A 144,179-nucleotide genomic window follows, 5' to 3' on the forward strand; every position below is an offset into this window, starting at 1 on the left:
AATCTACTGGAAATGCAATGCACCTGTTAATAGTTGCTATTTAAAGAGTGAATTTTATTAATCATGTTCAAAGCTTGCTATACATTAGGTTTGCAATATCCTTGAGTATTCAATAAATCTTATTTGTTTAAAAATAAATTGAAATTCATACCATTATTTTTGTTGTCATTTCTCACTTTCATTTCTTTTATGATCATTTACTTGCTACTATCCATTCCTTCATTTTAATTTGTGACCTTTGAATCCCTGAATGATTAAAAATTAGGTCTTGCCTATATATATATACACACAAGTGACTCTTCCACTTTTTCACCAAAAATCTACCACCTATATATAAGCTCATACCATGGCTTCCCAGAGAAGAACACTTTATTTTAATGAGTGCCGACTGCTCATTTGTTGTGAAAATGCACAAACTCTAGGAAACTGGGAGCTAAGCTGTGGTATGAAGAGTCCCGAATAAACAGAGGAACAGGACGTGGCCAGAGAATGCATGTGGATGCCCTTGAGCTATAAACCAATCGACATACCACTCATTTAGAAGACCACACCCCTAATTTCAAACCCCAATGACTTAAATTTCAACAGCCATAAAATCTTGCACTGATAAAGTACTTACAATGCAGAAAAATTCCCAAGGCAGAAGAAAGAAACAAATCGAGATAAAAGGAATGGATAGTATGCAGTGGCGAGAGTGCACTAAGGTCGAAATAATGGTTTTTGAGAAGGAATTTAAAAGATGGAGAGAGAAGTGGAGGTGGAAAGGTTTAGGAGTCAGTTCCAGTGAGTAAGGCTGAAATTGTTGAAGGCTCTGCTCCCAATGGTAGGCAAAGGGATGGGGGGGTGGTGGCGGGGGTGTGATGTTGCATGGTAGGTCAAGCTCAGAAGACTGAAGAGTACAGGAGGGAATGTAGAGGAGTTTGCAGAAATTAGGTGGAGGGAGGCTGTATGGAGATTTGGAAATGAAAGATGTTCAACTTAATACGCTGCATGGCAGGGTGATGCAACAGAAGGCCAGCAAGGACGTTGGAGAAATCAAGTGTAGAGGTTACAAAGTATGGACGGAGGTTTCGGCAACATAGGGGTCAAGGCGAGCAACATTACAGAGGTGGACGCAAGTGGTCTTGGTGACAGAAAGGAAGTGAGTTTGAAGTTCAGCTTTGGATTGAGCAGGATGGCAAAGTTTTGCATGGTTTGAGTCAGCCAGAATGAGAAGCGATAAAGTTAGTAGCAGGGAAGAGAGTTTGGGGCACAAGTTTAAATTCTAGCCTTATATGTGGGTATACACAGCAATCATATTAACGGAAAGGAAAGGACAAATTTTATTCACAATCAAAACACTTTCAATACAAGCACATTTGTGGAAATAAAAATCAATTTGTTTCGAGATTAGCAATCAACACTTCTCTTTAAACAAGCTTTATTTGAACACCTGTTGCTTCAAGATTTTTGACAATCTGTACAGTGCCAATATACTAATTCAATATAAACTGATCATGTCCTTTTCATTGATCATGCTGCAACCTGCAAATTTAGCAGTTTTTTTACAGATTCTTTGTATTGTAAAATGCTATCTTCCGTTTCCCCCACATTTTTAATATTCACCACAGACTTCTTGTAATCATGGACTACTGGGGAATTAATTACTTCTTCCTTTGGAACTGATGGTAAGTTTTCAGCTTCTTTCATTCTGAAGATTGTGTCCAAGGCATTTTTCTCAGACTGACTGTTCTCCCAAATATATTCATCCATGTCCGCTTCCGTTTTGTTCAATTCCCATACTTCAGTTTTCTGAGAAGAAAAAAAACAGAATAGAATAGCATTTGATGATGGTTTGATTGCATTTTATACAAGGCAGATTAGCTGTTAGGAATTCCAGGCCATGAACAGATTCTGAGAAGCAAAGTATTTCTATTGCAACTAAACAGTTTGAAATACTCATTCCCAGGCATAAACAGCCATTGTGGAATTGCTGCCTGTATTAGCAACCAACTGATTTTCATTTCCATGGCTTATTTTATGCCCAGGCAATGTTGAAATGTACACTGGCCACAAAAACACTGGTCTAGGAGGTGTCTTTTTAGTTCCAACTTGGTAACAGCATCTCAAGTTACTGAATAAAACAATATAGAGGTACTGTAAGACAAGGTCAAATTATAGGTTGAACTAGAAGATTGATTATTCAAAATAAATTAAATTAAAATCAGATCTGTGGTGTGGATGAGATCAATGAACATGCAAATGAACTAAAACCAGAACTACAAGATGTTTTCTTACAATTGATAACAAACATTGTATGAGTGAAGATGAACCTATGGTTGAATTTAAGACCCATGTCAAGTTCTATAAAAGGCCTTTTTTCCTTAGCATTTTATCTATATAAGCTTTTATGTTACAGGCACAAGTTACTACGATGCAGACAGTTTCTGTTACGTTTGCCCAATTCAGTCAGAAACTAATGAGCGGATTTTTTTTTTTTAATTCATTCACGGGATGTAGGCGTCACTGGCCAGGCCAGCATTTATCGCCCATTCCTCATTGCCCTTGAGAAGGTAGTGGTGAGCTGCCTTCTTGAACCGCTGCAGTCCATTTGGGATAGGTATACCCACAGTGCTGTTAGGAAGGGAGTTCCAGGATTTTGACCCAGCGACAGTGAAGGAACAGCAATATAGTTCCAAGTCAGGATGGTGTGTGACTTGGAGGGGAACTTGCAGGCGGTGGTGTTCCCATGTATTTGCTGCCCTTGTCCTTCTAGTTGGTAGAGGTCGTGGGTTTGGAAGGTGCTGTCTAAGGAGCCTTGGTGCATTGCTGCAGTGCATCTTGTAGATGGTATACACTGCTGCCACTGTGCATCAGTGATGGAGGGAGTGAATGTTTGTAGATAGGGTGCCAATCAAGCGGGCTGCTTTGTCCTGGATGGTGTCGAGCTTCTTGAGTGTTGTTGGAGTTGCACCCATCCAGGCAAGTGGAGAGTATTCCATCACACTCTTGACTTGTGCCTTGTAGATGGTGGACAGGCTTTGGGGAGTCAGGAGGTGAGTTACACGCCTCAGGATTCCTATTCTCTACAATTTTGACAATTATGGATTTATTTGCTATGATTGTCTCAGACAATTAAACCAATGTTAAAATTGTTGCTTAAAAGTATTTAAGGTTGAACATTGTCCCTTCAAATTTGGAGGAGATTTTTACACAGATTTTAAACGTTTTTGGAGAGGAAAAGTCAATCAAAGACATTACTGGAATCAAAACATTCAACACTTTTGTTATAATAAAAGCAAAATACTGCAGATGTTGGAAATCTGAAATAAAAACAAGAAATGCAGGAAATACTCAGCAGGTCTGGCAGCATCTGTGGAGAGAGAAGCAGAGTTAACGTTTCAGATCAGTGACCCTTCATCAGAACTGACAAATGTCTTTTGCTAGTTTGCTACTACATGAAATGAGGTTGCAGAGGTAGTGAAGGGAAAGAATACAAAGGAATACTGTACTGCCATTAACTTAAAATGAACATGAGCAACAATATATTTTGTAATAATTAAATAACTTAACACCTTAAGATAAATAATGCTAGAGTGATTGAGGGCATAACAATTACAGAAAGATGGACCCAGAAATTGCTGGAGCAGCAAATCTCACAGCAAGTGCCTTCAGTTGGATTTTTTTTAATCATGCCCTTCAGATTGTGGTATTTTTGCACCACAAACTGCTGGAATTGCAAGCCGATTGTGCAGAGACCCCGTGAGTGTCACATCCAATGGTCTATTTCCTTACCCAATGAACTTTAAGGATTGATAAAGAAACAGAATGAATGACAGAGAAGGAACTGGGGTGACTTCGAGACAAATTAGATACGGGAAAAGAAATAATGAAAGCGGAAGAGAATGGATGAAGAAACATGAAAAGGCAGGCAGGATGGAAAAAAATAAGTTAAAAAAGCTCTAGGAACAATTCACTACAACAACAATTTGTATTTATAGCACCTTTGACATAATAAAATATCCCAAGGCACTTCACAGGAGTGTTATTAAAACAAAATTTGATACCGAACCACATACGGCAATGTTAGGGCAGAAGGTCAAAAGTTTGGTTAAAGAGGTAGGTTTTGAGGACTGTCTTCAAGGAGGAAAGACAGAAAGAGTGTTGGAGGGGTTCAGCGATGGGAATTCAGGAGCTTGGGTCCTATGCAGCTGAAGGCACAACCTCTAATGGTGGAGCAATTAAAATTGGGGATGCTCAAGAGACTAGAATTAGATGAGCGCAGATAGCTCGGAAGGTTGTGGAACTGGAGGAGATGACAGAGATAGGGAGGGGCGAGGCCATGGACGGATTGGAAAACAAGGATGAGAATTTTAAAACTGAAGTGTTGCTCAACGGGGAGACAAAGTGAATCAGCGAGCACAGGGGTGAACAGGACATGGTGTGAATAAGAACACAGCAGCAGAGTTTTAGATCGCCTCAAGTTTATGGAGGGTAGAATGTGAGAGGCCAACCAGGAGATTTTTATTTCTTCGTTCGGGGGATGTGGACGTTGCTGGCTAGGCCAGCATTTATTGCCCATCCCTAATTGCCCTTGAGAATGTGGTGGTGAGCTGCCTTCTTGAACCGATGAAGTCCTTGGGGTGCTGGTAAACCAACAGTACTGTTAGGAAGGGATTCCAGGATTTTGACCCAGCGACCGTGAATGAATGGTGTTCTAGTTCCAAGTCAGGATGGTGTGTGGCTTGGAGGGGACCTTGCAGCTGGTGGTGTTCCCATGCATCTGCTACCCTTGTCCTTCTAGGTGGTAGAGGTCAGGGCTTTGGAAGGTGTTGTCGAAGGAGCCTTGGTGAGTTGCTGCAGCGCATCTTGTAGATGCTGCCACTGTGCGTTGGTGGTGGAGGGAGTGGATGTTGAAGGTGGTGGATGGGGTACCAATCAAGCGGGCTGCATTGTCCTGGATGGTGTTGAGCTTCTCGAGTTATGTTGGAGCTGCACCCATCCAAGCAAGTGGAGAGTATTCCACCACACTCCTGACTTGTGCCTTGTAGATGGTGGACAAGCATTGGGGAGTCAGGAGGTGAGTTAATCGCTGCAGAGTTCCCAGCCCCTGACCTGCTCTTGTAGTTACAGCATTTATGTAGCTGGTCCAGTTCAGTTTCTGGTCAATGGTAACACCCCCCCACGCCCCCAGGATGTTGATAGTGGGGTATTCAGCAATGGTAATGTCATTTAATATCAATAGATTCTCTCTTGTTTGAGATGGTCATTGCCTGGCACTTGTGTGGCTGTAATGAGGGCAGGAGCTGAGTGGCCCTGGCGGAACCCAAACTGAGCGTCACTGAGCAGGTTATTGACGAGCAAGTGCCACTTGATAGCACTGTTGATGACTGCATCCATCACTTTGCTGATGCTCGGGAGTAGACTGATAGGGTGGTAATTGGCCGGGTTGGATTTGTCCTGCTTTTTGTGCACGGGTCATAACATGGCAATTTTCCACATTGCTGGGTAGATGCCAGTGTTGTAGATGTACTGGAACAGCCTGGCTAGGGGCGCGGCAAGTTCTGGAGCAGACGTCTTCAGTACTAATACCGGAATGTTGTCAGGGCCCATAGCCTTTGCAGTATCCAGTGCCTTCAGCCGTTTCTTGATATCACGTGGAATGAATCGAATTGGCTGAAGACTAGCATCTGTGATGCTGGGGACATCAGGAGGATGCCAAGATGGATCATCCACTCGGCACTTCTGGCTGAAGATGGATGCAAATGCTTCAGCCTTGTCTTTTGTACTGATGTGCTGGGCTCCCCCATCATTCACGACTAGATGTGGCAGGACTGCAGAGCTTAGATATGATCCGTTGATTGTGGGATCGCTTAGCCCTGTCTATTGCATATTGCTTCTGCTGTTTGGCACACAAATATTCCTACGATGTATCTTTATCAGGCTGACACCTCATTTTTAGGTAGGCCAGGTGCTGCTCCTGGCATGCCCTCCTGCACTTTTCATTGAATCAGGGTTGGTCCCCTGGCTTGATGGTAATGGTAGAGTGGAGGATATGCCAGGCCACAGATTGTGGTTGAATACAATTCTGCTGCTGCTGATGGCCCACAGTGCCTCATGGATGCCCAGTTTTGAGTTGCTAGATCTGTTCGAAATCTATCCCATTCAGCACAGTGGTAGTGCCACACAGCACGATGGTGGGTACCTTCAGTGTGAATACGGGACTTCGTTTCCACAAGGACATTGCGGTAGTCACTCCTACCAATACTGTCATGGGCATATGCATCTATGACAGGTAGATTGGTGAGGATGAGGTCAAGTAGGTTTTTCCCTCACCAGCTGCCGCAGATCCAGTCGATGTCCTTAAGGACTCGGCCAGATAGGTCAGTAGTGGTGCTACTGAGCCACTCTTGGTGATGGACATTGAAGTCCCCCACCCAGAGTACATTTTGTGCCCTTGCTACCCTCTACTTTTTCCAATTGGTGTTCAACATGGAGAAGTACTGATTCATCAGCCAAGGGGGTACAATAGGTGGTAATCAGTGGGAGTTTTCCTTGCCCATGTTTGACCTGACGCCATGAGACTTCATGGGTCCACAGTCAATGTTGAGGACTCCCAGGGCAACTGCCTCCCGACTATATACCACTGTGCCACCTCCTCTGGTGGGTCTGTCCTGCTGTTGGGACAGGACATTCCCAGGGATGGTGATGGTGGCGTCTGAGACATTGTTTGCCGGGTATGATTCCATGAGTATGACTAAGTCAGGCTATCGCTTGACTCGTCTGTGGGACAGATCTCCCAATTTTGGCACCAGCCCCCAGATGTTAGTAAGGAAGACTTTGCAAGGTCGACAGGTCTGTGTTTGCCTTTGTCATTTCCAGTGACTAGGTCAATGCCGGGTGGTCCATCCGGTTTCATTCCTTTTCTTAGTCTTTGTAGAGGTTTGATACAACTGAGTGGCTTTCGAGGCCATTTCAGAGGGCACTTAAGAGTCAACCACATTGCTGTGGGTCTGTAGTCACATGTAGGCCAGACAAGGTAAAGACGGCAGATTTCTTTCCCTAAAGGACATTAGTGAACAAGGTGGGTTTTTACAACAATCAACAATAGTTTCACGATCACCACTAGACTAGCTTTTTAATTCCAGATTTATTAATTGAATTCAAATTCCACCATCTGCCTTGGTGGGATTTGAACCTGTGTCTTCAGAGCATTAGCCTGGGCTCTGGTTTACTAGTCTAGTGACATTACCACTACGCCACCACCTCCCGTGCACTGGAATAGTCAAGTCTTAAGGTAATAAAGGCAAGGATGAGGGTTCCAGCAGCAAATGAGTTGAGGCAGGGGCAGAGTTGGGCGATATCATGGAGGTGGAAATAGGCAATCTTAGTGATGGCATGGAAATGTGGTCGGGAGCTCTTCTCCAGGTCAAATATAACACCAATGTTCAGCATTAGACAGCTGCCAAGGAGAGGGATGGAGTGGGTGGCTAGGAAACAAAGTTTGTAATGGTTCTGGTCTTCCCAATATTTAATTGGAGGAAATTTATGCTCATTCAGTACCGGATGCTGGACAAGCAGTCTGATAATTTAGTGACAGTGGAGGAGTTGAGAGAGGTAGTGGTGAGGTGGAGCTTGGTGTCGTCAGTGTACATGTTTTGAAGATTTCAATTTTTTTGTATTAAAACTTGGGATTCTATATTTTTAAAAACTGAAAAGAATTTCAGTGGACATTGAGACATCTGGAGACTGCTGAACTTTATGAATGTTTTGAAAGGAAGTTCAACAAAAGTTGAACTGGTAAACAAGGACTGGAAAGCAGGTAATTTCAAGGAAACCAGCAGGGTGTTTGACCCAAGAGCTACCCTTTGTTGTGACAAGAGAGAATTTATGACTTGGCATGTGACTTGTTTCTGGAAGGTATGGGTTAAGCCAGTGGGTTTGGACAAAAGCAGGCAATTGGAATTTGATTTTAGACCAGCCAGGAGATCAGAAGAAGAACCAGACAAGTATTATCCCCTTGCTCTTGAAAAGCAAAAGCTTCTATGAAGTGGTACTGTTGCCTCCTGCATTTTTGAAGAAACCTTGCATCTTTAAAAAGGACTTTTGCATTGAATGTGGAGAACTGACATTTGTTGCTACATCCCTAATGGAAGACCGATGTGGAGCCATCTACAGCTGAAGTTCTTTGGACATCTACCCATCACAGACTGTTCATCAACCTCGCCTGGAAAGACTTTGAGTGGCATCCAACCTGTTCAACTTTGGGACACCTCACTGAACCAAAGAACCTCCTTCCAGACCTTGGCAGTCTAAGTTTTTATTATTCCTTTCATTCCTTTTTAACAGCTGTAAAGTGTAGCTGGATGTATGTGCGTGAGCATGAAGGCTAGGGAAAAAATAAGGAGCTTTAATATCTCAATTCATATATAGATTTACTTCATTATTGGTTAAGACTTGGTTTTATAATAAATGGTTAATTTTGTTGTTGATTAAAGAAACCTGGTTGGTGTGCTTTATTCAGGGACAAATAGAGTATCTAATTAACTTTCGGTGAGTGGGAAAATTTATTGATATGCTGTGATCTGCGGAGAAGTGGGACTGAATTGAGAGTGTACTCCTCCTGCCTTGGTCGTAACAAAGTGAAAACTAATGTCGTGTTTTTGGATAATGTTACCAAGAGGCAGCCTGTGGATGACAAGGATAAATTCTCGGGGGAATATCAGAAGTAACGGTGCGGAAGCTGGATGAGAAGCCATTGCAGATGATACTTTGGCTACGATTAGATAGATACAAATGGAACAAGCAGAGTGCAGACCCACCCAGCTGGACGACAGTGCAGAGGAATTGGAGGAGGATGTTATGGTCAATCGTATCAAAGGCCACTCAGTTCTAAAAGGACAAGCAGGGATAGCTTACCTGTATCACAGTAATATAGGATGTCATTTGTGACTTTGATAAGAGCCGTTTCTGGACTGTAGCAAGGGTGGAAATCTGATTGGAGGGATTCAAACATGGCTTTCTTGGAAAGATGGGTACAAATTTGGGAGGCTACATTCTAGGACTTGGGAGAGGAAAGGGAGATTGGAGATGGGGGCAGTTGGAGATAGTATGCAAGAACGGTGAGGTCAAGGGTTGATTTTTTTGAGGAGGAATGTGATTCCAACAGCTTTGAAGGAGAGAGGGACAGTACCTGAGGGGAGAGAACTGTTAATAATATCAGCTAACATGGGGACCAGGAAGAAATGTTGCGTGGTCAGCAGTTTAGTTGAAATAGGGTTGAGGGAGCAGGAGATCTCATGGACAAGAGGAGCTTGAAGAGGGCATATGGGGAAATAGGAGAGCAACTAGAGTAAGATGCTAGCTCAGGGATAGGGCACGGGGGTACTTTAGAGTTCAATGAAGTCCATGAGCTCCTCGCACGTTGTTGGTGGTGAAGGTGGATGAGACAGGGGAGAGAGGGTTTAAGAAGTCAGTGTGCAGTAGAGAAAAGAAGACGGGGTTATCTTTACATTCCAGGATGATCCTGTAGTAATCAGCAGTTTTAGCAGACAAGAGGAGGACCCAATAATGCTTCATGTGGTCTAGCCAGATCTGGTGGTGAATAGCTAAACCAGTTGTTCACCATATCCCAAGTCTTCGTCCCTTGGACTTAAGGGAGCAGAGTTGAGGGCTGTACTGGGGACCAGAGTGAGAGAGAGAAATAGTTTTAGTGGGGATTCTGGCATCAAAGGTGAGGGTTTGTGTGTGCACATCAGTAGCTGCATGAATGTCCTGGTGAATGGAAGGCCAAAGGCTGGACAGTTGAGACCATCTGCAAGAGTAAGTTTCCACAGTTTCATTCACCCCTTTCTGGGCATCCAAGGTTGAGTGGCATGTCAGGACCATATATCACATCATTAACAGGATCCTTATGATACGAATTACCAGTCTCAAATGGCTGTCGGTGTGATTAATCCATATTAATAGTGCAATTTCATGAACACAGGGGGAAGGTTCACGGTGAGGTGCATTGTTTTGGCGTGGCACATATCGTCCAGCAATTTGTGGCGAATCAAAACCGACAGCATAATCGCTTCTTTGCCACAAGTAGCCACATTGAAGGTTCAATATTTAAAAAAAAAAGCAACCATTGTATTTTCTGTTAAATTGCCAACTAAGTAAGGCTTACTGAGTAGCAATCAGGTGCTAGTTCTGAAGAAGGGTCACTGACCTGAAACGTTAACTCTGCTTCTCTCTCCACAGATGCTGCCAGACCTGCTGAGTATTTCCAGCATTTCTTGTTTTTATTTCAGATTTCCAGCATCCTCAGTATTTTGCTTTTAATTAAATCAGTGTCTCCTTGTCCTTGTACCATCAGTTAATGGGACCAGCTTTTCTTTGTCCACCTTATCTAAACCTGTCATAATCTTGTACACCTCTATTAAATTTCCCCTTAATATCCTCTGCTCCAAGGAGAACAACCCCAACTTCTCCAATTCCCTCATCTCTGGAACCATTTTGGTAAATCTCTTCAGCACCCTCTCAAGGACCTTCACATCCTTCCTAAAGTGTGGTGACCAGAACTGGGCACAATACTCTAGCTGTGGCTGTACCAGAGCTTTATAAAGGTTCAGCATAACTTCCCTGCTTTTGTAGCATTCATAACAAGATGGATGAAAAAATAGCACAAATAGAAATAAATGGGTATGAAATAATAGCCATTACAGAGACGTAATTGGAGGGTGAACAAGGCTGGAAACGAAATATTCAAGGGTATTTAACATTTTGGAATGATAGGAAGAAAGGAAAAGGAGGCGGGATAGCTCTGTTAATAAAGGATGAGATCAGTACAGAAGCGAGAAATGACCTTGGCTCGGAAGTTCAAAATGTAGAATCAGTTTGGGTGGAGATAAATAACAAAGGAAAGAAGTCACTGGTGGGAGTAATTTATAGGCCCTCCAACAATAGCTATACTGTAGGACAGAATACAAATCAAAAAATAATGGGGGCTTGAAAGAAAGGTAGTGCAATAATCATGAGTGATTTTAATTTTCATATAGATTGGATAAATCAAGTTGGCAAAGGTAGCCTGGAGGACAAGTTCATAGAATGTATTAGACAGTTTCTTAGAAGAATATGTTCTGGAACCAACCCGGGAGCAGGTTATTTTAGACCTGGTAATGTGCAATGAGATAGGATTAATAAATGACCTCATAGTAAAGGATTCTCTAGGCAAGAGTGATCCTAACATTTTAGAATTTCACATTCAGTTTGAAGGTGAGAAGTTTGGGTCTGAAACTAGTGTCTTAAACTTAAATAAACGCAATTACAAGGGTATGAAGACAGAGCTGACTAAATTGGACTGGAAAAATAAGTTAAAAGGTAAGATGGAAGATAAGCAGTGGCACATATTTTTCATAACTCTCAACAAAGATATATTACATTGAGAAAGAAAGACTCTACAAGGACGCACCATCTATGACTTACTAAGGAAGTTAAGGATGGTATCAAATTGAAAGAAAAGGCTTACAATACTGCAAAGATTAGTGGTAGGATAGAAGATTGGGAACATTTTAGAAACCAGCAAAGGATGGTTAAGAAAATAACAAAGAAGGAGAAATTAGAGCATGAAGTAAACTAGCAAGAAATATAAAAACAGACAGTAAAAGCTTCTATAACAATATAAAAAGAGAGGAGCTAAAGTAAGTGTTGGTCCCTTACAGGATGAGACTGGGGAATTAATAGTGAGAAACAAGGAAAGGTTGAACAAGTATTTTGTATCTGTCTTCATTGTAGAAGACATCAAAAGCATCCCAAGAAAAACAGAAAATCTAGAGGCAAAAAGGAGGGAGGAACTTAAAACAATTACTGTCACTTGAAAAAAAGTACTACGAAAACTAATGGGACTAAAGGCTGACAAGTCCCCTGGACCTGATGGCCTACATCCTAAGGTCTTAAGAGAAGTGGCTACAGAGATAGCAGATGCATTGGTTGCAATCTTCCAAAATTCCCCAGATTCTGGAAAGGTCCCGATGGATTAGAGAACCACAAATGTAACGCATCTATTCAAGAAAGGGGGTGGGGCGGAGACAGAAAGCAGGAAACTATAGGCCTGTTAGCCTAACATCTGGATTTGGGAAAATGCTAGAATCCATTATTAAGGAGTCAGTAGCAGGACATTTAGAAAATCATAATCAGGCAGAGTCAACATGGTTTTATGAAAGGGAAATAGTGTTTGACAAATTTATTAGAGTTCTTCAGAATGTAACAAGCAGGATGCATAAACAGGAACCAGTAGATGTAGTGTATTTACATTTCCAAAAGGCATCTGATAAGGTGCCACATAAAAGGTTACTACAGAAAATAAGAGCTCATGGTGTTGGGGGTAATATATTAGCATGGATAGAGGATTGGCTAACTAACAGGAAACAGAGTCAGGATAAGTGAGACATTTTCAGGTTGGCAAACTGTAACTAGTGCAATGCCACAAGGATCAGTGCTGGGGCTTCAATTATTTACGATCTATATTAATGACTTGGATGAAAGGACCAAGTGTATTGTAGCCAAATTTGCAAACGATATAAAGATAGGTATGAAAGCAATTGTGAGGAGGACACAAAGTGTCTGCAAAGAGACATAGACAGGTTAAGTGTGTGGGCAAAAATTTGGCAGATGGAGTATAATGTGGGAAAATGTGAGGTTGTCCACTTTGACAGGAAGAATAGAAAAACATTATTTACATGCAGAGACAGCAGAATGCTGCAGTACAGAGAAATCTGGGTGTCCTTGTACATGAATCACAAAAAGTTAGCACGTTGTTTGATTTCAATGCCAGTGTGATGCTAGGTATATAGGATGTACGTCCCAAAGACTGGCGGATCGTAACAAACAACACGTCCCTTCCACTGTTTGCAATGGGCAAGGTACAGGCCGTACCCGACCAGCCCGTGCTTGCAAAACACAAAACACATTGTCCAACATTAGATGCGATTCTGCGACTGGACAACATTTGTTAAATAATCCTCAGTGTGCTAAGAATTACCAATCAGAGTTCACTTGCCAACCAATCATGACTCTCCTCTCATACAGTATAAAGTCGTCATTTTCCCTTACATTGGTATTCTTGCGGATTGTCCTGATGAGTGCAAGACGAAAGGCTTTGACCGCATGTCTCTGTTCTTGAGCAATACTCAAGTTCTGTACTACCAAACGACTAATCATTTAAATATATCAAACAAAGCAGTGCTCCTAGCACTAACCACCATCCTCCAGTCTGAAAAACAACCATTTACTACAATTTACTGTTTTCTGCCCTTAAACCAATTTTTTAATCACTGATATTGACCCTAAATTTTGTTAACCAGCCTTTTATGTGGCACTTTGTCAAATGCTTTCTTAAAACCACATAGACAACATCCATTGCATTCCCTTCTCTGTTACTTCACCAAAAAATTCAATTAGATTAATCGTAATCTGCCTTTTACAAATCCATGCTGGCTCCCCTCAAAAAGCACGGCAAGAGATTCGAGGCTGGATAGAAAGGAGTGGGAGCAGAGCAGAGATTCAAAAAGCGCGCCAGGTGATCGGAGGCTGGATATAAAGGAGCGGGAGCAGAATGAAGAATGAAAATGGTGTGCCAGGAGATCGGAGGCTGAATATAAAGGAGCGGGAACCAAATCAAACAGAGGAGAAATCAAAAAGAGATGTCAGAGTTGCACCACAATCAACAGAGAAAGCAGGGAAACAGAATGCAGACCAGTGAGCACACAGGTAAGCTTTTAATTTAATCTAAATTAGTCAACTATAAAATAAGACAATTGATTCATTAGTATAAAAACTAAAAACAAAAGCCGATTTATTATATAATTAAAATCAGTGCTCAATTAATCAGATATAGGGGATAAAGTTAATAATCAAATAACAGGAGATAGGAGCACTAAAGATTTCAAAATTTTTCAGTAAATTAAAATCTAGGGGGTTTTACATAAGCGTTAACTACAAATATTTTAGTTAACCTCCCTATAAAATAAAGTGACATTAGCACAGGAAAAGGGGCTTATTGGTGAGTTTAAGTACGAAGTTTAATCGTCTAATAAACAGAGGCAAGGCAGGGCAGCTCAGACCCATGGAGTGCGCATCCTGCGCCATGTAGGAACTCCAAGATGCTTCTCATCTCCTGCACAACCACATATGCAGGATGTGTCGTCAGCTGCAGCAGCTCAAGCTCTGGGACATAGACAAGCTGGTCAAATGGGCAGACAAGTGGCAGGTGAAATTTAATGCAGAGAAGTGTGAAGTGATTTATTCTGGTAGGAAGACCTAGGCGAGGCAATAGAAATTAAAGGGCACTATTCTAAAGCGGGTGTAGGAGCAGAGGGACCTGGGGGTATATGTGCACATATCACTGAAGATTGCAGGGCAGGTTGAGAAAGCAGTTAATAAAGCACATGGGATCCTGATCTATATAAATAGGGGCATAAGAGTACAAGAACAGGGAAGTTATGATAAACCTGTATAAAACACTGGTTTGACCTCACCTGGAGTATTGTGTCCAGTTCTGGGGACCGTACTTTAGGAAGCATGTTAAGGCATGAGAAAGGGTGCAGAAAGATTCACAAGAATGGTTCCAGGAATAACAGACTTCGGTTACGTGGATAGTTGGAAAAGCTGGGGCTGTTCGCCTTAGAGGAGAAGATTAAGAGATTTGATAGAGGTGTTCAAAATTTTGAGGGGTCTGGACAGAGTAGATAGGGAGAAAACGTTCCCATTGGCAGAAGGATCCAGAACCAGAGGACAATGATTTAAGGTAATTGACAAAAGAAGCAATGGTGACATGAGGAAAAACTTTTTTTTACACAGCGAGTGGTTAGGATTTGGAATGCACTGTCTGAGAATGTAGTGTAGGCAGATTCAATTGAGGCCTTCAAAAGAGAATTGGATAATTATCTGAAGAGAAAAAAAATTGCACGGTTATGGGGAAAAAGGCAAGGGAGTGGAACTAGTTGAGTTGCTCTTGCAGAGAGCCGGCACAGACAAGATGGGTGAAATGGCCTCCTTCTGTGCTGTAATTATTCTATGATTTTAATGAACTCAAACTTCACCAAATACATGTGATCTTTTCCCCCTGATTATTGTTTCTAAAACCATACCCACCACAGATATTAAACTGACCTGCCTAGGAATGTCCTTACACCCTTTCTTGAATAAGCATGTCATATTTGCCACTCTCCAACTCTCTGGCATCTCTCCCATATCTAGAGAAAACTGGAAGATTATTGCAAGCCCTTCCATTATTCCACTCCCACTTCCTTATGCAACCTGGGATGCAAGCTCTCTGGAACAGGCAACTTACCACTCTAAGCATAGCCAGCCTGCCCAGTACATCCTGCCTATCAATCCCTCCGTGGATCGCCACCTTGACATGGGAGAGGCTTGTGCGCTCCAACAATCCCTTAAGCGATACTATCAGGAGCTCCTTGCTCCTGGTAGGGTCACTCATGGTTTCAAGGTCAGAGGGAAGTGCCAAAGTGTGCTCCAAAAAGTCCTCAATAGCAGAAAAGGCGAAGGAAGCCCATGCATCTCACTGGCTACGGAGGTGGAAGAAGGCTGCATAGGCAAGGTGGTCCCAATCATTGTGGTTCAACATGTCAATGAAATCTGACCACCAATCCGCCAAGATCGTGAGGGCAATGACGGCGCCCCAAGGTCCCCATGTTAAACAAAGTCACGCACAACTTCTACCAGGGTTCATTTGCCAAGTCCTGTGGCGTTGGAGAATTGGCAATGGGGACAGGGCTGTGAACCTGGGAGCCCCTAGTCAAGAATCTGCACACAGGCAACAGATGCACGAAGGTCGTTAGACACCTGTGTTTGGACAGAGGTGTCTTTGGGCAGCAGTATCTGTGACTGAACAGTCCTCGTCAGAATACCCTTTGATCACCCCAAATGGGGAGGGGACTAGAAAAGGTGCCCCAAAAATAGGCTCTCTCACTTTCTCCTGGCTGAGGAACTATACCCTGCAGGATCACCATAATCGTGGTCAAAGAAAGAAAACTTAAAATTTTACAAGTTGGAGTGTCAGAACACTCATAGATAATCTCAAGAGTGACCGTCCAGAAAGTCAATCACATCACGTGAGCTATCAAGACTCCAACTTGACATCACTGCCCTCAGTGAGACCCGCCTCCCTGGGAAGGGGCAGCTGAAGGAACAAACAGGAGGATACTCCTTCTACTGGAAAGCAAAGGCTGACAGTGACCCTTGAGTTCATGGAGTTGGTTTCGCCATCTGAAATAGGATCTTGGATGCACTGCCAGAACTCCCCAACTGCCTAAATGAAAGACTCATGACACCTCACCTGCAGCTCAGCCATATCAATATGCCTATCCATTTTCACCCCATCCAATCCCTCTCCAACCTCCACTTCTACCGATATTTGTCAGCATCCTCTTCCTTAGTAACGCAGATCGGTAGTGGTCGACAAATGTTTTTGCGAATGGAAAGCGGTTTCATATGGCATTCCACAGAGTTCAGCATTGGGTCCCTTGCTGTTTGTGGTATATATTAATGATTTGGAGTTAAATGTGGGAGGCATAATTGGGAAATTTGCAAATGACACAAAAATTGGCTGTGTAGTTGAAAAGTGAAGAGGATAGCTGTAGACTCCAGAATGATATCAATGGTTTGGTTGAGTGGACGGAAAAGTGGCAAATGGAATTCAATCCAGAGAAGGGTGAGGTAATACATTTGGGGAGGGCAAATAAAGCGAGGGAATACACAATAAATGGAAGGATATTGAGAGGGTAGAAGAAGTGAGAGACCTTGGAGTGCATGTCCACACATCCATGAAGGTGGTAGGACAGGTAGATAAAGCCATATGGAATGCTTTCCTTTATAGGCTGAGGTGTAGAATACAAAAGCAGGGATGTAATGCTGGAACATGTCATGGAAGTGTTTTTTTTTTCTGTTTAAAAATTAAGGGGGGGGTCTGTGCGCCGTTAAGACTGAGAAGTTTTTATTTTCTCTGGGAACAGTGTGTGCAAGCTGAAAGCCTGTTTCTAAGCAACAGCGAGAGGTCACATGCTGTATTGTATCTGTTTGCGTGTAAGGCTGCCTAGAACTGGTTTGATCTGGCAGACTAACAAAGCGTGCTCTCCTTGAAGGAAGGATTAGTCTCTCTCTCAGCAGAAAATCAACATTGGCCTACAGGCTGTGTTTCGTCTAAAGAGTAAACGACCACAGAAAGGAATCTTTGCATTGTTGGAGGTAGAAAATTCCTTTTTACTTCCAGTCTCTGAGAAGTCTCCATCTCAGGATGACTTGCTGTTGTCTTTTGTGTTTCTGGGAGTTCTGGACACTCAGTAAAGTTTCTACTGGTTGACTGCTAATTCAAAATCCAAACAGATCTGTTGTTATACTTCCTGTTGGAAGATCTGTGTGACGCCTACTGCAGTCAAAGTGCCGTGAACGCCTATCCATTACAGACCTTTCATCAACTTTGCCTGGAGACTTCGAGTGGCATCTGACTATTCGACTCTGGTACACCTCACTGATCCAGGAAAGTAACCAAACAGGACTTACAACCCAGCTATTTATTTATTTCTAAGAAAGAGCTCTAATTTAAAACATCATTTTTAAAACCAGTTAACTGTCGGTTTTGAATGTATGTTTGTGTGCATGAAGGTTCGGAGGAATAAGAAGTTACAAAGTCTTTTCAGACATAGATTTATCTCAATATTGTTTAAGATTTAATATATTTATAAATAGTTAATTTGTTGTTGTTTAAAGATACCTGGTTTGGTGCGTTTATTCTGGGGGGTTAATAAAATATTTAATTTGACTAATTTCCGGTAGATGGGAAACTTTAATAATATGCCGTGACCTGTGGAGTAATGGGATTGAATTGACAGCGTATTACTCCCGCCTTGGTCGTAACAAACTGTATAAAATGCTGTTCAGGTCACAGCTGGAGTATGGCGTACAGTTCTGGTCACCACATTACAGGAAGGACACAATTGCTCTGGAGAGAGTACAGAGGAGATTTACAAGAATGTTGCCAGGGCTTGAAAGTTGCAGCTATGAGGATAGATTGGATCAGCTAGGGTCGTTTCCCTTAGAACACAGGAGGCTAAGGGGTGACTTAATTGAGGTGCACAAAATTATGAGGGGCCTAGATAGAGTAGACAGGAAGGACCTGTTTCCCATAGCGGAGAGGTCAATTACCAAGGGGTACAGATTTAAGGTGATTGGTAGAAGGATTAGAGGGGACATGAGGTAAAACTTTTTCACCGAGAGGGTGAAGGGTGTCTGGAACTCACTGCCCGGATTGGCGGTAGAGGCAGAAACCCTCAGCTCTTTTAAAAGGTACCTGGACATGCACCTGAAGTGCTGTATCCCGCAAGGCTACGGACCAGGTGCTGGAAGGTGGAATTAGATTGGGCAGCTAGTTTTTCCAACCGGCGCAGACACGATGGGTGGAATGGCCTCCTTCAGTGCCGTAACTTTTCTATGGTTTTATGGTTCCAGATACGAAGTACTCATTTTATACATTTAAGCATTTTAGCCTTGCCTTGTACCTCTAAGGATATTATTGTCCCTAATAGGCCACACCCCACTTCTTACTATCCCCTTACTATTTACATGCCGGTGGAAGACTCTTGTGTTCCCTTTTATGTTAAATGCTATTCTATTCTCACATTCTCTCTTTGCCAGTCTTATTTTCCTCTTCACTTCCCCTCTCAACTTATAGTATCTGGCCTGGTTCTCACTTGAAGAATTCACCTGACATGCATCATACACCCTCTTTTTTAGTTTCATCATATTCTCTATCTCCCTCGTCATCCAAGGAGCCCTGGCTTTGGTTCCCTTACCTTTCGGCCTTGTTGGAATGTACTTAGCTTGTACCCGAAACATCTCTTCCTTAAAAATCACCCATTGTCCCATTATCGCTTTTCCTGTCAAACTTTGGTTACATTTTACCCTGGCTAGATCCCCTTTCATCCTATTGAAGTTAGCCCTCTTCCAATTTAGAAGTTCTAGAACACAAGAAATATGAGCGGAGTAGACCAAATGGCCCATCGAGCCTGCTCCACCATTCAAAATGATCATGGCTGATCTTGGGCTTCAATTCCAATTTCCTACCCACTCCCCATATCCCTCGATTCCCTGCGAGACCAAAAATCTGTCTATCCCAGCCTTAAATGTATTCAATGATGGAGCATCCACAGCCCTCTGGGGTAGAGAATTCCAAAGATTCACAACCCTTTGAATGAATTAATTTCTCATCACAGTTTTGAATGATTGACCCCTTATTCTGAGACTGTGTCCCTGTGTTCTAGATTCCCTGACCAATGGGAACAATCTCTCAGCTTTGACCCTATCAAGCCCTTTCTACTTTAGAATGCTCCTCGATCTTCTTGATTACTAATTTAAACTTTATGATACAATGATTACTCTTACCCACTCTCCCACAGAAACCTGGCCCACTTGGCCCACCTCATTCTCCAGCACCAGATCTAGCAATCTCTCCTTCCTAGTTGGACTGAAAACATACTAGTCAAAGAAGATTTTCTGAACACATTTCAAAAATTCCTCTCCCTCCTTTCCCTTTATTCTAGAGTTACCCCAATCGATATTTGGGTAATTAAAGTTCTCCAATATAGTTCTTGAACATCTCTGTGATCTCCCTGCAGATTTGCTTCTTTGCCTCACTATTTGGAGGCCGATAGAATTCCCCCAGTAGCGCGATAATATCTTTCTTCTCAACTCGAACCAAATGGATTCTGTCCTTGCCCTGTAAAGGACATCCTCTCTTTCCAACATGACAATGTCTTCTCTAATTAGTACTGCCACCTCCATTTTTTCCTTCTCTATCTTTTCTGAAAACTTTGAATCCTGTTTTCCTGTAACAACACACTTTGATTTTTATCTCGGCGCTGGCTCTCAGCTCCCACTCCTTTCCAATCTCCACCCTGGCTCTCAGCTGCTGCTCCTTTTCAATCGCTGCCCTGGCTCTCAGCTCCTGTGCAATCTCCACCCTGGCTCTCAGCTGCTGCTCCTTTTCAATCGCTGCCCTGGCTCTCAGCTCCTGTGCAATTTCCACCTTGGCTCTCAGCTCCCACTCCTTTCCAATCTCCACCCTGGCTCTCAGCTGCTGCTCCTTTTCAATCGCTGCCCTGGCTCTCAGCTCCTGTGCAATCTCCACCCTGGCTCTCAGCTGCTGCTCCTTTTCAATCGCTGCCCTGGCTCTCAGCTGCTGCTCCTTTTCAATCGCTGCCCTGGCTCTCAGCTCCTGTGCAATTTCCACCTTGGCTCTCAGCTCCCACTCCTTTCCAATCTCCACCCTGGCTCTCAGCTGCTGCTCCTTTTCAATCGCTGCCCTGGCTCTCAGCTCCTGTGCAATCTCCACCTTGGCTCTCAGCTCCTGTGCAATCTCCACCTTGGCTCTCAGCTCCCACTCCTTTCCAATCTCCACCTTGGCTCTCAGCTCTCACTCCTTTCCAATCTCCACCCTGGCTCTCAGCTGCTGCTCCTTTTCAATCGCTGCCCTGGCTCTCAGCTCCAGTGCAATCTCCACCCTGGCTCTCAGCTGCTGCTCCTTTTCAATCGCTGCCTTGGCTCTCAGCTCCTGTGCAATCTCCACCCTGGCTCTCAGCTGCCACTCCTCTTCAATCCCTGCCCTGGTTCACAGCGCCCGGTCCTTTCCAATCTTCGCTCTGGCTCTCAGCATCCGCTCCTTTTCAATCTTCGCTCTGGCTCTCAGCTTCCGCTCCTTTTCAACCTTCGCTCTGGCTCTCAGCTCCCGCTCCTTTTCTATCTCCACTCTGGCTTTCAGCTTCTGCTGTTTTTAAAAAATGTCCCTACTATTACTTACTATAGTGCTATCTGCTTCTCCCAATCCTTTGTGCACCTTGTTTATCCTTCCTAATGCTACATCATCGACCCTATCCCTAGTTTACACCTTCCCAAACAGCAAAGAACAAAGAACAGTCCAGCACAGGAACAGGCCATTCGGCCCTCCAAGCCTGCGCCGATCTTGATGCCTGCCGAAACGAACACCTTCTGCACTTCCGGGGCCCACTCCCTCTATTCCCTTCCTATTCATGTATTTGTCAAGATGTCTCTTAAACGTCGCTATCGTACCTGCTTCCACCACCTCCCCTGGCAGCAAGTTCCAGGCACTCACCACCCTCTGTGTAAAAAACTTGCCTCGCACATCCCCTCTAAACTTTGCCCCTCGCAGCTTAAACCTATGTCCTCTAGTAACTGACTCTTCCACCCTGGGAAAAAGCTTCTGACTATCCACTCTGTCCATGCCACTCATAACTTTGTAAACCTCTATCATGTCACCCCTCCACCTCCGTCGTTCCAGTGAAAACAATCCGAGTTTTTCCAACCTCCCCTCATAGCTAATGCCCTCCAGACCAGGCAACATCCTGATAAACCTCCTCTGTACCCTCTCCAAAGCCTCCACGTCCTTCTGGTAGTGTGGCGACCAGAATTGCACGCAATATTCTAAGTGTGGCCTAACTAAAGTTCTGTACAGCTGCAACATGACTTGCCAATTTTTATACTCTATGCCCCGACCGATGAAGGCAAGCATGCCGTATGCCTTCTTGACTACCTTATCCACCTGCGTTGCCACTTTCAGTGACCTGTGGACCTGTACGCCCAGATCTCTCTGCCTGTCAATTCTCCGAAGGGTTCTGCCATTTACTGTATACCTCCCACCTGCATTATACCTTCCAAAATGCATTACCTCACATTTGTCCAGATTAAAATCCATCTGCCACTTCTCCGCCCAAGTCTCCAACCAATCTATATCCTGCTGTATCCTCTGACAATCCTCATCATTATCCGCAACTCCACCAACCTTTGTGTCGTCCGCAAACTTACTAATCAGACCAGCTACATTTTCCTCCAAATCATTTATATATACTACAAACAGCAAAGGTCCCAGCACTGACCCCCTGCGCAACACCACTAGTCACATCCCTCCATTCAGAAAAACACCCATCCACTGTTACCCTCTGTCTTCTGTGACTGAGCCAGTTCTGTATCCATCTTGCCAGCTCACCTCTGATCCCGTGTGACTTCGCCTTTTGCACCAGTCTGCCATGCGGGACCTTGTCAAAGGCTTTACTAAAGTCCATATAGACAACATCCACCGCCCTTCCCTCATCAATCATCTTCGTCACTTCCTCAAAAAACTCAATCAAATTAGTACGACACGACCTCCCCTTCACAAAACCATGCTGTCTCTCGCTAATAAGTTCGTTTGTTTCCAAATGGGAGTAAATCCTGACCCGAAGAATCCTCTCTAATAGTTTCCCTACCACTGACGTAAGGCTCACCGGCCTATAATTTCCTGGATTATCCTTGCCACCCTTCTTAAACAAAGGAACAACATTGGCTATTCTCCAGTCCTCTGGGACCTCACCTGTAGCCAATGAGGATGCAAAGATTTCTGTCAAGGCCCCAGCAATTTCTTCCCTTGCCTCCCTCAGTATTCTAGGGTAGATCCCATCAGGCCCTGGGGACTTATCTACCTTAATACTTTGCAAGACACCCAACACCTCCTCCTTTTTGATAATGAGATGACCGAGACTATCTGCACTCCCTTCCCTAGGCTCATCATCCACCAAGTCCTTCTCCTTGGTGAATACTGATGCAAAGTACTCATTTAGTACCTCGCCCATTTCCTCTGGCTCCACACATAGATTCCCTTCTCTGTCCTTGAGTGGGCTCACCCTTTCCCTGATTACCCTCTTGCTCTTTACATACGTATAAAAAGCCTTGGGATTTTCCTTAATCCTGTTTGCCAATGACTTCTAATAACCCCTTTTTAGCCCTCCTGACTCCTTACTTAAGTTCCTTCCTACTGTCTTTATATTCCTCAAGGGATTCGTCTGTTCCTAGCCTTCCAGCCGTTACGAATGCTTCCTTTTTCTTTTTGACTAGGCTCACAATATTCCGTGTTATCCAAGCTTACCGAAACTTGTCAAACTTGTCTTTTTTCCTCACAGGAACATGCTGGTCCTGGATTCTAATCAGCTGACGTTTGAAAGACTCCCACATGTCAGATGTTGATTTACCCTCAAACAGCCGCCCCCAATCTAAATTCTTCAGTTCCTGCCTAATATTGTCATAATTAGCCTTCCCCCAATTTAGCACCTTCACCCGAGGACTACTCTTATCCTTATCCACAAGTACCTTAAAATTTATTGAATTATGGTCACTGCTCCCGAACTGCTCCCCCACTGAAACTTCGACCACCTGGCCGGGCTCATTCCCCAATACCAAGTCCAGAATGGCCCCATCCCTAGTTGAACTATCTACATATTGTTTCAAGAAGCCCTCCTGGATGCTCCTCACAAATTCTGCCCCATCCAAGCCCCTAGCACTAAGTGAGTCCCAGTCAATATTGGGGAAGTTAAAATCACCCACCACGCCAACCCTGTTACCTTTACATCTTTCCAAAATCCGTCTACATATCTACTCCTCTATCTCCCGCTGGCTGTTGGGAGGCCTGTAGTAAACCCTCAACATCGTGACTGCACCCTTCCTATTCCTGAGCTCCAACCATATTGCCTCGCTGCATGACCCCTCTGAGGTGTCCTCCCGCAGTACAGCTGTGATATTCTCCTTAACCAGTAATGCAACTCCCCCACCCCTTTTACATCCCCCTCTATCCCGCCTGAAGCTTCTAAAGCCTGGAACATTTAGCTGCCAATCCTGCCCTTCCCTCAACCAAGTCTCTGTAATAGCAACATCATATTTCCAAGTACTAATCCAAGCTCTAAGTTCATCTGCCTTACCTGTTATACTTCCCGCATTGAAACAAATGCACTTCAGACCACCAGTCCCGCTGTGCTCAACAATATCTCCCTGCCTGCTCTTCCTCTTAGTCCTACTGGCCTTATTTACTATGCCCTCCTCATTTACTTCACTAGCTGTCCTACTGCTCTGCTTCCCACCCCCCTGCCACACTAGTTTAAACCCTCCCGAGTGACGCTAGCAAACCTTGCAGCCAGGATATTAGTGCCCTTCCAGTTTAGATGCAACCCGTCCTTCTTGTACAGGTCCCATCTGTCCCTGAAGAGAGCCCAATGGTCCAGATATCTGAAACCCTCCCTTTTACACCAGCTGCTCAGCCACGTGTTTAGCTGCACTATCTTCCTATTTCTAGCCTCACTGGCACGTGGCACAGGGAGTAATCCAGAGATTACAACCCTGGAGGTCCTGTTTTTTAAACTTACTACCTAACTCCCCGTGCAGGACCTTATCACTCTTCCTGCCTATGTCATTGGTACCGATGTGTACCACAACCTATGGCTGTTAACCCTCCCCCTTCAGAATGCCCTCTGTCCGTTCAGAGACATCCTTGACCCTGGCACCAGGGAGGCAACATACCTTCCTGGAGTCTCTTTCACGTCCACAGAAGCGCCTATCTGTGCCCCTGACTATAGAGTCCCCTATACTATTGCTCTTCTGCGCTTTGTCCCTCCCTGCTGAACAACAGTGGTGCCACTGCTCTGGCTGCTGCTGTTTTCCCCTAATCGGCCATCCCCCCCCCCAACAGTATCCGAAACGGTATACTTGTTAGAGAGGGGGATAGCCACAGGGGATTCCTGCACTGACTGCCTGCCCCTTCTAGCAGTCACCCATCTATCTGCCTGCACTTTGGGTGTGACCACTTCTCTAAAACTCCTGTCTATGACGCTTTCCGCCACCTGCATGCTCCTAAGTGCATCCAGTTGCCGCTCCAACCGATCCATGCGGTCTGTGAGGAGCTGCAACTGGGTACACTTCCTGCAGATGTAGTCGCCCGGAATGCTGGAAGCATCACGGACTTCCCACATCTCACAGGTGAAGCACTTCACCCCTCTAACTGACATTTCTATCACTAATTAGTTAATTGATATAAAATAAATACTTATTAAATCCTTACTAAATTATGATACACTTCACTATGTGGTCCCTATTGCTAGATTTCTACAATAAATATTAAATGCTGTCTAAATACAGTAATCTCTTCCCTCTGGTTTAGTTACTCTACTTATTAATTAGTTAATTAGTGTTTTAATCAATTTTTATCAGTTTTATTTTCAAATTTGGTACAGATTTCCTACCAGCCAATCAGGTCACAGCTTTCCTGTGACGTCACTTTTTCAGTTTTTTTTCCCCCACCCTGCCGAAGCTGCCGAATCGCTAGGTAAGTACTTTATACTGAAACTTACCTTCCCAGCTGCCCCCTGGCTCGCACTCTCACTGCTACCGCTGTTCAAAAAGAAGCTGCCGAATCGCTAGGTAAGTACTTTATACTGAAACTTACCTTCCCAGCTGCCCCCTGGCTCGCACTCTCACTGCTACCGCTGTTCAAAAAGAAGCTGCCGAGTCGCTAGGTAAGTACTTTATACTGAAATTTACCTTCCCAGTTGCCCCCTGGCTCGCACTCTCACTGCTACCGCTGTTCAAAAAAAAAGCAGTGCAGAAGGAGGCCATTCGGCCCATCGTGTCTGCACCAGCTCTCAGAGAGCAACTCCCTCAGTTCCATTCTCCTGCCTTCTCCCCATAACCCTGCACATTCTTCCTTTTCATATCACTGTCTAATTCCCTTTTGAATGCTTCAATTGAACCTGCCTCCACCACGTTCTCAGGCAGCACATTCCAGACCTTAACCACTCGCTGTGTGAAAAAGATTTTCCTCATGTCACTTTGGCTTTTCTTACCAAATTCTTTAAATCCATGCCCTCTCCTTCTCGATCCTTTCACAAGTGGGAACAGTTTCGTTCGATCTACTCTGTCCAGACCCCTCATGATTTTGAATACCTCGATAAAATCAGCTCTCAGCCTTCTCTTCTCCAAGAAAAACTGTCCTAACTTCTCCAATCTATCTTCATAACTGAAATTCCTCACCCCTGGAACCATTCTCGTGAATCTTTTCTATACTCTCTCCAATGCCCTCATGTCTTTCCTCAAGTGCGGCGCCCAGAATTGGACACAATACTCCGGCTGAGGCCGAACTAGTGTCTTATACAAGTGCAACATAACTTCCTTGCTCTTGTACTCTGTGCTCCTATTAATAAAGCCCAGGATACTGTATGCTTTATTAACTTCTCTCTCAACCTGTCCTGCCACCTTCAATGACTTATGTACATATACACCTAGGTCCCTCTGCTTCTGTGCCCCCATTAGAATTGTACCCTTTGCTCTATAATGTCTCTTCAAGTTCTTCTACACTATCCTCCTCACAGTCCACAATGCTTCCAAGTTTTGTATCATCTGCAAACGTCATAACTGTGCCCTGTACATCAAGGTCTAGGTCATTAATATAGATCAGGAAAAACAAGGGTCCCAACATTGATCCCTGGGGAACTCCACTACAAACCTTCCTCCAGCCCGATAAACATCCATTAACCACTACTCTTTGTTTCCTGTCACTCAGCCAATTTCGTATCCATGTTGCTACCGTCCCTTTTATTCCATGAGAAACTGAACACTGAATACTAGATGGAGAGCGAGATAAACTCAGGGGACTCTTGCACTACCGGCCAGGTCCTCCTTGGCTGCCTGACGGTCACCCATTTCCTCTCTGCCCGCACTCCCTTAAGCCATAGCTTAGAGCTCGAGCTGCTCCAGCTAAAAACACCTCCTGCACATTTGGTTGTCCAGGACACTTTTTCTTTATTGATAACCAATGCATGCTTGAATTAAATTTTAATTTCATCAAACAAAAAAATCCAAAATAACAAAATCTAACTTGAAGATAATGGAAATTCAAGTATATTCTTTGTAAGAAAGGGTAAAACCTGCTGAAATCACATGTAAAGAATGGTTACTTGGATGTTGTACTGAAGGGTTGACACAGGGTCATCATCTTTCAAAGAGAAGGTCTAAGTGGAGCATTGGGAAACGTACCTTACAAAACCACTTGGGGGCAACATAACTTCTGTCAGCAAATCTCAATAGACAGTCACTTCACAAATACTTAGCAGTCATAGAGTCGTCCAGCATAGAAACAGGCTCTTCGGCCCACCACGTTCATGCCGACCATAATGCCTATCTATACTAATCCCACCTGCCTGCATTAATTCCATATCCCTCTATGCCTTGCTCATTCAAGTACCTGTCCAGATGCCTCTTAAATGTTGCTACTGTTCCTGCCTCCACCACCTCCTCTGGCAGCTCATTCCAGATTCCCACTATTCTTTGTGTGAAAAATGTACCCCTTTGATCCCCTTTAAACCTCCTCCCTCTCACCTCAAATCTACGCCCTCTAGTTTCAGTCACCCCTACCATGGGAAACAGACTCTGGCTATCTACCCTATCTATGCCTCTCATAATTTTATATACCTCTATCATGTCCCCTCATCCTCCTTCGCTCCAGGGAAAACAGACCCAGCCTATCCAATCTCTCTTTATAACTCAAGCCCTCAAAACCAGGCAACATCCTTGTGAATCTTTTCTGCACCCTCTCTAGCTTAATCACATCTTTCCTGTAGTGCGGCGACCAGAACTGCACAGTACTCCAAGTGCAGCCTAACCAACGTTATGTACAACTGTAACATGACATCCCAACTCTTGTACTCAATGCCTCAGCCGATGAAGGCAAGCATGCCATACGCCTTCTTCACCACCCTGTCTACCTGTGTTGCCACTTTCAAGGAACTATGTACTTGCACCCCAAGGTCTCTCTGCTCAAGAACACTCCCCAGGGCCCTGCTATTCATTGTATATGTCCTGCCCTGGTTTAACTTCCCAAAATGCATCACTTCACACTTGTCTGTGTTAAATTCCATTTGCCAATCCCTTGCCCACTTTCCCAGTTGATCTATAATCCTGTTGTAACCTTAGACAACCTTCTTCACTGTCCACTATACCACCAATTTTAGTGTCACCTGCAAACTTACTAATCATGCCCCCTACATTCTCATCCAAGTCATTAATATATATGACAAACAACAGAGGGCCCAGCACCGATCCCTGCGGCACACCACTGGTCACCGGCCTCCAATCTGAAAAACAACCCTCCGTTACCACCCTCTGCCTCCTATCACCAAGCCAATTTTGTATCCAATTGGCTAGCTCACCCTGGATCACATGTGTTCGAACCTTCTGGACCAGCCTACCATGCAAGACCTTGTCAAAGGCCTTGCTAAAGTCCATATAGACAACGTCCACTGCCCTGCCCTCGTCAATCGCCTTGGTCACCTCCTCAAAAAACTCAGTCAAATTCGTGAGACATGATGTCCCACGCACAAAGCCATGCTGACTATTCCTAATCAGATCCCTAATCAGGGATCGTTCCCTCCCTGACACCCTGGTCTACTCCTCCATTACCCCCACCACCTCGTCTCCTTCCCATGGCACCTTCCCCTGCAATCGCAGGAGGTGTAATACCTGCCCATTTACCTCCTCTCTCCTCACTATCCCAGGCCCCAAACACTCCATTCAAGTGAAGCAACAATTTACTTGTACTTCTTTCAATGTAGTATACTGTATTCGCTGCTCACAATGTGGTCTCCTCTACATTGGGGAGACCAAACACAGACTGGGTGACCGCTTTGCGGAACACTTCTGTTCAGTCCGCAAGCAGGACCCCGAGCTTCCGGTTGCTATTTCAGCACTCCCCCCTGCTCCATGCTCACATCTCTGTCCTGGGATTGCTGCAGTGTTCCAGTGAACATCAACGCAAGCTCGAGGAACAGCATCTCATCTACCGATTAGGCACACTACAGCCTGCCGGACTGAACATTGAGTTCAATAATTTCAGAGCATGACAGCCCCCCACTTTACTTTAATTTTTAGTCATTTTTAGTTATTTTTTCTCCTGACTGGGGAGTCTAGTATTAGGTGACAGTCTATAAAGTAAAGCCCGACCTTTCAGGAGTGAAATTAGGAAACACTTCTACAGAGAAATGGTGGTTGAAATCTGGAACTCTCTTCTGCAATGATGTTGCAATGATCTTCTGATGCTGGATCAACTCTACATTTTAAAGATGAGATTGATAGATTGTTGTTATCCAAAGGTTTTAAGAAATATGAGGCAAAGGCAGGTATATGGAGTTAGGTCACAGATCAGCCAATATTTCACTGAATGGCGGTATAGGCTCAAGGAGCTAAATGTTCCTATGTTTTTATGAAATGGCTTCACTGAACCTTAGTTCATTATTTACCCCACTGCAAGCTATTTGCAAAAAGGTTGTCATTACGTGGTGAAAATTCTTTTTGCAATTAGTAATCTTAAATTAAATATATAGGGGCATTTCCTATGATTATTTAAAGCTAACGGCATTATAGGGCAAAATTTGTATCTTGTACAAGTCCTTTTGATTTATCCAACTTTGCCAAAATGTCTTTTTATATATTATTTCCCTCAATAACAATTTTAATAAAAGTCCCATAAATGTAGAGTAAGGTCTTTAAAATAATCCAAAATAATTCAACAGAAATGTCACTTTTTTTTAAAAAGGGGGTCTAATACAAAGTTACCTACATTTGGCCAAGATGAAATGCAACCTTTAACTTAGAATCTCAAGTTACCATTTAAAGCACCGACGCCTATACCAATACAGACAGTGTTTTCAGCACATTAATGCGGTGACATTCCTCAGTTGTGTATTTCGCAGAAAAGGCTGGCAAAAATAAAAAGCAGCAACCTGTGCTTCAGACTCACATGACCTTTATGCTGAAATTAGAGATCTGAGCAATTTCACACTGTCTCATTTCATCCTTCCCAGAGAGCATGAAAAGGATACAAGAATCTGTATTTATTGGTACTGGTACAATTCCTTCCATCTGCCAAAACTTGTTACTCATGCTCACAAGACAACTTCCATTAGGGACTCAGCACTTATGAATCAAAACTTTGAAGATGCATAGTGAATGCTCATCTTAGGGCTGACAATCTACCATTTTACTCACAGTTTTGTACCAAGTATAGTATGGTTTGCCACAATATACTCCTAATCTCTCCAATAAGCAGAAATACATCATGCCAGCAAGCATATACTTCAGGCAAAACTACAAATTGTTTATTACAGGGTTATATAAACACAAGTAAAATTGCAATCTTTCACCATTAAACTGTTCCAAAGCAAGGAAAGTTCCAAAGTCTTAGCAAATTTCCCAGACAGATACTGAACTGCACAGTGACGCAGAGGTTAGCACCGCAGCCTCACAGCTTCAGGGACCCGGGTTCGATTCCGGGTACTGCCTGTGTGGAGTTTGCAAGTTCTCCCTGTGTCTGCGTGGGTTTTCTCCGTGTGCTCCGGTTTCCTCCCACAAGCCAAAAGACTTGCAGGTTGATAGGTAAATTGGCCATTATAAATTGTCACTAGTATAGGTAGGTGGTAGGGAAATATAGGGACAGGTGGGGATGTTTGGTAGGAATATGGGATTAGTGTAGGATTAGTATAAATGGGTGGTTGATGTTCGGCACAGACTCGGTGGGCCGAAGGGCCTGTTTCAGTGCTGTATCTCTAATCTAATCTAATCATAAGCCCATGATAAAAGCTTTAAGAGAGAAATTATTCCTTATGGACTTCTATTGGGCTTGGCACATATAGTAACACAGCAAAATAGGAAACGGAAGACCAGCTGAGTTATACATCTCTCCTTTCTTGAATGTACAAGCTGATATAATTGAAGTCATAAAGGTCTTCTTCACAATCAATAAAAACTGTCTCACTTTAAATTACTTCCTGTAAATAACCTGATTTTTAAAAAGTAAATAATGTAGCAATGTTATTGAGTACATCTATTTTTAACTTTAGATATTGCCTGCACCAATTCAAATTTATACCATTTGGTATTAAAATGAAGCCTATATTTTGCAAGAGAAAACCAACCAATTTAGTTTTCTGTAATTTAAGTATTTGCTTAAAGTAGTTACTAATGTATCTCAAACTAGCCTTTACATTTGAGAATACGAATATTGATTATTGCCAGTGTATGGAGTATAACAAAGCAATCTATTCTCCTATGGAACACCATGTGGGCTATGTTCTCATATTGCACTTTTTCATCACACAGTAAAGATACATTCACTACAGCATGTTGGTATTTTGTTAACTAGGCAATCAACTCATGGATTATGACTGTACTGATTCTTACTGCACAGCTTACTACAATAACTAATGTCTAAATTGTGCAATTATTTAACAGTACTCATGCTCACAAAAGCGTAACATCAGACAGGTGCAGCTCCTGTAACAATATGTTTCAACTCATCTTTAAGCTACTGGAAAGAGATTGTATTCACCATGGAAAATCAAATATGTCACAGTGCTCATTAATGTTTCACAAAATCAAGCACAATTAGAACTGATTGGCACCTCCATTAACTATTGATATTAGATCTGAAAGGTGACAGGTAGCCATTTCACCAAAGGCTTTTCTGTGTATTCAGAATACAACACACACAACATGAAAATATCAGATGACCTGATCTCCCCATCTAAGTAACATTATAGTCAGAAGAATGAAGGGTTTGTCTACGGTTAATAAACAAGTCATCTCCTAATCTTTCACCATTTGTAGTCGGTTAGCATTGAAAGTTTCCACCTGCCACCAGCGTAATGGCTTTTCTTATCAGTAATAAAAGATTACAGTTTTCATGCAATGCAGTTTGAAAGTGTAGTGACAATGAACTTAGAAGCACATCTTGAGAGGGGGGGGAAAAAGATCTGCCTGCAATTCCAAGTGTTTGCTAACCCTGGAACATTTGGTACTTAGCATCAAGCTGTTCTAGCACTAGTATATTACAAGCCAGATATAGAGTAACATTCTTTTAAATAGTTAAGCTAATATTGCAAGATAAAAATTATACACAAGTATTTCCTACAATTTTCCAAAAGGAAACTGAAAGAAATTATTAGTTCACCACTACCTGCAGGTTCCCCTCCAAGCCACACACCATCCTGACTTGGAACTATATCGCTGTTCATTCACTGTCGTTGGGTCAAAATCCTGGAATCCCTTCCTAACAGCATTGTGAGTGTACCTACCCCACATGGACTGCAGCAGTTCAAAAAGACAGCTCACCACCACCTTCTCATGGGCAATTAGGGATGGGCAATAAATGTTGGCCTGGCCAGCGATGCCCACATCCCATGAAATTAATTTTAAAAAATCATGAATGTTGATCACTTCTCCAAAATAAGTTCAACTTACCCATGATTCATGGTACAAAACAGTGAGCAAATACATGGCATAATCATAATTCTGTCGCCGCAGTGGACATCTGAAAGAAAAAATTCAATATTTGTAACCCACATACAGTATTAAAGAAGCTTTAAAACAATTTAAGTTACTCTTTTCAACCACAAGATTCTTTTATCCAAAAATAAAGATATTGAAGCCTACTGAAATATGTTGCATATAGTTCCTCAGTAAGCAGCCCAACCAAGCAAAGCTTGTCAAGTAAAGATGGGTTCTCTTTTTGGTTAAAATTCAATATTCTGAATATTTTCTCCACTTCTTCCTTATTTCTGTGGGTTTACTTTTCATTTTTGTCTTCCCTTGGTTTGAGTTCTTACATTAAAATTATTCCTCTCCTAATTTGATTTCTTTATTTATTTTGTATTTGCTTCTAACCTTCAACAATAACTTGCATTTTCATAGCAGTTGTAATTGTCTCAAGGTGCCTAAATGAGAAATAAACAATAAGCAGTAACAGGAGAGTTACGAAATGAGAAAAAGCATGGTTGAAGCAATAGATTTTGATGGTAAATGTTGTTTAGGGAGTGCCAGAGAGTGCGGTCAAAACATTTGAAAGAGGACATGGTTTGACAGATTTCCAATGCTGGGGGTGGGGGCAGTGGGTTAAGAAGTGAAGACATGGAGGAATTTGTAACTGAAGATGAAGATTTAAAATTCAGTGTGTTGGGAGATGGGAACAGTTGGAGAGAACAGAAAAGATGGGTTAGCTGGACTTAATGTGGGACAGCAGGCAAGATTTGGCAAGTTATACCTTATGAGGTGTGCAGCTCAAGAAGTAAGTAAGAAAGGCTTCGGTGAAGTTGAGCCTTGAGGTAACAAAAGCATAGGATAAATGTTTCAGTGATAGTGGAGGCTGGATTAAGTTTGTGGCAGGGGATATTAGAAGTGGAAGTAAGCAGTTTTGATGATGGATAGGAAATGGAGTTTCCAGATTGAATAAGACACTAAAAATACACATTCTTGGATTTAACCTGAATAAGTAGTCAGAAAGTGGTTGGAGTCAGGGCCAAGAGTGAACCAAATGGGATGGTTTGCTAAGATTAAGGTGAAGAGAGCTATGATTCATCCATGGCTTGATGACATTCAAAAAATTGGACAGCACAACAATGGTCACAGAATTGAGGATGGTAGGAGAGCAGAGTTGGATATCACCAGGCGGATGCTTGGATAATGTCATCACAGATGATATTTAAATAAAGTAGTAAATAAATAAATAAAGTGAAGAAGCCAAGTACGGAATCTTGTGGCATTGCAAAGATGACCAAGAGAAGAAAACAGTATATGAGATGTTCTGGTTAAATTGGGACAGACAGCAATGGAACCAAGCAAGGGTGGACCAAGGATGAACCACACAGGAAAGGCAAGTGAGGAGGACAGAGATGGCAACAGTGTTGAATGCCATGCAGAGGTCAAAGAAGATAAATTGGAATAATAATTTTTCTTCTCTTTCATGACTCATAATACAGAGTTAAACTTGCTTGATAATCCAGAGGCTGACACAGGATACAGAAAAGGTACAAAGATAATAAGTGTTTCTATAAAGCAATGAATAACTGCAATGTATTTAACTCTATAATATCACACATTTATATTACTATGGAGGAAAAAACTGCAGGACTTTGTGGTTTCACCTTTAGATACTTGGGTTTATTGCTTTGTAATGAAGACAGTGATTATGTGCTTGGTGACATTAATTGCTCTTATAACGGACATCTGTTTCATGTTACTGTACCTGTCTGTCGTAATGGTAAGTATATCTGTATCTTTGCTGTATCGATTTCCTACAAGTTTAATGAGTTTCTTCTTGGCATGGTCATCCAAATTCAGATTCAAAAGTCTAATCTTCAAAATACAAAAAGAAAATGTATACAATTTTCACCAAAATATTGTACTAACAGAATTATACAAATATGCAATTCGTATCCTAGATGATGAGCAATCTTTCTTACAAGTGATCGAATGATATAATTCCCTGATTTAACCGTCTGGTAAGAACCTTCCCACTATCCAACAATGTATTAAACAGTATTTTTAAACCCCATGCTAAAGCAATACAACCATTATAAAAGTTACTGAAGGTTACATTGCAAAGGTGGTTGTTATAAATACAAGTTGTTGTTACGGAGCCTCAACTCAATTTTATCAATACATTTTAGGATAGTCATTGTAGCATGTATATCACTGTAACACAAAATATATTTAACTTCCCATGACTGGCATGAGAAAGAAGTGTCTTTAAATGTGAATTTGGACATAAAACGAGGAACAGGACATAAAAATCTCCCCCTCGCTGCTGATGGAAAGTGTAGTAACATTCTGGATTTCAGTTGCCCCATCTTCATAAGTTACAATCCATGAATTCACCAAGTTCAGACATTGATGTAAAACAAACTCCAGATGCTCAGTAGTCTACTTCCAATATCAAATATTACAATGTCCAAAAGCTACTGCATGGTTAGGATTCTGCTTCTTTCTTCATGTAAAGAATGATATGTATAGGGGTTTGTCTCCAAAGAATGAACTCCTGCCAATACTTAAGTAGGAAATGGGGAGAGAAGAAAGAAAGAAGAAAATGAGGGGGGGCGGGAAATCTTGTGGCAGGGAGGGAACAGACTCTACAGGACAATGGTGAGGGAGTAAACAATGCTTCTGCTGGGCGCAGAAGGTGGTTGCTATCCTTGAATTTCCTATGAGCAATGCAATCGTACACATATTAAGAATTTAATGTTTCAATGAGATGACCTTTCATTCTTCCAAACTCCAGAGAATATAGGCCTAGTCTACACAATTTCTCCTGATTGGACAATCCCCTCAATCCAGGAATCAGTTTAGTGAATGCACGTTGCACTCCCAAGGCAAGTATATACTTCCTTAGGTAAGGAGACCAAAACTGTACGCAGAACCCCAGGTGTGGTCTCACCAGTTGTCCTAAAAATTGAATTCGACAGTCTGGCAGAACTCTGGGAAAAAAGAATGTGTTACTTCCAAGAACTATGGGTGCTATAAGACTGCACTAGGAGGACAAAAAGATTTTTCAGATGGCATCTAGTTACCGCTAATGGCTAGAGCTAGGTACACCAAGTCTTGCCAAGTTTGAATCGAGAGCTATAATATCTGGCCAAGAGAAGTATCACCAAGGATGACCTAAAGAAAAACTAAGAAAAAGTATTACAGAGTACCCAGGTTTGGCTGACAGGGGCTTGTACAGACTTATCAGCTGCTGTTAACTCCTTTATTCAAAAAGGGAGGGAGACAGAAAGCAGGAAACTACAGACCAGTTAGCTTAACATCTGTCTTAGGGAAAATGTTAGAAGCTATTATTAAAGATGTTATAGCAGGGTATTTAGAAAAATTCAAGGTAATCAGGCAGAGTCAACATGGTTTTCCTAAAGGGAAATCATGTTTAACCAACTTATTGGAGTTCTTTGAGGGAGATCCAGATCTTCTTTACAAATGATTGCCTCTAGTTCATCTATTTTGTTTTGAATACTACATACATTGCAGTAGCAACAGTTTAAACTGTTTTATTATTCCTCTCTTTGTTTTTCATCATTATTTTACCTTTATGAACATATAGCATCGATATCTGGCCATTCATGTTATCCTTATTCCTTCCTTTAGTTTGTCCTGCGCTCTTTTCCCAACTCTTTTATTGCCAGATGATTTTTTGTAATTTCTAGCAGTTCCCTCCCGCCGCCCCCCACCCCATGTTATTAAAGTCTTATTTACAGCCCTAGTTATTCTTTCTGCTAGCGCCTGGCTCCCATCCCAGTTCAGTTGCAGCCCATCCCAACAGTACAGCTCCTTCCTGTCTCAGTACTGCCACTAGTAACCCGTGAAATGGAATCCCTCTTTCGCACACCACTCCTTTAGCCACATGTTGACTTCCCTCATTTTTTTTTGTCACTATGCCAATTTGCACATGGTTTGAGCAAGAGATTAATACCTGTAAAGTCCTGCTTTTCAAATTAGCTCCAAACCTTGGAGAATGCCTTAGCAGGGTCTCTTCCCTAATCTTCCCTGGGTTGATTCTGACATTGAGCATAACAACTAGATCCTCCATCTCCAGCTGTTTCGAGATGTCCTGTACCCTGGCACCAGGCAGGCAACACACCCTTTGATGCTGATAGTATTTTTCACAATCTACCTACCTAATTCTAGAATCCCCTATAACTACAACCATTCTATTCTGCACCTCTTGTGCCACAGTGCCTCGGTCAGCATTCTGTATGTCCTTCCCAGTCTTTCTACTTATCCTCATTAGTACAGTACTTTGAACCTATTGGAAAGGGGCCATGTCTGCTGGACCTTCTTCATTAGCTGTCCTACTGTCCTTACCTGGCTGTCCGACAGTAACACTTGCCCCCTTCTTGGGCCTGTGTTCTCCTCTGATATGTAACTGTACTCTGGAGTAAACCATCCAGTAATTCCTCCTCCATTATGTGTCAGAATGTCTCTAGCTTGGACTGCAGGTCAACAACTGAGCCGGAGTGTCTCGAGGCAGAGACATTTATTGCAGATGTGGCAGCCTGGGACAAAACCCCACATATTAAAACCCCAAAATTTTGCCATGTCTTCATTATTTGTTATCTGCAATTCAATTCTTGAACTAACTGATCACTTGAGGTCTGGATTCATTAAATAAATGGATTTAGCTTGATGTTAAATAAATTAGTAATTTACCACTCCTCTCAGTTTTGATTACGATGCCACTTTTTCCATTTCCTCCAGTATAATTTACTTTGAATCATAGAATGGTTACAGCAAAAGAGGCGGCCATTCAGCCTGCGCTGTCCATGCTGGCTCTCTGCATGAGCAACTCAGCTAGTCCCATTCTCCTGCCCTTACTTCATAGACCTGTAAATTTTCTCTCTTCAGGTGCTTATCCGATACATACATACGAACAAGGAGCAGAAGTAGGCCTTTCCCTTTTAAAAGCCACCACACACTCAGGCAGTGCATTCCAGATCCTAATCACTCGCTGTATAGATGCTGCTGTTGGTTCTTCTGCCAATCACCTTAAATTGGTGTCCTCTGGTTCTCGAGCCTCTGGCAATGGGAACAATCTCTCTATCGACTCCGTCTTAGACCCCCTTATGATTTTGAACACCTCTATCAAAACTGCTCTCAACCTAGTCCCTCATCTCTGGAATCATTCTCATTAAGTTTCTCTGCACCCTCTCTAAAGCCATCACATTCTTCCTAAAGTGTGGTGCTCAGAATTGGACACAATACTCCAGTTGAGGCCAAACTATAGTTTTATAAAGGTTCATTATAACTTCCTTGCTTTTGCACTCTATGCCTCTATTTATGAAGTCCAGGATCCCACGTACCTTTTCAAACACTTCATCAATGATTTGAGCACATATCACACCAGGTCTTTCTGTTCCTGCAGCCCCTTTAGAATTGTGCCCTTTATTTTATATTGCCTCTTTCTCTTCATGAAATTTTATCCGCCATGTATCTGCCCATTCCACCAGTCCATCGTTACCCTCCTCACAGTTCAAAATATTTCCAAGTTTTGTGTCATATGCAAATTTTGAAATCGTGCCCTGAACACCCATGTCTAAGTCATTAATATAGATCAAGAAAAGCACCGATCCAATTACCAACTCCTGGAGAACCCCACTATGTATTTTTCAGACTGGAGGAAGATAATTGTTCACCACTGCTGTTTCTGTCACTCAGCCAACTTTGTATCCATGCCACTCACTGTCCCTTTTATTCCATGGCTTCAACTTTGCTGACATGCCGATTATGTAGCACTTCATCAAACGCCTTTTGGAAGTCCAGGTATACATCAGCTTCATTACTTTCATCAACTCTGTTACCTCATCAAAAAACTAAACCAAGTTAGTTAAATATGATTTGCCTTTAACAAATCCATGCTGGCTTTCCTCAATTAATCCACATGTGTCCAAGTGACTGTTAATTGTGTGTCTTATTATTGATTCTAAAAGCTTTCCCACCACCGAGGTTAAACTGAATGGCCTATTGCTGCTGGCTTTATCCTTACACCCTTTTTGAACAGGGGTTTAACATTTTCAATTCCCCAGTCCTCTGGCATCATGCCTGTGTCTAAGGAGGACAGGAAGATTATGAAGCATCTCTGCACTTTCCACCCTTACTTCTCATCCAGTCCTGGTGACTTATCAACTTTAAGTATAGCCAACCTTTCTAATATTGCCTCTTCATTTTTTAGCCCTTCCAGTATCTCAATTACCTCCTCTTTCACTGTAGCTTTGGCAGCATCTTCTTCCTTGGTAAAGACAGATGCAAGGTACTCATTTAGTACCTCAGCCATGCCGTCTACCTTTATGCGTAGATTCCCTTTTTGGTCACTAAATGGCACCACAACTCTTCTTACTACCTTTTTACTATTAATATACTGACAGAAGATTTTTGGATTATCTTTTATATTAGCTACCAGTCTCTTCTCATACTCTCTTTGCTGCCCATATTTCCTTTCCCATTTCCCCTCTGAACTTTCTATGTTCAGCCTGGTTCTCACTTGTATTGTCAACCTGACATCTGTCATCCACACCCTTTTTCTGCTTCATCTTACTCTCTATCGCTTTCATCATCAAGGGAACTCTGGCTTTTGTTGCCTTATCTGCCCCCCTCATGGGAAAGTACCTCAATTGTATCTGAACCATTTCTTCTTTAAAGGCATTGTTCCACTACAGTGTTTTTTTTTATTCGTTCAAGGGATGTGGGCGCTGCAGGCTAGGCCAGCATTTATTGCCCATCCCTAATTGCCCTCGAGAAGGTGGTAGTAAGCTGCCTTCTTGAACTGCTGCAGTCTATGTGGCGCGAATGTTGCTTGCCACTTATCAGCCCACGCCTGGATATTGTCCAGGTCTTACTGCATTTCTACATGGACTGTGTCAGTATCTGAGGAGTCACGAATGGTACTGAACATTGTGCAATCATCAGCTAACATCCCCACTTCTGACCTTTTGATGGAGGGAAGGTCATTGATGAAGCAGCTGAAGATGGTTGGGCCCAGGACACTACCCTAAGGAACTCCTGCAGTGATGTCCTGAAGCTCAGATGATTGACCTCCAACAACCACAACGATCTTCCTTTGCGCTCGGTATGACTCCAACCAGCAGAGAGTTTTCCCCCTGATTCCCATTGACTCCAGTTTTGCTAGGGCTCCTTGATGCCATACTCGGTCAAATGCTGCCTTGACGTCAAGGGTAGTTACTCTCATCTCACCTCTTGAGTTCAGCTCTTTTGTCCATGTTTGAACCAAGGCTGAAATGAGGTGAGGAGCTGAGTGGCCCTGGCAGAACCCAAACTGAGCATCACTGAACAGGTTATTGCTGAGTAAGTGCCGCATGAGAGCACTGTCGACAACTCCTTCCATCTCTTTACTGCTGATCGAGAGTAGACTGATGGCGTGGGAATTGGCCAGGTTGGATTTGTCCTGCTTTTTGTGTACACACATACCTGGGCAATTTTCCACATTGCCAGGTAGATTCCAGTGTTGTAGCTGTACTGGATCAGCTTGGCTGGGGGAGTTGGCTAGTTCTGAGCACAGGTCTTCAGTACTATTGCCAGAATGTTGTCAAGGCCCATAGCCTTTATAGTATTCAGTGCCTTCAGTCGTTTCTTGATATCACATGAAGTGAATTGAATTTGCTGAAGACTAGCATCTATGATGCTGGAGACTTCAGGAGGAGGCTGAGATGGATCATTTACTCAGCACTTCTGGCTAAAGATTGTTGCAAATGCTTCAGCCTTATCTTTTGCACTGATGTGGACTCCTCCATCATTGAGGATGGGAATTTTTGTGGCGCCATCTCCTCCAGTGCATTGTTTAATTGTCCACCACCATCCACGACTGGATGTGGCACGACAGCAGAGCTTAGATCTGATCCGTTTGTTGTGGGATCACTTAGCTCTGTCTATCGCATGCTGCTTTCGCTGTTTAGCACACAAGTAGTCCTGATTGTAGATTCACCAGGTGGACACCTCATTTTGAGTTATGCCTGATGCTGCTCCTGGCATACCCTCCTGCACTCATCACCAAACCAGGGTTGATTTCCCGGCCTGACGGCAATGGTAGAGTGGGATATATGCCGGGCCATGAGGTTACAGATTGTGGTCGAGTACAATTCTGCTGCTGCTGATGGCCCACAGTCTCATGGATGCCCAGTTTTGTGTTGCTAGATCTGTTCGAAAAATATCCCATTTGGCACGGTGGTAGTGCCACACAACATGATGGAGGGTATCCTCAATGTGAAGACGGGACTTTGTCTCCACAAGGACTGTGCGGTGGTTACTCCTACCAATACTGTCATGGACAGATGCATCTGCAGCAGGCAGATTGGTGAGGACGACGTCAAGTATGTTTTCCCTCTTGTTGGTTCCCTCTCCACCTGCCGCAGACCCAGTCTAGCAGCTGTGTCCTTTAGGACTAGGCCAGCTCGGTTAGTAGCGGTGGTGCCCTTGCCACGCTCAGTGCTTCCTCCAAGTGGTGTTCAACATGGAGGAGTACTGATTCATCAGCTCGGGGGGGGGGGGGGGGGGGGGTCGGTAGGTGGTAATCAGCAGGAGGTTTCCTTGTCCATGTTTGACCTGACGTCATGAGACTTCATGGGGTCTGGAGTCAATGTTGTGCACTCCCAGGGCAACTCCCTCCCAACTGTATACCACTGTGCCGCCACCTCAGCTGGATCTGTCCTGCCGGTGGGACAGAACATAACCGGGTTGGCGACTGCAGTGTCTGTGACATTGTAATGTATGATTCCGTGAGTATGACTATATCAGGCTGTTGTTTGACTCGTCTGTGAGACAGTTCTCCCAACTTTGGCAGAAGCCCCAAGATGTTCGGAAGGAGGACTTTGCAGGGTCGACAGGGCTAGGTTTATCATTTTCGGTGCCTAGGTCGATGCTGGATGATTGTTGGACACTTAAAGCCCAATATTGCAGCATTCCTGGCATGGTTTAAATTTATGTTGCGATAAACCTGCCTGCTCCAACTGTAATAATGATTTTCAGCTGTTTAATTCAGCCAAAGATACAAACCCTCACCAAGTAGTTAAATGTGTTACTTATGAACTGACCAGAACACTGAGAGGTATGCACATTGACTTGAAGTTTAAATCTCTTTTGGTTTTTTAACAAAGAGCCTCCCGTGTGTAAAATTGTTCATGGGGGGGGGGGGGGGGGCAGGGGGGAGGATGTTGCAGTAGGAATGGTGCCCATGAGAGTTAATTATCCAGAACCTCAGCACTGTCAGGAAGCGTAGAATTCAAGGGACCAGGATGTTCAGGGACTGTGAACAACTGTGACAGAAGTGCACGTAAATGAGAAACAAGAAAAATAGTAATATCGGCCAGAGTGTCAAGATAAAGGACTTGGTAGCCGTTTGATACAACTGAATGGCTTGCTAGGCCATTTCAGAGGGCATGTAAGAGTCAACCACATTGCTGTGTGTCTGGTGTCATGTGTCGGCCAGACCAGGGAAGGACAGCAGATTTCCTTCCCTAAAGGACATTAGAGAACCAGATGGGTTTTTACCACAATCGACAATGGTTTCACGGCCATCATTAGACTAGCTTTTAATTCCAGATTTATTAATTGAATTCAAATTCCACCTTCTGCCGTGGTGGAATTCGAACCCATGTCCCCAGAGCAATACCCTGGGTCTCTGCGTTACTAATCCAGTGACAATACCACTATGCCACCGCCTCCCAAATTACCTGGGGCAGATCTGTTCTCACCCGACCTATATTGGCTCTCCTTCAATTAACCATGTTTACTCTAGATTGCTCATTTTCCTTTGCCATAGCTAGGCTAAATCTTATGATACATGATCACTCTCCCTTAAATCTTCTCCGACTAACACTTGATCCACTTGACCCATCTCTCTTCAGAACCAGATCCAGCAATGCCTTTTACATACATGCACCATAAACCTAATTTACAGATTATTCCACTCCCTCTTAGTCTGACCCCACCTGATAACTTAACATTTCTTTCTTTAGTGCTATCTGTCACTCTTAATCCTCTGTGCACTTTGCATCTCCTTTCTAATGCTACATCCTGGTTCCAATCCCCCTGCCAAGTTAGTTTAAACCTTCCCACCCCATGAGCACATTGGTTCTACCTTTGTTGCAACTTGCCTGGCCTGAATAGGTCCCACCTCCCAATGCCCCAAGAATATAAAGCCCTCCCTCCTGCACCATCTCTCCAGCTACACATTAATCAGCTCTATCCTCTTATTTCTATACTCACTAGCGTGTGGCACTGGGCATAATCCAGAGATTTTTAACTTTGAAGTCCGGTTGACTAGACTTTTTCCTAGCTCCCTAAAATCTGGCTGCAGGGCCTCATCGCTCTTTCTACCCATGTCATTGGCACTTATTTACTGTTCCGCCTTAGCTTAAAGGACTTAGCACCTTCTTCCCTTCTGTACCTAATTCTCACTCTCAACAAATTCTCACTGTCACTCTGTTTAGGAAGCTGCTCTTTTTAGTGGATTCTCCCAGTGTTGTGCCACACAATGACCCAAGAATGATTCCTGTGGCACCCCACAAGGTGACCTAGTATGCTGAAGCAGTTCGATTCACAAACAACCTTGCTTTCTTTGGTTTAATCAGTATTATGTCTATTTTCAAAGTTTTACTCTTTTTCTGTTCCTTCTGGACTAATTGCTATCAGCAAGTTACTAAAACCCTCTATGAAATCACAAACACAATTTCAGGTCAGTTAATTCCTCAAAGGACTGCAGGTGACTCCTTCTTACCACACCATGGGCTGCATTGTACTAGCGCACCAGTGAGATGGCAGTTCACCCCTGCGGACCGCCTGTCGCAGAACCACCGCGATATTTTGCGCGGCGGCTCATTAACATGGAGGGGGCGGAACCACCGCTCCCAATGACGTAGTGGGGACGGGCGCTCTGTCCCCAGCAACGGCGTGTGGTGCCACCGCGCAGGCACAATTTTTAAAGGGCTGCAGGCCCTTCGGATTCATTAAAATTTTTCAAGTGACAGAATGCAGAAAAATAAAGATAAACATTTATTCTCATTCTCAATTCCCTCGCCCACATCCCCAATGAGCAATAAACATGCAAATTTCCCCCACCCCCAAAAAAACATTTTATTGGGTCTTGAACTTCCCCCCCCAAACTTCATTACCTTTGACTCTCAACCCCTTCCCATCATCCCCGCAACCAATAGGAGCTTTCCCTGCTTCCACCAACCCTGAAAACTTCACTCCTCCCCCGTCCCGGCAGTGTTGTTCAGAGATCAGAAGGCGTGGGACATCTGGCAACCGGCTGGAATGCTGGCGTGGACGGCCGTTGTAGACATGTAGGTAATCATCATAGATTTTAATATTGAAATTAAGGTACCGTCGCTGAGCGGCAGGGGGCCGCCCCGAGGCCTCAATGCCTCTGGTAAAATGGGGCGGTGCATTCCCGGAGTCAAGGCTTGTGGCTGGACGCTCCCGGAGGTATTTTCCGGGTCCTCCCACCACGACCCCCAACGTCGGGGGGCTGGTAAAATTTAGCCCCATATCTATCTAGGTGTTTCATTATCCCCTCTTTCAGGGTGCCTCGTCATCAGTGTCATAACTGACCCCATGACTGTGCATGATTTTACCATGGGGAAAACTGACCCCATAACTGTGCAAAATCTGGCCAATCACCCAGTCACACTGACATACATTGGCTTCCTGCCCTCCAATGCCTCAAATTTAAAATTCCCATACTTGCGTTTAAATCGCTCCATGGCTTCACCGCTTTCTGTATCTGCAACTTTCGCCAGTGCTATCACGTCCCCAACATAATTCTCCATTCCTGACTCCAACTTTTTGTGCAATACTTCCTTCCCTTGGTCCCACCATTGGTGGCCGTGTCTTCATTCGCCTTGGCTCCATACACTGGAATTCCTTCCTTAAATCTCTCTACCTCTCTATCTCTGTGCTCCTTTAAAATGCTCCTTAAAATAAATAACGTCCCCCTCTTTGGATGAGCCGCCGATTTTTGATCACACCTCTGATGGGCTTCAGGACATTTTTCTGCATTTAAAAGTGCCATATGTGATGGAGTTTGTGTGTGCAGTCTGCTATCTGAACAGTTGACCTATTGAATGTGCTTCTAGGTGCACTGACTTTGGATTCAAAGCCTGTATATTTTCTGAGACAGTCATTTACTGGAAAAGGAAACTGAAAGCTTCAGAGTTCTGGAGAAGACAGAACTGATTAAGACCAGTTAAAACTGGGTGAGGTTTGGGTGGTTTCCACTGTTCAACTCCTACCTGACTGCAGCAAGTGTGTTTTGTTATATGGGTTTAACCCCTTGGTGTTTTATTTGTCTAATAAACAGACAGCAACAGGTTTTCTTGTAGGTTTAAAACAGAAAATCAATTAGTTATTGATCAATAAGCCTTACCCCGAAATTGTCGCAACTGCATCCACTCATGCATTCACTCGCACACAAATACACACAAGAGACAGATCGACAGGAAAAAAGCGGTAAGCGACTATAAGTGAGGGGTAGGTTTCAGGTGGGGTGGCGGGGGGCGTCACGGTAACCTTTTGAATTCTCTTGGAAGTCATGTTCTCGTTGGTGACAGGCCTCAGCTGATTGTAGATTTTTCTCTTGGTTGAAAGGTCAGTTGAAGTCATGGATCACTTTTAATGCACTGCTGTATAGGTGTAGATATAGAATTCTACAGCAGGGCCTCTTGCCTTCTGGTTTGCTAGAACCAAGCTTCTTGGATGCTGCTTTCTGGGGTGTCTCGCTCTCTCTAGGCTGCTTTTTAAGGTAAAGTTGTGTTACAAATCGCCCCTGGGTAGGAGGTGCTTTGGTCTCTCCCTCATGATGATCGCACAATGGCCCAGGATGTAGCTACTTCACACCTTCTTTGTTTCAGAAGAACCCATACAATTCTGGAATACTTTAGGATGGGTGTAGATTGGTGCAATTGACACCTCTTAGCTTTGAAGATTTTCCTTTGCCCCTAATAGACAGCTAGAATATACAAAGGACAAGTCCATTCCCCTTCGGTGGCCATTTTGGAGCACTGTTCACTTTTTAATAGGCCCATTTTTTTTTTAAAAGACTGACAATTTTTATAACTCTGCAGATTTTGTCCATAATTTTTGTATCATCACACTTCTTGTGCGCCTAACCCTCCTCCAAAAGGGAAAAGAAAATGAAATTCCTTGGATTTCATTTTTATGTTGTTTGTTTGTAGGGGGTTTGGAAAGAAAGATATAGAGTCACACTACCGCACTTGCATTTCATTCATTCCTCAATCTTACAACTGCTACAGCTAGCATTACTTATAACAGCCATTTCATGTTCAAGTTTAATTTTTTTTTTTTACATCATCATTCCTTTGCATGAGCTATCATTAAAACACTGCATTTCTTCTGGTTATGTGATGTCAAATGGGGTTGTAGTTTCTCCAGTATTAGGCTGTACTACTTTGGGAATGTTAATCTCCATAAGCATATGGTTGTTGGTGAAGCTTATAGTATGTAAATTTCTGTTACTGCTGGTTGTAAGTTTCCCTGTCTGTTTAAGCTTTCATCCCTTAACTATTGCTTCCATAATACATGGCTTTAACCATTCCGGTTCTGGCACATTGATAGTTCTTATTTCTAGGGTAATAGTGGGTGATCAATTGTTTTTTTAGCCTGTGCGAGGCATCTGGGATTTCCTCTTGCCCCTTGTTGTTGCTGAACTGATTGCCTTCTGATTTGCCGGAACCAAGCTTCTTGGATGCTGCTTTCTGGGATGCCTCGCCCTCTCCCTCTCGGCTGCTTTTTAAGGTAAAGCTGTGTTACAAATCGCCTCCGGGTAGGAGATGCTTTGGTCTATCCCCCACGGTGATCGCACAATAGCCCAGGATGTGGCTACTTCACAACTTCTTTGTTTCAGCAGAACCCATTCAATTCTTGACTATTTTAGGATGGGTGCAATTGACACCTCTTAGCTTTGAAGATTTTCCTTTGTCCTATCAGACATTTGGAATATACAAAGGCCAATTTCCTTTTCCTTCAGTGGTCATTTTGGATAATAGCTCACTTTTTAAAAGATAGACCTATCAGTTCTTATAACTTCAGATTTTGTCCATAATTTTGTATTGTTGCACTTCTTGTGCGCGTGACAAAACAGTCCTATGATCAAAAGTGTGATTAGAGACGTGATTGAAGCTCAGGTTTCAACTTACAAAATTATAGACTGCAGTGTGTTGAAGCAAGCAGCAAGGTATGCTTGTTTTGAAGAGACTAGTTGCTGTAATTTGTACCCATTTTTCTGAGAGCTGGCTGTTGGCAAATACAAGCTGCTGCAGCTGCTTTTGGTGACTTGGAAAGTTACTTAAGGTGACATCAGTGGAGCTACACCATCAAGACTGTTGTGAGCAAAACTATGGAAGTTCCAGAAGGGCTCACAGTTTTGGTGCAGACAGTATTGGTGGAATTCAGGTTTGCAGGGGAACTGCTATTCAATTGAAATTGGCATTTCCATCTTGGAGCAGGATCTGGAGATCTACTTGAAACGTTCAACGATCTGAAGGACTTTGTGGCCATAACTGATGCTATTTTTACGAGAGGACTGCCCAAAAGACTTGTGAGAACTATCTTTGTTGCATCTGATAATTAACATGTAATCTCTATACATATATATATATATATATATAAACCCATAATTTAACTGTTAGCTCATGTTTAATTTTGATAGGTTTTGGTTTGAGTGTTGAAGTAAAATTTATAAAAGTGAAATCTTGTTCATTTTGTTCCAGCTAAACTGGGGTCAGTCGGTGGATTGGATTCTTTTGGTTTGTGATCTCCACAGGGATCAGAACACATATAAAGGCAAATTCGTCCCAAGGGCCTCCAAGTTCCTCATTTTATTCTCCATACACTTACCTAGCTTATTGGTGTTGATACTTAAACTGTTGCTTTATCAGCCCCTGCTCTGCACTTCAATAGTAAGTTTCTGTTTCCTTCTTACCTTCAAAACTCGATTTTCTTCCTTTCTTGGACAGCTCCCTGTTTCCTTATTAGTTTAAATCCTTCCAAATTATCTTATTTAGTCTGTCTGCAAAGGGATCAGTATTGTTTGATACAGCTTTCCACCGCCATCGCCCCCCGCCCTAGTGTCATAGTTGTCAATGTCCTAGGAACCTGAAAATCTCCTTTCTACACCACCTTTTTTAGCCACTCATTGATATATTTAATGCGGTTCTTCCTAACTTGTCTAGTATATGGTGGAATCTTGCAGAACTTTTTTGCGAGATCAGTTCTATCAAGTTTCTCATCTATTTTTATATCGATGGAACATAGACCACCTTACTTATATTTTGCAGGTTTCAATTATTTGTTTGATCTTCAGCACTTTATTTCCACAAAAAAATATTGTAAAAGTGTTGCTGCATTTTTCTAGACTGGATAAGATTTCTTCTCCTCTTCCACACATTGCATTTACAACTCCAGCTCTAGAATGTGGGAAGTCAGCACATTAAGTGCAGATGTCTGCCCACAGGGCTACAGGGAAGGGAGGGGAATAAAAATGAAGCAGACTCATTTCAGCCACCTTTTCCAGTAACAACCAGTTTCACAGCACTGATGTGTTCCTTAGGCTGAAACATCTCCAGTCTGGTCTCCTGGGTAGGAAAATTACATGAGCAAGTTAATTTCATGAACTGATAGTAGTGGGGCAGGAACTAATAACCCAGAAAGCATCCATTTTACTGATGAAGCAGCCAAATTGATATCACCGAAGGAGCTCGCTAAAGTTCTAAAATTCTCTTAAGAAAATTTAGTTGGCCCACTTTCAGATTGACCAGTCATGAAAAACGTTTTTAAAATCAAGCTGGATAGATGAATTAAAATAGTCTTGTATACTGTGGCTTTTTTCCATTTAGCAATTCATCACTTACTGTCAAGGTGACCACTCTAGCCTTGGGATTACGAAGAGAGGGTCCTGCTGCAACATAATCAGTTGTCTTAATTTCGATTGGGAAGTGATGCTCACACTTTTCATCATTATCGAGTGCTGCTGGCCACTCAGTGCAGAACTCTGAAATTGGGGAAACACAAGTAAAAAGTAAAGCATTTATTCCACTTAGTATTAATTAAGGAATCAATATTTTAATGGTATTTCATTAAGTATAGTTATGCCCAAGGTTTGGACTATTTTACTACAACTAAGAATCTTGACATTATACAATTATACATCTGCTTTAATATAGATAGAAGATCACCAACAGGTCTGTATTAATTTTCGGCATTCGTACCGAAGGTACAAAACTGATTCATAAGTCTTCACAATATCTTTTTTAGTACTAATATGATCAATTATTAGAATTAACTTTACAGCAAGCAAGATAGAATCCAGGTTTAATACTAGCCCAAACTGGTGAGATGGCTACAAGGGTTTTATACAAAATAAATTTAGAGAACTCCCATCAAGCAAGATTGGCAATCTCACACATAGACTATGGAAATTTTAAAACATCACACTCTTGCAATAGGGATGCCCTTCTAAAGTTTACATTAAGGCACATTGTTGAAAGTTTTACTCAGCATTTGAAGAGAGCTATAAATACAGGAATGCTCAATGATGATGATGGGTGCTAAAGTAGAAGAGCTTCATTCTCTCAGGCAGAAATTTCTCATATTGATGAGCTCAAACAAAGTTTACAAAAATGTATTTAATTCATCATAGTTAAAGAAGATTCCACTGTCTCCAAACATGAAGGCATGACTATTTAACTACCACAGTGGATGACCCAAATAAAACACTCAAATTTTGACTGCTGGTTGTCAGTTGAAAAATAAATGCACAACATCAGCTGGAGTAAATACAAGAAATACTGCAACCACTCAGCAGGTCTGGCAGCATCTGTGGAAAGAGAAGCAGAGTTAACGTTTCGGATCAGTGACCCTTCTTCGGAACTGACAAATATTAGAAATGTCACAGGTTATAAGCAAGTGAGGCGGGGGTGGGGCAAGAGATAACAAAGGAGAAGTTGTAGATTGGACAAGGCCACATAGCTGACCAGAAGGTCATGGAGCAAAGGCAAACAATATGTTAATGGTGTGTTGAAAGACAAAGCATTAGTACAAATAGGGTGTTAACGGATTGAAGATTGAACAGCAGCAAGTACAAACATGAAAAAAAGACCCGAAAAAAACCTGGAAAAAAAATCAGCTGGAGTACACTACTTGCACCATATAGAAAAATAAAGAAATGTCAAATAGCATACATTGTAAAAAAAAAAGTTTTAAAATTTATTTCTAATTGATCTTTCATACCATCACACAAGGAGTCAAGATCAATATAGCTTTGAAAAGTTATCTTTACATTCTCAAAGAATGAGATACCAGTCCCAGTAATACAGTATACAACAGAATGTGCTAATAGAACATGGAGATTAAAAATTAATGGAATAAACTGGAAAATTTAAATTGCAACATAATGTTTAAAAAAAAACAAAATACTATACATTGTTATGACCAAGGCAGGAGTAATGCACTGTTAATTCAGTCCCACTACTTCACAGGTCACAGCATATCAAGAAAGTTTCTCACCTACCAAAGAATAGCCAAATTAAACACTATTTGTCCCCAGAATAAAGCACACCAAACCAGGTTTCTTTGAACAACATTAACTATTTATTAGAAAAGAAATAATAAGTCTTAAACAATAATGAGATAAATCTATATATGAAAAGATGTTTTAAAACTCCGTATTTACCTAGCCCTCATGCACACACACATACATTCAAAAACCAGTTAACCGGGGAATAGGATTTTTTGGTTTGCAGCTGTTGCTTAGGAATAAAAAGGAAAAAATAAAATGATTGAGTTTATCACATTCTGGCAGGATGTTTTCAATACGGTGAAGTGCCCCAGAGTCAAATAGTCAGATGCCACTCAAAGTCTCTCCAAGAGAGGTTGATGAACAGTCTGTGATGGATAACCGTTCAAGTCAATTTGTCTGCAGCAGGCTTCACATAGGTATTTCAGCAAGTGTGTAGCAGCAGATCTGCTTGGGTTTTAAAGCAGCAGTCTAGCAGAAGCTTTATTCAGATTTCAGCATCTCCCAAAACACAGAAGGCAATAAGAATCTGCTACCTCTGACACACAGTGGTTTCTTCTCTGAGAAGCAGTCTTCCTCTACAGAGAGGAGTAACTTCTTTTCTGGGTCTTTTCTCTCTCTCCAGGCAAGTCACAGCCAAATTTCAAGTGCCTGCTCTTTGTCCAACTCACTGGTTTTTAAAAGTCCAAAGTGAAAAAAACCTTCCTGTACATGGTCACATGTCCAGACACAGTCCCTCCTCTGTCACTCAAGGCTGCGTTTGCTGACAATGCTACCACTAGGTGGTGCTGTAGTGGCACATGCGCAAATGCAGCATGTGCCACTAAAAAGTCACAGTCTGCGACTTCAGGCAGCTGCCAGCACTAAAGATGGCGCTACTCAAATAATCACACGAAGGCAACCTGACCTAAACACATGGCAGCACACAATGGCGGGAGGGGGAAAGCGAGCGAGCGGGACAGCGGGGTGGGGGGCAGCGGAGCAGGCCGGGGACGGGGGGGGGGGGGAGCAGAGCGGGATGGCGGGGGGGGGGGGGGGCAGCGCAGCGGAGCGGGGGAGCGGAGCAGGCCGGGCCCGGGAGGGAGCGGAGCGGGCCAGTGAAAGGGGGGAGGGGGGGAGCAGAGCGGGCCGGGGAGGGGGGCGAGCGAGCGGGCCGGGGGAGTGGAGCGGCCGGTGAGAGCAGCGAGGGGGGGGGGAGGGGAGCGGAGTGGCCAGCGAGAGCAGCGAGGGGGGGAGCGGAGCGGCCAGGGAGAGCAGCGAGGGGGGGGTGCGGAGCGGCCGGTGAGAGCAGCGAGGGGGGTAGGGGAGCGGAGCGACCGGCGAGAGCAGCGAGGGGGGGGAGCGGAGCGGCCAGAGAGAGCAGCGAGGGGGGGTGCGGAGCGGCCGGTGAGAGCAGCGAGGGGGGGTGCGGAGCTCGACGCATGGGTGACTATGTTAGCGTTGCAATGCTGTACGCGTAAAGCACACGTGCAGAGGCTGGCCAGGCGCGTTGCCCGAAGATGCACACGTCACATGATGACGTCATTGGCGCATGCGCTAACCAGTCCTGGCAAGTCGGAACGCAGCGCATGTGCAGAGAGCAGGAGCCCATCTGCGCAAGTGCACACCTTGGCGCAGCCTGATGATGTCAGTGGCTGGCTGCGTTGTCAGGAATCACTTTGGTCACGACTCAAAGGAGGTCAAAACCCCTTGCTGTTTCCTTAAAACTGCTTGCTTCTCCTATATTGCGTACAAAGTCAACATCCAAAACTTCCAGCTATTTGCAGGTGTCCAAGTCAATTGAAAATCCTTTTTCATTTTTTAAAAAACACACAGAAGTTAAAGATTTTAGTGCAAAAATAAAACCTTTTGTAACAACATTGCAACAGGAAAACTAAATCTACAGAAAGCATAAACCATAAGCATCACCAGCCACCAACAAAATAAGCAAAAGGTCATTGAACACCAGAGCAGAGCGAGGCAAGCACCAATGGATTTATAATTTATTAAGAATACAGTCACAACCAAATCAATAAATTCATATAGCAGTGGGCACTACCAAATTAACACTGCTGCAAGTACAGCAACGTTCTTAAAAACAAAAAAAACAGCACTAGGCACAAGAAGGCAAGTGGTTAAGCAGATATTAATGAATAAGAAAGACTGGCATTTTATATAGCACTTTTCATGACTAACCATGGCCTAAACTGCTTTACAGCCAATGAAGTACTTTTGAAGTGTAGTCACCATTGTAATGTAGAAAACATGGCAACTAATTTGCATACAGCAATTCCCACAAACTGCAATGTGATAATGAGCAGATAATATTTTGTAATGTTGATTGTGGGATAAATAATGGCCAGCATGCCAGGATAACTCCCCTGCTTTTCTTCAAAATAGTATCATGGGATCTCTTACACCCACCTGAAAGAGAAGTGGTCTCGTTTTAACGTTTCATCCGAAAGACGGCACCTCTGACAATGCAGCACTCCTTCAATACTGTACTGGAGTGTCAGCCAAGGTTGCTGTGGTCAAGTCCTGGGACTTGAACCCATAACCTTCTGACTTAGAGGCGAGAGCTACCAACTGTGCCACGGCTACTAAAATTTAGCTATGACTTTTTTGTGACGTGCAAATGTAAAAGTGACATGCAACCATGAGTCATATCATGATCACTGCAGAGGGGGATAAAGCAGTTCCAAATCAAATTAACCAATTGTAAAGCATACTTCAGAACCATCTACCATAAATTACAGATTCGGCATAAATCGTGACCTACCTTTTAAAGCTGTGCAGTGTCTTTTTATCGCAGGTGGAGTGAGATGCAAGAAATTTGAAATCTGAAACAAATTTATTGGTAAATATAAGAATTACTTTGTCTATTTTCTTAGCTGTAAATTGATATAATTTAGTGGTAGGAAGGGTCGTCCTCAGCAAGCTGTGACATTATGCAGCCTGTGAACCTACAGATATTGTCAACAACACTACCTAAACACGGCAACTGACAGTCTTGGAGCACCATGAGTTAAAATGAATCAAGACTATGATAGAAACGTCAAGTTGCATTATCAGGATTCATAGACTCTAGCAATGTAGTTACCAGACATATTATTTGCAGAATGAAGTATTTCTTTTTAAATGTGGCTCAAAGCAAATTCAAACATTGTGGCAGTTACTATCAACAACTTCAGCTGGTGCTTTTCACAATGGTCTTCACTGTCCCAACTTTGTGCCTATGAACAGAATTATGCAAAAATTTAGGTCAAACTTATGACCATTTTTAAGAAACAGTCTTCTGTTTCACACTATACCTAGAACTGATTTATCAAACAATCAACTTTATGAAGTTACAAATAGCAATAACAGATTTTCAAACAATTAAACTGTAAAATCTCTAGCATTTATCAATGCAAGTATTACACATTAACTCCACTGCAAGACATAGCTACTACACTAATATATTTCAGGGTTTGATTATTGGAGAGTGCTGCTTACTTTATAGTAATGAATATATGAAAAGATGGTTCTTAAGGTTGTTCCTTATACAGCTCTGATACTGATTACAAAGAAGGAAGCAAAACATATCCTTTGAATAAGTTTAAAATCATGAAAGGAGATTGTTACTTGGAGCAGGATGGAGAAAGATCGAGAATTTTTAACATACAAACTGATCTCATGTGGTTTTACAAGTAATTGACAGAAGCCAAGGAATTAAACTCCATTAATATTAGCTACCAAAAGCACCTTTCACAAACCAGAATATACCACATAACTAATTGACCAAATGGCTCAGCTGATTAATTTTGTTATTTTTAAGTAACATGTTCTTCACTGAGAACAGCTACAGTGACATCTGTAACAATCATGCCCCAAGATTACATCGTGTGATTTCAATGTTTCTCTGTATTTTAGTAGAATTGTTAATCCAATTATTTTAAACTGGTTAACACCAGCGGAGAATGATTTTGAAATGAATGTAAAATGTACACTAGTTCCTGATGGTATAATTTCAGAACCATAAAAATTACATAATTAAAACAAAAAGTCAATAAATTTATCTATAAAACATTAGTTGTTGAATGCTAGAAATGCGTCCCCCTGTAGGTCTCGTCTCCTGTCTAGAGACTGGAGCTTGAGATAGAAGTTTCACCTGTACTTGGTGATTTCAAGCCGTTGTAGATGAATTTCTAATGAAAGATCCATCATGGGTGTTGTAGTTTTCATTCTGCTCCTATAGAACTATAGTACTCAGACAGTATCATGACAACCTATATTGCATGACAACTAGGCAGAAAAAGTGTGGGGAATTCCATTTCCTGCAGACAAGTTGTGTGTTTAAACTGGAGCTGGATCAAAGGAGTTGCATTTTTACTCTGTTCCTGTGAAACTACAATAGTGAAAGTGCACCAAAGATAATCCACGCAACAGAACAACCAGGTAGAAAATTTATAAATGTGAGTTTTGAGTAGCTGAAACTAAAGGCAAATACATTTTCCCAGAATTTTATACAGGTCAAGCTACTGAATAAAAATAGCTAACCAATTGTTGTTGCTTGGGTTTTATTTGTGTGTGTTCCTGAAAGGCACTGATGTCTGGCCCCAGTCAGTTAGAGATATTTATGAGATGCTTTGATGCTGATCTTGGACATCATAGTCAGGTGATTCAACCATGCTATTCTTAGTTACCTTCATAAGCTCCAGGTTTCCTATCTTGCCTGGTGGGGCTCCTCTCTTTACTGGATAGCCCATGCGAACAGGAAGAGGCACGACAGAAGGTTTAAATGCTGCAGCAGTTGGATACACATTACACCAATTCTGGTCCACTTCCATCTTTTCAGTCCTTGGAGGTACAGGCTAAAATGTAAAAAAAAATTGTTAGAAAAGGGTATGGTTTCCTAGATTTGCATTTTTACTGATTTTTTATTCTTTCCGAACTCACTTAAAATATAGTATTCTGTTACTATCACCAACTGACTGGGATTCACTTAGTGTTAGAGGTCGAGATGGAGCAGAATTTGTCAGGAGCATCCAGGAGGGTTTTCTAGAGCAGTATGTAAATAGTCCAACTCGGGAAGGGGCCATACTGGACTTGGTGTTGGGGAATGAGCCCGGCCAGGTGGTTGAAGTTTCAGTAGGGGACTACTTTGGGAATAGTGATCACAATTCCGTAAGCTTTAAAATACTCATGGATAAAGACGAGAGTGGTCCAAAAGGAAGAGTGCTAAATTGGGGAAAGGCCAACTATACCAAAATTTGGCAGGAGCTGGGGAATGTAGATTGGGAGCAGCTGTTCGAAGGTAAATCCACATTTGATATGTGGGAGGCTTTTAAAGAGAGGTTGATAAGCGTGCAGGAGAGACATGTTCCTGTGAAAATGAGGGATAGAAATGGCAAGATTAGAGAACCATGGATGACAGGTGAAATTGTGAGACTAGCTAAGAGGAAAAAGGAAGCATACATAAGGTCTAGGTGGCTGAAGAAAGACGAAGCTTTGAAAGAATATCGGGAATGTAGGACCAATCTGAAACGAGGAATTAAGAGGACTAAAAGGGGTCATGAAATATCTTTAGCAAATAGGGTTAAGGAAAATCCCAAAGCCTTTTATTCATATATAAGGAGTAAGAGGGTAACTAGAGAAAGGATTGGCCCACTCAAGGACAAAGGAGGAAAGTTATGCGGGGAGTCAGAGAAAATGGGTGAGATTCTAAATGAGTACTTTGCATCGGTATTCACCGAGGAGAGGGACATGAAGGATGTTGAGGTTAGGAACAGATGTTTGATTACTCTAGGTCAAGTCGGCATAAGGATGGAGGAAGTGTTGGGTATTCTAAAAGGCATTAAGGTGGACAAGTCCCCAGGTCCGGATGGGATCTATCCCAGGTTGCTGTGGGAAGCGAGAGAGGAAATAGCTGGGGCCTTAACAGATATCTTTGCAGCATCCTTAAACACGGGTGAGGTCCCGGAGGACTGGAGAATTGCTAATGTTGTCCCCTTGTTTAAGAAGGGTAGCAGGGATAATCCAGGTAATTATAGACCGGTGAGCCTGACATCAGTGGTAGGGAAGCTGCTGGAGAAGTTGCTGAGGGATAGGGTCTATTCCCATTTGGAAGAAAATGGGCTTATCAGTGATAGGCAACATGGTTTTGTGCAGGCAAGGTCATGTCTTACCAACTTAATAGAATTCTTTGAGGAAGTGACAAAGTTGATTGATGAGGGAGGGGCTGTAGATGTCATATACATGGACTTCAGTAAGGCATTTGATAAGGTTCCCCATGGTAGGCTGATGGAGAAAGTGAAGACGCATGGGGTCCAAGGTGTACTAGCTAGATGGATAAAGAACTGGCTGGGCAACAGGAGACAGAGAGTAGCAGTGGAAGGGAGTTTCTCAAAATGGAGACGTGTGACCAGTGGTGTTCCACAGGGATCCGTGCTGGGACCACTGTTGTTTGTGATATACATAAATGATTTGGAGGAAAGTATAGGTGGTCTGATTAGCAACTTTGCAGACGACACTAAGATTGGTGGAGTAGCAGATAGTGAAGGGGACTGTCAGAGAATACAGCAGAATATAGATAGACTGGAGAGTTGGGCAGAGAAATGGCAGATGGAGTTCAATCAGGGTAAATGCGAGGTGATGCATTTTGGAAGATCCAATTCAAGAGTGAACTATACAGTAAATGGAAAAGTCCTGGGGAAAATTGATGTACAGAGAGATTTGGGTGTTCAGGTCCATTGTTTCCTGAAGGTGGCAACGCAGGTCAATAGAGTGGTCAAGAAGGCATACGGCATGCTTTCCTTCATCGGACGGGGTATTGAGTACAAGAGTTGGCAGGTCATGTTACAGTTGTATAGGACTTTGGTTCGGCCACATTTGGAATACTGCGTGCAGTTCTGGTCGCCACATTACCAAAAGGATGTGGATGCTTTGGAGAGGGTGCAGAGGAGGTTCACCAGGATGTTGCCTGGTATGGAGGGCGCTAGCTATGAAGAGAGGTTGAGTAGATTAGGATTATTTTCATTAGAAAGACGGAGGTTGAGGGGGGACCTGATTGAGGTGTACAAAATCATGAGAGGTATAGACAGGGTGGATAGCAAGAAGCTTTTTCCCAGAGTGGGGGATTCAATTACTAGGGGTCACGAGTTCAAAGTGAGAGGGGAAAAGTTTAGGGGAGATATGCGTGGAAAGTTCTTTACGCAGAGGGTGGTGGGTGCCTGGAACGCGTTGCCAGCGGAGGTGGTAGATGCGGGCACGATAGCGTCTTTTAAGATGTATCTGGACAGATACATGAATGGGCAGGAAGTAAAGAGATACAGACCCTTAGAAAATAGGCGTCATGTTTAGATAGAGGATCTGGATTAGCGCAGGCTTGGAGGGCCGAAGGCCCTGTTCCTGTGCTGTAAATTTCTTTGTTCTCTTTGTTCTAACTGTAGTATATTGTAATTAAAGAAATCCTTTCTTTTCATTTTCAGGATGTGATGTCCTTGGCAAGGCCAGCATTTTTGTCCACCCCTAATTGTTGAGGAGGTGGTGCTGAACCATCTTCTTGAACCACTGCAGTCTGGTGAAAGTGCTCCCACAATACTGTTAGGTAAGGAGTTCCAAGAATTTGACTGAGAGACAACAAAGGAACAGTGATACATGTCCAAGTCAGGATGGTGTGTGACTTGGAAGTGTGATGTTCCGAGCCACCTGCCCTAAGGTAATGGAGGTCACAAGATTGGGAGGTGCTGCTAAAGAAGCCTTGATGAATTGCTGCAATGCATCCTGTAGACAGTACACATTGCAGTACGGGGGGTGGCAGTAGAGAGGATGGGTATTTAGACTAGTGGGTGAGTTGCCGAATAAAAGAACTGCTTTGTCCTGGAAGGTGTTGAGCCTCGAGTGTTGTTGCAGCTGCACCCATCCAAAAATATCAAAATTATTCCATTACACTCGTATAGATGGTGGAGAGGCTTTAGGAAGTCAGGAGTTGATCCACTCGACACAGAATATCCAGCCTTTGATCTACTCTAGTAATCATGGTGTACATGACTGGTCCAGTCAATACTATTGGTGGAGGGGGTAGGAAAGAATACTTTCAACATCAATAACAATTAAATTAAAAATCAGTTACCCTCCACCCTGTATCGCCTTCACGCAGAATGGTTAAGATTCTAAAATTACTGTGCAATTGTCATGCCTGTTATTCTGTGGGACATTCTATGATTCTTAGTCACGGTATAAAAATACAGAAGAACTGTGCAATAATTACCTCTCTCCTTTGTTTTCCTTTTGGAGATGCTCTATTGCCTCTTATCACAGCTGAAGAGATAAACATCCAGTTAAAAGTGAAATTAGAATGATATAGGAACTGACTAGAGACTTTTTTTAGAAACATTTAAAACATAATTTTTTCCTTTTAAACTTCAAGTAAAATAATGATAATGGGGAGAGGGAAGACACGAAAACAAAACAAAGCAACACAATTTCTTCCATTTTTTTGACGACGTGGGTATTTTGAACTTTTAGCTTAAAAAAATTATATTTTTCAATGTCATTTTTGTATACAGATTCCTTATTCCCCAGTTAAAAGCCACAAAATAGATTACCAGATTGTAACGTTTAGTCTATTCCAATAATAGATAATAGTCATATTGCTTTTGGTACCACCTCAGTTGAAATGACAAAGACCGAGCACTAGTAGGCTAACTAACTGAAGATCATAGGCAAGCTTAACTCTATAGTCACTTGACTTGCAGTTACACAGGCAAAAAAAAACAAATTCTGCCCCTTCCCATCCATCCAAACATTTATAATTAAAGCATTCAGAATTCACCAGGATTAAGAATTGCTTTAAAAATATAATATAGCTGCAAAATAACTTCAATGTTTCTGTAATTCCCCCCAACCATGTAGGTTTAAATCTTAGTTGTTGCATTCAGCATGGTGACTATTTGATAGCCATAATTTTAGTTTGAATAATAAAAAAAAGGCTTCTACTTACTGTATTACATGTTTGTGTTATGTTAAAGAGCAATCAATTCACATTTACACTTCCTTTGCATGTTTAGTCACTATCAACACGTTTCACAGGATTTCAAATGCAGTGTGAAATCCTGTGCATGAACAGTTCAAGAAATATTTCTGTTCAAATGAGAAAATAATTCAGATAAGAAATTGTGTTAATTATAACGTTTGCACTAGAGTCATAAAAATATACAGCACAGAGAGAGGCCATTTTGCTTATCGGCCCTGTGCTGGCTCTTTGAAAGTGCTTCGAATGCTTCGTCCCATAGCCCCACATGTTCCCTGTAACCCTGTAAGTTCTTCAAATACTGTCCAACTCCCTTTTAAAGTTATGGAATAGCTCCCACTGCTTTATCAGCTACAGCATTCCAGATTCCAACAATTCTATGATTCTATGACTCTATGATAACATGAGCAAAAAAAATTTCTCATCTCTCTTTACAGTTTTCCCATGATTTTAAATCTATGACGAGTTATTGAACTGACAGTATCTTCCAAACCTGCGACCTCTACCACCTAGAAGGACAAGGGAAGCAGATGCATGGGAACACCAACAAGTTCCCCTCCAAGCCACACACCATTCCTGTCTTGGAACTATATCGCCATTCCTTCACTGCCGCTGGGTCAAGATCCTGGAACTCCCTTCCCAACAGCACTGTTGGTGTACCTACAACCCAAGGACTGCAGCGGTTCAAGAAGGCAACTTAGCACCACCTTCTCAAGGGCAATTAGGGATGGGCAATAAATGCTGGCCGAGCCAGCGACGACCACATCCTCCGAACGAATAAAAAAAACACTCGCCAGAGAGAACACCCTTTCTCTAGCTATTCTATCAAAACCCCTCATCATCTTAAAAATCTCTATTAGGTCACCTCTCAACCTTCTCTGCTCCTAGGAGAACACTCCTAACATTTCCAGCCTCTTCTCATAACTGAAGTCTGTCATTGTTGGTAACATCCTGGTAAACCTCCTCGGTGTCCTTTCGAAGGCATTTACATCTTGTCTGAAGTGTGGTGCCTAGAAATGTCCTCAATACTCCAGCTGAGGCCTAACCAATGATTTATATAGTTCTAGCACTATATCTTTGCCTTTATATTCAAGACCTATATTTATAAACTAAGTAACCCATTTTTTTAAACCAACTTATCAAATCATCCTGCCACCTTTAAGGATATGTAGATGTGGACACCAAGGCCTCTCTGCTCATCCATACTTATCAAAATCCTGCTATTTATAATACACTGCCTTTCTAGATCAGTCCTCTCAAAGTACATTGCTTCACATATCTGCACATCGACTCCATCCGACATGATTCTGCCCATTTCACCAATTAGTCTAAATCATCCTGAAGTTTACAACAATCCTCATCACTACCTACATTGTCAAGTTTCAGGCAGTAGGTGGGGCTGAGGTCAAAAATCAATATTAGTCTTATTGAATGGTACAACAGGCTGCAAGGACTGCTTTGCGGAACACTTCTGCTCAGTCCACAAGCATGACCCTGAGCTTCTGGTCGCTTGCCATTTTAATTCACCACCCTGCTCCCATGCCAACATTTCTAGTGTTCTAGTGAACCTCAACGCAAGTTCGAGGAACAGCACCTCATCTTCCTATTGGGCACTCTATAGTAGAGGTGTGCAAAGGAAACCCAACGCGAGCGCAAATTCCAGACGCGGAAGTCCGACCTGACCCGAACCCGACACATGTTGTCGGGACCTGTTGGAGTTGGGTCGGGTGGCAGGCCTTTACATCAGTACATGGGTAAAGGCCTGCTATCCGACGGGATCCGACAGCATATGTCGGGTTCGGGTCGGGCTTCCGGGTCCAGCATTCGGACTTGGATTGGGTTTCCTTTGCACACCTCTACTCTACAGCCTTCTGAACTCACCGTTGAATTCAACAATTTCAGAGCATAACTGCCTTTTTTACTTTATTTAATTTAATATTTTAACCATGGGCCTGTCTTAAACTTGTTTTTCAGGTATGTGCTTTTGGACAGACTTATTCTGTCATTAACACTCTCTCTGGACTAAAGCTTTGCCTTTTGTATTGCTGAAATAGAGACATTTTGTCGAAGCTTTTTGTCTTCCACTCATCAGGATAATTCGCAAAAATACCAATGTAAGGGAAACAACAAATTTATACAGTATGAGAAGATGGTGCTGATTGGTTGGCAAGTGGACTCTGATTGGTAGAGGCGTTGCCATAGAGAATGCACCAGTTTATAGTGACTAACAATTAACAGCCAAGCTTTGTTTGAAATTTAATGCAGAAAGCTTGGCTCTGATTGCTCAAGGCATTACCCTGAGGAACGAACCAGCTTCCAATATGCAAATGCATCACACTGCGAGCCCGACTGACAATCTTAAATTGGCTGTCAGTGTAATTCTTAACACACTGAGGATTATTTAGCAAATGTTGTCCGATCGCAGAATCACATCTAATGTTGGATACTGTGTTTTGAGTTTTGCAAGCACGGGCTGGTTGGGTATGGCCTGTACCATGCCCGTTGCGAACAATGGAAGGGACATGTTTGATACGATCTGCCAGTTTTTGGGACGTATGGCCTATATACCTAGCAATACACTGGCATTGAAATTCATACATCACTTGTCTTTTAATACAACTATTAACACTCCCTTTGCCTTTGTTCCGAGACATCTTTGTCATTTAATCTCTCGTGCCCTCTGCCCTATCACAAACCATGGGCTAAATTTTAATCTCCTGCAGCCGAGAGAGAAAATGGCTGCCCGCGCGCTGCCACGATCTAGCACGCGGCGGCTCATCTCCAATCACTGAGCAGCCCACCCCCAATCATGTGGCAGTGGCTGGCTTTGCGTGCCGGCAATGGCTTCAGCAGCCTCTACACAGGTGCTGGTGCCATTTTTAAAGGCTGCCAGACCTGCATTGTTGAAGCCTGTACCCCGCCCCCTCCCCCACCAAAAACACTGTGAATTGATTTTTGGCCCATACCCCCAACCCCAATGCAAAGAAAATAAATGGCTGTCCCGATTCCCCCTCCCAAAACACTTGGTATTTAATATGTGACCTTCCCCGCCAACCCCCTCCCCCGCAACTGCACAAAGTGCAGAGGTCACCCCTCCCCCCCTCCTCTACAGATGCAGATTTGACGCCTTTTCCCCCCTTCCCCCATTACACTAAAAATCCTAAGCTCCCCCCTTTCCCATCTCAGTGGCACCAGTTTTCCCTCGACGGCAAAATCACACACAGCCGGCAAGATCGCAGTAAAAGGTATGTTACTGTATTCATGTCCTTTATTTAAATATGGGTCCTGTTGCCAAGTTGGGGGGGGGGGGGGGGGAGAGAACAAGGGGGGTGAAGGATGCTGCCACAGAGCCTTACCACTGCTGGAAAGATTCACCCCAGCAAAACCCAGCACCAGGCTCTATGCTGGGCTGCTGCCTCAGCGATCTTCAGGGCCACCCAGAATTCAACGTCAGAGTTCAGCCCCTTCCCTTTTGTCTTTCTCCCCCACCCCCCACTTTTCACTTGCTCAAAGCCTCTATTTCGTTTCTAACCTTTGCCAGTTCTGATGAAAGGTCACAGACCTGACACATTAACTCTGCTTCTCCCTCCACAGATGCTGCCAGACCTGAGTATCTCCAGCACTTTCTGTTTTTATTTCAGGGGCCATATGGCCAATCCTGCTCCTACTCCTACTTATGTTCTTGCATATCATCTGCAATTTTTATAAAGCTATTCTCTATATCAGGGTCGAAGTCGTTCAAAAAATTGAAAAAGACTACACTGAAAATTAATTCACCTCAGGAACTAAAGCTGTAGTTAGTGAAACCACATTCATCCAACTGAGCCTTATCTATCAGCTATACCACACAACTGGAAGATGTTGATTACATCACACACCTTCCTCAAGCTCACCAGCGCGGGGCTTTAGCGTAAATTTAACCCAATCCTGATCTTACAGTTTCTTAATAATTTTATTGCATTAAAAAATCCAATAATCTGAATGAAGCAATTTCGAATTAAGAATGGACTGTATATACTACTTTTACAAATACCTAATGCTCCACTTCCCACGGGGCAGCTAATTTTTTACCGCTTGAGGAAATTAGACCAGGTATCCGAACATAAAGTAGATCCTAACTAAAGTTTCATAAGTTCCCGTGGCTGGGGTCACTTAATGCTTAAACAAAAACAGAAAATGCTGGAAATACTCAGCATCAGTGGAGAGAAAAGTAAAATTAATGTTTCAGGTCGATGACCTTTCATCAGAATGCTGAAGCTGGACAACAATCCAAAACCCATCCTATAGGTAACTAGATGCTAATTTGTGCACACACTAGATTGAATACACAATCGAGATCTAAATTATTCACATCCCCATGGACCCTTGGCCTATTAGTGAAAGACCCAGCTTGTAGACCGAGCCCCAGCCCCAGCCCCCTGATGAGTGAGTGACCGAGGCCTGGTTACCCCCGGACACTGACGCCGTCTCCGCCATTACCTTCGGCCGGTGGGGCAGAAGTTAGCGAAAATGCCGTAGAATAAAAAGCAGCGCCTCTGAGATGCGAATCCATCCACCTTTGCAATGCTAATAATCCCAAACATGGTCGCGCCGCTACCGCAGCAGCCATTACTATCTCCTCCAATAGCCCACAATACACCGGGCGCCGCCGCCATCACGATCTCCTCCAATAGCCCACAATACACCGGCACCGCTGCTATCACTGTCCCTTACAGCGGCACATGATGTACTGTTTGCTGATGAGGTACAAGCTCAGATTCTTTTCAACAAACAAGCTCAACCAAAGTTGTGTTTATCTGATAATGTCAATGTCAACATTTGTGGAAGATATAATAAGTAATGTTTTTGAGTCGTAGATCTATTTTACTCTTTTTGAATAAAAACAAAATACTGCGGATGCTGGAAATCTGAACTAAAAACAAGAAATGCTGGAACCACTCAGCAGGTCTGGCAGCATCTGTGGAAAGAGAAGCAGAGTTAACGTTTCAGATCAGTGACCCCCGAAACGTTAACTCTGCTTCTCTTTCCACAGATGCTGCCAGACCTGCTGAGTGGTTCCAGCATTTCTTGTTTTTATTTACTCTTTTTGAAGCCTGACTCTTAGAAGCCCAGAAATCATGAGACGAAATGAAGGGTTCGCATTCTGGTAGCAGAAGAATAGAAAGAGGTGCTGGAGGCAGACATTGTCGAAAAGATGAATGAGAGAAGGAAGTTCAGCTGAGATAGAGCAGCACATTTCCTCAGAGCCACATCTAAAGATACGGCCAGTCATTTTGATGGTTTTAATGCAGGTGCAATCCAGGATATGGCCTTAGTTTAAGTTGGAAGAACTTTTGGTTCATGCAGATCTTGATGTCAGACAGGTAATATAAGTATAAAAGCAAAATACTGCAGATGGTGGAAATCTGAAATAAGAACAGGAAGTGCTGGAAACACTCAGCATGTCAGGCAGCATCTGTGGAGCGAGAAGCAGAGTTAACGTTTCCGGTCTGACCTTTCATCAGAACTGGCAAAAGATACAAAAGAATTAGGTTTTAAGCAAGTGAGGGGGTTGGGGGGGTGGGGGTGGGTGGGGAAGGCTGGTGTGGAAGAGAACAAAGGGGAAGGTGTGAGAGAGGGCAGGAGAGATTAAGTTTAGGCAGTAATGCCACCCCTACCCCTTCTCAAATTAGGAGACAAAAGCTTAAAATAATTGGTATAAAAATCATAAGTTACTATTTTTACAAAACATAAAACAATACAAAAACAGCTTTTTACAAATCTCATTTACAGCTTATTTGTGCACACATTAGATTTAATACACAGTCGAGATCTGAATTATTCACATTCCCATGGACCCTTGCCTTAGTTAGTAAAAGACCCAGCCCTCTGGTGAGTGAGTGAACTGAGGCCTGGTTACCCCGGACACAGCCACCTTCTCTCAGCTTGACTTCACCCGACTCCGCCATTACCTTCGGCCGGTAGGGTAGAAGTTAGCGAAAATGCCATAGAATAAAAAGCAGCAACTCTGAGTGTGACTCCATCCACCTTTGCGATGCCAGAGTTCTTTACAAAAATTATATTACTGCATCTGGCAATGCATTTTAACAACAACTTGTATTTATGTAGAACCTTCAACATAGTAAAACATTCCAAGTCACTTCACAGGAGTGTTGACTCTTAACTGCTCTCTGAAATGACCTAGCAAGCATCTCAAACCATTACAGAAAAGTTGAAAAAGAATAAAACCAGACAGACCAGCCTTGCATCGACCTAGGCACCGGAAATGACAAAGGTGCACCCTGCTCAGTTGACCCAGTGAAGCCCTCTTTACTAATATCTGGAGACTTGTGCCAAAATTGGGAGAACTATCCCACAGAGTAGTCAAGCAACAGCTTGAAATAGTCATACTCACTGAATCTTACCTTACAACCAACGTCCCGGGCTCCTTCAATCACCATCCCTGGGTACGTCCTGTCCCACCAGCAATATAGACCCACCAGAGGTGGTGGCACAGTGGTATACAATCAGGAGGGAGTGGCTGTGGGAGTCCTCAACATTGACTCCAGGCACCATGAAGTCTCATGGCATCAGGTCAAATATAGGAAAGGAAACCTCCTGCTGATAACCAGCTACTGCCTTCACCCAGCCGCTTGGAGGAAGTACTGTGGGTAGCAAAGGCAGAGAATGTACTCTGGGAGAGGGACTTCAATATCCATCACCAAGAGAGGCTCGCTAGCATCACTGCTGACTGAGCTGGCCGAGTCCTGAAGGCCATATCTGCCAGACTGGGCCTGCAGCAGGTGGTGAGAGCTACAGCAGGGAAAAACATACTTGACCTCGTCCTCACCAATCTATCTTTCATCGATGCAACTTTCCATGACAGTATTGGTTGGAGTGACCACCACAAAGCCCTTGTGGAGGCAAAGTTCGTCTTCACACTCTGGATACTGTAACGACCAGATGAGAAAGAGGTCTAGGGATTCCATTTCAACCTGGTCTTACTGTAATAGGGTTTTGTTTTTAAACACACTGTGTTTTGAGCTCCCCCTTGGTGAATCCTTGTTCACAACTTTCCAATTATAAGGCAAAGAAATGAGCAGAAACAGGCTTTCTTAGGTTTCAAGAAGAAAAGTGTAATTTATTAAAACTTAAACTCTAATCCGGTTAATGCCTATGGATACACGTTGCGCCCCATGATAGCATGCATATGCGACACACACATGCAAATTGAGACAGAAAAGAGCAGAAGAAAAATGAAGTGGAGAAGTTTGAGGCAACATCTGAAGAGTTTCTTGTTACTGTGCTTCGAGCTCACTGTAGTCCTTTTATAGGTAGTTCTTGCTTGTAGGTAATTCTTGCTTTTCGTTGGGGCCCAGTATTCTTCTTAAACCTTGTTCACTTAGGAAACCTTTCTCTCTTTGGGTTCCTGAGTCTTCAATGGATTCCAAAGCTGGTGAGAAAGTGATGAGCAGACAGGAGAGGCAGCTCCAAGCCAACCACGAGAGGTCTTTTCAATCCAGGAGCAAACAGCTTTCTGAGTTCAAATTCTCTGTGGCAAATTCAAAAAAGCCTCCAACAGCCAGTTAGTCATGTGGCTAAACTGGTCTGACCACGTCTGTTTGTGTATTCGGCCATCTTAGCAGTCAACCTGGAATGTGAGCTCATCCCCCCTCAACATCCGGGAATCAAAAGTCCATTGTGGATTGAATGTGTCAGGGCATGGTCTTTTGGCCCTTTGTCTGTGAATATGCAAATATCTTTCCAGTCAAGGGTCTGATGTTTATTTTTAAAAGCAAGTTCTTTCTTTACTCCAGTAACAGTTTAAAAATCAATGTTCATGTGGCGAAATCAATGTGCCTCATTCTTGGCAGGTCGGGGCCTGCATGACAATACCCACCATTGTGTTGTGTGGCACTACCACTGTGCTAAATGGGATAGACTCAACAAATTTAGCAACTCAAAACTGAGCATCCATGAGGCGCTGTGGGCCATCATCAGCAGCAGAATTGCATTTAACCACAATCTGTAATCCCATGACCCGAATATCCCCCCCACTCTACCATAACCATCAAGCTAGGGGATCAACACTGATTTGATGAGTGCAGGAGAGCATGCCAGGAGCAGCACCAGGCATACCTAAAAATGACATGCATGCTAAACAGTGGAGGCAGCATGTGAATACAGCAAAATGATCCCACAACCAACGTATCAGATCAAAGCTCTGCAGTCCTGCCACATTCAGTTGTGAATGGTGGCGGACAATTAAACAACTACCCGGAGGAGGAGGCTTCACAAACATCCATATCCTCAATGATGGGTGAACTCAGCATGTCAGTGCAAAAGACAAGGCTGAAGCATTTGCAACCATTTTCAACCAGGTGTCATATGGATGATCCATCTCAGCCTCCTCCTGAAGTCCACAGCATCACAGATGCCAGTCTTCAGCCAATTTGATTCACTCCATGTGATATCAAGAAATGGCTGAAGGCACTGGATACAGCAAAAGCTATGGGCCCTCACAACATCCCGGCTGTCGTACTGAAGATTTGTGCTCCAGAAGTAGCCACGCTCCAAGCCGAGCTATGCCAGTACAGTTATAACACATCTATCCACCAATTGTGGAAAATTGCCCAGGCATGTCCCGTCTACAGAAGGCAGGCTAACACCAATCTGGCTAATTACCGCCATATCGGTCTACTCTGAATCATTAATAAAGTGATGGAAGGTGACATTGTCAGTGCTATCAAGTAGCACCTGCTCAACAATAACCTGCTCACCAATGCTCACTTTGGGTTCCGCGAGAGCCACTCGGCTCCTGACCTCATTACAACCTTGAACCAAACATGGACAAAAGAGCTGAATTCCAGAGGTGAGGTGAGAGTGACTGCCCTTGACATCAAGGCAGCATTTGACCCAGTGTGGCATCAAGGAGCCCCAGCAAAACTGAAGTCAATGGGAATCAGGGGAAATCTCACCACTTGTTGGAGTCATATTTAGCACAAAAGAAGATGGTTGTACTTGTTGGAAGCCAATCATCTCAGTCTCAGGACATTGCTGCTGGGTTCCTCAGAGCAGTGTCCCAGACCCAACCATCTTCAGCTGCTTCATCGATGACCTTCCCTCCATCATAAGGTCAGAAGCGGGGATGTTTGCTGATGATTACATGATGTTCAGTAACATTCGCGACTACTCAGATACTGAAGCAGTTCATGCCTGCATGCAGCAAGACCTGGACAACAGTTGGGGTTGGGCTGATGAGTGGCAAGTAACATCTGCACCACACAAGTTTTAGGCAATGACCATCTCCCACAAAGAAAATCTAACCATGTCTCCTTGAAATTCAATGGCATTACTATCACTGAATCCTCCACCATCAACATCCTGGGGGTTACCATTGACCAGAAACTGAACTGGACCAGCCATATAAATACTGTGGTTAAAAGAGCAGGTCAGAGTTTGGAAATTTTGAGGCGAGTAACCTCCTGACTCCCCAAAGCCTGCCCACAATCAACAAGGCACAAGTCAGGAGTGTGATGGAATGTTCTTCATTTGCCTGGATGAGTGCCGCTCCAACAACACTCAAGAAGCTTGACCCCAACAAGGACAAAGCAGCCCACTTGATCGGCATCCCAGCCACCACCTTAAACATTCACTCCCACCATCATCAGTGCACAGTGGTGGCAGTGTGTACCATCTACAAGATGCACTGCAATAACTCTCCAAGGCTCCTTCAACAGCCCCTTCGAAACCATCAACCTCTATCACCTAGAAGAACAAGGGCAGCAGATGCTTAAGAACATCACCAGCTTGAAGTTTCCCTTCAAGCCACACACCATCCTGACTTGGAACTAAATCGCCGTTCCTTCACTGTCACTGGGTCAAAATTCTAGAACTCCCTGCATAACAGCACCATGGGCATTCCTGCACCACATGGACTGTAGCGGTTCAAGATGGCGGGTCACAACCACCTTCTCAAAGGCAGTTAGGGATGGGCAACAAATGTTGGCATTGCCAGCGACACTCACGTCCCATAAACAAATAAAAAATACTTCTGCTGTTACACTTTTGCCATTGCATTTTATTGATTTACTTAAAGTAAATTTAGAACTGAAGAGAAGCAATATAAAAATCAAAAGTGAGGAATGTGACTATAAAAGTGCCAGTTAGACACTACTGAATTAGGAAACAACTAATCCTGAATGTCGGTTAGAAGAACCTAGAGATATATAAAATAATTTTTTAAAAGAGCTGAACTAATTGAATCACTTAAAGTGCTTTTATAAAAATGTTCATCGCCATTCTTTAAGCAATTGAAATTTCTAATATTCAAAATTGAAATGGAAACAAATATATAAACTCATTTATTTAACGCCATACTGAGATTGTATGCTTATATATATAAAAAATGGAAATATTGAAAAAATAATTGAAATGCCAATGTCTTTTTGGGAAAAATCCATATTAAATGCAGAATTATTTTGCAGTCTACACATACAGCATTATAAAGATTATGTTGAATGGAAGGATATGTAATATGCAATACTTCAGTCCTCTAAGTACAGTGTTTTTTTCTATCATTACCTCCATTCAAAACATTCAATACTTTAAATAGGTGCACAGATATATGTGGACATATGCATGGAGAGTACAAAATATATGTGCATATCCGTGAAAGTACATGCATGGCATATGAATATAAGAAAAAATAATGCATTTATTTCTGTGCATGGTGCGTAGTCTGCTCTACATAACGAGGAGCAGATGTCCTCAATTCAACAGGATAATCTTCTCAATTGCTACAGTCAAAGATCCTTGCTCAGTCTTCACTTTTTCATTAATGTTTACCTATGATTCGACTTAGTCTGAGCTTTAGTATGATTAGGCTTAGTGAAGCATTAAAACTATATTTAGGATTACTTGTCTGATTTAGTCGACTAGTTTTAGGGTTATGACTAATTTTATGTGCAAGATTTCTATTTTTGTGATAAATGTTGAATATATACTTTCTTTAACAAATATATGTTAAGTGACTATATGCCATTGTACCAATGCACACCTCTCTACCTTGTTACAACCAAGTTGGGAGTAATGCACTGTTAATTCAGTCCCACTACTCCACAGGTCACAGCATATTAATAAAGTTTCCCACCTACCTGAAAAATAGCCAAATTAATCACTTTATTTTCCCCAGAATAAAGCAAGCCAAACCAAATATCTTTAAACAGCAACAAAATTAACTATTTATTAATAAACCAAGTTTTAAACAATAATGAGATAAATCTGTATTTGTGAAAAGATTTTATAACTCCTTAATCTTCCTAACCCTCATGCACATTCAATTACCACCAGTTAACTGGAGAAAATGGAAATATTGGGCTGAATTTTACCTTCGTCAGACAGGAGCCATCCACTGACCGAGAAGTCGGTGGCGATCCCGCCTCCGCCTGGCCTGGGGATCCAGTCTGGATTTTATGATCCCCAGGCCCTTAAGGTCTGAGGCAGGACTTCCACCTCATTGAGGCAGGAAGTCCCGCCTAATGGAGCTGCTGGCCAATCAGCGGGCCGGCAGCGCTTAGTCCCAGCAGCGCCACTGGGAGCGATGACTACTGCTGGGACTATAACCCAGCTTCATGAAGAAGAGAAAGGACAGCCCCGGGGGTGATCAATTAGGCCCTGGCGAGGCAAGTGTGGTCAATGGGGGCAGCGCAGTGGTTAGCACCGCAGCCTCACAGCTCCAGGGACCCGGGTTCAATTCTGGGTACTGCCTGTGCGGAGTTTGCAAGCTCTCCCTGTGACCGCGTGGGTTTTCGCCGGGTGCTCCGGTTTCCTCCCACTGCCAAAGACTTGCAGGTGATGGGTAAATTGGTCATTGTAAATTAGGTGGTAGGGAATATGGGATTACTGTAGGGTTAGTATAAATGGGTGGTTCTTGGTCGGCACAGACTCGGTGGGCCGAAGGGCCTGTTTCAGTGCTGCATCTCTAAATAAATAAAAATAAATAAATAGCGGGGTGGGGAGGGGCCTGCTGGATGTTCGGGGTGGTTGGGGCATTGGGGACGGTCCCAGGTAGGCCCCTTCCCAGGCTGTCAGAAAGCCGCCTGCTTTTGTCAGGAGGCTTTCCTCAGACCTGGGCCGCCTGACAGGCCAAGGGTAAAATCGCTGTGGCGGCGGGCAGAGGCCCTTAAGTGGCCGCCGTCAGTTGACCACTTAAGGGCCTTGATTGGCTTGGGGCGGGTGGGCCGTTTCCTGTCGCCCCACGTAAAATGGTGGCGGAGCAGGTAGGGAAGGGCCCCAAAGCCTCTCACTCCATTTTACGCCCCCCATCCCCCCACCACCATCCCACTCTTTGGGGGGCATAAAATTCCTGCCCTTGACTTTACAAGAGTTTCTTAGGAATAAATAAATAACTGGGTTGTAACTTCTGGTAGTATTTCCTGGATCGGTGAGGTGTCCCAGAGTCGAATAGTCAGATGCTATTTGATGTCTCTTCAGGAGAAATTAATGAACAGGTTATGATGGGTAGGTGTTCAAGGTAGTTCATCTGCAGCAGGCGTTACACAGATCTTTCAGCAACAGGTTATAGCAACAGGGTTATTTAAATTTTAAAGTGGCAGTCTAACAGTAGAAACTTTCTTGAAAGTTCAGGAACTTCCAAAGACACAAAAGTCAACAGGACATATCTTAGTAAAGGAGCCTTCTCCACAGAGCACAGCAATTACAGAACTCACTCTTAAGACAGGAATTCTTGAATTGAGGCAACAGCAACTTGCCCCACCCGAAACACAGGCTTTCTTTCTCCAAAACAGTGTTTCTCCACAGAGTGTAGCAATTCCTCTTTTATCTGGGTCTCTTCCTCTTTGAGACAGGAATTAATTTTCAAGAGAGAGAATTTTCTGGGCTGTATTCCTGGCCACTTTCTAGCAGTAACTCTTTCAGTGTCAAAGTGAAACCAACAGTTTTTTTAAATAGAAGTCACATGATAGTCATAAAAGTTTCTGGTTGCTTGGCTACAAGTTTACAGCCTGCACTCCAAATACCAAATGTCAACATTCAGTCACTGTTCACAGAAAATAGCAACAGGTCTTAAAGGCACACAGACCTCCCAGTTTTTTAAAAAACAAAACTCTTATCACAACTGCGGGACCAGATGTTTGTGAGTTCTGACCTCTTCTAGGACTTGACCTCAAATCTAATACTAACAACTTAATTTATTATTAAAGTTGCTGCAGCATCCTTTCAATGAGGGATTATGAGAAGGGTTTTCTCAGTTTATTTTTGTGCCCAAGTTAGTTCCTACCACAGTCATTACAAAGTCGAAAATAACCCTTCTGTCCAAAATGTTTAAATTATTTTGGTCAATAAAGCAAATGAAATGTGTCATTTCACTGGGATACTCTGTTAAAATATTTTCAAATAAATAAATATTCATTTATAGCATGCTCACCTGATCAATGTGAACAAATTTTACTATATAATCTGCTTAATTCACTGAATTTTAGTGTCTTGTATTAATTTAGATGTTATAATAGAAATAAATTCATTTAATTAAAACAAGGGCATTCGGAGCAATATTAGCAAAAGAGAAAAAAATAAGCTGCACAGATGAGTCAGATTTTTAAGCCTTTAGTATATTTGTGTATCACCTTTCTCCATCGGCTTTTGGATGAGAGACTCTCAGGTGTTCCACATTTCAGGGATTTCTACATAAATGTTGATCTTACACACTGCAGGTCTGTATCAATATTCTCACAGAGGATACATGCACTACAATTTCCAACATGGTTTACAAAGGAAGTATTTCACTGTGTAAATTAATTTTTAATAATGTCTAGCTGTGAAACATAATTATTTATTACTTGAGAAAACAGAACTGTAAAGGAATGATCTGTTACTAAAAATATCCAGTTTTTGAAAAATCCAAAGCGGAAAATTGCAAATGTTGTTCCATTATTCCAGGGGCGTGTAATATTCCGGCCTCTGTCTCCAATGAAAGGTTTCAGTAGCTTCCCCACAACTGATGTTGAATTGATGGATCTGTAGTTGCCTGATTTCTCTCTCCCTTCCCTCAAATAATGGAATAACATTTGCAATTTTCCAATCTAAAGGCATAATTTCTGAATCCAGAGAGCTTTGAAAAATTCTGACCAATGCATTTTTAATTTCACCATTTATTTCTTTTCATACTCTCAGGTGGAAGCCGTCAAGTCTTGGAGATCTGTCTATCTCAGTGGTAGCACTGTCGCCTCTGAATCCGAATGTTGTGGGTTTAAATCCCACACCAGAGTCTTGAGCACATAATCTGGACTGACACTCCATTGCAATACTGAGGAAATGCTGCAGTAGTGGAGGTGTTGTCTTTCAGTTGAGACGTTAAACTGCCGTCTGCCCTGTCAGGTGGACGTAGAAGATCCCACAGCACTATTTGGAGAAGAGGAGTTTTGATCTCTGTGTCCTGGCCAATATTTATCTCGCAAGCCATACTTAAAAGCAAATTATCTGGTCATTAGCACCTTGTTGTTGGTGGGACTTTTGTTTGTCTCAGATTGGCTGCCACATTTCCTGTATTACAACAGTGACTACATTTCAAAAGTACTTCATTGGCTTTAGCACGCTTTGGATATCATCAGGAATGGTGCTACATAAATGCAATTAACTTTCTTTCATTTCATTTTCTTTCTTTCTCTTTTTCTGTCTGTCACCCTTTCTCCCTTTCCTGCAGACTTCATGTGAACCAGGTCAAGTCCAAGTCCTAGCTGAAAGGATAAATAGGGCTGTAGAATGGATTTTAAACCAATAAAGGGGAGAAGGGCTCAAACAAAAATAAAAATAGCCGAAATATTAATAAAAGGAGTGTGAAGTCCAGGTCATCAATAGTGTCAACCATGATATAAATAATTAAGGTTCAGAAGTAAATGTAGGAAATAATAACAAACTATAGCAGAGGTGATAAAAAAATAAGGAATTTGATAATTTAGTATGCATTAAAACAACATCAGGGTAGAATGGCAGGACAGTGTCGATTGCCAAATTAAATGTTCCGTACACTAATGCAGGTAGCTTAAGAAATAAAACAAGTGAATTAGAAGTGCAAATTCAGCTAAAAAGGTATAATGCAGTGGTCATCACTGAGACCTGGCTACAAACGGTGTGACTGGGAGAGATATATTCTAGGTTTTAAGCTCTTTAGAAAGTGAAATTGAAAAAGGAGGAGGAATAACAATGTTAACAAGGAATACAACTACAGCATTAAAAGCAGGGATCATCAATAAAGGTGAGTAGGCAGTAGAAACGCCATGAGTAAAATTGAGGAAGAGAAAATGAGGCAAGACTTCAGTGAATGTTGTTTTTAGAAATCAGAATAGCAGTGATAGAGTAGCAGGATACTTAAATGCAGAGATCAGAGAAGCTTGTTGCCAAACAGAATAGTTATAATGGGAGATTTCAGTTTTCATATAGACTGGGAGAAGCAGAACATCTCATGGCAAATTTTTTGAGTGTATTAGAGACAGTTTTCAGGAACATTAGTTCTTGAGCTAATCAGAGAACAGGCCATCCTAGATTTAATAGTAATTAATGAGCCTGAATCAGTCCATAATCTCATGGTAAGGAAACACCTGGCTAACAGTGACCATAAAATGATAGAATTTGAGTTTAAGGGTTTAAGAATGAGAAGGGTGAGTCAGGAATCAAAGTTTTAAATTTAGGTATAGCTGATTTTGGAATGATGAGCAGGAACTGACCACAACAGACAGAGCAGAACTAACAATGGATAAAACTACAGATGAACAGTGGGAGGTGTTCAAAGAATATTTGGTAGTATACAAGATCTGTACATACCCTGAAAGGAAGGAGCTCCACTTGTGTAATCAAACAACCTTGGTCAACAGGGAGGTGAGACATATTATAAAGCTAAAAGAGAGGACTTATACAAAGCTAAGAGCAGTAGAGAACCTGTGGATTGGGAAAGGTTTAAAGAACAGCAAAGGGATACAAAGTAAGTAGTAAGACCTGCGAAAATGGAATACAAGAAAAAGCTTGCGAGGGATAGCAAGGACAACATTAAAGATTTTTACGAATATATGAGAAAGAAGATGGCTAGAGTAATTTGGGCCCCTTAATGACAGACACATATGGAATTGTAATTGAAAATCAGGAAATGGCAGACTTACTAAAGAGTTTTTTGTATTGGCCTTCACAATAGAGGATGAGGTTAAAATACCAGATTCAAGGTAAACTTAAAATATATCACGGGGAGGAACTAATTAGATTCAATTTAATTATAAAAGAATGGTGACAGAGAAACTGAGATAAAAGATAGACAAATCTCAGGTCCAATGGTTTGTATACCAGGGTATTAAAAGAAGTAATTGAAGAAATTATTGATGTGTTATTCACGATCTTCCAAAACTCTCTCGATTCAAGAATTGTCACCTTGGATTGTAAATTGCCAAGGCATTCAACAAGGTTCCAGATAACAGACTGTTAACAAAAATAAAAGCACATGGAATTGGAGGTAACATATATAGGCTGAGATAGGGAATTGGTTAGTGTAAGACAATTTGAATCTGACAAACCAAATATGATTGTAATTTTTTAAAATTTGTTCCTGGGATGTGGGCGTCTATGACTAGGCCAGCATTTATTGCCCATTCCTAATTGTCCTTGAGAAGGTGGTGGTGAGCTGCCTTCTTGAACTGTTGCAGTCCATGTGGGTTAGGCACACCAACAGTGCTATTAGGAAGGGAGTTCCAGGATTTTGACCCAGCAACAGTGAAGGAACAGTGATATAGTTCCAAGTCAGGATGGTGTGTGGCTTGGAGGGGAACTTGCAGGTGGTGGTGATCCCATGCATCTGCTGCCCTTGTCCTTCTAGGTGGTAGAGGTTGCAGGTTTGGAAGGTGCTGTATAAGGAGCCTTGGTGCATTGCTGCAGTGCATCTTGTAGATTGTACACACTGCTGCCACTGTGCACTGCTGGTGGAGGGCGTGAATGGTTGTGAATGGGGTGAGAGTCAAGCGGGCTGCTTTGTCCTGGATGGTGTTGAGCTTCTTCAGTGTTGTTGGAGCTGCCCTCATCCAGGCAAGTGGAGAGTATTCCATCACACCCATGACTTGTGCCTTGCAGATAGTGGACAGGCTTTGGGGAATCAGGAGGTGAGTTACTCACCTCAGGATTCCTAGCCTCTGACCTGCTTTTGTGACCACAGTATTTATATGGCGACTCCAGTTCAGTTTCTGGTCAATGGTAACTCCTAGTATGTTGATAGTGGGGGATTCAGCAATCATAATGCCATTGAATGTCAAGGGGAGATGGTTAGTTTCTCTCTTGTTGGAGATGGTCATTGCCTGGCACTTGTGTGGCACGAATGTTACTTGTCACTTATCAGCCCAAGCCTGGATATTGTCCAGGTCTTGCTGCATTTTTACATGGACTGCTTCAGTATTTTGAGGAGTCGCGAATGGTGCTGAGCATCGTGCAATCATCAGCGAACATCCCCACTTCTGACCTTATGATTGAAGGAAGGTCATTGATGAAGCAGCTGAAGATGGTTGGGCCGAGGACACTACCCTGAGGACCTCCTGCAGTGATGTCCTGGAGTTGAGATGATAGACCTCCAACAACCACAACCATCTTCCTTTGCGCGAGGTATGACTCCAACCAGCAGATTTTTCCCCCTGATTCCCATTGACTCCAGTTTTGCTGGGGCTCCTTGATGCCATACTCAGTCAAATGCTGCCTTGATGTCAAGGGCAGTTGCTCTCACCTCACCTCTTGCGTTCAGCTCTTCTGTCCATGTTTTAACCAAGGTTGTAATGAGGTCAGGAGCTGAGTGGCCCTGACGGAACACAAACTGAGCGTCATTGAGCAGGTTATTGCTAAGAAAGTGCTGCTTGATAGCACTGTTGATGACACCTTCCATCACTTTATTGATGTCTGAGAGTAGACTGATGGGGCGGTAATTGGCCGGGTTGGACTTGTCCTGCTTTTTGTGTACAGGACATACCTGGGCAATTTTCCACATTGCTGGGCAGATGCCAGTGTTGTAGCTGTACTGGAACAGCTTGGCTAGGGGCGCAGCTAGTTCTGGAGCACAGGTCTTCAGTACTATTGCCAGAATGTTGTCAGGGCCCATAGCCTTTGCAGTTTCTAGTGCCTTCAGTCATTTCTTGATATCATGCGGAGTGAATCGAATTGGCTGAAGACTGGCATCTGTGATGCTGGGGACTTCAGGAGGAGGCCAAGATGGATTATCCACTTGGCACATCTGGCTGAAGTATGTTGCAAATGCTTCAGCCTTATCTTCCGCACTGATGTGTTGGGCTCCCCCATCATTGAGGATGGGGATATTTGTGGAGCCACCTCCTTCAATTAGTTGTTTAATTGTCCACCACCATTCACAACTGGATGTGGCAGGACTGCAGAGCTTAGATCTGATCCGTTGATTGTGGGATCGCTTAGCTCTGTCTATCGCGAGCTGCTTACGCTGTTTGGCACACAAGTAGTCCTGTGTTATAGCTTCACCAGGTTGACACCTCATTTTGAGGTATGCCTGGTGCCGGTCCTGGCATGCCTTCCTGCACTCAACAGTGAACCAAGGTTGATATCCCGGCTTGATGGGAATGGTAGAGGGGGGGATATGCCGGGCCATGAGGTTACAGATTGTGGTTGAGTACAATTCTGCCGCTGCTGATGGCTTACAACACTTAAATGATGCCCAGTTTTGCATTGCTAGATCTGGTCGAAATTTATCCCATTTCGCACGGTGGTAGTGCCACACAACACGATGGAAGGTATCCTCAATGTGAAAATGGGACTTTGTCTCCACAAGGGCTGTGTGATGGTCACTCCTACCAATACTGTCATGGACAGATGCATCTGCGGCAGGCAGATTGGTGAGGACGAGGTCAAGTATATTTTTCCCTCTTGTTGGTTCCCTCATCACCTGCCGCAGACCCAGTCTTGCAGCTATGTCCTTTAGGACTCAACCAGCTCGGTCAGTAGTGGTTCTACCGAGGCACTCTTGGTGAAGGACACTGAAGTCTCCCACTCAGAGTACATTCTGCGCCCTTGCCACCCTCAGTGCTTTCTCCAAGTGCTGTTCAACATGGAGGAGTACTGATTCATCAGCTGAGGCAGAGGGGCGGAGCGGGCTGTAATCAGCGGGAGGTTTCCTTGCCCATGTTTGATCTGATGCCATGAGACTTCATGAGGTCTGAAGTTGATGTTGAGGACTCCCAGGGCAACTCCCTCCCAACTGTATAGCACTGTGCCAACACCTCTTCTGGGTCTGTCCTGCCAATGGGACAGGACATACCCGGGGATGGTGATGGCAGTGTCTGGGACATTGTACGTTGTGATTCGGTGAATATGACTATGTCAGGCTGTTACTTGACTAGTCTGTGGGACAACTCTCCCAACTTTGGCACAAGCCCCCAGATGTTCATAAGGAGGACTTTACAGGGTCGACAGGACTGGGTTTGTCTTTGCCATTGTAGTTTCCCGTGCCTAGGTCGATACCGAGTGGTCCATCCTGTTTCATTCCTTATTGACTTTGTCGCGGTTAGATATGACTGAATGGCTTGCTAGGCCATTTCAGAGGGCCTATAAAGTCAACCACATTGCCGTGGGTTTGGACTCACATGTAGGCCAGACGAGGTAAGGACAGCAGATTTCTGACCCGAAAGGACATTAGTGAACCAGATTTTTACAACAATCATTTCATGGCCATCATTAGACTAGCTTTTTAATTCCAGATCTATAAATTGAATTCAAATTCCACTTTCTACTGTGGTGGGATTCAAACCCATGTCCCCAGAGCAATACTCTGTGTCACTGATCCAGTGACAATACCACTACGCCACTGCCTCCCCTTTAGAGTATGATTCCTGAGGCTCAGCATCTGTGTCCAGCTGAGCAGAGCTTGAGGTGTCCTGCGCCATCCGACAGGGACTCTCCACTGCTGTCCCTGTCTCCAACACCTACTCCTGCTCACATGTGATGTGCTCCTTACCAGGTGCTACCCTATCGATTTAAGATGCTGGATCCACCGAGGTCTGTGTATCTCTGCTGGTGGAGGTATGCAGGAGTCATGTAACAGTGCATCCTCAGAGTGCTGGTCCTCCTCTGAAGACTCCTCGGGCTCCTCCCTCATTTCCTCCATTGGCACCGTTAATGCACTTATGGGAGATGAAAGACATGAGTTAGTGCTGAAAGTTGGTGACACTGGGTTCCAAGTTAGTGGAGTGCAGCTCGTGACATTTAATGTATTGGTGACATCAATTCTACATGAGTGACAGTTAAGTGCCAGGTGGCAGTGTGATATTGAATGCTATTACCAGGTCTCTGGCCGACCCTCATCTCTCCATTGACAACGGCCTGTAACTGGTACCACTCTACAATTTCCAGGGCTTCCTCCTCCATCATGGTCAGCGTGGCCTTAGCTGCAGGTCCACTGACGGTTTTCTGCCGCTCCTTAGAGTTGTGGTTTCTCTTTGCCTACAATGACAAAAGGCAGAGAGTTAGGAGTGTGAAAAGTGAACTGCTTGCTGAGAATGGGGGGTTGAACATTTGAGGAATGGGTGCGAAAGGACAATAGGATGAGAGTGAGTTTGAGTGTTGTCTGTTGAGATGGAGATTTGTGGAGGGGGCTGGAGAGAAAGTAATGTTTGTGACATGTTGTGATCCCCTTGGAGATCAAGAAACCAGAAGAATCAAATTTACCCACCAACCCCAAAAGAATAAACAAATGGACAAGATTTCACTTGAATAAATTTACTCCAGCAATCAAACCAAAATCAACATAAATTAAACATGAAATAACTGACAAATCACGGGCATAGAGTCATACAGCATAGAAACAGGCCCTTCGGCCCACCACGTCCATGCTGACCATAATGCCTATCTATACTAATCCCACCTGCCTGCATTAATTCCATATCCCTCTGTGCCTTTCTCATTCAAGTACCTGTCCAGATGCCTATTAAATGTTGCTACTGTCAATGTATATAGTTTAAAGATTCCATGTTAATTATCAGATGCAACAAAGATAGACCTCACAGATTTACTGGGCAGTCCTCTCAGCAAAGATGGCACCAATTACAGTCACAAAATTCTTCAAAACTCTGAACTTTTTCAGGTAGATTTTCAGCACCTGTCCTCCAAGATGCAGACACTGAATGTAATGCCTTCTCTTCGATAGCAAGTGTTGCAGTCTTCCATTCAATGTTTTGGTCTTGTCACCTCTCAAACATCCTTGGCCTTGCTCATGACTGTCTTGATGGCGTGGTTCCACCAGTATTTCTTTAAGTCACGTAAAGCAGTTGCCACAACTCATATTTGCCAATGGCCAGCTCCCAGAATCTGCTTTTTCCCTCGGCAGCTTGTTTGCCAAAACACCTGCTGCCTGCTTGAACTCTGCAATCTTGAAATCTGAGCTTGGATAGCTCACATGCCGCTATTCAAATGACTCCGTCTTATCTGGTTCCAACCAGTTTCAGTTTCCCAGTTTTTAGTTTCACTTTTAAGTTAGGGTCTGTGTCAAAAAAAACAACCTTCGAAACCAGAGTCTGTGCACCTAACAAAATTCAACAAGTCATCTATTCCAACAACAGTCTGCACACACTCCTGCACTGGTCTCGCGAACCATGGACTCATCATACTTCCCCCTTGTGGGAAAAAGATAGCTTTATCATAATAAGGGTTTCTTTACAACTGTTCAGAAATGCACTAAGTTCTTAACATCATAAACATTTTAACAAATAGTTGAGTACATATTGTAGAGGTAACATTTTCATATTTCACAATTATACATATCACATTTACAATATCATAAAGGCTTGACCAATAATAGAATCAAGTAAATGCAGCAGTTCGGATTAGCAGGATTCAAGCATCATAGAATTATCATAACTCAGAGATTTCCTTCTGTTTTACACCCCTTCTTGAAACTCTGGACAGAGCATCAGCAATTACATTGTTTTTGCATGCAAAGTGCACAATTTTTAGTGAAATGGCTGTAACACCAAACTCCAGCGAGACAGCCTGAGGTTCTTTGTTCTGAACTTTTCTAGAAACACAAGTGGGTTGTGGTCTGTATAGACTAGTATTTCCCCTGACTGTTGGTCTTGGGTGCAGGAAAGCCTATTATTGCCTGAACCTTACCCCCTAATGGTAACAGTTGACCTTGAACCGCAATATGTCCTAAATAAGCGACCCTGGCCTTGACGAACTCATTCTTTTCCAGGTTTATGACAAGGTTAGCTTTGGCTAGCCTGTCAACGAGAGCTCTCAAATGTCTGACATGATTACTCCAAGTGTCGTTGTACACCAAAAGGTCATTGATCTACACAACACAATTACTCAACTCGGCAATCACTTACTTGGTTAATCTTTGAAATGTAGCCAGTGCAATTTTCATACCAAATGGCATGACTTTGCATGGGAACAGGCCATCTGGTGTCACAAAAGCAGAAATTTCTTTGGCTTGGTTGGTCAAGGGGACTTGCCAATATTCTTTAAATAAATCAATCTTAGTAACAAAGGTTGAGTTCCCCACCCAGTCAATACAATCCTTGAGCCTTGGGATCAGATGGGAGTCCATCTTAGTTACTGCATTAACCTTTCAGCAATCAATGCAGAATTTTTGACAACTATCTGGTTTTGGTACCAAAATGACAGGAGAACTCCAACTACTTTGGGTTCAATTATATCATTATTTAACATTAATTGAACCTCCTCCCTGACTTTGGCCAATTTGCTGGGATTGAGTCTGTAGGGGTTTTGTTTAATTGGTTTAGCTTCCCCTACATCAACCTCATGAATAGCTGGAGAAGTATGACCTGGCTTATCTGCGCATACAGGCTTATATTCCCTCAATAGGTCAGCTATGTCTTTCCTCTGTTGTTCAGGTAGATGTTGTAGTACCTCCTCTAGACCCTCCAACACCTCTGCGTTCGCCAGCTTCACTGCAGGAGGCTCAATCTGAGAATTCTCAGTCTCAGACTCAGCATCTGGTTCATCATCTGCACCAGTATCAGCATCTACATTCTCTACCAACTGTGCTACACCTACTGGATGACTATGCTCTCTAGTACCTCTTCAACAAATTCACATGACACACCCTGTGTCTCTTTGGTCTTTCTCGGGTACGAACTACATAATTCACATTACTGAGTTTCCTTTTGATACAGTATGGTCCACTAAACCTAGCTTTCAGTCGTTCACCAGGCAAAGGCTGCAAGACTAGCACCTTATCCCCAGGTTGAAAACTACATGCCTTAGCCATTCGATCTACTTGTGCTTTCATCACCTGCTGAGAGGCCTTGAGATGTTCTCTGGCCATTGCACAAATGTTTGAGAGCCTTTCTCAGAACCCTGACACATAATCTAGGAGGGTAGTTTCCTTCTGCTGTGCCAAAGATCTCTCCTTAATGCGTTTAAGGGGACCTCTAACCTCATGCCCATAGATCAATTCGAAGGGATTGAAACCAGTAGACCCTAGTTGCAAATAACAAAAATAATGTCCCTTTATCCCAATCCTGGTAATACTCAAAACAATAGGCCCTAATCATGCTCTTTAGGGTTTGGTGATATCTCTCCAAAGCAACTTGGGACTGCAGGTGATAAGCAGATGACTTGAGCTGCTTCATTATTAAATTACACATGGCCTCCTGAAATACACCTGACATGAAATTTGACCCCTGGTCAGACTGAATTTCTTTTGGAAACCCATACTGAGTGAAAAACTGGGCCAACTCCTCAATCACAACTTTGGCTGCGATATTCTTCAATGGTACTGCCTCTAGAAATCGAGTGGACAAATCCATGATGGTTAGGAGATACCTGTGACCTAACTTAATCATAGATTAAGAGAGTTACAAGCTAGCCAGGAAGGATCTAAAGGGAGAGCTAAGAAGAGCAAGGAGAGGACACGAGAAGTCATTGGCGGATAGGATCAAGGAAAACCCTAAGGCTTTCTATAGGTATATCAGGAATAAAAGAATGACTAGAGTTAGATTAGGGCCAATCAAGGATAGTAGTGGGAAGTTGTGTGTGGAATCAGAGGAGATAGGGGAAGCGTTAAATGAATATTTGTCGTCAGTATTTACAGTAGAGAAAGAAAATGTTGTCGAGGAGAATACTGAGATTCAGACTACTAGGCTAGATGGGATTGAGGTTCACAAGGAGGAGGTGTTAGCAATTTTGGAAAGTGTGAAAATAGATAAGTCCCCTGGGCCAGATGGGATTTATCCTAGGATTCTCTGGGAAGCCAGGGAGGAGATTGCAGAGCCTTTGTCCTTGATCTTTATGTCGTCATTGTCGACAGGAATAGTGCCGGAAGATTGGAGGATAGCAAATGTTGTCCCCTTGTTCAAGAAGGGGAGTAGAGACAGCCCTGGTAATTATAGACCTGTGAGCCTTACTTCGGTTGTGGGTAAAATGTTGGAAAAGGTTATAAGAGATAGGATTTATAATCATCTTGAAAAGAATAAGTTCATTAGCGATAGTCAGCACGGTTTTGTGAAGGGTAGGTCGTGCCTCACAAACCTTATTGAGTTTTTCGAGAAGGTGACCAAACAGGTGGATGAGGGTAAAGCAGTGGATGTGGTGTATATGGATTTCAGTAAGGCGTTTGATAAGGTTCCCCATGGTAGGCTATTGCAGAAAATACGGAAGTATGGGGTTGAAGGTGATTTAGAGCTTTGGATCAGAAATTGGCTAGCTGAAAGAAGACAGAGGGTGGTGGTTGATGGCAAATGTTCATCCTGGAGTTTAGTTACTAGTGGTGTACCGCAAGGATCTGTTTTGGGGCCACTGCTGTTTGTCATTTTTATAAATGACCTGGAAGAGGGTGTAGAAGGGTGGGTTAGTAAATTTGCGGATGACAGGAAGGTCGGTGGAGTTGTGGATAGTGCCGAAGGATGTTGTAGGGTACAGAGGGACATAGATAGGCTGCAGAGCTGGGCTGAGAGATGGCAAATGGAGTTTAATGCGGAAAAGTGTGAGGTGATTCACTTTGGAAGGAGTAACAAGAATGCAGAGTACTGGGCTAATGGGAAGATTCTTGGTAGTGTAGATGAACAGAGAGATCTTGGTGTCCAGGTACATAAATCCCTGAAAGTTGCTACCCAGGTTAATAGGGCTGTTAAGAAGGCATATGGTGTGTTAGCTTTTATTAGTGGGGGGATCGAGTTTCGGAGCCACGAGGTCATGCTGCAGCTGTACAAAACTCTGGTGAGACCGCACCTGGAGTATTGCGTGCAGTTCTGGTCACCGCATTATAGGAAGGATGTGGAAGCTTCGGAAAGGGTGCAGAGGAGATTTACTAGGATGTTGCCTGGTATGGAGGGAAGGTCTTACGAGGAAAGGCTGAGGGATTTGAGGTTGTTTTCGTTGGAGAGAAGGAGGAGGAGAGGTGACTTAATAGAGACATATAAGATAATCAGAGGGTTAGATAGGGTGGATAGTGAGAGACTTTTTCCTCGGATGGTGATGGCAAACACAAGGGGACATAGCTTTAAGTTGAGGGGTGATAGATATAGGACAGATGTTAGAGGTAGTTTCTTTACTCAGAGAGTAGTAGGGGCATGGAACGCCCTGCCTGCAACAGTAGTAGACTCGCCAACTTTAAGGGCATTTAAGTGGTCATTGGATAGACATATGGATGAAAATGGAATAGTGTAGGTCAGATGGTTTCACAGGTCGGCGCAACATCGAGGGCCGAAGGGCCTGTACTGTGCTGTAATGTTCTAATTCTAAAAGATAAGGGTCCAACACAATCCAGAAGAACCCTACATTTTTTTAATGTTTTCATGGGATGTGAGTGTCGCTGGCAGGCCAGTATTTGTTGCCCATCCCAAGTTGCCTTTGAACTGAGTGGCTTGCTCAGCCATTTCAGAGGGCAGTTAAGAGTCAACCACATTGCTGTGGGTCAGGAGCCACATGTAGGCCAGATCAGGTAAATACAGCAGCTTTCTTTCGCTAAAGGACATTAGTAAAGCAGATGGGTTTTTATGACAATTGATGATAGTTTCATGGCACTATTACTATTATAGCTTTCAATTCCAGATTTTTAAATTAATTACATTTATTAATTAATTGAATTTAAATTCCACCAGCTACCATGGTGGGATTTGAACCAATGTCCCCGGGGCATTAGCCTGGGCCTCTGGATTGCTAGTCCAGTGACATTACTACTACGCCACCGTCTCCCCCTAACCCATCAAATGCAGGTATCGTTATTAATGGGGATGACTTAATCAAAGGCTGTGGCTTCCCAACCATCTGACATGTGTGACATGTCTCACAGAAGTCAACCACCTCCCTGTGCAGCTTCGGCCAGTAAACATGCACCATTACCCTAGCTTGAGTCTTCCGAATACCCAAATGAGCAGCAACTGGAATCTGATGGGCAAATCTCAAAATTTCACTGTGGTAGCAAGGAGGGACACAATTTGATGGACCACAGCCCAATCCTCATTAGCAGGAACATCTGCCTCAGAACACACCTTCTGAGACAAGCTTCTCATATCAGGGTCTGCCTGTTGCTCCTCAATCAAGAAAGATCTGCTAAACAATTCCCCATTGTTAGCCTTGGAGCCTTTAACACCAACATTCCAATCCAAATCTTTGCAAAAGTTTCAGCCAACCAAACACCCAAATTGTCCTCCACAACAACTGAATCCATCTCATCTTGTTTAACCCTATGAGCCTGAGACCTAATCACAACACAATCTGAGAATAGTCCGGGAAATTCTTCTTGCAAAATCTTGGTTTCAGTAGCCTCAGCTGGCTTTTCTGAAACCACTGGGGACGCGAATACCTTATTCCCAGCAAAGTCACTTCCTAGCAGTAAATCTACACCTTCAATAGGCAAACTAGGGATGACATCAACAGTAACAGGATCAGTGACCAAGTCACAATTTAAATAACCCTATATAAGAGAATGGCTTCCATCAATACCCTGAACTAACACCTTCACATTCAGCGAACTACTGGGGAAGAAATTCATGTCACCTGCCAACATCAGTGACTGTGCTGCCTCTGTATCTGTAAGGATAACAATTGACTTGCCTGCCTCACCAGGCAAAAGTGGAGACACTTCACCCTCAAACAGAAATTTTCTATAGTTTTCTGCAACCTGATTCACTCTATCAGTGAATGTGGGAGAAACTACCTGCTTGCCGTGAATGTTACCCACTAGGACAATATTTTCTGGTGGGACACTATGGGTTGGATTTTATCTCTCGGTAGCGGATGCGCAAAATGGCAGCAGTCCCACCTGTGAGGTTAGCAGCCACACCACCGCGATTATGCGTCAGGTGGCCATTCAGCATAATGACGTCGGCCATCCCCCCAATCATGTGACGGGGCGACATTGATGATGAGGTTAACGGCGTCTCCTGATGTTGGATTGCAGAAGTCCGTCCTTCCCCTTTCCCCCCAACAGTATCCACTTGCAAAGGTCCTTCCTTCCCCCCTAACAGTATCCACTTGCAGAGGTCCCTTCTTCCCTCACATCTGCAGATTGAGTTCAGTGGCAATGCCTGATGTGAAAAAAAATTCCACAAGATAACAACGGATAACTTACCTAATCCTTGCAGGCATCGATGACTCTCGCCTCGGTGGCGCCAGCTTTTCAAAGACGGGAAAGTGAAGGCACATGAGTGCCGCACGTCATGCATAAGATTGTGAACGCCTAGTTGGATCGCAGTGAATTAGATACAAATTCATGCAAAACATTATGTAACAGATTTAAATTACGATCCCATTGTGTCGCAGTGCAGGTGCCACCATGGAACTTCACAGCCTCCAAGAAAATTGGAAACCGGCATTACGGTGTCGGGTGCACCACCAGTGCACAATGGCAGCAGTGTGTACCATATACAAGATGCACTGCAGAAGCTCGCCACATGTCCTTTAACGGCACCATCCAAACCTGCAACGCCTACCACCTAGAAGGATAAAGTCTGCAGACGCACGGGAGCACCACCACATGCAAGTTCCCTTCTAAACCACAGACCATCCTGACTTGGAACTATATCGCCGTTCCTTCACTGTCACTGGATCAAAACCAGGAATTCCCTCCCTGGCAGCATTGTGGGCGTACCTACACCGGATGGACTGCAGCGATTCAAGAAGGCGGCTCACCACCACCTTCTCATGGACAATTAGGGATGGGCAATAAATGCTGACCATGTCAGCGACACCCACATCCCATGAAAATAATTTAAAAAAGTGTATCAAAGATTCCAAACCCAGTTAAAGGTATAGATGTGTTTTTCAAGCGTCACAATATTGAAGTACTGTAACTTTTAAAACCAAGAAGTCGGTGCAAATGGCAATGTAAGGTAGATTTGGAAGTTGCAACTTGTGTGTGGGGGTTACTCTGAACAAGTCAGAACCGTCTACTTCCGCTGATTGGAACTGAAGCATGTGCGCGCACTGTGGGGTGCGTTGCGCGTGATCGCGCCGCGTGCAGTCGGTAGAAACCGGCTGTGGCACCGCCAACTTCGGGTGCAGCCGCCTCCAGCTCCGGGTGCACTTCAACAGCCGCAACAGGTAAGAGCGGAGTTAAAAGCAAGAAATGCTGGAACCACTCAGCAGGTCTGGCAGCATCTGTGGAAAGAGAAGCAGAGTTAACGTTTTGGGTCACTGATCTGAAACGTTAACTCTGCTTCTCTTTCCACAGATGCTGCCAGACCTGCTGAGTGGTTCCGGCATTTCTTGTTTTTATTTCAGATTTCCAGCATCCGCAGTATTTTGCTTTTATTTTAGGTAATAGCGGAGCGTGTGCTGACAATCTGCTCAGGTATTGTTTCATTGAGAGAGTGAGAAGGCGATACATTCCTTCCAGCCCCGACTGAAAGCGGTTAACGTTTCAGCTGATGACAACCAAAGACGCCAGTCGTCGGGGTCCTGTTTGTGTATATATATTGAGAAAAAACATTGAGACGTGAGAATCTAAAATATGTACCAGCCCGTTTAACATAGAGGCGGTACTACTCGAAAAGAAGAATGGTCCTTTACATCATTTGGACACTTAAGCATTTGTTTTCCATTCAGCTCTCACTCTGATATTTGCAAACAAAAACGCGCGGAGTTTGTTTTATTTTCGGTTGTTCGTTAAAACGGCATCTACTTCAGTCTTCGCAAGACAAGTTCTTGAAATTGTGTGGGGTTTAATTATTTGATATTCATATTCACTTTGTCTTTTACTGGTGACTTAAATTTAGATGAGGGTTTTTCTAATTCCCGCTCCTGACGAAACAGCCCGTTTCCTTTCACTTCATGACATTTCTTTCAGTTGCTGGAAGCTGGCTTGCTTGTGTTGATCACTGACGAAAGAAGCAAGATTTGTTCTTTCATCTTTTTAATCTGGTTTCCAGGGCACTGAGCTGTGATTTGCTGGATTGCTCCGTCGGAACTCCAAGCCAGTCCTGCAATATTGTGTAACAGCAGACACGCACCCAGTGACCGCGGCGGGTATCCCGTGGGATGAATGGCTTCATTTCTTGCCTGAATTGAGAATTCCAACGGGAATCGACGTTAAAAGACTAGGATGTCGTACCTTAATGGTGCATCGGATGGATTCCCTATGTACAATCTCCAGGATCAAGTGCAAAGCTCAGGTTCCCAACTGTTGACCCTCAACGGGCACCGAAAATCTCCAACGTTTTTGGGAGTGGCAGAGGATGTGGCTGCTACTCGCTATTCTCCAGTTTCACTTGAGCAGGAAGACGTCGTGGTTAATAATGGATCAGGCATTTCTTGCAATCCGGAGGCGGACACACCAGATTCAACCCTTCCGATGAACAGTGAATCCATGGCCGGCGCGAAGACGCGCAAAAACAGCTCGTCGACTCGATTTTATCGTCCCTACATGACCAAGACGAGCATGCAGGGAGATGTGTACAACTTCTTAGAAAGACCGAGCGGCTGGAAGTGCTTTATGTATCATTTCGCTGTGTAAGTATTGACACTTTTTTGAAGAGAACATCCCTGTCTGGTTTGATACTCAATAGTCTAGGTACTGTTTGAGCAGTTGTTACCCAACACCGGTCCCATGCCAGTACATTATCATGTGCTCTGGGAATTCGTAGCAATAGTGGCAAATAAAGCACTTCTTAACGTTGAGTCATCGAAGAAGATCGACCATAGATATCATTCATTGTGAAACGTTTTAGATTTATGGGAGTAAATGTTCTAAATAACAAGTCAATGTTGGGTACCAGTCTCCCGCTCCCTCTCGCTTTTCAGCTAGAATGATGCATGAAACTTGATTCGATGTAAGCTTTAGTGCAAATAAATGTGTCTTTTGAAAATAAATGTAGGAATCCAATCGGAAAATAGTTTTCTTTGAAGATTACAATAGAATTAATTTTCCCACCAAAATAAAACGTTACTTGAGTCTTTCTCACTCTTATCCGATTGTGTTATGTTCAATATAGGCCTTTTCCTTCTCGCCTCCCTCTCCCAAAAGTTGTTTTTAAAGGTGTATACTTGCCAGCTAAGAGGAATCAATTCCTCTGGCAACCGAGTTTTCCACCCATTTTGATAAGATCGAAATTGCTCTACATTTCGTGACTGTAGATGGGGCGTAAATGTGTTCATTTTGAATAGTCTGTGAATTTGGCAACTCTCATTTCAGACCGAATTTCTATTTACTACCTTTTGTCTGAACTTTGGTCTGAAATGTACAATGGAGATTCCGCTCAATAACTTCAGTTTAGTTCTGAATTCACTTGCAGCCCCAGTGGGGCTTGTCACCTTGTCGCTCTGCCCATACCTTTTTAAAATAGTAGGCGTAGCCGTGAGTTAAAAAGTTTATTTATGCATATAAAATAACAACTTGCAGTAGTCTGCTGCTTTACCATGATGTGATTGTTGCCCCTTTCAGAGAGGGCAGGAGAATGTGGTAGGTAATTCATACAATCGCCCGTTACTGATATAATTAAAAAGATAATAATTAATTCTGAGCATGGTAGGCATAGGACACAGGCAACATTCCCTCTAAACTGCGCAGCAGTCCAGAACTTACTATGCAGGGGACATTTTAAGATGCGCACATGTGGGGCTGACCGGCAGCCTTAAAGGGGCTGCACAGTGCAACCAACGGGCCGCGCATAGCAAAGGGAAATTAGAGGGAACATTGCACACAAGTGTCCGTTCGTAGGAAATTCTGCCTTCTGGACTCTGACTTCTTGGATAATGAGCATAAGATCAAGTATTGGGGCAGAGCTAAAGTCCTAATCATTTTATAATCTCCTGGAGAGTAGGGAAACAACTTTTGTACATTTTTAAACTGGAAAATACTCCATAACACATCCATGAATATGTTTACAGTTTCCACATGGTGTTTGTTACGAATCAGATATTGAATTAACAATATTCACAAATGAAAAAATTGCCAAACATCACTTGATACTCTTTTGAGAAGACATACATACTATTTAGTGAAGTCCCCTCGACAAACATTGGCAACTGCTCACTGTTTAGGAGTCAACATAATTTGCCGATGATACCTGGAGTTTTTCTGCGTTTGAGGATACTGAAAGCTCTGCTTAACTGCAATGCAAGATAATGACTCTCAAGAACAAAGAACAGTACAGCACAGAAACAGGCCATTTGGCCCTCCAAGCCTGCGCCGATCTTGATGACTGCCTAAACTAAAACCTTCAGCACTTCCGGGGTCCGTATCCCTCCATTCCCATCCTATTCATGTATTTGTCAAGATGCCTCTTAAACGTCTCTATGGTACCTGCTTCCACCACCTCCCCCGGCAACAAGTTCCAGGCACTCACCACCCTCTGTGTAAAGAACTTGCCTCGCACATCCCCTCTAAACTTTGCCCCTCACACCTTAAACCTATGTCCCCTAGTAACTGACTGTTCCACCCTGGGAAAAAGCTTCTGACTATCCACTCTGTCTATGCCGCTTATAACTTTGTAAACCTCTATCATGTCGCCCCTCCACCTTCGTCGTTCCAGTGAAAACAATCCAAGTTTATCCAACCTCTCCTCACAGCTAATGCCTTCCAGACCAGGCAACATCCTGGTAAACCTCCTCTGTACCCTCTCCAAAGCCTCCACGTCCTTCTGGTAGTGTGGCGACCAGAATTGCACACAATATTCTAAGTGTGGTCTAACTAAAGTTCTGTACAGCTGCAGCATGACTTGCCAATTTTTATACTCTATGCCCCAACCGATGAAGGCAAGCATGCCGTATGCCTTCTTGACTACCTTATCCACCTGCGTTGCCACTTTCAGTGACCTGTGGACCTGTATGCCCAGATCTCTCTGCCTGTCAATACTCCTAAGGGTTCTGCCATTTACTGTATACTTCCCACCTGCATTAGACCTTCCAAAATGCATTACCTCACATTTGTCCGGATTAAACTCCATCTGCCATTTCTCCGCCCAAGTCTCCAACCGATCTGTATCCTCTGACAATCCTCATCACTGTCCACAACTCCACCAACCTTTGTGTCGTCTGCAAACTTACTAATCAGACCAGCTACATTTTCCTCCAAATCATTTATATATACTACAAACAGCAAAGGTCCCAGCACTGATCCCTACGGAACACCACTGGTCACATCCCTCCATTCAGAAAAGCACCCTTCCACTGCTACCCTCTGTCTTCTGTGACCGAGCCAGTTCTGTATCCATCTTGCCAGCTCCCCTCTGATCCCGTGTGACTTCACCTTTTGTACCAGTCTGCCATGAGGGACCTTGTCAAAGACTTGACTGAAGTCCATATAGGTAACATCCACTGCCCTTCTTCCATCAATCATCTTTGTCACTTCCTCAAAAAACTCAATCAAATTAGTGAGACACAACCTCCCCTTCACAAAGCCATGCTGTCTCTTGCTAATAAGTCCATTTGTTTCCAAATGGGAGTAAATCCTGTCCTGAAGAATCCTCTCTAATAATTTCCCTACCACTGACGTAAGGCTCACCGGCCTGTAATTTCCTGGATTATCCTTGAAACCCTTCTTAAACAAAGGAACAACATTGGCTATTCTCCAGTCCTCTGGGACCTCCCCTGTAGCCAATGAGGATGCAAAGATTTCTGTCAAGGCCCCAGCAATTTCTTCCCTTGCCTCCCTCAGTATTCTGGGGTAGATCCCATCAGGCCCTGGGGACTGAACTACCTTAATGCTTTGCAAGACACCCAACACCACCTCCTTTTTGATAATGAGGTGACTGAGACTATCTACACTCCCTTCTCTCGGCTCATTATCCACCAAGTCCTTCTCCTTGGTGAATACTGATGCAAAGTACTCATTTAGTACCTCGCCCATTTCCTCTGGCTCCACACATAGATTCCCTTCTCTGTCCTTGAGTGGGCTCACCCTTTCCCTGGTTACCCTCTTGCTCTTTACATACGTATAAAAAGCCTTGGGATTTTCCTTAATCCTGTTTGCCAATGACTTCTAATAACCCCTTTTTAGCCCTCCTGACTCCTTACTTAAGTTCCTTCCTACTGTCTTTATATTCCTCAAGGGATTCGTCTGTTCCTAGCCTTCCAGCCGTTACGAATGCTTCCTTTTTCTTTTTGATGAGGCTCACAATATCCCGCGTTATCCAAGGTTCCCGAAACTTGCCAAACTTATCTTTCTTCCTCACAGGAACATGCTGGTCCTGGATTCTAATCAATTGACGTTTGAAAGACTCCCACATGTCAGATGTTGATTTACCCTCATACAGCCGCCCCCAATCTAAATTCTTCAGTTCCTACCTAATATTGTTATAATTAGCCTTCCCCCAATTTAGCACCTTCATCCGAGGGCTACTCTTATCCTTATCCACCAGTACCTTAAAACTTATGGAATTATGGTCACTGTTCCCGAAATGCTCCCCTACTGAAACTTCGACCACCTGGCCGGGCTCATTCCCCAATACCAGGTCCTGTACGGCCCCATCCCTAGTTGGACTATCTACGTATTGTTTCAAGAAGCCCTCCTGGATGCTCCTTACAAATTCTGCCCCATCGAAGCCCCTAGCACTAAGTGAGTCCCAGTCAATATAGGGGAAGTTAAAATCACCCACCACTACAACCCTGTTACCTTTACATCTTTCCAAAATCTGTCTACGTATCTGCTCCTCTACCTCCCGCTGGCTGTTGGGAGGCCTGTAGTAAACCCCCAACATCGTGACTGCACCTTTCCTATTCTTGAGCTCCACCATATTGCCTTGCTGCATGACCCCTCCGAGGTGTCCTCCCGCAGTACAGCTGTGATATTCTCCTTAACCAGTAATGCAACTACCCCACCCCTTTTACATCCCCCTCTATCCCGCCTGAAGCTTCTAAATCCTGCAACATTTAGCCGCCAATCCTGTCCTTCCCTCAACCAAGTCTCTGTAATAGCAACAACATCATAGTTCCAAGTACTAATCAAGCTCCAAGTTCATCTGCCTTACCTGTTATACTTCTCGCATTGAAACAAATGCACTTCAGACCCAGTCCCGCTGTGCTCAGCAACATCTCCCTGCCTGCTCTTCCTCTTAGTCTTACTGGCCTTATTTACTAGTTCCCCCTCATTTATTTCACTTGCTGTCCTACTGCTCTGGTTCCCACCCCCTTGCCACACTAGTTTAAACCCTCCCGAGTGACGCTGGAAAACCTCGCAGCCAGGATATTTGTGCCCCTCCAGTTTAGATGCAACCCGTCCTTCTTGTACAGGTCCCATCTGTCCCTGAAGAGATCCCAATGGTCCAGATATCTGAAACCCTCCCTTCTACACAAGCTGTTCAGCCATATGTTTAGCTGCACTATCTTCCTATTTCTCGCCTCACTGGCACATGGCACAGGGAGTAATCCCGAGATTACACCCCTAGAGGTCCTGTCTTTTAACTTTGTACCGAACTCCCTAAACTCCCCCTGCAGGACCTCGTCACTCTTCCTGCCTATGTCGTTGGTAACAATGTGTACCACAACCTCTGGCTGTTCACCCTCCCCCTTCAGAATGCCCCCTGTCCGTTCAGAGACATCCTTGACCCTGGCACCAGGGAGGCAACATACCATCCTGGAGTCTCTTTCACATCCACAGAAGCGCCTAACGGTGCACCTGACTAAAGAGTCCCCTATAGCTATTGCTCTTCTGCGCTTTGTCCCTCCCTGCTGAACAACAGTGCCAGCTGTGGTGCCACTGCTCTGGCTGCTGCTGTTTTCTCCTGATAGGCCATCCCCCCAACAGTATCCAAACGGTATACTTGTTAGAGAGGGGGATAGCCACAGGGGATTACTGCACTGACTGCCTGCCCCTTCTAGCGGTCACCCATCTATCTGCCTGCACCTTGGGTGTAACCACTTCTCTAAAACTCCTGTCTATGACACTTTCTGCCACCTGCATGTTCCTAAGTGCATCCAGTTGCTGCTCCAACCGATCCATGCGGTCTGTGAGGAGCTGCAACTGGGTACACTTCCTGCAGATGTTGTCGTCCGGAACGCTGGAAGCATCACGGACCTCCCACATCTCACAGGTGAAGCACTTCACCCCTCTAACTGACATTTCGAGCACTATTTAATAAATAAAAATAAATACTTATTAAATCCTTACTAAATTGTTATAATTAACGATATGGTCCCTATTGCTAGATTCCTACTATAAATATTAAATGCTGACTAAATACAGTAATCTCCTCCCTCTGCTTTAGTTACTCTACTTATTAATTAGTTAATTAGGGTTTTAATCAATTTTTATCGATGGAGCATTAGAAATGCTACTACTTTATGATTTCATTTTGATCTTCTTTTGGAGGTATTAAGGCTGTGTATAGGAGAAGTTCTTGGGGGCTGCTGGAAAAGCACTCCAGACTGTTTGTTGTGTCCTGAGTTCTGGTGGAGTCTTAATGTTACCCACTTTGACTGCTTTATGACCCACAGATTGTTTTGACCAGATGTTTATTTTGGGAATAGCTGTGCTTTGCACAGTGGGAGAAGGCATCTTCTTATAGCTGTGATGCACTGAACCTATATGTTGAGTTTTGACCAAGATGAAAATATTGTGCCTGAAGCTGGAGGGGTGTGGGTATCTGTTGGGAAGATTGATGGTATAGTTTATGCTTACAATTTTTCGAATGTAGTTGGGAGGGAGATGTTTAATTTTAAGGTAGTGGAATGAGTCATATTAGATGAGTTGGAGTTTGCTTATTGTTGGAAAGAAATAATCTGCCTTCTGTGAGAAAGAGACTTAATTTAGGAATATCATTCTTATGTTAGATTTTAGTCCACCCTTGATGAATGCATCTGAGAGTTCCTCAATGTGCCTGATTGAGGAAAAGCTGCGTGATTTTCAAGGAGAAACAGACCTATTTCTAGGTTGACAATATTATTGTTAACGGAGTCCTGTACCATTTTTGATGTGTAGATCTTAGGCTGGTAGTGACTGTCCACTTATGCCACGTCTGGGCCACTGAAAAATGCCTTCTCCATCCCCCTGCCCCCCGCCACCCCCCCCACCCCACTTCAGCTGAAACAGCTGCTTTATTGGCACCATAATTGAGGTGGGTACCTTACCACAATATACAAATACCTCTGAGCATAGGATTTGGTATGAGGTCAGGGTTGCAATCATGGGACAAGGAGAAGTTCCACATCGAACATCTCTACCCCTGAAATAGCCTCCCTGCAAATTTCAGTACTCTAATCTCTGTCTTTACCCTTCAGTGCTCTGTTTGGCTATACTAACAGGCTCACAGAGTATGAGCTGAACACGTGTCTCATTGAGTTGCTCATTGTTTAAATCCAGCGGCAAATCTGGCTTCCCAAGTTTGTATGTTTTACAAGCACTTGTGAGGCTACAAAATGATCAGCATGTTTGTCTGAGTGCTTGAGTGTCATACTCCTGATCAACTAAGCACAGTCTCACATTCTTTGGAACTGAACATTGCTTGACACTGCTCCTCTTAATCTGTTAAATTTTTCTCCCGTTGTATTTATAAGGGGGTGGAATTTTCTTGCTTTTTTATATTTCTGGTACGGTGGGAATGGATCCTGCTGTGTGCTGGTGCTATATTTTAAGACTTCTGGGTTGTTGGGGAGAAGGAAGAAAGATGAAAAGTAGTTGTGCTGGAATCCATAGGCTCAACAACTTGTGGGGCTGTTTAAGAATTATTTTGGTTGAGTTAGTTGCTTGAACATGAGCTCATCAAACTTCATGGCAACTGTCATTCCCCCCTACCAGCATATCTATATATGTGAGATGAGCCCTATTAATGAAAGTGCTCATCTTAATTTTTTTTAAAGTCTACCAGAGCAACTAATCACCTAATGACAAACAAAATAGACAAGAGTGAATACCATCTGCCGCAGCCAATGCATTAGGTGAAAGAGAATGAAGATTCATCAGCTACCTGCTCCAAATGGATTTCATAATTATCTGGCATATTTGTTGTACTACAGTAATTGACAAATCAATAATTTCCTTTTGATCAGCACTTCCAGAAAACTATTAATTAATTATCTTTTCCTTTCCATTTCTTTTATTCTTTACAGTTCCAGCTTGCTCCCCATTACTCTTACTGTCACAATTCTGAAAAAATATTTTATCGCTGTACTTGCCATTCTTATCTGTGTTCACCTCTAGTTCCCTCTTTGCACTAGAGCATTTTTGGGCTAATTTCAGCATGGGTTTTGCCCTATTACTGGCCTGTAAGCTTTTTGTAGATGGCTTTTCAGCACATTGAAGCTACCAGATGTGAGACATTTATTATAGTGAGCAAAAATAAAAACTTGGCCGGAATTTTACTTTCATCGGATGGGAGACGTCCACCGACTGAAAAGTCGGTGGCGAGCCTGTCTCCGTCTGGCCTGGGGTTCCAGACTGCATTTTACGGCCCCCGGGCCCTTAATTGGTCTGAGGTAGGAGTTCCACCTCATTGCAGGAAGTCCCACCTAATGGAGCTGCTGGCCAATCAGTGGGCTGGCAACTCTTTGTCCCAGCAGCGTCACTGGGAGCAGTGGCCGCTGTTGGGACTGCAACCCAGTTTCAACAAGAACAGGAAGGATGCCCTGAGAAAAGGAAAGTTTTTGGGGCCTCGCCGGGATAATTGGTTGGGCCCTGGCGAGGCAACGGTGGTTGATTGGAGGGGCGTATTGGGTGTTGGGGGTCGTTGGGGCATTGTGGTCAGCCTTCCGTCAGGCACAGGGTGCCTGACCATGAGGCCCCCCCCTCCCCCCTAGGCCATCAGAAAGCTGCCTGCTTTTGTCAGGCCACTTGACCAGCCAAGGGTAAAATCTCCGTGGCGGTGGGTGGAAGCCCTTAAGTGGCTGTTAACTGGCCACTTAAGGGCCTTGATTGGCCTGGGGTGGGCGGGCAGCTTTTCACTGCGGCCGCCCCACGTAAAATGGTGGCGGAGGCGGGAGCGGATCAGGAACGGCCCCCTGAGTCTCCAACTCCATTTTACACCCCAACCCGCTCTTTGGGGGGAGGTAAAATTCCGGCTCTTGTGTTTTATATAGAAAACATGGTAAATATGATGAAATGAAGGCTATAATGTGGGGACTCACAAAAATGAGTACCTGCAACAATTGACTGAACATGAAAAGTATCATCATGAAGAGAAGCAGTTGAAAAAGCAAATTAAAATAGTGGTCCAGAGGGATGAATCAGTAGAACACAACTTTAAATGGCTGTTTTGGTTGCTCTACTCAGCATTCTGATTCAGTGCCATCACCATATAAGATGCTGGAGGCAGTGGAAAAGAGTTGGAGAAGACAAAAGATTCCTTGTTTCAGATCACTATGCCAGGAAGTTGAGTTCAGATAAGGAACCATAATCTGCACTTTTTAGAAAAAAAAGTGGCATAATAAAATCTAAAGTTTTAAAAAACGAAATTGATGAGGTGACTGTAGAAAGGTATTTTGTGGAAAGCCAGAATAAAAAGAACCAGTAGACACAAGGAGAAGGAACTGCAAATAAACTTAGATGAAGAAATAAATTTGTCGTGTATTGAATCATAGAATCATTGAATAAACTGCTACTTAGTGTTGTAAAAACACTGATGCAGTCCAAGCAATCAAAAGGAAATGCAGAAAAGATTAGAAGTTTTTTTTGCAGGGAGTTGTTTGAGCATGGAATACCACACCACAGGCAGTAATTGAGGGAGAGATCATGGCATCTTTAAGAGAAGAATTGATAGACATTTAAATCACAAGATGAGAAAAACCTGTGGGAAGATAACATTGTAGTAAGATTAATTTTGGATTGCTCCAGCAAAGAGCCTGTGTAGAAAAAATAGGACACATGGCCACCTTCTGTGCTGTAAACTCCTTATTCTCTGGAATAAAGGCAGAGTGTTCTGCATGTATTTTTAAACCTGCAGATTACATAAACAAAAGCAAACACGCACTCACGGATTTTTCATTTTGGTGATGGTAATTTCTTTCCATTTGTGAGCCTAGGCCTGAATGGTGTCCAAATCCTGCTGTAGGCTGATATAGGCAACTTCATTATCAGTGGAAGCAGAAAACTGTGGATTTGTAAACAAATAGCGCCAATACTGACCATACACCATACGGAAGAACATTGATGAAGCAGCTGGCGATCGGCCAAAGATACCCGAAGGAACACCTTGTTTGAATGATCTGGGGTTGTGATGATTGCCTCCAACGACCACTACTACTTTTCTTCGTGTTCGTTATGACTCCAGCCTCAAAAGCATTTTTCCTTCGGCACACAGTGACCTCAGTTGTTGCTCAAGTTCCTTGGTGCCATATTCATAAGCTGTGTTGGTGTTGAGAACAGCTACTCTTGCCTCATGCACAGTGCTTTTTTCTTTTGCTTCCTGAAGATGTTCTTTACTGGTAAAGATAATGGAGTCAAAGGGGAATGTGGAGAAAATCTCTCCCTTTTGGAGATGACTCCTGAGAGATTCGGAAACAAGAAATACAACAAAGTAGGAGAATATATTTGGAGGGAAAGAGAGGCTAAATGTACTTGAATGGAGGCTGTAGAGAGTAAAGAAAAAGGCTTGTGGTATCAGGAAAGGTGAAAAATATGGGTACCCACCTTTGCATACAATTATACTGTAGTATATTTCAGGTGGTATAGTTCAGGTTAGCAACACCTCCAGAGAGGAAAATTGCAAGACATCAGGATAATTTTCTTCAGAATTGTTTTTTTATATCGGTAAAGCTGAAGTGTGCAATTCTTTTTGGGGAACATAAGTAACTTGCACTCTGACATGAAAATTGGAAGGTTTGCTCCAAACCAACACTGCCACTATAAATTGCATTCATGTTGCATGAAAATGCACTGACAAAGAGGGATTTGAACTGGCAGTAAGTGTGGCTGTCTGCATGCTTTACCAATTTTTAATACTTAGATGTCTTGGTGTTTTCCAGAAGACTGCATATAGCCACCATAAGCAGACTGACAATAGGAAGTCCTCTGCCAGTGTTTAAGAGCTACCCAAATTCTAAATAAATGATCAACATCTTCAGCTTAGTTTATTGCAGGAGTTGATGACAGAGGCATTTTGCCACCACCCAGCAAGAATCTTTCTTTTCTCAGTCTTACTTTCTCTAAGGCACAAAGGCATACTTTGCACAACAGTAGCATGACACTGAATATATTGGCATCTCACTCTGTTAGAGGTAATTCTGTCACACAACTATTTAACATCTTGCATTTCTATTCCTCCTGGCTTCTTCTGCAGATATGCTTCATCATCTGGTTTCAACCAAGATTCAAGCACTTCACAGGAGGTTGCATCACACATTCTACCTGACAAGCATCATCAGATCCAGGCACCCCAATGCATTTATATAACAAGCACCCATCGGAAGTGAGTAGGAGCAATTAGGGGTGGCAGCCGAGGAGCAGCAATCATCTTAGGATCATGGCCAGACAGTTTCCTTTGGGTATCTGCAAAGGATTGGCACCATAATGGACTTGTCTTCAAAAGAGAAATGATCAGTAAGCAAAAGGAATTCATGTTATCTTTTGAGACTGTACTGAACACACTGCAAAGCCTTTCATATTGTGCTGCAGTGACCATAAGTGTCTCTGCATTTACATAATGCACCAAATTGACACCATTTCTACTGTGCAGCAAGTGCAAACCATACTCTACCAGCTGCAATTCTTTCCATAGGGACCACATCAAACTTAACATGTCATCCAAAAAAATTTTAAAATTATGCCATTTTTGGTCTGGATTAATCATTCTTAAAAGGACATTGTGAAGATTTTGACCAGAATTTATTAACTGTATTCTTTATGAATGAGTGTGGTTCAGCATGCCTTTCATTGTCAGACATTCCTTTTTATGAATAAAATAAAAAGAACTAGAAATCTGATCAGATCAGCAAATATCTGAAAGGAAAATTACAGATTATGACTTCTTGGGTGCATTCTCCTCAAACTACCTTTTATTGATTATAGAAAATACAACACATTGAAGCAAAAATAATTTGATTTTCAGAATTCCAATCTTTGAACTAGGAGAGTAATTTTCAACTGAATATAAATGCTGAAATTAACAGTGAAATAAAATAATGAATAACATTACCATCTATATATGGTCTTCCACCAAATTTATATTCATAGCTGCCCACTTACCCCCTCATTGCTCTCTCCCTGTCATAGTTGATGCCTTATTCATCAACTTAAACCTCTGCTCTTTCTCCCATTCTGTTGTTTCTTTATATGCAACTCCCAATTCTAATTTGGCTCCATCTACTTCCTTCAGATTAAATCGTCGTAGGAAATTAGTTGGGTAAAGTCAAACTAGTGGAGCAATAAGAGATTAAATTTATTATGAAGAAGTGAAAAGTGTTGCATGTGGATAGAGAAAAACACAGGTGATATTCACATTCCATGAATAGTGTTTTTGAAAAGCTAACGTTGAAAGGGATGTGAGCAGACTCGGTATTTACCTTATCCAACCTCAACAGAGGAGCAACCAACAAAGCAAATAGAGAATATTAAAATTGTGCAGTGCTCTGGTCAGGTTGTAACTTGTGTATGTCACATTTTTGCCAATTATAGACAAAAGGAAATATTCAAGACCGAGAGAATCTACATAAAAAAAACCTGTGAAGTTAATTCCTAGTATATGAAGAAAGGCTGGGGAAATTGGACTCTTCAGCTTTTGTACTGGAAACAGGAAATTCAGTTTTATATTTGTTTTTAATTGGTTGCATTGATAGTGAATGTACTAAATGTAGTGAATATAGGTTTTTAGGATGGTGTTCAGTAATTCTCTCAGGTGGCATGTTACAAAATTTAAGCATTTGGAATAAGAGGATTTGTTGTCGCATGTATAGGAAGTTGATCGAGGGACAAAAAACAAAAGGATTAGTTTTAAAAGATGATGCTCAAATTGGTGAGTGGTTGTAAATATTGTACCCCAACTGGGTCCAATTTTGTTGAACGTTTAGACTGGTGTATCGGAAGCAAGATTTTAATATTTGCTGACTACACAGAAGTCAGAGCACAAGTGAAGCAGAGCACAAGAAAAATGACAGGAGTAAGCCATACGGCCCCTCGAGCCTGCTGCACCATTCAGTAAGATCATGGCTGAACTTGTACATCAACTCCATTTTCCCACCCTTTCCCCATATCCCTTGGTTCCCTTAGTGCCCAAAACTCCATTGATCTCTGTCTTAAATATACTCATCAACTGAGCATCCACAGCCCTCTGAGGTGGAGAATTCCAAGGATTCTCTGAGTGAAGAAATTTCTCTTCCTCTCAGTCCTAAATGGCCAACCTCTTATCCTGAGACTATGACCCCTTATCCTGAGACTACAACCCTTAGTTCTATACTCTCCAGCCAAGGGAAACAACCTCTCAGCATCTACCTTGTCAAGCCCTCTAAGAATTCTATACGTTTTGATGACATCAACACTCATTTTTCTAAACTCCAGAGAATGTAGGCCCATTCTACTCAATCTCTCCTCATAGGACAACCCTCTCACGCCAGGAATCAATCTAATAAACCTCTGTTGCACTCCCTCCTAGGCAAATATATTTTTCCTTGGATTAGGAGACCAAAATTGTTCACAGTATTCCAGATGTGGTCTCACCAAAGCCCTATCGAATTGCAGCAGGATTTCTTTACTCTTATACTCCAATCCCCTTGCAATAAAGGCTAACATTTCATTTGCCTTACTAATTGTTTGCTCTATTTGCATGTTAACTTTCTGTGATTCATGTACAAGGACACCCAAATCCCTTTGAATATCAATATTTACTAGTGTCTCTCACTTTTCTAAAAAAAATTAATTATTTTCCATTTTTCCGACCAAAGTAAATAATTTCCCAGTTCCCCACATCTGCCAGATCACCTAACTGGTCTATATCCCTTTGTAGCCTCTTTGCATCCTTTTCACAGCTTACCTTCCCACATAGCTTTGTTCATCAGCAAATATTATATATTACAATTGTTTCCCTAATTTACATCATTTATATAGATTATAAGTAGCTGAAGCCCAAGAACTGATCTTTGCGGCACTCCACTAGTTACAACCTGCCAACTTGAAAATTACCCATTTATTCCTACTTTCTGTTTTCTGTCCATTGACCAAGTCTCGATCCATGCTGATATATTACTCAAATCCCAATGAGCCTTAATCTTGTGTAACAACCTGTTACGTGGCATCATATCGAATGCCTTCTGAAAATACAAATATACTATATATCCACTGGTTTTCGTCTTCCTTATCTACCCTGCTAGTTACATCCTAAAAAAACTTTAATAGATTCATCAAATATGATTTCCCTTTCATAAAATCTGCCTCATCATATTGTGATTTTCGAATTGCGATATTATCGTTGCCACGTCTCCTCTAAGACACAAAAACCTAACAGGAAAGGTGAATCAACCGTGGCTAACAAAAGTCATTAAAGATTGCATTAGATCAAAGGAAGTGGCTTATATGGTCGCCAGAAAAATTGGTAAACCTGGGGATTGGGAACAATTTAGAATCCAGCAAAGGAGGAGCAAGAAACTGATAAAGAAAGGGAAAGGAGAATATGAATTCAAGCTAGCAAGAAACATAAAGGTGGACTGTAAAAACTTCTTTAGGTATGTGAAAAGGAAAAGATTAGCAAGGACAAATATGGGACCATTACAGGTGGAGATAGGAGATTTGTGGTGGAGAATGGCACATAGACTAAACAATTTGTGTCTGTCTTCACTGAGGAAGATACAGAAAATCTCCCAGAAATAGTAGGGAACCAAGGGACTTGTAAAAATGAGGAACTGAAAGAAATTAGTATCAATAAAGAGATAGTACTTGAAAAATTAATTGGAATGGAAGTTGATAAATCCCTTAGACTTACATCCCAGAGTATTGAAGGAGGTGGATGCATTGGTGGTTCTTTCAAAATTCTATAGATTCTGGAAAGGTTCCTGCAGATTGGAAGGTAGCAAATGTAACCCCACTATTTAAGAAGGCAGCGAGAGAGAAAACGGAGAACTACAGACCTGTTAGTTTGACGTCAGCAGTAGGGAAAATGTTAGAATCTATTATAAAGGATGTGATAACTGCACACTTGGAAAATAATGATATGATTTGGCAGAGTCAACACGGATTTATGAAAGGGAAATCATGTTTGACAAACCTGTTGGAGTTTTTTGAGGATGTTACTTGTAGCATAAAGAAGAACGAGTGTATGTGGTGTATTTGGATTTTCAGAAGGCTTTTGATAAGATTAAACAAAACCAAAATTAGAGCACATGGGATTGGGGATAATATACTAGTACGGATTGAGAATTGGTTAATGGACAGAAAGCAGAGAGCAGGAATAAACGCCTCATTCTCATGCTGTTACTAGTGGGGTACCGCAAGGATCAGTGCTTGGGCCACCATTGTTCACAATCTATATAAATGATTTGGATGCGTGGACCAAACGTAATATTTTCAAATTTGCCGATGACACAAAACTAGGTGGGAATGTAAATTTTGAGGAAGATGCAAGGAGGCTTCAAGGGGACTTGGACAGGCTAAGTGAATGCTCAAGAACGTGGCAGATGGAATACAATGTGAATAAGTGTGACGTTATCCATTTTGGTAGAAAAAACAGAAAGGCAGAGTATTTCTTAGGTGGTGTGAGATTGGAAGTGTCGATGTCCAAAGGGATCTGGATCTTGTTCATGAATCTTGCTCATGAATCACTAAAAGTTAGTATGCAGGTGCAGCAAGCAGTTGGCAAGGCAAATGGTATGTTGGCCTACATTGCAAGGGATTTGAGTACAGGAGTAAAGATGTCTTGCTGCAATTGTATATAGCGCCTTGGTGAGGCCTCACCTGGAGTATTGCGTACAGTTTTGGTCGTCTTATCTAAGGAAGGATATACTTGCCATAGAGAGAGTGCAACAGAGGTTCACCAGACTAATCCCTGGGATGGCAGGAATGTTTTATGAGGAGAGATTGCAGTAACTGGGCCTGTATTCCCTAGCGTTTCGAAGAATGAGAGGCGATCTCATTGAAACTTACAAAATTCTTACAGGGTGTGACAGGGTAGATGTGGATAGGATGTTTCCTCTGGCTGGTGAGTCTAGAACCAGGGGACACAGTCTCAGAATAAGGAGTAGGCCATTTAAGTCTGAGATGAGGAGGAATTTCTTTACTCAGAGGGTGGTGAATCTTTGGAATTCTCTACTCCAGAAGACTGCAGAAGCTCAGTCATTGAGCATGTTCAAGACAGAAATCAATAGATTTCTGAATACCACCGACATTAAGGGATATAGGGAAAATGGGGAAAAATGGCGTGGAGGTAGATGACCAGCCATTGAGCAGGCTCGATGGGCTGAATGGCCTACTCCTTCTATTTCCTATGCTCGTATCATGTCCTCCAGGCTATAAAATACGTCAGGCAGATGGGCAGGGTAGTGGAAAGGTGGCAGATGCAATTTATGCAGAAAATTGAGAATTTTGGGAAGTAAAATGTGGAAGTATAACCCAGTAGAAAGATATTCAGGGTATGGGTGAACAGAGACCTACAAGTGATTACAAGTACATCATTTAATCAAAGTGCGAGTACAAGGACAATAGCGTTTGGGGTCATAAAGTACAAGAGGAAAGATGCAATATTAAATACAATTACTAGGCTTATGGTTGCAGTCATGTGCAGTTTTAGCTGCCCCATTATAGACACATTAAAGTCATACAATGTAGGTTCACTCGGATGATACCAGGATTAAGAAACTACATTTATGAGGAGTGTCTTGAGAATTGGGACTAATTCCACTGGAGTAGCAAAAAGTGAAAGCTAAAGAAAAATTTCATAGAATTAAAATTAATGAAATTAAAAATTTTGAGGATAAATAGGGAAAGACTATTTCCTCTGGTTGGCCTTCCCATGATGAGGGATCATCAATTTAAAATGATCACTGAGAGAATGAGGAGAGAGATTAGAGGGAGAATTATTTATGCTGGGAGCTATTAGAACACGGGATGCTATGCAACAGGGAATAGTTGAAGAAGAATCCTTTGCACTCACTGCTTTTACTAACAAATGCACAAAACGTTATAGTACACATGTATACACCATGCAAATGTGTTGAGATCATGTTCCTAAAAATGATGTCTGGTTGTACTCATTTTTAATTTACTATTCAGAAAAGCAATTAGCCATATCTGGATCTCAGTTATGCACATATGGTAAACATATTGGACAATACTGGGTAGTTAACCAACTTATATAGACATTTTCACTGTAAGCTTTAGTCTGAATGATGTCCTGCAGCATGATCATTTTTGAGTGGATGGGAGAATATAGTGGACTGCTCATTGATCTCCACTCTAATACTATAGAAAAGGGTTATATTCTTGTGGTGCACTAATCGATTCATGTCATATAATTAGTTGCTCATCTCAGCTCATGGGAAATGTGGGTTTACTTTTACAATTTGCCTTTTTGCTATTTTGGCAGGAAACTTGTATTCTAATAGCCTTGAAAGAAGGTGACTAAGAAAAGGCTTAGTAGAAAGATGCAAAATAAATCTGAAACACTACTTCAATTTAAAGTGTGGCATAGCTTCAAACTGGAAGAAGGTCTGATGTCAAAAAGCATAGTGATGAACATTTGGAATGCCTTCAGGGTGCGGTTTCCAAATGTTAGTGATAGTGAGAGCAAATTCTTGGAAACATTTGCAATTGGGTTACAGTTACACAACAACTAGCATTAGTGCAGAATGGTTTTGTTTTTTCCCCAATAAACACTGTAAATAATGCAAATTCAAAGTCAGGGCTCCGCCTGATTCTGGAACAAAGTAAATAAGACTCTCCTTTGGGAAAATTACAGACGTAGTGTCATTGCAGCCTTTAATGCTCCGACTTAGGGGAGAAAGGAAGCAGCTGACTATGGATTTTCTTTGGATGGATGAGTTAGGATGGGCCAATGTGTATTCTTGATGTGTAGCTATCGAGTGATTGATAAATGATCCTTCTTTCACTGTTCTCCAACCTGGCTCTGCTGCAATCTTTCATATCTTTCTCTACGTTATGGATATCATTACTCATCTGAGATTTCCTCTTCTCATCCTAATCTCCAAATGCACCATGCTAAAATCTCTCCATCTCTGTACTGTCACAGTGTTGAAATCTAATTACATGGTGTCATAATTTAACTTATTCTTCCACAGGACTTTTCAAACTGTGGGACTACTTAACTTTATCTTTTTTCTTTTCTCCTATAATTTACAGGCTTTTAAAAACAAGCTTGGACTTAATCTACTATCCATTTTCTTCAGCCATGGTGATGTGCACTATTGAATTTCTGAACAATACCTGTTCACACATAGAATATGTGCTTTAAAACCCATTTTCTCACTCTGTATCCTCTCCTGAAGAACTCCACCATCACCCACCCCCGACCATTGCACACAATCTTCACCAGATAACACGACATGCTGGAAGTCAGCTCACAGACCTTGCCCTGACTGATGTATAGTTGACTGCTGAGATTTGCGCAGAAACATATGAGGGTAAATGTAATTCCCAACTTCTCCCTCCTTTTTATTTCCCACAATTTGCTGCCTATCTTAAAACAGCACAAATATGATCACGAAAGCTGTTGAAAATCATATGAATAAAACTTGTGTATTACAATTTCCTAGTGCTCCAAAGTACTGGAATATTGTGTTCCCTACTTTAATATCTGCTTGTAAATATATACTAATGTAATATGCCCTGCAACATACAGTGTATCTAGTGTATTGTGTTAAATTGAAATTATAGATTTTTATATGCATGTGTTCTGTGGCAGCTGCTCCTCTTGATGTTGCTGAGATTCTCCTGGAAGGAAATAAAAAGTAAATAAATCTGATTAAGTTTAGTTTCAGGTTTAGTAGCATATTATATTTATGCCTTCTGAAGTGATGGAAGAATGCATTGAGTGTGCCACAGATTCTCCAGTGAGGGATTTACTGGATTCTGAGATAATTCTTAGTTAATCTCTGGGTGCTGTAAACAGAAAAATGTCAAAATCAGTTTCCAAACAATTTGAAGAATTTACACTAAAATTGCAATCAATTTACAGGAACCAATGAGATCTAATATGAGGACTATCCTGGCCAACCTGCCCAGAAGCTCAAGGGCCTCCTCCTTGTCAAAGAGAGTGAAGCTCCTCGGGCTTGGGATCCTTCTTGAAGTATTCCTCTGTCTTGTATACAGTCATCTCCTTCAAGAGGAAGCCCCAGACTGTGAAAGAAGGTGTTGTTGACAATGCTATCAATTGCCACTTAAACGGCAATAACATGCTCACCGATGCTCAGTTTGGGTTTCGCCAAGGCCACTCGGCTCCTGACCTCATTGCAGCCTTGGTTCAAACATGGACAAAGGAGTTAAATTGAAGAGTTGAGGTGTGAGTGATTGCCCTGGATATCAAGGCAGCATTTGACTGAGTATGGCATCAAGGAGCCCTAGCCAAACTGAAGTCAATGGGAATCAAGGGAAAAAGTCTCCATTCGTTGGAGTCATACCAAGCACAAAAGAAGATGGTTGTGGCAGTTGGAGACCAATCATCTCAACCCCAGGACATTACTCCAGGAGTTCCTCAGGGTAGTGTCCTAGGCAGAAAACATCTTCAGTGCTTCCTCAATGACCTTCCCTCCATCATTAGGTCAGAAGTGGGGATGTTCACTGATGAATGTACAATGTTCAGCAGCATTTGCAACTCCTCAGATACTGAAATAGTCTGTGTCCATACGCAGCAAGATCTGGACAACATTGCGGCTTGGGCTGATAAGTGGCAAGTAACATTCGTGCCACACAAGTGCCAGGCAATGACCATCTCCATTGAGAGAATCTAACCATCTCCCCTTGACATTCAATGGCATTACCATCACTGAATCCCCACTGTCAACATCCTGGTGGTTATCATTGATCAGAAACTGAACTGGAGCAGCCACATAAATACTGTGGCTACAAGAGCAGGTTAGAGACTGGGAATTCTGCAGCAAGTAACCCACCTCCTGACTCCCCAAAGCCTGTCCACCATCTACAAGGCACAAGTCAGGAGTGTGATGGAATACTCTCCACTTGCCTGGATGAGTGCAGCTCCAACAACAACACTCAAGAAGCTCTACACCATCCAGGAAAAAGCAGCCTGCTTGATAGGCACCCCATCTACCACCTTAAACTTTCTCCCTCCACCACTAATGCACTGTGATAGCAGTTTGTACCATATACAAGATGCAGTGCAACAATTCACCACACCTCCTTCGACAGTACCTTCCAAACCCGTGACCTCTTCCACCTGGAAGGATAAGGACAGCAGACGGATGGGAACACCATCACCTGCAAGTTCCCCTCCAAGTCACACATCATCCTGACTTGGAAATATATTGCCATTCCTTCATTGTCACTGGATCAAAATCCTGGAACTCCTTCCCTAATAGCACTGTGGGTTTACCTGCACCAGATGGACTGCAGCAGTTCAAGAAGGCAGCTCACCACCATCTTCTCAGGGGCAGTTAGGGATGGGCAAATAGGTAAATTGGCTATTGTAAAAAATTGCCCCTAGTGTAGGTAGGTGGTAGGAGAATTGAGGGAAGGTGGGGGTGTGAGAGGGAAAAATGGGATTAATGTAGGATTGGTAGAAATGGGTGGTTGATGGTCGGCGCGGACTGGTTGGGCCAAAGGGCCTGTTTCGGTGATGTATCACTCTATGACTCTATGGCTCTATAACAAATGCTGGATTTGCCGTTGCTGCCCACGTCCCATAAAAGAATAAAGAAAAGAATGCACCTTAATAGGAATGGAATAGGAACCAAGTGTTAACTATGAAAAATGATAAATGTTAGTTTTCTTGCTTTGGCTCACAATGTGAAGTCACTAAAATCTTTCCAGCATTGCTTTGCTGTACAAGGGGTTCTAGAGGTAGCACTCAGGCCTCTTATCATCACCTTCATTGGGCTTGACAGTTTACTTAGCTAGTTCCTTTCCTCTGTTTCAAATAGTTTTTTTTTAGCTGCTCCTGATCATTGCCATTATGGCATTCACAAAGCAATTTGTGAACTTGGGAGCTCTGTGTTTGTGGCATCTTTGGATGCTCTTCAGTTGTAAAACACTCAGAATCGCTCCCCTGGGACCTCCTGATCCTGCAGCATGTTTGCAGTAACCACATTGAATTTCTCTCCACACTTTTAGGTTAACTCCTAAGAGGATGCAAATAGTGCCAGGACCCCATGTACAATCAAGCAACGGTTGGACCATGGGAAATTGGGTGGGGTCACAGTAGGTTCATGAGACCAGAGGGAAATATAACCTTGGTATATTTTTAAGAGTTAAATGCAATGGAAAGGAAAATAGAGGACCAAATCTCTTATGCAGCAAAACCTACATTTTTTTTTTATCATTGCCAGATTTGGATTTGTGTAGTCCAAGTTTCACAATTGGCAAATTACTCATTGGAGAATATGTGGGATGTTAAATGCATTAATTCATTATGACTTCACTCTTAATTGATCAGCTGTAATTTTAAGATTGTTCCATTTTGTTCCTTATTCCCCCACAAGAGCAAATAGTTTATCTGTAACTAACCTACTGAATACAAAGTTTTGATCTTATAACGGTACTGTTGTCCTTATTGGTGTAGGGAAAAGTAAACCATTTCGGAGAAGTCCTCAAATCTGTTTGAATCGTTAATAGTTACTCAGAGTAGCCATGCTGCCTTGTGGTAGTCTTGACTTAGATCAGCTGTGTATGAAATATGAAGTAACAGTCATATTTAGTAGATCAGTAAATGGATTCCTTGCAACTTAATGGGAGGCGGTGGCGTAGTGGTAATGTCAGTAGACTAGTAATCCAGAGGCCCAGGCTAATGCTCTGGGGACATGGGTTCGAATTCCACCACGGCAGATGGTGGAATTTGAATTCAATTAATAGATCTGGAATTAAAAGCTAGTCTAATGATCGCGAAACCGTTGTCGATTGTTGTAAAACCCCATCTAGTTCACTAATGTCCTTTAGGGAAGGAAATCTGCTGTCCTTACCTGGTCTGGCCTACGTATGAGTCCAGACCCACAGCAATGTGGTTGATTCTGAAGTGGCCTATCGAGCCATTGTATCAAATCGCTGTGAAGTCTAAGAAAAGGGTTGACCTACATCCCAAGGACTGCAGCAGTTCGAGAAGGCAGCTCACCACCACCACCTCAAGGGCAATTAGGAATGGGCAATAAATGCTGGCCTAGCCAGTGATTCCCACATCCCACGAATGAATTAAAAAAACTTGATTCTTAGTCAGAAATGGATATTGAACCTGTTATTTTGTTTCCACAATTGGAAATCACCTTCACTGAGGCAAGGGACTGTGATCGAAACTGGCATCTAGGATTACATGGAAATGGAAAAATCTATTGCATCTGTTGTCTGGAAGTAGGGCTTTAGTATTGCACATTTTACTGTGTAAAACTGCTTGCACCATTGATTAAAGGTATTGATCAGTGAAGATGTAATCTAGCACCTTTTGTGGTTTGAGTGCAACCAAACCTTTCCATCATTGACTTCATTTAGACTGTAGTTGTGAAAGTGTTTCTTAAGAGCACATAAAACTCATTTTAATTATCCATTTACAAGGACATATTGATGGCCCTATGTTCTATGCAAATTTTGTTCTGGCTCAGACATGAACATTTGACTAATTTATTGATCATGATTTGCCTTGGCTGTGCAACATTTGTTTTCATTTGCAGAATTTTAAAAAATGCAGATATTTTGGAAGCCATGAGCCAAGAAATTATGTGTTCATTTAGTGGGTGAAGACAGAAACTGTGGTGCCCTCCATGTGTGATTATTCAGCTATTTACCTATTATTTTTTCCTTGCAACTCTCCCACCTCCCGCACCCCCCAGAGAGTTAGTCATTTGTTATATTTTCACTCTGTCCCACCACTATTAACACCTTCACACAAATAGTAGAAGAAAAGTCAAACCATAACAGAGTTTAAAGTCTAATTTGTGTATTAGTTTTGTCAAGTTCAAAATGAAATTGCTTCCTCCAGGAATGTAATATATGTTTCTGTCTGAGCTTTATTCATTGGGAAAAAAAATCACATTTGAGCTAGATAAACTGCTTGCATTATTTTTTTTAACCTGGCTTGGCTAAGAACTTCCATTGGTGGAATTGGGGAAAATGCAGAAAAAAATTCAATGTAATTTTGTTAAATGTGTGAATTATATTTGTTGCCACATTTGTTAGCTTCTGTATGGTATTAAAAAGTAGGCAGCTTGATGCATGGATTGTTGTTAAAACTTGGATGAATTGAAATAAACAAGGATGTGGCAGTAATGAATAATAAAGAATATGCCTACCATGTGCCATATCCCCAAATTGTGGACTCACTTTTGTACTAGTTTGCGTAACCAGCTATTGAACAATTATTTTTCAAAGACAGATGAAATGAAAAGAAAAATGTAAGTGATATATATTTCACAAATGAAATTCAATAGCCTCATGTTATGCATCACTTGCAATTTAGAACTTGGGCTCCTATTGTGATGTAAACGTTGAACAATATTGTGTTACTGTTGATTGAGTAACAGTAATGTGAAGCATACTATCAGTGTTTCCTTAATGAGAACCCAAAGTCTATTGAAAGATGCCCTTCATTACTATTTTAAATAACTCTCAGCCAATGGTTCATATCCATGCTATCATTCATTTCATTTAGCAGGTAGTGAATTACTGAGTTACAGCTACTGATAACAAGAGGTAAGGGATTGCTCTATATTTCAGTTTGATAATCTAAAGATAAGTTGTGACACAGATGCCTCTTGCAAAAAACAATGCTTCACTGACTTTATTTATGACATTTATTTGAGAAGCTGTGATACAGAATTCAGAATATGCCAGTTTTTCTTTGTCAATGTAAGCAAATTTAAAAAATTATCTTGTTTCTGATCTTATTGCTTATTTTGAGTTATTATGATTTTTGGAATGATTATGTTGGAAAAATATTGTAGTATGAAAAAGTACAACCAAGACAGGTATGAAAGTTTCTTGGTGTAACAAGACTTACACATAATGCATTGATTTTGTGCCATAATCCTGTGGGAAAATTTGTTAGGGACATTTTGGCGCACTGTTTCCCTTTAACCGTGTTTCAGTATTTATGCAAAGATGGAGAGACACATGGGGAGGAAAGTAATGATATAAAGGAATTGGAATAGTTTTGCACTAATACATTGAAGTTTCTTTTGGGCCTCCTTATCTCGAGAGACAATGGATACGCGCCTGGAGGTGGTCAGTGGTTTATGAAGCAGCGCCTGGAGTGGCTATAAAGGCCAATTCTGGAGTGACAGGCTCTTCCACAGGTGCTGCAGAGAAATTTGTTTGTTGGGGCTGTTGCACAGTTGGCTCTCCCCTTGCGCCTCTGTCTTTTTTCCTGCCAACTACTAAGTCTCTTCGACTCGCCACAATTTAGCCCTGTCTTTATGGCTGCCCGCCAGCTCTGGCGAATGCTGGCAACTGACTCCCACGACTTGTGATCAATGTCACACGATTTCATGTCACGTTTGCAGACGTCTTTATAACGGAGACATGGACGGCCGGTGGGTCTGATACCAGTGGCGAGCTCGCTGTACAATGTGTCTTTGGGGATCCTGCCATCTTCCATGCGGCTCACATGGCCAAGCCATCTCAAGCGCCGCTGACTCAGTAGTGTGTATAAGCTGGGGGTGTTGGCCGCTTCAAGGACTTCTGTGTTGGAGATATAGTCCTGCCACCTGATGCCAAGTATTCTCCGAAGGCAGCGAAGATGGAATGAATTGAGACGTCGCTCTTGGCTGGCATACGTTGTCCAGGCCTCGCTGCCGTAGAGCAAGGTACTGAGGACACAGGCCTGATACACTCGGACTTTTGTGTTCATTGAAGTTACATCATGGAAATAGGCATTCTAGCCCAGTCAGCCATGTTAGTATTTTCTCTCAATGTGAGCAAATTGTTCTAATCACATTTACCTACCCTGATCCCATATCACTTCAACCCCTTTTCTTTTATCCATCTATCTAATCTAATCTTATCTTGAATGTTGCCAGTTTCTGCCTCAACCACCAATGCAAAAGGTGACAAAACAGATAGTAAGAGCTACAAAAAGGGAGTATGCAAAGAAAATCAAAAGAAGCACAAAAATCTTTTACAATTATATTAGGAAAGAGAGTTAAGAGCAATGTATACCCTTAAAAACTGACAATAGCAAGATTACAAATGGAAGTGGTGGACATGTTAAATGGTCACTTTGCATCAGATAGAATGCTGGACATGACATTGCTGGTGCCCTAACTATGATCTTCCACAGTTCTCTCAATTCAGGAGCCATTCCTTTAGATTGTAATATTGCACATATCACTCCACTGTTTAAGAAAGGTGAGAGAGGAAAACCAGGGAATTAGACCAGTTAGCCTTACATCTATTGTCAGGAAATTATACTAGAGTCTATACTTAAGGATGAAGTGGCTCAACACATTGAATTTTCAGCTAATCAGAGAGCCAGCATGAATTTATAAATGGTAATTCATGCTGATGAATCTGATATTTTTTAAAGAGGTGACTGAAGTATTGGATAGGGTAATATCCAGAGATGTTACCTAAATGGATTTCCAGAAGGCATTCGATAAAGTTCCTCATAAGACACTGTTAGTTAAAGCTGAAGCCCATGGAATTGAAGGTAAATTATTGCCCTGTTTAGGAAATTCTCTTGCTGCTCAACCAGAGTAGGGATAATGGGCAGGTACTCGAGTTGGCAGGATGTGTCTAGTGGCATCCCACAGGGATCTGTGTTGGGGCCTCAACTATTCACTGTATTTATTTGTGACTTACATGATGGGATGGAGAGCCACATATCCAAGTTTGCTGATGACACAAAGATAGGTGCCATTATAAGCAGTGTAGTTGGAAGCATAACATTGCAAAGAAATATTAATAGATTAGGTGAATAGGCAAAACTGGCAAATGGATTTTGGTTGGTGGTGACATCTTTCAGATAAGTCGTTAAATTGAGGCTCCGTCTGCTCTCTCAGGTGGATGTAAAAGATCCCATTTCAGAGCACAGTAACGGAGTTATAAAAGCAAAATACTGCAGATGCTGGAAATCTGAAATAAAAGCAAGAAAGTACTCAGCAGGTCTAGCAGCATCTGTGGAGAGAGAAGCAGAGTTAACGTTTCAGGTCAGTGACCCTTCATCAGGTTTCATATCCCTGGTGTCATGGCCAATATTTATTCCTCAATTATTACTGAAAACAAATTATAGGTCATTATCACATAGCACAAATAGAGGTACATGATTTAGATCAAATCGTCATTACAGAGACATGGTTACATGGTGATCAAAGTTGGGAAATAAATATTCCAGGGTACACAATATTTCGGAAAGACAGACAGAATAGCAAAGGAGGAACAGTAGCACTGATGGTAAAAGATCTGGCCTCAGAAGATCATGAAGCTGAATCAGTATGGGTGGAAATAAGGAATAGCAAGAATCAGAAAAGACTGGTGGGAGTAGTTTAAAGGCCTCCTAACAGTAGTTAGACTGTTTGACAGCATTAAACAGGAAATTATTGGAGCTTGTAACAAAAGTAATGTAATAATTGTGGGGGACCTCAATCTTCATATAGACTGGGACAACGAAATTGGCAGGAGTGGTCTAAAGATGAGTTTATAGAATGTTTTTGGGGCAGTTTCTTGGAGCAATACGTTGTGGAGCTAAAGCTATCTTGGATCTAGTATTGTGTAATGAAGCAGGGTTAATTAGCAATGTCATAGTTAAAGATCCACTGGAAAGCAGTGATCATAATACCATTTAATTCCATGTTAAGTTTCAGAGTGACATGCTCCAATCACAAACAAGAATCTTAAACTTAAACAAAGCCAATTACGTAGGCATGAGGGGAGAATTGGCTAAGGTAAATTGAGTAAATAGACGAAAAGGTATGGCAGTAAATGAACAGTGGGAAACCTTTAAAGAAACAATTCAAAATGTTCAACAAAAATACATTCCTTTGAAAAACAAAAACTCAGCCAGAAAAACCCATCCTTGGCTCAGTCAGGAAGTTAAGATTAAAAGAAAAGGCTTACAATGTTGCAAAGAAGAGTAGCAAGTCTGAGGATTGAGAGTGTTTTAAAAACCAGCAAAAGGTTACCAAGAAGCTGATAAAAAGGAAAAACTAGACTATGAGAGTAAACAAGCCAGTAATATATATTAAGCGATTGTAAGAGTTTTTGTAGGAGCTTGTAAACGCTATATCACAGAATCGTTACAGCGCAGAAGGAGGCCATTCAACCCAGCATGTTTGCACTGATTCTCTGAACAAGCAATTCACTTAGTACCTTTCCCCCACCTTCTCCCCATAACCCTGCACATTCTTCCTTTTCATGTAAAAGTCTAGTTGCCTTTTGAATGCTTCAATTGCACCTGCCTCCACCACACTCTCAGGCAGCGCATTCTAGACCTTAACCACTCGCTGCGTGAAAATGTTTTTCCACATGTCGCTTTTGCTTCTCTTACCCATGACTTTAAATTTGTGCCCTTTCATTCTCAATCCTTTCACGAATGGAAACTGCTTCTCCCTATCTATTCTGTGCAGACCCTTCTTGATTTGATGGAGGTATTCAAAATCACCTCACAGTCAAGGTAAACAGTCCCAACTTCTCCAATCTATCTTCATAACTGAAAGTTCTTCATCCCTGGAACCATTGTCATGAATCTTTTCTGCACTCTCTCCAATGCCCTCACTTCTTTCCCAAAGTGCGGCACATAGAACTGGACGCAATACTCCAGCTGAGGCCGAACTAGTGTCTTATGTAAGTTCAAAATAACTTCCTTGTTCTTGTACTCTGTGCTCCTATTAATAAAGCCCAGGATACTGTATACTTTATTCACCGCTCTCTCAACCTGTCCTGCTACCTTCAATGACTTATGCACATATATACCGAGGTCCTTCTGCTCCTGCATCTCCTTTAGAATTGTACCCTTTATTTTATATTGTCTTTCCATGTTCTTCCTACCAGAATGAATCACTTCACATTTCTCTGCATTGAATTTCATCTGCCACCTATCCGTCCATTCCACCAACTTGATTATGTCCTTTTGCAGTTCGACAGCACCCTCCTCACAGTTCACAATACTTCCAAGTTTCTTATCATCTGCAAACTTTGAAATTGTGCCCTGTACATCAAGGTCTAGGTCATTAATATATATCAGGAAAAGCAAGGGTCCCAACACTGACCCCTGGGGAACTCCACAACAAACCTTCCTCCAGCCCGAAAAACATCCATTAACCACTACTCTTTGTTTTTTGTCACTCAGACAATTTCTTATCCATGTTGCTACCTTCCCTTTTATTACATGAGCTATAACTTTGCTCACAAGTCTGTTGTGTGGCACTGTATCAAATGCTTTTTGAAAGTCCATGTACACTACATCAACTGCATTGCCCTCATAAACCCTCTCTGTTACCTTCTCAAAAAGCTGCAGCAAGTTAGTCAAACATGATTTTCCCTGAAGAAATCCATGCTGGCTTTCTTTAATCAAAAGGAAAAGAGTAGCTAAAGTAAATGTTGGTCCATTGGAAACAGGAGAAATTATCATGGGGAATAAGGAAATGGCAGAGGCATTGAACAAATATTTTGTGTCTGTCTTCACAGTAGAAGACACAGTTCCATACCAGAAATAGACATTAACCTAGGAGTCAAAAAGAATGAGGAAATTAAGGAAATTCATATCAGCAGAGAAAAAGTATTGGAGAAACTTAAGCGACTAAAATCTGACAAATCTCCAGGATCCAATGGCCTACACCCTAGAGTTCTAAAAGAGATAGCTGCAGATATAGTGGATGCACTCACTATGATTTCCCAAAATTCCTTAGATTTGAGAACAGTCCGATCAGATTGGAAGTTGGCTAATTACACCGTTTTTCAAGAAAGGAGGGAGAGAGAAAACAGGGAACCACAGGCCAGTTAGCCTAACATCAGTTGGTGGGAAAATGTTGGAATTTAATATTAGAGTCTTAACAATGCACTTAGAAAAGGGGGGGGGGGTAGATAAAGAAGAACCAGTAGATGTAGTATACCTGGATTTCCAAAAGGCTTTGATCAGGTGCCACACAAAGGTTAATAGGCAAGATACGGGCTCATGGAATTGGGGTAATATATTAGATGATTGGTTAACAGACAGGAAGCAACGAATAGGCGTACATGGGGCATTTTCAAGTTGGCAAGCTGTCATTAGTGGAGTGCAGCAAAGATCAGTGCTGGGGCCTCAGCTATTTATAATCTATATTCATGACTTCGATGAAGATACAGAGAGTAATGTATCTAAGTTTGTTGATGATACAATGGTAGGTGGAAAGGTAAGCTGTGGGGAAGAGACAGAGGCTGCAAAGAGATATAGATAGGTTAAGTGAGCGGGCAACAAAATGGCAGATGGGGTATAATGTAGGGAAGTGTGAAGTTATGTACTTTAGTCGTAAGAATAACATACAGGTACAGCAAGCAATCAGGAAGGCAAATGGCATGTTGGCCTTTATTGCAAGGGGATTGGAGAACAGGAATAGAGAAGTATTGCTACATTGTACAGGGCTTTGGTGAGACCACATCTGGAATACTGTGTGCAGTTTTGGTCTCCACATTTAAGAAAGAATATCCTTGCATTGGAGGTCGTGCAGCAAAGGTTCACTAAATTGGTCCCTGGGATGAGGTGGTTGTCCTATGATGAGAGGCTAAATAAATTGGGCTTGTATTCCCTGGAGTTTAGAAGAATGAGAGGTGACCTCATTGAAACATATAAGATTCTAAAGGGGCTGGATAGGGTAGACACTGAGAGATTATTTCCGCTAATCAGAGAATCTGAAACACGGGGGCACAGTCTCAGGATAAGGGGCCGATCATTTCGGACTGAGATGAGGCGAAATTACTTCACTCAAAGGGTTGTGAATCTTTGTAATTCTGTACCTCAGAGGGCTGTGGTTGCTCCTTCGTTGAATCCATTTAAGGCTGGGATAGACAGATTTCTGGTCTCTCAGAGAATCAAGGGAGTGGGTGGGAAAGTGCAGTTGAATCCGAAGATCGGCTATGATTGTTTTGAATGGCGGAGCAGGCTCGATGGGCTATATGGTCTACTCCTGTTCCTATTTCTTGTGTTTTTGTGTTGAGAGTGATTTATTTAAGTGCAAAACTAGGGTCATAAATCTGAACAATGCAAATACGTAGGCACAAGGGATGAGTTGGCCAAGGTAAATTGGGAATCTAGATTAAAAAATACAGTGATAAATGGGCGACAACAAGCATTTAAACAATTAGTTCATGATTTTCGTTGGCCTCCTTGTCTCGAGAGACAATGGGTATGCGCCTGGAGGTGGTCAGTGCTTTGTGGAGCAGTGCCTGGAATGGCTATAAAAGCCAATTCTAGAGTGACAGACTCTTCCATAGGTGCTGCAGATAAAATTGGTTGTCAGGGCTGTTTCGCAGTTGGCTCTCCCCTTGCAGTTCTGTCGTTTTTCCTGCCAACTGCGAATTCTCTTCGACTCGCCACATTTTAGCCCCGCCTTTATGGCTGCCCGCCAGCTCTGGCGATCACTGGCAACTGACTCCCACGACTTGTGATCAATGTCACAGGACTTCATGTCGCGTTTGCAGACGTCTTTAAAATGGAGACATGGACGGCCGGTGGGTCTGATACCAGTGATAAGCTCGCTGTACAATGTGTCTTTGGGGATCCTGCCATATTCCATGTGGCTCACATGGCCAAGCCATCTCAAGCGCTGCTGGCTCAGTAGGGTGTATTTGCTGGGGTTGGCCGCCTCGAGGACTTCTGTGTTGGAGATACAGTCCTGCCACCTGATGCCAAGGATTCTCCGGAGGCAGCGAAGATGGAATGAATTGGGACGTCGCTCTTGGCTGACATACGTTGTCCAGGCCCCGCTGCCGTAGAGCAAGGTACTGAGGACACAGGCTTGATACACTCGGACTTCTGTGTTCCGTGTCAGTGCGCCATTTTCCCACACTCTCTTGGCCAGTCTGGATATAGCAGTGGAAGCCTTTCCCATGCGCTTGTTGATTTCTGCATCGAGAGACAGGTTACTGGTGATAGTTGAGCCTAGGTAGGTGAACCCTTGAACCACTTGCAGAGCATGGTCACCGATATTGATGGATGGAGCATTTCTGATGTCCTGTCCCATGATGTTCGTTTTCTTGAGGCTGATGGTTAGGCCAAATTCGTTGCAGGCAGCGGCCTGTCAATGAGTCTCTGCAGACACTCTTCAGTGTGAGATGTTAATGCAGCATCGTCAGCAAAGAGGAGTTCCCTGATGAGGACTTTCTGTAATTTGGTCTTCGCCCTTAGATGGGCAAGGTTGAACAACCTGCCACCTGATCTCGTGTGGAGGAAAATTGCTTCTTAAGACTTGAACGCATGTGAGAGCAGCAGGGAGAAGAAGATCCCAAACAGTGTAGGTGCGAGAACACAGCCCTGTTTCAAGCCATTCAGGAGAGGAAAGGGGTCTGATGAGGCGCTGCTATGCTGTATTGTGCCTTTCATATTGTCATGGAATGAGGTGATGATACTTAGTAGCTTTGGTGGACATCCGATCTTTTCTAGTAGTCTGAAGAAACCACGTCTGCTGATGAGGTCAAAGGCTTTGGTGAGATCAATGAAAGCAATGTAGAGGGGCATCTGTTGTTTGCGGCATTTCTCCTGTAGCTGACGAAGGGAGAACAGAATGTCAATGGTCGATCTCACTGCTCGAAAGCCACACTGTGTCTCAGGGCAGACACGCTCGGCCAGCTTCTGGAGCCTGTTTAAAGTGACTCGAGCGAAGACTTTCCCCACTCTGCTGAGCAGGGAGATTCCACGGTAGTTGTTGCAGTCACCGCGGTCACCCTTGTTCTTGTAGAGGGTGATTATATTGGCATCGAGCATGTCCTGTGGTACTGCTCCCTCGTCCCAGCACAGGCAAAGCAGTTTGTAGAGTGCTGAAAGTATAGCAGGCTTGGCACTCTTGATTATTTCAGGGGTAATGCTGTCCTTCCCAGGGGCTTTTCCGCTGGCTAGTGAATCAATGGCATCACTGAGTTCCGATTTTGTTGGCTGTACATCCAGCTCATCCATGATTGGCAGAGACTGGGCTGCATTGAGGGCGGTCTCAGTGACAGCATTCTCCCTGGAGTACAGTTCTAGGTAGTGCTGCACCCAGCGGTCCATTTGCTTGCGTTGGTCAGTGATTGTGTCCCCTGATTTAGATTTGAAGGGGGCGATCTTCTTGATGGTTGGCCCAAAAGCTCTCTTAATGCCATCATACGTTCCTCTGATGTTTCTGGTGTCGGAGGCCAGCTGAATATGACTGCATAGGTGTTGCCAGTAGTCATTTGCGCAGCGCCTGGCTGTTCTTTGTGCAGCGCTTCTGGCTACTTTAAGTGCTGCGGATGTTAACTCGCTGGGGGCTTTCTTGTAGTTCAACAATGCAGTGCACTTAGCGGCTATGACAGGTTCCAGCTCTTCAAAATGAGATTGAAACCAGTCTGCATTCTGTTTCACACGTTTGTCATAGGCGGTTATAGCTGAGTCATTGATGGTGTCTCTGATGTTGGCCCACTTGGTCTCTGCATCCCCTGTGGGAGTGTTTTGAAGGGCTTTTTCAGGTGAATTTAGAAACCTACGTAACAGCTGTGGATGGGAAATTGTGCTCGTGTTGATGCGCGGGCAGCCCTTCTGCTTGGAGTGATGCAGCTTCTTTGGTTTGAGTCTAACCTTGCTGCACACCAGGGAGTGGTCGGTGTCGCAGTCTGCACTGTGGAAGCTGCGTGTGATTTGGACACTGTTTATAGAGGCTTGTCTTTTGATGATGAGGTCCAGCTGGTGCCAACGACGTGACCTTGGGTGTCTCCAAGAAACCTGGTGACAGGGTTTAGTATGAAAGAACGAGTTGTTGATGCAGAGGTTATGATGGGTACACAACTCAAGCAATCTCTGTCCATTCTCATTCACCCTTCCAATGCCATAGCACCCAAGGCAGGAGGACCATGAGTCATGGTTGGCCCCAACCCTGGCATTAAAGTCCCCCAGCAGGAACAGGTATTCGGTATTAGGAATGCTACTAATGATATTATGGAGTTCCTTGTAGAACTCTGGGGAGCAGAGTGTTGGAGCATAGATGCTGAGTAGGTGTACTGGACCAGAGGCGGTGAGCAGTCGGATGGACAGTATGTGTTCCGAGCCATTTGAAGGTGGCTCTGTCATGCTGAGCAAAGAGTTTCTGATGGCGAAGCCGACTCCATGCTGTCTTGGTTCGTCAGGATCCCTACCCTGCCAGAAGAAGGTGTAGTCTTGCTCTCTTAGAGATCCGCTCGCAGGGAGGCGTGTCTCCTGAAGTGCCGCAATGTCCACGTTGAGTCTACTGAGCTCGTTGTTAATGATGGCGGTCTTCCGAGAATCGTTGATTTGTGTAAGGTCTTCCGACAGGCCAGGACACACAGTTCTTACGTTCCAGCTTGCAAAACGAAGGGCTGGTAACGTCTTTCCTTTTTTTGTCATGCTGTTTGTTGTGGCGTTACAGTCCACTTGTCGGGCAATGACCCTGGGTTCCAAGCACCCATTGAAGCAGGTGGTCTGTGGCGGATGCCCGGTTTGAGGCAGGCGGTAGCTGTCTAGTGAGATGCAATGACCTCTCCCACCGACAAAGGCAACCCGCGGCGCCCAATCTCTACGCCAATTGAGCTGGACTTATAACCCGTAACTGCTGCCCAGGATTCAAGATGCCTCTTGGGCTGATAGCTCCCTAGGAAGCTCCTTTGCTGTGCAACTCTATCCTTGGCCATCTGCTGCCATTCTTTGTGCTTTCTCCCCCATTCTACTCTCTTACACTGTTTAAATTCCCCAGGCTCTTTTAATCAGTGCATTTTAGCCCTAACTACAAGTTCACAGCTAGTTTAATGTTACTGGGGCCCATTGCCCTCCCCCAGCCATATCTGCTCTTTGTTTTCTTCATTGAGCTCTTAACTTTGCTCAAATTGACATTCAGATTTCTGGACGCCAAGGCTACACTTCTCTACTGGAGAAAACTGTAAAATACAGCTGGTGATGCACTGATCTTCTATCCTGTTGTCTACATAGTCTAGAGCGTCCGCGGCCATGGCGTGCGGTAATTTCCGTGCAGAGAGGAAGGAGCAGCAGAACCCAAGGGAAATAAGATCAGTACAGAGGGGAAGTATTGAGAAAAAGGTGCCCCCGAACACGAAAGAAGCCACGACCCGGCCCCAGTTGACTCCATCTCTGAACAGCTCCTTGGCCACAGCTTCAAAGCGCCCGCGGGAGGTGTGCGGCTCGAAGCGCATCTGCAATGCAATGTCGGCGAATTCCTGCTGGTACTGGTGCTCGAAGCTGTCGCCCACCTCCCGGAGGATGCGGTGAGCTTTCTCGGCGGCGGTGGTGGGAACTGATGAAATGTTTTATTACCTGCTCCCCCTTCCCACCTCCCCCATCCCAGCTCACCCCCCCCCCCCCACCCCCTTCACCCCATTCCCAGCTCCCCTCTCGCACCATCTTCCCCTCGCACCCCCTTCCCTCCACCCCTCCCCCTCGCATCCCCTCCTCCCACCGGCATCCACCTATCCCTGAGTAGGGGCCCTAACGGCCTTGTGGGCGTCTCGGGAGACACCAAGGCTAAGGGAGTAACCCCTAACAGAAAATCCGGGGCGGAACCCCGAAGGCGGTCATGTGTCACCTTTGGCATATTTCCGGCAGTTGCTGCAGCCATACCAGTGCCAAACGTCGTGCTCTGCACTCCTTTGGACCTCACCAGGAAGGCCGAGAGGGGGGGTTTGACGTTTGGGCAACTCACAACCTCCATACATCCACCCAGGCACGCGCCATGGAGAGGTCACTCCATAGTCGCCTCACAGCGAAAACATAATTCATGATACACAACAAATATATATATATTCCCTTAAGAAATAAAAATCCCACAGGACATGTCGTCAACGAAATCTAACAACTGATATTATATGTAGTATTAGACAAAAGGAAGAAACTTGTAATGTTGCCAAAATGTGTCGTAAGCCAAGGATTGGAAAGATTTTAGAATTCAGCAAAGGCAGAGCAAGAAATTGATAAAGAAGAGAAACTAGAATAACAGTAAACTACCAAGAGACATGAAAAAAGATTATCGAGGGTCTATAGGCATATAAAAAGGAAGAGATTAGTGAAAGTAAATGTGGCTCCCTTAGAGGCAGCAACAGGAGGATTTTAATGGGAAATGGCAGAGACATTAAACAAATATTTTGCATCTGTCTCCATAATAGAAGGCACAAAAAAAATTCCAGAAATAGTGGGGAACCAAGAATGAGGAACTTAAAGAAATTAGTGTAAGTAGAGAAATAGTACTAGAGAAATTGAAAAATTAAACAGACTAAAAGTCGATAAATCCCCTGGACTTGATGGCCTATATCCTAAGGTTCTAAAAGAAGTGGCTGCAGAGACAATGGATACAATTGATTTTGATCTTCCAAAATTCCTAATATTCTAGAACAGTCCTGTGGATTGGAAAGTAGCAAATGTAACCCCTCTATTCAAGAAAGGAAGGAAAGAAAAAACAGGGGTGACAGCTATTTATAATCTATGTTATTGTCTTAGATGAGGGGGCTGAGTATAATGTATCCAAGTTTGCTAATGATGCAAAGTTCGGTGAGAAAGTAAACTAAGGAGGCTGCAAAAGGATTGAGACAGATTTAAATTGGGTAAGAGAGTGGCAGATGGAATAATGTGGAGAAATGGGACGTTATCTCCTTTGGTAGGAAAAATAGAAAAGCAGATTTTTTTTTAAAGAAGGGTGAGAGACTGGTAAATGTTGGTATTCAGAGGAATCTGGGTGTACTTATACAAGAAACGCAAAGTTAATATGCAAGTACAGCAAGCAATTAGGAAAGCAAATGGTACGTTAGCTTTTATTACAAGGGAATTAGAGTCTAATAGTAAACAATCTTACTACAATTATATAGTGCCGTGGTGAGACCACACCTGGAGGATTGTGTACAGTTTTGGTATCCTTTCCTAAGGAAGGATATACTTACCTAGAGGCAGTGGAACAAGGGTTGACTAGACTGATTTTAGTGATGGGGGGGTGGTCTACGAGGCCTAAATTGACAGGAGTTGGAACCCTGATGCAACTTTTAACTGGTAGAAGCAGGTTTGTAACTAATTTGAAGACAGAAGAAGCCCTTCTACTGAGTTTAAAACTTTCCTTTGTGGGCCGGGAGGAGCAGGAATCCTTTAGTTCCCAAAGGGAAAGTTGCAGCCTCCTCTTTGGACCAAGGGCCACCTGATATTTGTCTGCCAATAGCTGCACTGTGCCTTCATCATACTTATTCAGTGCAAGTAGCTGACCAGTGGCATTTAAATGAGGCCCAGTGGTTAAAATCACCATGGCCTCTCGCTGCCTCATTAAGGCAGCAAATCAACTTTCTGGAGCAGTTTCCTACCAGAAACAAGCTCGGGAGTTAAATTTTCACAGGAATAGTTCAGTATAGATACATGCAAACATACAAATTAGCTGATCTGATTGTAACCTCAACTCCACATTCCCACCTACCCCTGATAACCTTTCACTCCCTGATGAATCAGAGACAATTTTTGGGGAGGAGGGGACAGACTACTTTTGTTTTGTCTTAATGATCCCATTAAAGAACTCTTTCATGCATGTGTGTTTAATCCTCATTTTTGCTAAATGTGGTGCCGGAGGATTGGAGAATTGCTAATGTTGTACCTTTGTTTAAAAAGGGAGCGAAGGATAGACCGAATTATTACAGGCCAGTCAGTCTAACCTCAGTAGTGGGCAAATTGTTGGAATCTATTCTGAGAGACAGGATAAACTGTCACTTAGACAGTCACAGGTTAATCAGGATAGTCAGTATGGATTTGTTAAAAGAAGATCTTGTTTGACCAACTTGATCAAATTTTTTGAAGAAGTAACAAGATGGATGAGGGTAGTGCAGTTGATGTGGTGTACTTGGATTTTAGCAAGGCTTTTGACAAGGTCCCACATGGCAGACTGGTTAAAAAAAATCAAATCCCATGGGATCTAGGGAAATGCAGCAAGATGGATACAAAATTGGCTCAGTAGCAGGAACCAAAGGGTAATTGTTGACGGCTGTTTTAGCGACTGGAAGGCTGTTTTCAGTATGTACCCAGAGGGTGGTGATGGTTTGGAACTCATTGCCTGAAAGGATAGTTGAGGCAGAGACCTTCAACTCATTCAAAAGGAGTCTGGATAGGCACCTTAAGTGCCGTAAGCTGCTGGGCTACAGACCTAATGCTGGAAGATGGGATTAGAATAGGTGGATTGTTTTTCAGCCGGCACAGACACGATGGGCCAAGTGGCCTGTTCCTGTGCCTTAAACTTTCTATGATTCTAACACTTTATGAAGGGGTGGGAAATGGGGAACTCGGACATAGCAATATGGACCTTGTAGTGTTTCAGTGTCTTAAAATTGCTGTTGGTCTTTCTGGCCATTTTGACTAACCAAGTACCATTCTGGATGGTTCCTCCGTTCCCATGTTATGGACAGCACAGCAGGCCACCACAATGAGCAAGACCCTTACAGGAGTGTATTGCAGGGTGTCGCCCAACCGGTCCAGGCACCAGAACAGAATCTTTAGAAGCCCAATGGCCTGCTCAATGGTAGTCCTGGTGAGCAGATGACTTTACTTGTATCACCTCTGTGCCTCTGTCTGGAGCTCCTGTAGCTATCTCTTCAAAGGATATCCCTTGTCCGCTAGAATCCATCCACAGACTTTGGGGGGTGGAGTGAAGAGCTGCGGCAGGCTGAACTGCCGGAGGATGAAGGAATCATGGCAGCTGCCAGGAAAGTGAGCGCACTTGTTGTAATTTCAGAAAAGTTAAATTTTGAGAAAGAGATCAAGATCACAGTTGACAGATGGACATCTATCCGAATTTTTCGCATCACTACATCATTGACTACTTGTGCAGGCAATAACAATGCCAGGTATCTCACTAATGAGGGAGAAATGTGTTTTAAGTCGGACTATGTTTTGATGGCATTAGGTTGGCCATACACTTTATATACAGATTAATTGCCCCTATATCCGTGGCTGTCAATAGTTTTGTCAGATGTCCGTGGTGCCTATCCCAGATCATGGGGCATGCTGTGCGATGCCCTGCTTCAGAAAATTCTTTCCCAAAATGATTTTGTTATCTTGTAAACAAAATCAAAATTGCTGCATAACTTGCATGCAACATAAAATTATATGCCTTTCTGATTTCAGATTCCATTAAAGGACTGGATTTTTAGCTTCTGTGGGGGCGGGAATGGAGGTGGGCTGAGGTCGAAAATACCAGCACTGACCAGCGTGCTGGTTTCCCGACACTGCTCCTGGCGCAGGCCAGTTTCATCAGGATGGTGGAAGGGTGGCCCTGTGACCCCGCCCACTCCATAACAAAGGCCAATTAAGGTGGTTAAAGAGTTCATTAAGAGCTCATTAAGGGAGATGTGATTTTCAGAGGGGCTGCATGTGCTGTCTGGGGTAGACCAGCTGAATGGAGGCGGGCACACAGTGGGGAGCCAGACATGGCTGCCCCCAGAATTAGCTGAGACAAATAATAGGGTGAATGGCGCAGAGGGGGCCTCGCCCATTGGAAGATATGGAAGATAGTGAAGGCTAGGGACAGGTACCATTTCACAATGCAGGTGGCAGGGAGAATGGGCAGTAAATGCTTGGGCAGGGCTGGGGGTCGTCACCTTCCTTGCATCACAGGGGAATAAGAGCAAGGGCAAGGCTGCCAAGCACAATTGGTGGGCCACCTGAGCACAAGGAAGGCTGCAGCTGGCAATGGGGACATGACTCTCAGATTTTGGGCCCAATGGTGATGAGGAGCAACAAACTTGGCCGGAAGAGCAGAGTTTTCGGCAGCAGGCGGGCAGGAGAGAGGGACAAGGGGAAGGAAGGACATGTAGGCCATACCCTCAGCATAAGTACTACCGCCAAAGATGGAGCTACCTGGAGATGACCAAGAGCCAGTGCCACAGGAAACTGTGAATCTCCAGGCAAATGGTCTCCGATATCTGTGCCCTTGTCACTGAAGACTTCATACCTCGCAGCACTAGTCACAATGCCCTGCCAGTGTGTAAGTTCATGTAGCCTTTAACTTCTTCACTTTTGGCTCCTTCCAAAGATCAGCTGCAGGCCTTGGTGGCATCTTGCAAGCAATTGCACTCCACTGCATCTCGCAGGTCACTGATGCCCTGTTTGCCTGAGCTGGATAGTACATTCAATTCCAGACAGATTAAGCCTCGCAGGCAGAGAGGGCAGTGGGTTTCGTCACAGCTGGAGTACTGTGTACAGTTCTGGGCACCACACTATGGGAAGGATGTGATTGCACTGGAGAGGGTGCAGAGGAGATTTACCAGGATGTTGCCTGGGCTGGAGCATTTCAGCTATGAAGAGAGACTGAAAAGGCTAGGGTTGTTTTCCTTAGAGCAGAGAAGCATGAGGAGGGACCTGATTGAGGTATACGAAATTATGAGGGGCATTGGTAGGTTAGATGGGAAGAAACTTTTTCCGTTAGCGGAGGAGTCAATAACCAGGGGACATAGATTTAAGGTAAGGGGCAGGAGGTTTAGAGGGGATTTGAGGAAAAAATGTTTCACTCAGAGGGTGTTTGGAATCTGGAACACACTGCCTGAAGAGTTGGTAGAGGCAGGGACCCTCACAACATTTAAGAAGTATTTAAATGAGTACTTGAAACGCCACAGCATACAAGGCTACGGGCCAAGTGCTGGAAAATGGGATTAGAATAGTTAGGTGCTTGATGGCTGGCACAGCCAAAGGGCCTGTTTCTGTGCTGTATAACTCGATGACCATCGCTGGATTCCGCCAGGTGCAGAGCATCATCGACTCCACCCATATGGCCATTAAGGCACCCAGCGACTGCCCAGTTAGATTCATCAACAGAGAAGGGCTTCCACTTTCTCAACTGGACAGCAATCAAGAGCTTCCTCCATGTGTGTGCTCACTTTCCTGCCAGCTGCCGTGACTCCTTCATCCTCTGGCAGTCCAGGCTATCGCAGCTCTTCACTCCAGCTCCCCAAAGTCCAGAGATGGATTCCAGGGGACAGATTGTGCTTGGCAGCCTTGCCCTTGCTCTTATTCTCCTGAAGAGATGGCTACTCACCTCTCTACGAGAGCCCCAGACAGAGGCACAGCGGTGATACAAGTAAAGCCATCTACTCACCAGGACTACCATTGAACAGGCCATTGGGTTTCTGAAGGTGCGGTTCCGGTGCCTAGACCGGTTGGATGCCACCCTGCAAAACATCCCTGCAAGGGCCTCGTTTATTATGATGGCCTGCTGCGCTGTCCTTAACATGGCCCTCCAGCGAGGTCTGGACCTTGAGGATGATGTGGCCCTGGAACGACACAACTCATTGGAGGAACAGTCATGGAATCATAGAAAGTGTAAGGCACAGAAAGAGGCCATTTGGTCCATCGTGTCTGTGCTGGCCGAAAAACGTTCCACCTATTTTAATCCCACCTTCCAGCATTTGGTCTGGAGCCCTGAAGATTACGGCACGAGGTGCATATCCAGACCCCTTTTGAATGAGTTGAGGAGGAGCAGGATGTGGAAAAGGAGGAGGGAGAGGAGGCAGATGGGGATACCGAATGCTGCAGAACACCAATGTACTCTGGCTGCAAAGGGAGGTGATCAGGCCAGGCGCAGGGCTAGATGGTCTCATCAGGATGCCATGAATGTTGGGGATCGACTGATTCAGGATCCTTTCAACTGAGCCCCTCTGATCCAGGAGGAATGTCATGGTACGGAACTCACTCTTCCATTGAAGACAAAGCCTGGAAGATGTAAACTCTTGCCACCAATGAAGGATGCATATCTGTCCAGAGGTTTCATCATCACCGTTGATGAACCCTTGGTCTCCTTCACCACCTCATTCCTCTTTTCTTGTCCTGCCATTAATAAAAGAAGTCTCACATGTCTGGCTTCTTGTGTCATTATTTACATTGTGTTTATAAAGAATAACAGTGCACAGTTACAGAAAGAAGACACCACAGTGGCCCACTCAGTGCTCTGTGCGACACAGTGGCCTCCACGCTAGGCCACCTTTACGCGTGCTTCCCTCATGGAGTTGGAGGCAGCCGGCTCACTTGTCTCGGCTTGCAGCTGAGAGGAAAGTGGCGGTCTTCCTCTTCGTGGAGGGGCCTGTGGGGGCATCTACAGAGGCTGCTGTGCTTGCATCATTGCAGGGGCAGCCTCCATCACTGGGCCCTGCTACACTGATGCTCTCTCTGTCACAGGGGCCAAGGAGGCCCAAGATGATGATGCCGTCCCCTGAGGGATGGCACTCTCAACCTCTTCAGCATCATCTTCAGCCCATGGCTTGCACTTTGGATGGCTGGAGGGCAGCACCAGCTGGGGTGCATGCAATTGGAATCCCTCAAAACATCTCTGCGTCACCAGGGGCGCTGACCGGTCCAGGCTACATAGCGTGCCATGCATCCTGTGAAGTCAGTGAGCAGTTCCTGCATGCACTCTAAGTGCTGCTGCATATGGCTGTCTATGAGGTTGGTCACTCTCTGAATGGAGGAGCTCATGCACTCAAAGCCCTGAGACATTGTGGAACACACGAGATGAATGTACTCCTCCATCCTCTGCCCATGACTCCACATTGCCTCAGGGAACTTCAACCTATGGAAGCACAATTGCTGGTGCTGGTCTAGGTAGAAAAACACCTTTCCTGTGACTCCTGAGGCTGTGGCTGTCCTCTATCCTCCAAGGACAACTTCCCACAGCTGCCTCTGCCTCTGGCACCTCCTCCTGCATACTAGTGCCACGCTCATCACCTAGTGCCACCCTATCGAATCGTACGTGAGGACCCACCGAGGTGTCTATCTGCGCTGGTGGAGGGTGCGCTTGCAAGGTGTGACGGTGCTCAGAAAAATGGCTCAGGGATTTTTTTTCTTGTATGGAATCTCTCAATTTGCTGACCAGCTCAATGTGGAAGCCAGCCGATTTGCTGCACTCCCACAACCATGAGCTATAGTGTGTGGCACCTCATAAATGGTTTGTGCCTCACACTGGCACCAAGGGATGGATGCACAGCCACTTTATTGACTTCAGGCAAAAGTCAAAGTTCATCCCCTGCTCTTTGGATTGACATCCCAATTATTCACCTACACGTACATTATTGTGATTAGGTGTTATTTTGTTAAACCTGGGCATGCTAACCCACACACAGTATCGGTAAAAGTACCAGATTAGTTTAAAGTGAACTATGATCCACTTAAAAAAAAAAAATTACTGTCTAGCTGTATACATGAATAAAGTGGTGAGAAAATTATTTTAATGTTCTTTCTTACTAAAATTAATGAAAATAAGTGTATTGGCTCCCATATTGCTTTCTTTGGAAAAGAGCTGATGCATTAGCTTAATATGTTGTGCAGGAAAGGAATATTCAGTGAACAATAGCCTGGTACCTAAACCTGTGAAGAGGATGTCCTTTTTTTTCTTACCCCCACCTCACTACTGTCAATTCGAATTTATTCCTGTTGCACGTGAAAGAGGCTTTCTTTAAAAAAAAAGACTTTGCAAGTTTTTCTACAGGCATCATTTCTTAATTGTGTTGCAGTTTGCATTCCATTGGCTATTTCCATCTCCTAGTTTAAATGTCATTTGTGCTTATTTTCTTTAACAAGTTTCACATATTACTCACTCGATAATTAAAGCAGCTTCTAGCTGTATCTAGTTATCAGTCTATTTGTTGTCGTATGGTTCAGTATTTGTTTCTTGGCAGTTTTGCATTGTGTGATAAAATCATAAAAACCAGTTTAAGCTGTAGTTACACATGTAAGATTTGGGTTCGGGAGTCACAGATTACCCAAAATAGGTGGTTGGGAACTCATATATGATTTTAAAGTAGTTTATTAAGAAGTAACAGTTTAGATATGAGGCATTCACTAATTAGATAGGGAAAGTATATGATCTGTGACAGGTGAGAACGGTTTACTGATCCTGGAGAACGAGCAAGCGAATGTAGCCGATCACTGCAGCTGGAAGTGACAGTCTCTTTGTAGCCGATTGCTGCAACTGGAAGTGGCAGCCCCCTGTCTGTTTGCTCGGTCTTCTCTCTCTCTTTGTCTTTTGCCTCCTTGAGTTGGCGGAGGTGTTGGTGGTCTCTTTGGCCCTTGGGGTCCTTATAATATTACTTGTCCCTTTGGTGTATAATCTGTTGTAAGCCTCACAGGTCTACAAGTAATATCCCAATACAATGTGGGTTTTATTATAAGTGAACTGGAACATATATATACAAATAGTTACGACACGAGCTAGATTTGATCACCTCTCACTCTGTTACGGCCGCGGCAGGAGCAACGCACTGTCAATTCAGTCCCGTCACTCCACAGGTCGTAGCATATTATTTAAAGCTTTCCATCCAACCGGAAAACAGCCAAATCAAACACTCCCAGAATAAAAGAGACCAAACCAGCTATCTCTAGACCACAATAAATTAAATATTTATAAAAAACTAAATCTTAAACACAATTAAGATAATTCTATGTCTGAAGACCTTATTACTTCTTCTTTTAATCTAACTCCACCATTCACACACATATACTCACAAATAACAGTAGTTAACCAGTTTTTAAATGTGGTGTTTTTAAAAATTAGCTGCTTCTTAAGAATAAATAAATAAGTAAGTCTTTGCGGGTTACATTCCTGATGGATGAGGTATTCTAATGTGGAAATAGTCAAAGACCACTCAAAGTCTTCACGTGGATTTGATGCAGTAGTCTATTCTTAATAGGCAGTCAACTCTTTGGCTGCAGTAGGCATCAACAGTTCCTTCAGCAATACAAACGGTTTCTTGAAAAAAAAGGCTTTTCTTCTTTAGGCAATTAATTCAGCCCCGTAGCTCCCTGTACAATTATTGCTGGGAGAAAGTAAATAGCTTTCTTCTCTCCAGTTGCAGGCCTCATTGGAGAGATTTTCAAAAACTAACTGGTTCAGACCGGTTTCTGCCAGTTTCACACACAATCAAATAGAAACACCGAACCATGTGACCCCTCTCTCTCTCCTGCTGTCGCATACGGTAACAAGTGCAGCTGCTGGCACACTGTGCCTTAGAAATTCCAGAACTTTCTCTTGCTTAAAGGTGCATTGTTTTTAACAGAGTCTTAAAGGCACACACTGTTTTTAATCCAAGGAGAAAAATAAATTCAAGTCTGTGACAAGCACCCACAACTGCCTGATCATGTGTGACACGATATCACTTCCGCTGATGATCTTCACGTGCAACTTCTTAAGATGGTCTGTTCTTAGTTGGTCCCTTCTTAAAGTCGTCCCACAACATCTCCCTTTTTTCCAAAGATAAAAACATATGTAAAATATACAGTGATGTTGTGGTTTTGACTAACTACATAATTGAGCAAAATGTTATTTACAGGTAAGCAAATTTAACACACTCTAAAACATAGAGTAGGTTTGTTTATTCAATCTGGTTATCATGGATCTCTTCCCTCGTTTGGAAAGCTCAGGAAAATGATGACTGACAACATAGCCAATCACTGACAATCCTTCTGGCCTCCGGATACTTGCTGCAATGACCTGAAGGTGGAGGAGAGACTCCTGGTCATATCTCCTCTTGGGGTCAAGACTCCCAGCCTTTGTGTCGTCCTTTACATGGACCGATCCGATACTGTCAACCTGGATATTTTCAGTCATCTTCGGTGTGTTATTGACCTCATGTATTGTGACAATTCATAGACTGGATACTGGAAGTCCTGCAAAAGCTGGTCCAGTTGTGTCAACCATTCAAAGCTTCCAATGCACTTGATTGGAGAACCATTGCAGGCAGCCAGCCTAGCTGTGGTGAGCTGCACCATAGATTTCCATTTCTTTAAGTATATGTCCTTCAGTATATGGATGGGCAGAATATTTATACTTCCTCTGGTGTCGATTTTATTTTGAGCTTATGCTTACCACTCTTCTGTAGATATATAATCCTGATCATGTGAATGGTGATGGAAGGGGTCGTCGACAGTGCTATCAAACGGCACTTGCTCAGCAATAACCTGCTCACTGACGCTCAGTTTGGGTTCTGTAAGGTCCACTCAGCTCCTGATCTCATTACAGCCTTTGTCCAAACATGGACAAAAGAACTGAACTCCAGAGGTGAGGTGAGAGCAACTGCTCTTGCCATCAAGGCAGCATTTGACTGAGTATGGCATCAAGGAGCCCTAGCAAAATGGGAATCAAAGGAAATCGGGGGAAAAGTCTCAGCTGGTTGGAGTCAACCCTAGCATAAAGGAAGATGGCTGTTGGAAGTCAATCATCTCAGTCCCAGGACATCACTGCAGGAGTTCCTCAGGAGAGTGCCCTAAGCCCAACCAGCTTCAGCTGCTTCATCAATGACTTTCCCTCCATCATAAGGTCAGAAGTGGGGATGTTTGCTGATTGCACAATGTTCAGCACCATTTGCGATGACTCATAGTGAAGCAGCTTGTGTCCAAACCTGGATAACATCTAGGCTTGGGCTGATAAATGGCAAGTAACATTCGCGCCACCCAAGTGGCAGGCGATGACCATCTCAAGCAAGAGAGAATCTAATCATCTCCCCTTAATGTTCAGTGGCATTACCATGGCTGAATTCCCCACTATCCAACATCCTGTGGGTTACCATTGACCAGAAACTGAACTGGACCAGCCACATAAATACTGTGGCTACAAGAGCAGGTCAGAGGCTGGGAATTGTGTGGCGAGTAACTCAGCTCCTGACTCCTCAAAATCTGTCCACCATCTGCAAGGCATAAGTCAGGAGTGAGATGGAATACTCTCCACTTGCCTGGATGGGTGCAGGTCCAGCAACACTCAAGAAGCTCGACACCATCCAGGACAAAGCAGCCCACTTGACTGGCACCCCCATCCACCACCTTCAACATTCACTGCCTTCACTGCCTCCACACCGACGCACAGTGTGTACCATCAAGATGTACTGCAACCAAGGCTCCTTCGACAGCACCTTCCAAACTCATGACCACTATCATCTAGAAGGACAAGTGCAGCAGATGCAAGGGAATACCACCACCTGTAAGGTCCCTTCCAAGTCACACACCATTCTGACTTGGAACTATATCTCCATCCCTTCACTGTCACTGGGTCAAAATCCTGGAACTCCCTTCCTAACAGCACTGTGAGTGCACCTACACCCCAAGGATTGCAGCAGCTCAAGAAGGCAGTTCACCACCACCTTCTCAAGGGAAATTAGGGATGGGCAATAAATGCTGGCCTAGCCAGCGACACTCACATCCCATAAATGAATTAAAAGAATAGAATGCCTTAGATTTCATAATAGCATTGACATGTTGATCCGAATTAACTGTGTGAAATGCTTGCTCACCGTACACATGAGTGCACTGTTTGTCCATGCCCTCCTGGCAATCTGTGTCTCTGCTGACTTGATGTACCTGCTTGGGCTTTTGTTGTGTGTTGGCAGACCTCTTGTTGCAATTGCCATCCTTGCTTGCAGACGTTCTCTCAGCGTATGTCTGCCACCATTCCTGTGTGCAGTTTCTGAGCTCGGCCTTCTGCGCTGCCTTGCCCATTGTCCTCACATGCCACAAGCTTTGCTCTGGTCCTAGGAATTGGGTGAGTCAGGCCACATTAACCACAAGGTTTAGCAGACTTTTGAGCCTTGGTTACCATCCCAATTGTTGTAGCCACCCCCAATGCTTGTAACTGTTGGCACCCAGCCATGATGGCTTCAAATTCTTTTCTTTCATTGAGTAGCGCATCGATGATGTGCCCTTTCTTCTTTTCTAGCAGGTCTTTTTGGAAGACCTCTAGTGGTGTAGACATGATTACTAGCTCTATTACCCATTCTGACAGTTCGATATCTGCAAAGTCACAATATTGAACTTTATCTCGACACCTTGCAACAAACTGGTCAATGGACTCATCTTGCCTTTGCCGGTAGGTCATAAACTCAAGCCTATATTCTCAGAAATTTAGCTTAACCTGAAGTTGCTGCTCCAGGAATGTCCAGATCATGCCAGATCCTTCAGATCCTCAGCTGACAATCCTGATGTATTGAGCTGTTGCAAACACTCATTGCCCAGTGCGAGCTTAATTTTGGTAGCTTGTTTCTCTGATTGACTCACTTCTTGGTCCAGGAAACACAGCTCCATTTGCATTCAGAATAGTTTAAATGCAGACGCTATGTCCGACACCTTCCAGTCCATAACTGGATACCTGAAAACCATTGTCATAATGATCCCTTTTTAAAAATAAATACAGGACTTTTACCAATAGTATATTTCGCAGGCACACTTTTTATTTTCCCTTTTAAGACAGATTCGTCTTTGCACACCTGCCTCTTTTAAGAGTGAGCCTATAGCCATTGTTGTTTACACAGCTTGGTTTTTTTGTCAAGCCAAGAGCAGTTCATTGTTTACACAGCTGTTGATTTATTTAAAACTGTGTGAGAGAGTTTTATCTAAGCAGCCAGCTGCAGTTTGCAGTACCAGCAGCTGCCACAATCCGTTTTTTTACTTCATGCTGGACCTTCCATGGTATTGTTGGGCCCTTCCCGCTTTTTTCATTTTAGGCCTTGCCCACAAAGCTAAAAAAGGGAAAGCTAAAACAATAATGGCTTCAGCTGCTGCTTTATTTTTGACCCACTGCCAGATAGGTGAAAGCTCTGATTCCCTGGCAAATTCGGTGCACCTGAAGAAATCATTTCTGACAATGGGCCACAGTATACAGGCAAACCTTTCAGGGATATGTGCGCCAAATGGGGCGTTAACCACATTACCTTAGATATAACGGTCTTGCCGCGTGAATGGTTTGCACAGTCCAATCGCTTATCCTAAAGTGTATGACAACGAAATAAGATTTTTGTGTTGCCGTGCTCCACCTCAGAGGATATGGGCTTACCGTCACCAATAGAGATCATGATTGGCAGACAAGTGCGAATGACTCTGCCAAGCCATCATCTGTCCAAATTCTCTGAGATGCAGGAGACGTTGCCTAACAAACAGGGGAAATTGAAGTTGGTGTATGACCGACACACAGGGGAAGAACTACCTCAGCTACACATAGGACAAAAGGTCAGGGTCATACACCCCACAATGAGAACATAGTTCCCTGCAGAGGTATCCAAAGTATGCAGTGAGCCTCGGTGCTATGATATTACAACATCTAGCAGAGCGGTTTTGAGAAGGAACCAAAGCCAACTAAGAGAAGGGTGCAATACTCCAATTGCGCACAGTGGACTCGAAAGAACACACTCCGACGATGAGGATGTTGTTACGACCGACCACTCCTGTCAAAGCCCCCAATCAAAATATATGATTCTGATTGTGGTGGGACCAACGCACTGTTAATTCAATCCTGCCGCTCCACAGATCGGCTAACATATCATTTAAAACTTTCCAAATTAAACAAGGACCCAACCAAATTGTACCATCTATTAACCCCCGAATAAGGCTAACCAAACCAGGTGTCTTTAAATCAATAAATTAACTCTTTAATTAGAAGAACTAAATTCTTAAACACTATGAAGATATAAACAACATTTAAAATAGAAAAAATTAGAGTCCTTGCAAATTTACAGTCCAATGTTGCTCGAAGTCCTCACAGGATGTTGCTTTCCTTCTCCAGTGAATTTCAACAATTAACGACTTGCAAACACTTTCGATAGAATCAATCTGACTTTAGAGTTTTTGAGGGATAAAAGATTGTCACAGTCTAACTTCCCTTTCTTCAATTTAAATTACCAGAGATCTCTATTTTGGCTTGATGTTTTAGAATTTTGAGAGATAATTAAACAGACTAAAATTCCTATTCCTTCAGTTTAAATGGCAGAGAGCTCTTTTTCCAGGTGCTAACACCTGCTGTCCTCTGTGTCTGTGTTCTGTTAGAACAAACTATCTTCAACTAACAAGGCAGTTCAAAACTGAATTGTAACAAATGTATTGCATGAGACTTACTCCCAGTGGCTGTATCCATGGTATCAAGAATGCACCCTTTGAATCACAGTCTCTAAATGGCTGTTTATAAGGCAATAAAAATGCACCTTCCTATAACTCCTAAGGCTTGCTGGTTCTTAAAGCAATACTGATCCCTTGCAAGCCTTAAAGGCAAACTGCATATTCCGAAAAAAAAACTACAGGACTGTGAAAGTGTGACGGAACAACAGGACAACAGCCACCGAAATGATATATGGACTTTTAAGCTTCTATACTTGTAAATGTATAATCTATATCCTGTGTAACTAATTTTATGTATTTTTACTTTTAGCATATGAGACTTATCTTTAGAAAGAAAGGGGATGTTGTATGATTGCCTTTAAAGGTGATGTCCCTTTAAGATCTTACTATGCTAATGAGCTAAGTACCAGGATGCAGTCATGTGACCATAAGCCAGATTCACTCTGCAACTGTAACACACAGAGTAAGGTTCTGTAAATAGTTTGCTCTGTGTTGTATATAATAATTTAGCTGTAATAAACCTGTTTGAGTTCTTCAACGAACTGGACTCCACGCATCTCATTTATGTTGCATCAGGCAACATAAAGAACTCATCACACATTAACTAACTCCTAGGATTGTTGGGAGGTCACTTGAGATGGATATATGTAGTATTCTAATAAGCGATGATTCTAAGTACTTTGTAATCTAAGTTCAGGACAGGTACATCAGTATTATCTTTAGTTCGGGATGTGTTCACGTATAAATACTGTGAGATCAGAAATCACTGAAATCTTGCCATAATGAAGACCTCATAAATCATAGAATGATAAAGCACAGAAAGAAGCATTCAGCCTATCGTGCTTGTGCCGGCCCTTTAAAAGAGCAGTCCAAACAGCCCCACTCCCCTGTTCTGTCCCCACAGCCCTGGAAATTTTTCCTTTTCAAGTATTTATCCAATACCCTTTTGAAAGTTATTATTGCTTCCACCATCCTTTCAGGCTGTGCATTCCAGATCATCATAACTCACTGAGTAATTTTTTCCCTCATGTCACCCCTTTGCCAATTACCTCAAATCAATACAAGTTTTGCATCATGTTCTTCATAGCATGTTTTCAAAAATATTACACCTCAAGTGTCACATGTCTGTAGGATGTGACATCAATGATTGGTAATTTAACAGATAATCTAATTTTGGCCAACCAAATATCTGACTCAAAGGAAATGATTGTGTTGATAATTATCAATAGGGATGAGTGTGCAATAAGCTGAGAAATCGAGTTGCTGTATTAATCCCTAACTGGCAAATAGCAGGAAGCATCAAATTTAGTGATAAAGTAACATTTATAGCACAAAAATAATAACAAACAACTCTGAATAAAATATTGATTCTTACTCAGAGGTCTCTGTATGGTGCTGTAAATGCGGAGCAAACACTTTCTGTAAGAGGCCTACAGTTGTGACAAAAGCCTAAGGTTCAATTTTGAGTGCATGGCTGGAATTCAGCTTTGACTTTTTTTCTGCTGTTTGTTCTGTTTAGCTACAGTTCAATCTGTTTTGATCTTCTGTACCTTGCACATTGACTTTATCGAAGAGCTCACTGAATAATGATCAGGAATCAGAAACTCTATCTGATTTTTCTCCAAGTCCAGCAACACTGAGACTCATTTTTAGTGCCCTAGTGAAATTTAGCTAAATCCATACATGCTGGTACTTCCCCAGCCTGAGGCATGAAAGGAATTCAGAAGTTATTTTTCAAATGACTTGTTGAAGTCTTCAAAATTTAAGCTCTGTTGCAATGTTATGTAAGTGGCACGGAGATGTTCTTGTAGTGCAGCTGCTGGAAAAATATGTAACTTAGGTGCTGAATTATAGAGAAGAGGAATATGAAAGCTTAACAGGAGTGACAATTGGAACATTATGTACAAATCAAATAAAATTGAAACAAATGACGAAAACCTACCGACAAAAAATTAATGGCACCTTCAGTGCATTTGCAGACTGTTGTGCCTGCCCCAGCCTCATCAATTTTCTGTATTTTTTTAAACATGGTAGCCAATTTGCGCACAGTAAGCTCCCATAAACAGCAATGTGGTAATGATCAGATAATATTTTTAGTTATCGGTCTTTCTGGGTAGATCATCTGTAATGATCTTGTGAACTGTACACATGCAAAATTCACAGATTGTCTACTGCCATTCTGCAAACTGCACTTGCTCAGAATTGCATAGATGATCCAATAACAAGGCCACTACACTAATATATCTAGCAGCTAAAAAACTAACTAGTATCCTTTTTGTGGCAATGGCACAATATTTTTGATTTGTTAGACATGTATGTTTTATAATGTAGTAATGTATAGATTTGACTAAGTTCTGAAACAGCACAGTATGAGAGATGGTGATGGGACGGGGCAATGTGAATTGATAAAATTACTGTAACTACTGGCAGTGGCATCTGGTTGGACATGCATTTGCTTGGAAAGGATAATCCTGCAAAGGTAGAATTAACCAACTGATCCTTATTTTAAAGCTGTGCTTCCTTCAGGAAATTATTTTTTATATATATAAATTCAACAGAACATATGTTAATGCTTTTATTTCAATTAATTGCAGAACTAGTAACATCTGACGATACTTTAGACAATCAATCAATTCTGCAGATGTAGATTTGCTATCTCCTCAATGAAATAGAATTTAAAAAAAACACCAGGATTAATTTATAAGTACTACTCTATTAGATGGGGTGAGTAGTGAAACTGTAGCTTTGTATAAATTTGGTCTTTTTGACCTTAATCTTTTTAGAATTTTGAAATTTGCAAGAAAAGGATCATAATTGCAATGCTATTTTAGCATAAATCCCAGTGTATGCAAAAATAGCAAAAACATAATTAGATGTTTAATAGACTATCACTTTGTGTTAACCCTTTAGGGCGATTGCATTGTTAGATGCAAAGAATCTGTCATTGATCTAATGTGGGAAAAACATTAAACTGCTTAACATTGTATTTTCCACATCAGAATGATTCAGTTAATTATATATGTATATGCAGAATTGAATGATCAGTTGTAATTATAAGCTTGTAGTTTTGTTTTTAGGCAATGAGTTCATACAATGTGATTCTTTGAAACGTATTAAAAACAAGTCCCTGCATGTGCATTGAGTGAGAATGACGATCAAGAAAACAAATTTTACCTTCTGTTGAGCAGGATGATACTTATGGCATTCAATAGGACAATGAGCTATTGAAGGAAACTCTCAAAAGTATTTCTTTTTGAGTGAAGTTTGTTAATGTTATACAAAATAAAGTATTGTTAAAGACATTGGGGTGGGTTTTGCAGTGCCAGTAGTGGCAAAGTGTTCAGCATTTGCCATTATTGGATGCCGGAGCTGTCCAGCAGTTTCCGGAGTGCACATGTAGGGCTGAATTAATTGCGACCGCCGTGGGTTCCGGCTTCGGACCCGGAAATGTGCGCCATTCCCATTTGTCACATGGGTGGCTGCCCCACTGCAATCATGTGACAGGCAGCTACTTTGCAGAACGGAGGCCCGGGGCCCACCCAATCACGCGGTGGGGCGGGATGTGAGACCCTGAATATGGCGAGAGTTAACTCTGGAGCAGGTGCTGGCACCATATTTAAAGGCCTGCCAACCCTGCTTGCATTGCTTCCCTGCACTCATTTGCTGCTAGCTGCTCAAAACAGTGACTCGTTTTGCAGAGACTCTGGACTCCATAGTTCCCCGAGGCGGACTGCGCAGGATGGCAGAGGCAAGACACAGGGTGGCCCAAGGACCAGGGATGCCTTCCCTCAGATTCTCCTCCAGGGTGCAAGAGAAAGGCAGGAAATCCTCTTCCCCAGTAATGGCAAGAAGAGGTCCTCCCACCTGACCAAGGAAGCCTGGGTGGAGATCGCTGAGGAGGTCAGCAGCTGGAACTTGCTGCACTGCCATGGAGGGTCAACGACCTCCTTCATTCTGCCAAGGCTCCTCACCTCTCCTTTTTAGTGATTGCAAGTGGCTACGCAGGAGGAAGCAGGACATGGAGAGGGAGGCACTACAATGGCAATGGCAGAGGGGTTTAAGCATCACCTCATCCTGACAGATGCATGGCTGCCTTTCAGCCACAGGCCACCTTCTTTCACAGCTCACAACTCCCCCTAGAGTGGACAGCAGCATGAGCTATATTTTAAAGCCCAGTAGGGGACGAGGAGCTGACACTAGCAGAACTGTCATGTGGATCTATCCGTGAAGTCTGACTATCTCCATCTTCCACCTGCAGGACAAGAGTGTCCACAACAAGAGGGAGACAGCCCAAACTGGCAGAGGCACACCAGATCTTTGGCCTCTCACCACAGCCAAGGAAGAGATCTTAGAATTGGCAGGGACACAGGGCGGTTGTGCCATATCAGATGGAGAGACTGGAGTCTCTGTGCAAGAAAGTGAGGATTGGCTTCCATCGACATTCTGGAGACCCACATCACATATGGTTGGCATGATGAGATCTTCACAGCCTAACCCACACATGTTTATGTTCTCATGCAGGTCAGCATTGGCAGGAGACTCAACCAGAAGGCGGCAAGATATCCACTTCTGAGGAGGAGGAGCACTCAGAGGATGCACCATCCCATGACTCTCCTGCATCTTCCACCAGTGCAGATACTTTCACCTTGGTGGGGTTCCCCTCGTCTGTTGAATCAGGGCAATGCACACGCACCTGAGCAGCTGGCTGAGACTGAGACAGCTGAGTCCTCTGATGGTCAGAGGACTGTGGGTGGCCAGGCCCATGCTGAGCCTCAGGCTCATGATGAGCCTCTGGTGTCGACAGCACAGGGCATGGGAGCTTCAGAGAGGGGTAAGTAACATCTGGTGGAGATGCCCGCAGCAATGCACTCCCATGAGCAGACGTTGGAGGAGTCCTTCTGTACCATGAGTGCTGCCATGTCTCAGGCATGTGAGTGTATGGTTTCCTCCATCGAGAGGTTGGCGACCCTCATGAGACCCAGATCCCGAAGATGTGCGCAGACATGCACATCATCGCCATGTCCATGAACTCAACGCAGCAGGGGCAAGGTGAGAGAAGAACAAGGCACCTGGGGTCTTCTCCAGTTCCTTCTCAGGTGAGCAGGGAGGTTCAAGTGAGCCTTGAAAGGGAAGAGGTGAGGCTGATCTCCACATTTGAGGGCTCCTCTCAGGGTGCTCCGAGTATGGAGATCAGTTCCTCAACCACTCCACCAGTGAGCCAAGCTCCAGCAGCCGCAATGCCTGAGGAGAGTCCTACAGCAGTGCAAGAAACCCTCAGGCAGCCGGGGTCCTCCAGGCCTCAGTTGCCAGAGGACAGCTGCTGAAGTCATAACAGACCAAGGAGCGTCCTGCCTCCAGCCCAGCTGCTAGCACTGGGTTCACACCTCATAGAAGCACTCTTAAACATATAAAGGAAAGCACCTAAACACACTTGAGGGTTCACGGGTGTTTGATATCTGGCGTGATGCTTCATATAAAGTTATTTTCTTCAAGCCATTTATGTTCATTGTGTAAAAGTGGTTATTTTATCATGCATTAATTGTGAGCTGTCTTCCCCCTTCCTGATTAGTGGAATGCCAATATAAGTACAGCCCTCATTTAAATTTGATCTCTTATGGGCACCAGCATGTGCTTCAACTGGGCACTAGGCAGGAAACACAAATGGAAAGGAGGCGACAGACTGCATGAATTGAGGTCAGTCTTTATTGGTTTCTCTGTGAGTGGACATCAGGGTGGCTGGAAGTGAATAATTATCAGATTGTCTTGCCTCCTTGGTCCATCGCTCAATCTGCCTGGCCTCCAGTGCTTGGGCTTCAACATCCAGTGCTGCTTGCTCCTCTCCCTCCTCCATGTCCTCCTCGCTGGTAGAAGAGTGTCGCTCAGGCGTCTCATCCTCAAGCAAAGCCTCCCCACTCTGCAGCGGTGCTCAGCAGACCATAACGATATGCAAAACTCTCGCAGGGGTGTACTGCAGGGCTCGGCCGGATCAATCTTGGTAGTGAATCTCTTCTACAGCAGCCCAATGGCCTACTCAACGGATGTGTGGGTGGAGCCATGACAAGTGTTGTATCTCTCCTTCGCTGCATTGCGAAGGTTCCTCACAGGCGTCAATAACCATGTCTTCAATGGGTAGCCTTTGTCTCCGAAAATCCATCCCTGAAGGCGAGCAGGGACCTGAAAAGCTGTGGCACCTGTGACTGTCGAAGTATGTCGAAAAGTGACATCAGAGTGATGTCAGAACCAACAGAGAGAGCAGCGAAACGGAAAGCCGGCTGGGGTGAGTATACTGGTAAGCTTTTAATCTAATCAAATATAAAACAAGACTTAATCGATTAATTGGTATAAAAACTAAAAACAAAGGTGGATTTTATAAATTATCATGTAGAGTGAGAGAGAGAGAGAGAGATCAGCAGGGAGAGTATTGGTTCAAATTAGGACCTGGGAAATTAAAAATATTCAATTAGGTTTTATAATAGTAAGTGTTGAAATAAGAGTATAAGCACAGAGCAGGACTAGAGGTATTAATTGAAATTGATAGTTTAAACAGGTTACTAATTAGATTGTTAAAAAAGAGAAAGAGGGTTTTTTCCTCTTAGATCATGGCTGGGCAGCTGCGACCCGTTGCTTGCAATTCCTGTGTCATGTGGGAACTTCAGGACACTTCATGCATCTTGGGGGACCATGTATGTAGGATAACCATATCTGGATGAATATGAAGGGGCAGTGAAGTGCAGGAGTCCTCGGGATGTGTGACACTCTCAAACCGGTACTCAGCTTTGGGGACTGCTGAGAGTGACAACACCTTGAAGGAGTGCAGTCCAGACCATGGCACCAATGGGCAAGGGGCTGTACAGGAGGGAGCAGCAAAGTGCAGAAGTGCATTTATTATAGGTGATTTCATAGTCAGGGGTCGGATAGGCATTTGCGTAACCATTATTGTGAATCCTGCACGGTGTTTTACCTCCCTGGTGCCAGGGTAAAGGACAAC

General features: G+C 43.2%; 2 protein-coding genes across 2 annotated transcripts in view; one reads left to right on the plus strand and one right to left on the minus strand.

The window, feature by feature from the left end:
• Window positions 1-1,298: 1,298 nt before the first annotated feature.
• Window positions 1,299-63,432, minus strand: mrps35 (mitochondrial ribosomal protein S35). Its single transcript, XM_068050616.1, has 8 exons — window positions 63,231-63,432; window positions 57,990-58,039; window positions 54,424-54,591; window positions 52,518-52,578; window positions 48,096-48,235; window positions 33,917-34,026; window positions 32,137-32,206; window positions 1,299-1,791 (listed from the first exon to the last, which is right to left on the minus strand). The coding sequence occupies exons 1-8, from the start codon at window positions 63,358-63,360 to the stop codon at window positions 1,513-1,515; spliced, it is 1,008 nt and encodes a 335-aa protein (XP_067906717.1). The 5' UTR covers window positions 63,361-63,432; the 3' UTR covers window positions 1,299-1,512.
• Window positions 63,433-87,212: 23,780 nt separating this feature from the next.
• The window catches only part of kcnq1.2 (potassium voltage-gated channel, KQT-like subfamily, member 1.2), a 1,015,894-nt gene continuing 958,927 nt past the window's right edge, over window positions 87,213-144,179 (plus strand). The window contains exons 1-2 of the mRNA XM_068050636.1: window positions 87,213-87,293; window positions 88,121-88,700. Of these exons, the coding sequence (XP_067906737.1) occupies window positions 88,294-88,700 (407 nt within the window). The 5' untranslated portion in view covers window positions 87,213-87,293; window positions 88,121-88,293. The remainder of the gene's footprint in view (window positions 87,294-88,120; window positions 88,701-144,179) is intronic.

The sequence above is a fragment of the Heterodontus francisci genome, chromosome 18 (assembly GCF_036365525.1).
Source record: "Heterodontus francisci isolate sHetFra1 chromosome 18, sHetFra1.hap1, whole genome shotgun sequence".
Lineage (NCBI taxonomy): Eukaryota > Metazoa > Chordata > Chondrichthyes > Heterodontiformes > Heterodontidae > Heterodontus > Heterodontus francisci.

What these genes read in the sequence shown, in the direction of transcription:
- mrps35 (XM_068050616.1), bottom strand. Translation starts at nt 63,360, where the DNA reads ATGGCTGCTGCGGTAGCGGCGCGACCATGTTTGGGATTATTAGCATTG. An exon ending in AAGGAAAACAAAGGAGAGAG is followed by an intron (nt 54,592 to 57,989) that starts GTAATTATTGCA and finishes TTTACATTTTAG; the next exon opens with CCTGTACCTCCAAGGACTGA. An exon ending in ACACTGCACAGCTTTAAAAG is followed by an intron (nt 48,236 to 52,517) that starts GTAGGTCACGAT and finishes CCCCAATTTCAG; the next exon opens with AGTTCTGCACTGAGTGGCCA.